The following is a 114,788-nucleotide window of genomic DNA, read 5'->3' on the forward strand; positions in this document are numbered from 1 at the left end:
ACATCTCCACCCCGCTGATCCTCAACACTGGGGCCCCACAAGGGTGCGTTCTGAGCCCTCTCCTGTACTCCCTGTTCACCCACGACTGCGTGGCCACGCACGCCTCCAACTCAATCATCAAGTTTGCGGACGACACAACAGTGGTAGGCTTGATTACCAACAACGACGAGACGGCCTACAGGGAGGAGGTGAGGGCCCTCGGAGTGTGGTGTCAGGAAAATAACCTCACACTCAACATCAACAAAACTAAGGAGATGATTGTGGACTTCAGTAAACAGCAGAGGGAACACCCCCCTATCCACATCGATGGAACAGTAGTGGAGAGGGTAGTAAGTTTTAAGTTCCTCGGCGTACACATCACAGACAAACTGAATTGGTCCACCCACACAGACAGCATCGTGAAGAAGGCGCGCAGCGCCTCTTCAACCTCAGGAGGCTGAAGAAATTTGGCTTGTCACCAAAAGCACTCACAAACTTCTACAGATGCACAATCGAGAGCATCCTGTCGGGCTGTATCACCGCCTGGTACAGCAACTGCTCCGCCCACAACCGTAAGGCTCTCCAGAGGGTAGTGAGGTCTGCACAACGCATCACCGGGGGCAAACTACCTGCCCTCCAGGACACCTACACCACCCGATGTCACAGGAAGGCCATAAAGATCATCAAGGACAGCAACCACCTGAGACACTGCCTGTTCACCCCGCTATCATCCAGAAGGCGAGGTCAGTACAGGTGCATCAAAGCTGGGACCGAGAGACTGAAAAACAGCTTCTATCTCAAGGCCATCAGACTGTTAAACAGCCACCACTAACATTGAGTGGCTGCTGCCAACACACTGACTCAACTCCAGCCACTTTAATAATGGGAATTGATGGGAATTGATGTAAAATATATCACTAGCCACTTTAAACAATGCTACCTAATATAATGTTTACATACCCTACATTATTCATCTCATATGTATACGTATATACTGTACTCTATATCATCTACTGCATCCTTATGTAATACATGTATCACTAGCCACTTGAACTATGCCACTTTGTTTACATACTCATCTCATATGTATATACTGCACTCAATACCATCTACTGTATCTTGCCTATGCCGCTCTGTACCATCACTCATTCATATATCTTTATGTACATATTCTTTATCCCCTTACACTTGTGTCTATAAGGTAGTAGTTTTGGAATTGTTAGCTAGATTACTTGTTGGTTATTACTGCATTGTCGGAACTAGAAGCACAAGCATTTCGCTACACTCGCACTAACATCTGCTAACCATGTGTATGTGACAAATAAAATTTGATTTGATTTGATCAAGCATGGGAAACTTTTCAATGAAGATCTGGAAAGTTATTTGAACTATCATTGAAAGACAGGGTCCTGAAAAAGGGACGTTTCTTTTTTTCTGAGTTTATACACACACACAATGAGATGAGAACAGTGTCACACACACAATGAGATTGGAGATGTTGGTTAGTGTTGCCCTACGCAAAACACTCACAAAATGTGAGTTTGCTATTCACAAGAAGCATTGCCTGATGTGAACCATGCCTCGAACAAAAGAGATCTCAGAAGACCTAAGATTAAGAAATGTTGACTTGCATAAAGCTGGAAAGGGATACAAAAGTATCTCTAAAAGCCTTGATGTTCATCAGTCCACAGTAAGACAAATTGTCTATAAATGGAGAAAGTTCAGTGCTGTTGCTACTCTCCCTAGGCCTGGCCGTCCTGCAAAGATGACTGCAAGAGCACAGCGCAGAATGCTCAATGAGGTTAAGAAGAGTCCTAGTGTCAGCTAAAGACTTACAGAAATCTCTGGAACATGCTAACATCTCTGTTGACGAGTCTACAATACGTAAAACTCTAAACAACTATGGTGTTCATGGGAGGACAACACAGAAGAAACCACTGCTGCCCATTATAAACATTGCTGCACGTCTGAAGTTCGCAAAAGGAAGGAACACAACACTATGTGTGGAGAAAAAAAATGGTACAGCACACCAACATCAAAACCTCATCCCAAAAGTATGGGAGCATCTTGGTTTGGGTCTGCTTTGCTGCCTCAGGGCCTGGACAGCTTGATCTCATCGACGGAAAAATGGATTCCCAAGTTTATCAAGACTTTATGCAGGAGAATGTAGGCTGTCCGCCAATTGAAGCTCAACAGAAGTTGGGTGATGCAACAGGACAACGACCCACACAATAGTATATCAACAACAGAATGGCTTCAATAGAAGAAAATATGCCTTCTGGAGTGGCCCAGTCAGAGTCCTGACCTGAACCCGATTGAGATGCAGTGGCATGACCTTAAGAGAGCGGTCCACACCAGACATCACAAGAATATTGCTGAACTGAAACAGTTTTATAAAGAGGAATGGTCCAAAATTCCTCCAGACCGTTGTGCAGGTCTGATCCGCAACTACAGAAAACATTTGGTTGAGGTTATTGCTTCCAAAGGAGGGTCAACAAGTTATTAAATCCAAGGGTTCGCATACTTTCCCACCCTGCACTGTGAATATTTACACAGTGTGTTCAATAAAGACATGAAAACTTAATTGTGTGGGTGTTATTAGTTTAAACAGACTGTGCTTGTCTACCGTTGTGACCTCAGATCAGATTGTATGACCAATTTAAGCAGAAATCCAGGTCATTCCAAAGGGTTCACATACTTTCTTGCCACTTTATATTTGTAGTCTGGATCTACTACAAAACTTACATTGCAAAAGTAATGTGATAGAACCTTGGCGTACACCTATCGATCTTCACTTATGCTTTTCTACCGTAATCGTGTTAAACCTGTCATCAAACTTCAAGGAATCAAGGATCAAGCATTTTACAAGTATTCTCCTAAACGGGACTGTGTTCAAGTCTTGAGTGTCTCTCTCCCTCTCTGGTGTCCACTGTCCAAGAGAAGTCTTGACTTCTGGACCATTGACCTAGCTGTGGAGGACCTCCCACTGACTCAACCAACAAACTAGCTGCTTCATCTGGGAATTTTTCTCAATTCGTCTTTCCCCACCTTTCTCAAATCACATTGGAGGGGAGAAGGTCCAAGGTACCTCCCCTTAGGCCTTCTCCGCCAATGCGTTTTGAGGAGGCGAGGAGATGCTTTGAAGACTGACACAGACGATACCTGACAGGGAGAGACTGAAACAGAGAGCTAGCCTATTCTGACACAGTCAGATTCCACGAGGATTAGCTCATGATCAACATCACTTCCTCTTCTTTTCAGGTGGCTGCTGGGTAAAACAAGCTGATGCCTTCCTTGTAGGGCCTGCTCACCTACATCATCACACTCAGCGGGGAACAATGTAATAGGACGCAACAGTGTAAATGTGTATGTGTGTGCACAACAGCTGTGCATCTGTCTCTAGGCTACATGCCCTCATTGCTCAGAGGCTTTGAACTCCCCATCTCTCGGTCTCTACGTTTTCAGCCATCATTCTTTGGGAAATGTGTACGTGTGTGCACAACAGCTGTGCGTCTGTCTCTAGGCTACATGCCCTCATTGCTCAGGGACATTGAACTCCCTATCTCTCTGTCTCTACATGTTCAGCCATCATTCCAATTCCAAGGAGAATAATGAAGTACATTGTTTAATTCGTTCAGAAAACACCCCTTGACTGTCACACTACATCTGGTGCTTGAAACAATATACACAACTGACAAACCAAAGTCGTTACACCTCCTTCTTGCAATAAAATATACTTATGATCTGAGTAGGGCTGTGACACGATGGAATTTTGGATGATGGTATTTGGCCAGCCAAATGACCACAGCCTCCATATTAACCGTTACAATAGCAAATAACAATACAATACAATTCAAACGTATATAATTTTTGACGCACATCTTCCCCTCTCCTCCTGACTGCATGTGCTGTCATAGGTTATATTTCTGTGTGTTGCTGCGCCTTTCTACACGTCCTCATTTGCTTGGAGCAACAAAGCTTCATCGCCTTGTTAAGAGTCCACGTTACCGCACAAAAAGGCACGAATACCCGGCCATCTCGTCTCGTCATCTGTTCGCAAAATAAAAATATATATATGAATTTTTTTAAACGTAATTTTTTACACTGAGACCACCCTGCATCTACGACAACACACTCAGAAAGGTTTTCGTTCCCTTATCACTTTTTAGGTGTGAGTGAGATATCCCCACCCTGACCAAAAGAACTTGGCTTCAATTGGTTTCCATGGAGACGTCTGACCAAAGCTGCCCCGGATGCTGTGGAAAGGGGGCCTTGAGACAAAAGTGAACCGATGACAAACAAAACACTGAGGTTAGGTGGAAAGAATGAGTGTATACTGTGGGATACAATACACACAGACCCAATAAACAAGGCAGTTGAGTCCACTCATGAACACAATGACTGTTTCCTCCTTCCCTCATCGGCCGCAGAAGCGCCCAGTCGGCCACAACTGTTGGCACAGGCTCCTCTCTTTACTAGCTAGGTTTCCAATTGGCAACAGATTTCCATGAGAATATAAAATATAAAAAAAATCGGCATAAAAACAATATGCTCATTTCCCCACCAACCGTAGTGCACATAAAAATAACTTTTGCAGTTAAATTCCCATGTACCGAATAAAAAGTACAAATGGGTTTCCAATCACATTTCCAACTTCACTGGTGGTTTTTGTGACAAAATAAATTGCGCTATATAGCCAATGTCCCTCCTCTGGTCTTGATACATGCGCTCCAGCCAATAGCTAGCAGATACAGTGCCGGTATAGTCCAGCCTACACGGTGAGATTATTATAGACAAAATAGCAGATTATTTATATTTGTCCAACCGCAGTCAAGCATCAATTGTGTCAGCAGAATAAGACAGCAAAAAAATATAAATGTTTGTTTGGAAAGGAGCACCAAGCTCATCACGTGCGTCACCCAAGTAAAGTTCACCATTTATTTCATCTGTAACCTAATAAACGGCATTCTTCCCATTGGGAGTCCCATTGGGAGGATCTTACAAAATATTACCACGTGGCTCCAAGGTAACTTCCGATATGATGGTTATTATATCAGTATTTCTGCAAACAGGCATTTCCACCTCCATTTCTTACACAATTCATTTTACAGACACAAAAAGATCTCACCTCGCCTTGGGTATTTTGTTTTTTGCCGGCATTTGGCAAGTTTTACCGACAAATTTGGCTGTTCCCGTCAGGCCTGTGGAGACATGTTTCATCCAACGTGGACTTTACCTTACATAAAAAGGTTGTACGGAAACCTGGTTACCGTAATACATTAAACATCACCACTAACAACTTCTCCTGGACCAGTGGGGGGCAGCTGAGGAGAAGTGCATACATTTGCATTCAAATGGACTGTGTGCGTATCGATGGGGTGGCAGATCGATGGGGTGGCAGAGGTCTGCAGCCCAGAGTGAGTCGTCGCTCCACGGAGCCTGGAATCCGCTGCCAGCGGCACACGAGTACCACTGTTCTCTCCCTGAGTGTATCATTCAGTCCCCATTCATCAGAATGGAGGTGAGGATCGGATGTGTCCCAATACTCTTGAATAGCTTCAGCTCCTCATCTCCTTTTGTTTGATACATGATGAGTAGAGCTGTAGGTTAGTTACTAGCTTCTATGGTGATACAGTGAAAAACACCCACCCATTCCTACAATTACTCTTCTTCACATTGTATTTTAAACCTAAACCCACTGCTAACCTTATGCCTAACCCTGACCTTAAATTAAGACCAAAAATCACATTTGTGGCTGTGGAATCTGACTTGGTGGTTACAGAAGCTAGTTGAAACCCAATACTCTTGAATAGCTTCCTCTCCTCGTCTCCTTTTGTTTGATACATGCACCTTCTATATTCCCTCTCTGAATGATCTTTCCTTCCCTTACAGGGAGGATCTTACTGTGACCTCACGGCTCATTTGCATCTTATCCACCCTTCATGCTGCAAGCTTCCCAAGTTTTCAAAAGTGGACCCTGCCTGCAGAATCACACGTGCATGCCCTGTGCACGTAAAGGAACAAAACACCATCTAAATAGCTGAAGGGGAGATGACAATCATGTGTTCAGTCCTCAACAGGATCCCCTGTCAAGTGTTACCACACAAGCATGTGCTACTAGGGCTGGGCAACACCCCCACACAAAACCGCAGGTTGGTATCTGGTCTGCCACGGGATAGGCCTTAGTGCAGCATGTGATTTGACATCAGGCTGCATATGTAGCCAGGGGGACAATAACAGTGAAAGGAGTTAAATCACAAACGAGACTTCTTTTGGATTTGGTAAATACTAGCTACCACACCTCCAAACTGTGTATATGGTTTGACACACACACAGGCATTGAGCCTCATGTAATCCCACGATTATATTGGCACACCTGGGGTAGCGAAATATTCCATTCATGTAGTCTGAAAAACCATAAAGGCTGACAAATGGTTGGATAATCTAAAATGGGTAGGTAGGCTATATACAATTCTAGTAAATCTGTGATACCGAAGCTTCGTCAACCGATCGAAAAGGTTAGTTTGTGTTCGTGTTCAGTGAAAAAAAAAAGCGATATGATTTGAAACCCTTTCTCATTCTCGTTGACAAACCCATTCCGTCTATTTTTTGGGGTGTGTATCGCTGCGGTTCCACTCTCTTTCTCGTATAGGCCTCAAAACGGATCCCCGAACTCACTCTCCTGTCTAGGTTGAGAAAAGACACCTTCAAACCCGGGGTCGACGCAGCGGCACAGCCCGATGTGTTCTGACGGCCCGGTCTTTTGCTCGAAGCGAGATGACACCTTAAACCACAACTCGTTTGAGGTCAGAGTAATACATATTCGTTAGCCTCACATCGAGACTGTATGGACGTTGACTCCGATTCAACAACTTTGCCCCGAAAATAATATAGACATGAACGTTACTGTCTACAGTGTTAGGTGAGAGTTGGTTATGGTAACCTTAGCCAACTATGAATTGACCAACGTTACTAGTATATGACTAACTAAAGCCCCCTGTTAAAATGTAGCTAGCTTCAGTGGAATGGAGTGGATATTTTGCTAGCCATTTCTGGTGGCTAACTACTAGCTAGATAGGAAACTGCTAACTTGGTGGCAACACCTGAGCGTTTGAGCTACCTAGCTACAGTAACATTAGCTCATAGGTTCCATTATAACAACAGCATTTTGACAAACCTGGCTAGCCATTTACCTGTAACGTTAGCTATATGGAGTCACACCGGCTCCGTGAGTGAATAAATCCCAAATCGCGTGAATGTCCTCCGTTGATAGATTAGATTGATAACCGTTTTAATCTCCATACGAAGTTTTGGTGCTGGGTCCTCTGTGTTAGCAATTTCGCTAGATAGCTACATTGTCCTTCTCCATTACGGCACAGTGTACGCCTAAAAGATAAGTATCTGAAGTTGTTTGTTTTCACTGGTCGAGGCCTTCGGTGCATGTGCTGAGAAAACGGCTAGGCGTTTTTTAATCCAAGACACGAACGATATCGGCAGGTAGATTGTACGGAGGTGCCCGAAGCCGATACATATTTTCAGCACCAACCGAGCGCAGAGGTCCACTGTCCATGAACCTCTCTCCCGAGAAGATATTGCAATCCCGCCCCCTTTCTTGCTATTGGAAAGTGTGTCTGTCAACCAAGAAGTGGAAACTAATTTCTAATTTTCTATTGTACATTATAAACTGGGTGGTACGAGCACTGAATGCTGATTGGCTGAAACCCGTGGTATATTTAACCAATAACGCACGAGGGGGTGTGCTATATGGCCAATATACCACAGCTAAGGGCTGTTCTTATGGACACTATATGGCCATATACTACAACCCCGAGGTGCCTTATTGCTATTATAAACTGGTTACCAATGTAATTAGAGCAGTAAAAATAAATGTTTTCTCATATGAGTCTGCTATACTAAGGCTGTCAGCCAGGGCTGTATCCAGCCACTCGTGGCATATTGGCCAAATACCACACCACCTAAAAGTATTGCTTAATTAGACAATTTCGATGATCCTTAAATGAAATCTCCACACCTGGGACACCGGGTCATACAAAACCAACTTGCCCACTCATCAGTAGAGATAAAGACCAATACATCATGTCATGTGTTGGTCAATCGATGTCCATACAAGATACTCTCCCAAAATAAATAATTGTATTGACTCCCAACACACAAATACAATTAGGCCTGGCTATTCCTACTGCATGATTGACAGGTAGGCCTTGACTGAAAGGGGGGTGCTGAAAAACCCTCTGACACACTGACATACTAAATACTGTGTGTATTTGTGTGTGTTTACTGTCTCAGCGTGTGTGTGGGCACGTAAAAACACACACGCCAGGGGATTAAACCGACAGCAGGAGTTTTGGATAAGCCCACCCAAGCCCTCTCCACGCACACATATCCCCACAAAGCTCTCTCACACACACACACAAAGCTGACCAACATCTGCTGTAGCACCACCAGACATAATGATACAAATCTGAATCGCACTAATGAAATCACACACAATGGCATAACAGTGTTTCCCCTAGGATTTTGTAAGGTTTGCATGGGGGTGTGTGGCCAATAGCGATTTTAGAGTCCCTCCTTTTTGCCTCAGAGACAAAATGTTGCTGTTTTAAAGTAACTACCCAGTGTTTACAGATTTCTATGAAATATGACCTATCATTACTTACAATATGAGTGAAATAGTTTTCCTTCCAAAAAATTGTAATGAAGACTGTTAAAAAGCAGCTGTTCTGTGTTGGAATGGTGTGGGCGTATCCCGGCCATTCAAAATATTCCCGCTTGTAGACTGGCTAGCTCATCCTGCTGAGGAGAATTTACCAGGCCCCCAGTGTCCGGTCTGGAGTGTGAAGTCACGAGCTCCGCTAGTCAGTTACTGTGTACAACCTAGCGGTGCCAAAAGCCCTGGTCTACCCTAGAAAGCCAATGTAAATTATAATCTGTATTATGGCCCAACATTTTTTGGGGGGATGGCCGTTTTGGGCTCTAAAATGTGTTTATTATGATAAAGTTCACCACAGTGAATTATTTTAAAGTTCGCAATTTTTTGTTGTTGAGATAATCAATTAGATAGTGATCCATTCTGACTACTAAATTTGTCATCACACAGGACCATGTGCGACCAATCACGATGGGTAGGCTATGAGGAGACTGGCACCCTCATGTGCGCTCCTTGCACGTGGTATCCGGTATTGACGCCGATGTCATCTAGCAGCATTGGGTTGATTCGCTCAGGCAGGATGAAAACGACTACATCAACCATGATCCTTTGCTAGTTACGGACACTTACGGATCCTTAGCGATTTTTGGGGGTGGAATTTAGCACCATTCAGCAATATGGCGAGTTTAAACTTAAAATACTTCCGGCTTCATGCGCCATCTGGAGTTTTCGATAGAAAATGTGGATTATGTCAGCACTATCACGATCTACTGGTTTTAATGTCTATGAGTATTACATCATACTCTATGAAGAAATAGCAAGCATTTTTATGTTTGAGGTGGGGTTTTTGAAGTGATTTTTTTGTTAAATTTATGCTTTGGCCACAAATACAGGTATAGGACAAGTCAACAACATTGTTTGGGTATGAGTTAACCAAATACAAACTTTTAAAAGTGCGATTTTTCCCTTGGCAGTTACTTTCAAACCTAATTTCCTGCAATTCTATACTTTTTTTGGTTGTCATGGGGCTGAGAGAAAAAAATTCCGTTTTAAAGCCAATTTCCTGCAATTCTACACATTTTGCAATGGCTTATGTTGTGTTCTTATGCTAGCTGAGTGACTCAAAACAATGTGGACCAATGCCATGACATTTTTTTAAACTTTAGATTCTCCCTGACTGTGTAGTTTTTATTCTGGTGGTTGTTAGTTCTCAAAGATGATCTAATAAAAACCTATTTACAGCTCCATTATCTTTTCTACATAATTTAGATCTGGTATTAGTCATTTAAGTTGATACGGAAAACTTTACTATCCCAAAAATGATAGATATAAAGAAAATACTGCTAAATGAATATAGGGGAAACACTGACATAGGTGGCTGACATGAGGGTGACAAGTGATTTCTAATGGTGTGTATGTGTGTGGTACAACGAGAGGGAGCGAGTGTGTGTGTGAGAGAGAGGGAGTGTGTGTGTGTGTGTGTGTGTGTGTGTGTGTGTGAGAAAGAGAGCGAGTGTACTGTAAAACCTTTGGTAGTTGGCACAGAGAGTAAAGACAACAGAGGGGATGGACATGGCAAAGCAATGCTTCCACATGCTGCCGAAGGAAAGATAAACCTCAGTGTGTTAATACACTGATGAATACACTCGCTCACAGACACACAGGGCAGGTGTAAGGTGTAGACCTTACAGTGAAATACTTACTTATGAGCCCCTAACCAAAAATACAGATAAGAATAAGACAACTTTTCTGATTATTCACTACAAACAGTGGCTAACTTAACAACCATCCGGGGCATGTTATTACGGCTCATGCTGGGAGTGTGTTAGCCCAATAATGGCCTAAAGGAACCCTAACGTTACTTCTTATAGTCCAATGACCTCGTTCTGTTTTGTGGTGAATTGGCTCTAGAAGCCAAAAAAAGCCACATGCATTAAGGTTCTATTAACGTAAAGCACCCTACTTTCATATCACAACAAAATAATTTCACAAATGCAAAATATACACTTACTGTACACTTTTTTGAAACCGGGTTTTAACACAGTTGCAGCCGACAGTATTTTTCAGTGACATGTTTGTGGCCTGTCTTCTGTTTACACAGGTGTTTGGAGACGCAGATAGGTAATTAGTACAGGTCCGTCTCTGTCCGTTTTCAGTAAACAAGCGCCGTAATATGGAGCGATTTCAGTGCCAACAAAAATTGTATTTGTGTTAGAATATTTAATTATATTGAAACTGAATAGACACACATTCAATTACAATATTTTATTAAATTGAAATGTAACTTTAAAACAGAATGCAATATTCATTCAATTCAGTTCAAAATCATGAAATACAAGTTCAATTTAGGAATTTAATGATTCAATTTAGGGTTGCAAAATTCTGGGAACTTTCAATAAATTCCCAGATTTTTCTGAAATCACGGTTGGATGTTTCCTGGAGTCAGAAGGGAATGAGCAAGATATCCCGAATCATCCAAACATGATTTATGGAAAACCAGGGAATTTATTGAAAGTTCCTGGAATTTTGCAACCCTAATTCAATTTGTGCATTACAAATGCAAAAATATTGAATAATATTCAATATCCTAACACAAATTCAAAATGAAAAAGATCAAATACAATTTCTGTTGGCACTGAAATCGCTTCATACTGGAACATGGAAATATGGGAACCCTAAATGTCGTATAAAGGTGTATAGTAATTTAACCTTTAGTTTTTTGAGAATTAGATCTTGCTGGTATGAAATATATTTTCCTTAGGTTTCCAAAACCAAGCGATGCGTTTTAACGTTCAGAACGAGCATCGGGGCTCTTAACAAAAATACCCCAGCCAGAAGATAGTCACACTTTATTTGGATAGTCCGGATTTTTATACGGTCAATAAACTATTGGATGATAAGCAACTGCTTGCTAAGGTTAGGGTTAGGTTTAGAAGGGTTAGGGTTAAGTTCAGGGTTAGAATACGTTTTAAGGTTAGGGTTAGGAGATCTGTGGATCTACAGATGGACTATCCATATAAAATGTTACCGATGATACTATTTATTGCCAATAGGCGCTAAAGGTAGTTAGCGTCTATGAAAGGGTTAGGAGTGTGTGAGAGTGCACAACAGTGGAGCTGCAATTTCTGTTTTTTTTAAAGTGGACAGCAATTTCTGGCACATGAGATCTCATGTCGAAATATGCCATCTTTCGGTATCGGTAGTACCGGGCGCTGACCCGGTTCGAACAGTTCCTGGCTTGAGTTCCGCGAGGGCTCGTGGGGATGCTGTTTGCTGTCTTCCAGTTGCTCGCGCCGTGGCGGGGAGCTGACAGGTCGGCGAGGAGGATACAAAGACTGTATGGGGAGGCTCCCACCAATCACCAACCCACTTTGACTTTTAACGGTGCTCGCGATTCGGCTCGCCCACAAGATTTGACGGCGAGACCGGCCATTTACACTATACTAGCGGCACTCGCCTAGCCATGCTAGCCTCGCCCTCCTGTGGGTGCTAACAAGCCAGCTAGGTCGTGCTACGTATCAACAGCCAATGCCAGCCAATCCAATAAGGGTTGGAAGCTATAGTGAGCTTCGATTGGTCACTCGTGTCGCAATATCGTGGAGGATTCGAATCAAGTTCAGCTTTCCTGAACTTTAGTCCGGCCCTGATCAGCTCCCTTGCCCATGCTCGCATCACTCAACGGCCCATTCCACTTCTCTCACTTTCCTTCTATTGAAAGTGAATTGCTTCCTATTGTAAAATGGCCAGTTAGTGTATTACTCTGGGACTAGGCCTGCTTGAATACATTAGGCTATTGAATTAGTATTTCAAATAAAAGAGTGTGTTTTCAAGTACAGCATGTCACAAGAACACAGTGGATATACACTGAGAGTACGAAACATGAAGAACACCTTCCTAATATGGCCCTCAGAACAGCCTCAATTCGTCGGGGGCATAGACTCTACAAGGTGTCTAAAGCGTTCCACAGGGATGCTGGCCCATGTTGACTCCAATGCTCCCCACAGTTGTGTCAAGTTGGCAGGAAGTCCTTTGGGTGGTGGACCATTCGTGATGCACACAGGAAACTGTTGAATGTGGAAAAACTCAGCAGTGTTGCAATTCTTGACACAAACCGGTGCGCCTGGCACCTGCTACCAATACTCCGTTCAAAAGGCACTTCAATCTTTTGTCATGCCCATTCACCCTGTGACTGGCACCCATGTCTCAATTGTCTCCCGGCTTAAAAATCATTATTTAACTTGTCTCCTCCCCTTCATCTACACTGATCGAAGTGGATTTAACAAGTGACATCAATAAGGGATCAAAGCTTTCACCTGGTCAGTGTATTTCATGGGAAAAAAGCAGGTGTTCATAATGTGTTGTATATTCAGTGTAGGTTGCATCCCAAAAGGCACCCTATTCCCTATATAGTGCACTACTTTTGACCAGAGTCCTATGGGAATATCAAATCAAATTGTATTTGTCACATGCACGGAATACAACAGGTGTAGGTAGACCCTACAGTGAAGTGCTTACTTAAAAGCCCTTAGCCAACAAGGCAGTTTTAAGGGAAGAAAAGTGTTAAGAAAGTTAAAAATAAAGAAATAGGGCCATTTGAGACGCACACAAAGTGTGGCTTTTGATGGTTTAGCCGATATCTCGTTTACAAGAGGGATTTACATACATTTAGAACTTAGACAATATAGTGGCTGGGGGCCATGCCGGGGCCACGTCCGGCCAGGGAAGGGACATTGCTTTAGGCCTACCTGTATAGAAGTCACTGTAGTCAGAACAGGCTACATCCCAAATGGTACCCTATTCCCTATACAGTGCACTACTTTTGCCATTTTACTACGTAAAGCGCTTTGAGCATCTGGAAGAGTGCTATACTTTGCTATACAACCTGTCAATTATTCTCTCCGAAATAACTTTACAGTGCAGTTTATGAGAATAAACATACCAATAAGCATCCTAAATTCATCCTAAATTATTTGATGTTTTGATTTTTAATTGATCATGTCTTGATTAAAGTCATATGTGTATGTGCTGTATATACTGTATGTGTGTGTGTGTACGTCATAGGAGGCTGGTGGGTGGAGCTATAGGAGGAACGGGCTCATTGTAGACTGTAATAGTGCGGATTTGTGAAGGTCAGGACTGTGTATGTGTTCTTGCATACCTGTGTGTGTGTGTTATACTGACCCGGTCCTCTCTCTCTCTCTGTAGGTGTAGTATCCAATGAGGGTCAGTTCTCTCCCCAGCCTCGGGGCAGCAGCCTGGCCTCATGTGTTGCTACCCCCAGGACCTAGTGCCCATGCTCAGAGTCATGGGAGGGCCCAACGCTGACTGTTGGACGATAACAGGAGCTAAACAATAACTGCCACAACGACAACAGAGAGAGCTATAGAACCACGCAACAGGGACAGCTACACATTACTACTGTATATAATCATACAACAGGAACAACTCTCCAAGCAGGAACAGCTACACAACAGAAATAAACAACTACACTATACAATCACAATACAATCATACATTAGAATAGTAAGTACTTTTTAAAAACAGTTTTTGTACGTATTCAGCTGACAATTGCATATTTATGTTCACTAAAACGTAAAACGTCAGCTAAACTGCGACTTCACATCAAGAGCAAATCTTACTTGCTGGTTTTACTGGACACAAACTATTGAGCGGGAAACCGACCCACAATCTCATTAATGTAGCCGATTCTTGTCTGCTGTCACGGTGTTCTCCAAATTCACCACCAGGTGGAGTTATTGGGTTATTCTATGAAAATGGTGGCTTTTTGAACAGCCAACTTTCACAAATTGTATAAAAAAAAATATATATATATATATCAAAACTTTGTCAGATAATAGTTAACCCCTTAACATTATGAATCAACATAAATGACAGCTTAACATATTTTTTTATATTTTTACTACATTACATTAAATAAATGCTGCCTTTTTGTCACTGGTGTTACCCATATTTTAGATGACAATTCAGGCTTTCTAGAATGCAATTTCAGTCTTTAATTTGCATACATAATCAAAGACAGAAAAGGTTCAAGATAATAATGTACTTTAAACATGCATGTGTAAAGTTCTATTGTCTGACATTTTTCCATTTATATTGATTTATTATTGTTTTATAGTAACATTAGAAATAATTGAGTTTGAGTCATCAAAATGTAAGGATATGATCCTTAAATTCAAGGATCATATCCTTAAAATGTTTACTAATGAATGTAGCAACAGTTAGGTAGATACAAAACCCATATTCAATTAAATTGTGCAACTATGGTGCCAGAACACCAATATACCATACAGTAATACCAGTGATGCAACGTAACACCAGTGACACAATGTAACACCAGTGACACAATGTGAAACCAATGACAAACACAAGATTATTTCAAACAAATTTGATCAATTTATTTATTTCATTTTTTAAATTACAAATCATTTCAGATTTCATAAAAAGGGTTGATTTAATCTGAACAATAAAATTGGGGTTATTGGTCAAAGATTAAGACCAAAAGATGAAGCCTAGACTAAAATGTGTCTTTCATATCACAACATTGTCATGCAAGCATCTAAAACATGTCCACTAGAACATTAGAAACACTAACTAAAACTGTTGTCCTAACCACACTGATACGAACATTTTGTACGCAGTAAAACATGTTAATGCAATTTATCCTGCATTGTTCTTCACTTTTACATGTTATTGTGTCGCGTCCATCTCTTATCATCTCTGAGCCAATCGCCATTGCTTCCTAGCTGCAGACGGCTTCTTCACTAGTAGCCAGTTCACATCTGCCACCTTCACACATTCAAGTGCTCCTCCAAGTACTTCCAGATACTGTGACACATTTGAACTGATATTTTGTTCACTGGCAGCGGCACTGGGATCAGACAAACAATCTGGTCATCCCCAGTTGATATCATCTCTTTGGGCTTGGCCTGTAGAACTTGTTGACACCATTCCTGCACATGCACTTTACTTTGACATGATGTTCTTCAACCTCCAGTATAATGCCAGGGAATGGCATTTGAAACAGTGGCCAGGGAAACAACAGCATGGTTTTATGTTATACCTTGTCCATAGACTGCATACATGGTAAGGAAACCAACATGTCATTTTGTAATTTGGGTGAACTATCCCTTTAAGTAACTCTGTAGATACAGAGTACATATGTCTTCCTACAGACACAGTGTCTTAATTCTGACCTTGCAGTACTGGGTTCAGTGTCTGGAGTGGATGGGGGTGGGGGGTAAACACTGTCATTCCTGCTCTCAATCTCTCTCTGTGTTTTGCCTGTCTGACCCGCCATTTCCTTCACACCTGTCTTTTATTCCCTTTCTGTGAGATCCTTCACTCTCTTTATTTTTTGACTCTCTAAATCCTTTAAGTAAGTCTGGTGTTTTTGTTTAAGGTAGGCTGCTCTGCGGTGTGGGTCAGCATCCCCGCGCTGTCTGCATAGAGTCTAACGCTTTTCAGCAGCACCTCATTTCGCCATATCTATCAGAAGGAAAGCCATATTATGTGATTACAATATTGAAACAGTAATCAAATGCTAATAAGTCTTTTTTGATATAATTGTTGAGGGTTTTATAAAACATTGCCGGGAGAAAAAGTTTGTGGTTTTATTGATTGTCACTGGCTTTATCGACATGTCACTGGTGCTGCCAGCAAAAACAGTAACACCAGTGGTACCTGGTGATATCTGAGTATCTGAGACACTCCGGTATCTCAACATTTTGCAGGCTTTGCCACGAGCCTACAGGTCATTGCAAAATCTCATATGCTGTTCTAGATTTGTGAATAAGAGATGGATAAATTGAGCTAGTAGATTGAGTGTCCGTTTGTATTCTATTTGGTGATTTCACCGTGTTTGTGTTAGTCGGGGTACCAGCCTTTTTAGCTATTCGTTACAGGCTGGTAAAAAATCTAAAAAGGTAATCCGGGATTTTGAAAATGAAACAACACACTTCTTAAAGATCCTATTTTCATTGGAAACATCAAATATGTCTTTTTTTGCACAAACAGACTCGGGTCATGAAAGTAGATGGTCAGAGTTGTAGCCATTAAACGTGCCATTGAGCTGAAGAACCTGACGAACCTTAGAGAAAAAGATTTGATGAGCAAACTCGACGGTTTTCTAAAGAAAGATCACCCATCTCAAGAAGAAGAGTCTGTGTTTAAATCTTTACCACTAGAGTTAGAACAGTTTTACAAGGATCTGGGTGCCTTTCGCAGATCAAGAGCAAAATGGATTGAAGAGGGTCGAAAGAAACAGCAGTTATTTCTTTGCACTTGAAAAGAGAAAAAAATCAAATCTATAACGGCACGCAAATGAATGATGTATTGTTAAATATTTAGGAATACTTCTATCAAAACAAACACTTAGTCAGACAACATATGAATTCCTCTCCTAAAATGAAGAATAATAATATAGTTCATGGTTGGCTACAAAGGGATCTATCTAATCCCTCTACCTGTAAAGAGATCAACAAGACATTTCTTGACTTCATCTGGAAAAATAAGTCTCACAAACTTAAAAAGTCAGTCCTCTCAAATAAAAGATCTGAAGGAGGTGTGGAAGTGCTGGATTTTGTTGACATAAATAACATTTTCAAGATCAATTTGTTGAAAAGATGTTTGGTCAATACAGAATCAATTTGGTATTTCATTCCAAACAATGTGTTCAATAAGTTGGAATGTCTTCATTTTTATACTGAAATGTAATGATATTCCTGAAAGATGACCTGCTAAATTGGCTAGGTCTCACCAACAAGCTTTAATGTCCTGGAAAATATGTTTCCTGCACAACGTTTCCCCACATAACGCTCTTTTGTGGAATAATTCAGACATACAGTACATTCGGAAAGTATTCAGACCCCTTGACTTTTTCCACATTTTGTTATGTTAGTCTTATTCTAACATGTATTACAAAAACAATTGTCCTCATAAATCTACACACAATACCCCATAATGACAAAGCAAAAACAGATTTTTATAAATTTTTGTAATTTTACAAAAAAAAAATAACTGAAAAATAACATTTACATAAGTATTTGGACCCTTTATTAAGTACTTTGTCTAAGCACCTTTGACAGTGATTACAGCCTTGAGTCTTCTTGGGTATGAGGCTACAACCTTGGCACACCTGTATTTGGGGAGTTTCTCCCATTCTTCTCTGCAGATCCTCTCGAGATATGTCAGGTTGGACAGGGAGCGTCGCTGCACAGCTATTTTCCGGTCTCTCCAGAGATGTTTGATCGGGTTCAAGTCCAGACCCTGGCTGGGCCACTCAAGGACATTCAGAGACTTGTCCCCAAGCCACTCCTGCGTTGTCTTGGCTGTGTGCTTAGGGTTATTGTCCTGTCACCCCAGTCAGAGGTTCTGAGTGCTCTGGAGCAGGTTTTCATCAAGGATCTCTCTGTACTTTGCACCATTAATCTTTCCCTTGATCCGGACTAGTCTCCCAGTCCCTGCCGCTGCAAAACATGCCCACAGCATGATGCTGCCACCACCATGCTTTAAAGTAGGGATGGTGCCAAGTTTCTTCCAGACATGACGCTTGGTATTCAGGCCAAAGAGTTCAATCTTGGTTCTCATGGTCTGAGAGTCCTTTAGGTGCCTTTTGGGAAACTCCAAACGGGCTGTCATGTTCCTTTTACTGAGGATTGGCCTCTGTCAGGCCACTCTACCATAAAGGCCTAATTGGTGGAGTGCTAAAGAGATGGTTGTCCTTCTGGAAGGTTCTCCCATCTCCACAGAGGAACTCTGGAGCTCTGTCAGAGTGACCATCGGGTTCTTGGTCATCTCCCTGACCAAGTGCCTTCTCCCCCGATTGCTCAGTTTGGCTGGGCGGCCAGCTCCAGGAAGAGTCTTGGTGGTTTCAAACTTCTTCCATTTAAGAATAATGGAGGCCACTGTGTTCTTGGGGACCTTCAATGCTGCAGACAATTGCTGGTACCCTTCTCCAGATCTGTGCCTCGATACAATCCTGACTCGGAGCTCTACGAACCATTCCTTCGACCTTTTGGCTTGGTTTTTGCTCTGACATGCACCGTCAACTGTGGAACCTTACATAGACAAGTGTGTGCCTTTCCAATTCATGTCCAATCAATTGAATTTAACACAGGTGGACTCCAATCAAGTTGTAGAAACATCTCAAGGGTGATCAATGGAAACAGGATGCATATGAGCTTAATTTCGAGTCTCGTAGCAAAGGGTCTGAATACTTATGTAAATAAGGTATTTCTGTTTGACTTTATGGGGTATTATAGGGTATTTTGTGTAGATTGTTGAGGAAAAAATATAATTTAATCAATTTTAGAATAAAGCTGTAACATAGCAAAATGTGGAAAAGGTCAAGGTGTCTGAATACTTCCGGAATGTACTGTAACTGTAAGGAATAAATCATTGTTCTACCCTAGCTGGCATGAGAGGAATATTGACTTTGTTCTTGATGTTTTCGACAACAGGGGTAATATTCTTTCATATTAACAACTTATAACATTGAATGAGTTTCCAACGCCTTTCAGAGAGTTTATGTCTGTGATCAAAGCAGTTCCGACACGAATGAAAACTCATCTTTGGTGATGATTACAGAGCTGATCCAGAACTCAGTATAGAAGGCGCGGGCTTAACTTGAGAAATCTTGTTGTAACAACAAATGCATAAGACAAATGTTCCGTTCACGGAACCAACTTTCGCCTCGAGTAAAACGTTTCTGAAACATGCTTATTCCTGACATTGTCTGGGGAAAAAAAGCTTGGTTGATGCCTTACGAATATTGTATACCAAACTTATTTAAGGGAGCACACTTTAAGATTCTACATAAGATATATCCATGTATTTATAGTTTGTCCAAATTTGTTTATATGAATGATATCTGCCTTTTCTGCGAAAAAAAGAAAGTGACTCACTTGTTCTATAAATGTAGACCTGTGATAGAGTTTTGGGAAAAGGTTGCAGAATACTTATTTACGTTTTTGAACACTACTCATGTTTCTGACATGAAGGATATAGTATGTTACTATTGCAATGATAACAAGACCATTGAAATTGTGATTTAAAAACAAAAATATTGTTGCCAAATACTTTATACACAAACAAAAATGGCAGAATTCGATACCAAAATGCCAAATATTGTGGGTTGAATTGAATAATCTTGTTAAGACATTATCCATAGTAAATAACAAAAAGAATGACATCTTCCTGAATCATTATAATGAGATTTTCTTCTGAATGAATACAATCTTCACTTACATTTTTTTATATTTAATATTTTCTTGTTTATACTTGTTTTGTTTTGTGAGACATGTCAGATGTAGGGATGTACGTTGTTGACAATTTTGTATAATGAATAATAATTAAATATATATATATATATATATATATATAAGAAAATAAATTAAACTCCTTGACACTCCTGTCATTTGCCAAAGAGAAAAGAAATATTAAAATATTAACATTCTAATAGCAGAAGACAGCAACCAGGCGGTGTTTGTGTGTGTGAATCATCACAGACTAGAGTGCTATGCTTCAGAATCAAATCATGAGATACTGGCATCACCCAGGGCAGTGGGATTAGAATTCCATTTCACACTGAATTGTCAGATGATTTTGATATGCTCATTACAAATGGCTCTGGACGGTCAGAGAATGTGCCATTGTCACTGAGGTTCTGGTGGAAGTTTATGGTGCTTTTTTTATGCTCTGTAGTAGCTGAATGTTTTTATGTTCCAAGACAAACAAAAGCACATTTGTTTCCTGGATAACAAAAGTGTACTGTGTCCACCAACACCCCAACACGTCAAAATACAATAAAACAAAGCATGTTTTATCTAAAGCAGTTAGCAAATTCTGCAACTTGCATTCATGTCAAAATAACATGCATTTTAATAGAAACATATTTATTTCTATAAGCTTTTATTCGACAATAGGTGAATGTCTGCAGTAAACTCATTGGAGTTTTCACTGTTTTAATGTCTATGGGTTTTCAGCGTTGCATCCAACGTTTAGCCTACAGTGAAAGCGTTTTAGTGCCATAAAATAATATTAGAAAAAACGTATGATTGCAGTGACACTTTCGCCTCCGTTCACAAGGAAAAAGTTCATCGCATGTTCATACACATCCTTGCATCTAATCTGTTTACAAGCGCAGTGTTACAGGCAAGGAAGTTTTGCGGGCACTTTTTGTGTTTTGGAAGTTCCAGTCACTCCCTAAATCGCCTGTCAACAATGGGATGCTGTGGCAGTTCAGAGGTAATCAATCGGGTTTAGGGATATTTAAGACAAAACGTTTGTTTAGATTTTCCAAACTAGTTGCTAACATTATCTGTTTGGGATTACATACCCATTTAGCTACAAAAACGAACAAATTGTCATCGACTGTCTGCAGATCTTTCGCAGCGTTGTCTGTACTGTATGTAGTTAACTATAGTTGTTTACACTTAAACAACGGACTACTTCCGTGCCTAAAAAAAAAAACGCTTTCATGTTAATTTAGGTGAAAGTAAGTTATTTAGTCAAATACTATACAGTATTTATATGTGTTAGCACTGGATGAGGGGGGAAAAAAGCACGCCAGGTTAAACCAGTGTTGTGCATGCACCAGGCGTTCACAGATGACGAATTTGATTGTTTCCTATTTTTATTTGTTAGCAAAAGCAGCGCGAGTGGAAACCATTGGAGGATCGAAGCTGCACGGATATTCCATGGCTCATCATATTCGCATTGTTCTGTATCGGAATGGTGAGTTTGCTGTGGTTTCTTTGTAGATGACCATGGGCGCGTTCGAGCTGATCACTTTCGTCAAGACTTTGACAAATTCTGGTCACCGCCTTTCAAAGTGTGTAGCGTTATTATAGACATTGTTCGATTTGGGACTACATGTAGACTGCATGACTTTTACAACAACCATGTGATCAAAGGTCATGATCTTTCGACTACAGTCGCTCCTCACCACAGATTATCCGTTATATTGACCAGATAATCTGGAAAGCAGTAAAGAGGAGGCAAAATCAGGTGGGACCATTCTAGCCAATGAGAGGGCAGATACGCGTGTGACCAGGCACAACGGTTTTCATTAGTTACCGCAGCCACAAAGTGTATCGTAAAAATTAATAAAAACAAACATTTGCATTTTGGTCCAAATTTAATGTTTAGGGTTAGGCATAATGTTCGCAGTGTGGTTAGGTTTCAAATCACAGTTGGAGTAGTTAAATTGTAGAAATAGGCAGGGTTTATGACTTTGTGGCTGTGTTAACTAGTGACGACCAGGCATAACTGATAGTTTGCTCTCAAAATTGCTGGGATTTAACGTGTCCTATTTATATCAGTATCAGCGGCAGGTTTGCCTAGTGGTTATAACGTTGGGCCCGTAACCGAAAGGTTGCAAGATCAAATCCCGGAGCTGACAAGGTAAAAAAGCTGTCGTTCTGCCCCTGAAAAAGGCAGTTAACCCATTGTTCTTTGGCTGTCATTGTAAAAAGGAGTTTGTTCTTAACTGACTTGCCAAGTTATAAAGGTTAAACAACCTAATCATGACAACATTTCTATTAGAGCAAATAAGCAATACATTTTTTAAATGAAATTTGACACTCATTAACCTCGACAAAAACACCACCTGCTGGAGACGACGGACTTTGGGCCCAGTTATCCCTCTCGCTTCGCCTCTTTCCTCTCTGTCCTCACCAATTGCAACTTGAAGTCAGAACCAAAGCATTGTGGGAGACAACCTTCTGTTTTGTTGTAAGCAAAAGGCACTACGTGCTATTAAATTGTTGATGTTGCCACTTATCATTGGTTATTACCAATACACGTGGACTATTTTGTTTGGATGACTATTTAGAGCTTAAATAGATCTTTGTCCTTACATCCTTACAATCTAATTGCATAGGCCTACACGTGATCCACATTTCTAATATAAATAAATTAAATATCCTACTTGCTGACAATACAGCTAATGGGTTTATTTCAATATTACTGTAATGTTGTGTCCCATGTCATAGCCTACAACTTGTCTTGTCTGTAACATTGTTGTCACCAAACAAATTCAAACTTGTTGGGTGTATATTTAGTGTGAATACAATTGAATACGTATTGTAGGCTACACATTGTTGTCACGACTTCTGCCGGAAGTCGGTCCCTCTCCTTGTTCGGGCGGCGGTCACCGGCCTTCTAGTCATCGCCCATCCACTTTTCATTTTCCATTTGTTTTGTCTTTGTCTTACACACCTGGTTTCAATTCCCCAATGACTTGTTCATTATTTAACCCTCTGTTCCCCCATGTTTGTTTGTGAGTGATTGTTTGTATGTAATACGGTCCGTTATTGTGGGCTCGTTTATTTGTGTTTATTTATTTACTCGTCGATTTCAGTCTACAGACGGCTGCTTTCGCCTTGCCACTCAAACGCGCCCCATGCTGAGTGTGCAACACTTTACTCTGGCTTACGTTGAGCACATGCAGATCCTATTGATCTCTTTCTTTTTCAGTAAGTGGACATTATATTGTAATAACTGTAATGACATATCATAATATGAAGCACACTGGTCAATCCAACCACATGAAGCATAGTGGTACATTGTCTGGCGCCTATTCTGTTCGATTGCATGTATGGAGTAAAATTACACTGTTTATGTTTCGCGAAGGTTATTCGATGGGTCGTTTAGTACATGGCGTTATATACTGATTATTGTAATTACCAGCGTAGTTCAGCTCTACCCTGATATTGTTTTGTGCATTGTCATCGTGATGATGGTGGTGGTGATGATGATCATGTTGTTATTAATGGAAGCTGCTTCCCCGGTAGGCCTGTATCGCTGGTTTCTCCATCTCCACGGGAGCTGCATCCAGGCTCATCTCTGGCTACGACAGCTACGGTAACACCTGCGGTCAGAAGAACGGGAAGATCGAGGGGGTCGAACTCAGTGGCCGGGATCAGACCGACAACAAGTAAGTCGCGTTGGAAATGTGGATCATCTCGAGATGGATGCTTACCAGTTATTAGCCTATCATGGAATAGCAAAGTAATAACAATGTTTTGGTTGAGCTTTCCACTCCCATGACAATGTAGGCTCAGCAGGTTTTGACTCCTCTCTCCTAGCCTGGTTAAACCAGACAGAACACGACCTTCACCATTGTTCAGTGTGATTTAACCAGGCTAGCTCCTCTCCCCGTTCCTCCCCACAATCGACAAGCCTTTGTTGTGGTAGTTTAACATTACTGGTGCACAAACATGGATCTTGTAATTTGGTAATCCAGTTTGCCACTTATACTCTCTTGCTCATCTGATGCAAGGCCTGTTAAAGCCTCGATGCTCACTTGTTCTGTTGATGGCTTAACTAGTGAGATCATTGGGTTACAGAGGATTATAAACTGGGAGCCCTGAATGCTGATTGGCTGACAGCCGTGGTATATCAGACCGTATACCACGGGTATGACAAAACAGTTATGTTTACTGCTCTAATTACATTGGTAACCCGTTTATAATATCAATAAGACACCTCAGGGGTTTGTGGTATATGGCCAATATACCACAGCTAAGGGCTGTATCCAGACACTCCTTGTTGTGCCATGCGATAGAACAGCCCTTAGCCGTGGTATATTGGCCATATACCACAAACCCCTGAGGTGTCTTATTGCTATTATAAACGGGTTACCCCCCCCCCCCCGCCTTATTGCTTAATTAGCTTGCCAGCACAGGGCATTACTGTAAGACACTTTACTCTAAATCTTACTATACTCACTTCTTGTTACCTGTGGTCAGAAAAAACTGATATGGGTCTGAAATGGCACCCTATTCTCTATATAATGCACTATTTTTGACCAGAGCTGGGGTCAATAATAGTCCACTAGGGAATAGGGTGCCATTTCACATGTAACCTGAGTGCAACAATGTTTTGCATTAATTCATGTCCATGTTCTTTTTTGGGGGGAAGATATTCTAATAAATGATTCATACATCCAGTCCAGTAAGTTTCCATTCTCGCAGTCTCTAGGAACAGTTCCAATGAGACAATGGGCTTTGTTTCTTAAGCTGGGCTGGTTGCCCATTGACGTTTTGACTGAGGGGGCAGCAGGGGCGTTTTGGCTACAGAGATTTGACTGTTTGCTAAGCTCCATCCCACATCACATTTTACACAACCTACCTAGTCAAAAAGTCCACTATGAAAATATACTTAGGACAGTATGCAGTTTATTGTAATGCAAGATGGAACCGTACATTTTGCAACATTCAAGGATGTCACTCAAATGTGCAGATGTTTAGTTCCGTCTTACTTGACTTGGGCCATTGGCAAATACATTCCATCTCCCTCGTTTCAGGACGTTTTTATACTTCCCTGCATCCTTATTGAGGTCCTGTTCTTTGACCTTTCCCAGGTATGTCTTCTTCCTGGACCCCTGCAACATTGACATCCTGAACAGGAAGATCAAGTCCATGGCCCTCTGTGTGTCCAGGTGTCCAGACAGAGAGCTCAAGACGTACACTGACGTCAAAAGGTTTGCACTGCAAAATGGTGAGAGTTCTTCCTGCTCTAATCCGTACTGTATGCATTTATTCCATTGGTAATTGGTGAAAATCAATTGCACAAAGTTTACTTCCTATTTCTCCATTTTTACATAGGATCGGAGCTCTGCTCATACGACATTCCAGTCTCCAGGTATCCAAGCCACGGAGAGAGATCCAAAAAGTGCCCCAAACTCCCCGTGCCACCAAGGTACAGTCCTTTTACCAGTGTCAAGTCAACAGCGAGTAAATATAATGACACTCCCGAGACTTATGTTGACGACACCATTTTCCCCATCCTCTCCCCTTGTGCAGTAAGTCTCTCCCGGTGTTCCACCGCTGCACCCCCGTGGACGTCTCCTGCTATGCCCAGTTCGCTGAGGCCTTCGTCACCTTCGTCAGTGACAACAGCATGCTGCACAGGGTCATCGCCGGGGTGATGGCCAGCAAGGAGATTATCATGGGCCTCTGTGTGCTGGCTCTAGGTACTGTGCATTCTAAAGTGGCGTTTTATGTTCTACCTGTCCGTATAGTCTCCTAAAGCATAATAGTGCATATCCTAAATAACTTATCTCGCTCTCTGTATACTGCTTGATTTGATTGTGCCTCAGAGGCCTCTGCTCTCCCCCTAGAAAGTTGCCCTTCCTGAGACGGGGTCAGGAAATGATAACAGGAAATGTCTCCTGGAGATCTGACGGCATCCAGGGCTCCATGCCGACTTTAAAAAAAAAGTAGAAACGTTTAGGAGCACACAAAGATATTCGGAGCACAGTGGAGAATATTTCAGATAATAAAGCCGTTTTCTTTGCAGTAATAGTGGAAGCATGACAGTCGTGAATCTGCGCTCAGTGTATGCCCAATGGCACTCGGGCTGCAGTACAGTGAAGTCGCCTAGTCATTGCAACAATTATCATCTGGGTGATTTTCATTCTAGGCGCACTGGTGCTCCTAAATAAAAATGCCAGGTCGCACAGCAAAATATTTAAGCACATAATGCAAGTAAAAAAGGTCACACTGTAGAGAGCTGGCATCCAAAATAAGTAGTCCCCCCTCCCCCTTAAATTTACACGAAACATCAGCCTTGTGTTTCAATAAATATAGCAGCAAGAATCGTAGCATTATACAATAATAAGGCATTTTTTTGTCATGACAATAGCATCGTTTCGTCTCTTTTATTTCTATCCCCTCTGTCTCTAGTCCTCTCCATAATCCTGATGGTGGTGATTCGCTACATCTCTGTCGTGCTGGTCTGGATGCTCACAGCCCTCGTGGTTCTGGGCTCTTTAGGTAAGCTTCCCTCTTACCGACGTCTCACTGATGTCATGAAAGAGACGTCTTTACTAGTGATGGGAGTCTTTTCGGTGAGCCGGATCTTTTGGCTCCGCTCACCTAAAACGATCCGTCCAGATAATGTTTTTATATCTGATCTCCAGATAATGTTTTTGTATCTGATCTCCAGATAATGTTTTTAGAACTGATCTCCAGATAATGTTTTTAGAACACATCTCCAGATAATGTTTTTAGAACACATCTCCAGATAATGTTTTTAGAACACATCTCCAGATAATGTGTTTATATCGGATCTCCGGATAATGTTTTTATATCTGATCTCCAGATAATGTTTTTATATCTGATCTCCAGATAATGTTTTTATATCTGATCTCCAGATAATGTTTTTATATTTGATCTCCAAAACATGTTTTTATAAATGTTTTTATAACTGATCTCCAGATAATGTTTTTATATCTGATCTCCAGATAATGTTTTTAGAACTGATCTCCAGATAATGGTTTTAGAACTGATCTCCAGATAATGGTTTTACATCTGATCTCCAGATAATGTTTTTAGAACTGATCTCCAGATAATGTTTTTATAAATGTTTTTAGAACTGATCTCCAGATAATGTTTTTATATCTGATCTCCAGATAATGTTTTTAGAACAGATCTCCAGATAATGTTTTTATATCTGATCTCCAGATAATGTTTTTACAACTGATCTCCAAATAATGTTTTTATATCTAATCTCCAGATAATGTTTTTACAACTGATCTCCAAATAATGTTTTTATATCTGATCTCCAGATAATGTTTTTAGAACTGATCTTTAGATAATGTTTTTATATCTGATCTCCAGATAATGTTTTTATATCTAATCTCCAGATAATTGTTGTTGGGAGCTCAAAAAGCAGTAGTAGCAGTATGTAAATCAGGAAGCCAAATGAACAGCTCTCACAGGTGCATTTCAATTTCTGCTGTTTGAAAAGAGCCGGCCGTTCTCGAACAACCCATCACTAGTCTTTACCTGGTTCTTCTCTGATATCCATCCAGAAACCAGTGTATAACCAGAAAACTACATTTGACCCAGTATTAGCCTGAACCCAATGGTAGCCTAATGGTTTCATCCTTGTGCGTTTCAGGCGGGACCGGGGTTCTGTGGTGGCTCTACGTGGACCACAGGATGAATCTGACTGACCAGACTGGTACCACCCCAACACCCCAACAGCAGTTGGCCACAGGCAACGTCCAGGCTCTGCTGGTCTACGCTGTCATTGCCACCGTCTTCACGGTACGTGTGTGTGCATGCGTGCTTGTGTTGCCATGTGTTGTGATTTCTCTGTTTTATATGGGTACCGTGTGTTTATACTGTACTGTGTTTTCAAGTATTTGCTCTTCAAGACCAGATTTGTTTAAGCAACAAGAAAAAGACAGAAATGGCCGGGCCCATATTTACATTTTAGACTTTTAGCTTATGCTCTTACAGATTTTTCACCTCAGGGATATTGAACCAGGGATATTGAACCAGCGACCTTTCGGTTACTGGCCCAACACTCATGATTAGGGTTCCGGTGGGAAGTTAAGCACTGGAATTTTGCTTAAATTCATCAAAAAAGTTAGCTTATAACAGTGAAACTTTTTTGTGGGATACACATAAGGCAATTCTAGGTCTTGTGGCATATTTTGGTTAAACTATCCCCAGTTCAATAGAATTGCAACCCTCTGCATGCACAGTGCACACATTCCATCACATGTGCAGTGCACTCTGCCATCACATGTACAGCTGATTCTGAAGATCTTGCTCACTAATGAGATGCTATTGAGCCGACACTACTACACTATCTGAGCCAAGGACTACATGCTTTCTGGTAAGTTTTGATTACAATACTAGGCGGGGTGAATGTATTTTATTCGAGATACATGATTTTCTTTTAACAAGTAAATAGTAGCCTACAGCAAAGTGTGTTTAAATAATTTCTAACTTGTTAACAATTTCTGCTAGTTAGTGTTTGCTAACATGTGGGTTTTAGGTTGCTTGAGCCTGTTAACATTTCTAGGGCAGGCGTTCCACTAGCGGAACCCCTCGACAACATTCCGCTGAAAAGGCAGCGTGCGAAATACCAAAATATTTTTGGAAAATATGTAACTTTCACACAATAACAAGTCCAATACAGCAAATGAAAGATAAACATCTTACCTCTTAAAGATAGGGGGCAGAATTTTCACTTTTGGATAAATAGCTGCCCAATGTCAACTTCCTGCTGCTCATGCCAAGAATATAAGATATGCATATTATTCATAGAGTTGGATAGAAAACACTCTGAAGTTTCTAAAACTGTTTGAATCATGTCTGTGAGTATAACAGAACATATGTAGCAGGCAAAACCCAGAGGACTAACTGTTCAGAATCTTTTTCTTTTTTTCCCCATCTCTGTTCCCTATATTGTCTTTGCCATTGGATATTTAATAGGAACCTATGTTCAGTTCCTACCGCTTCCACACGATGTCAACAGTCTTTGGAATATGGTTGAGGTTATTGCTTTGTCTTATGAGGAAGTAGGCCAACTCGGAACAGGGGACACTTTTGTGAGTTGCGCAAGATGTTTTTTCTTTTCGTTCATGTAATGAATACAGATTGCCCGTCTACAATTTGATCGATTATTAACGTTTAAAAATACCTAACGTTGTATTACAAAAGTAGTTTGAAATATTTTGGCAAGTTTATAGGCAAGTTTTGAAATATTTTGTAGTGACGTTGTGTTTTTCTAAGCTGTTTTTTTCTGGATCAAACGCGCTTCATAAATGGACATTTTAAATATATATGGACGGAATTAATCATACAAAAGGACCAATTGTGATGTTTATGGGACATATTGGAGTGCCAACAAAAGAAGCTTGTCAAAGGTAATGCATATTTTATATTTTATTTCAGCGTTTTGTGTAGCGCCTGCTACGCTAGCTCCTTTGTTTACTGCTGGTGCAGATGTCTGCAGGCTATCAGATAATAGCTTCTTATGCTTTCGCCGAAAAGCATTTAAAAAATCTGACATGTTGGCTGGATTCACAACGAGTGTAGCTTTAATTGAGTATCTTACATGTGTGATTTAATGATTTAAAGTTTGAATTTTATAGCATTTCATTCGAATCTGGCGCTCTGCATTTCCCCTGGCAATTGGCCAGTTGAGACGCTAGCGTCTCCCCTACCCATAAGAGTTTATTCTACCCATCGTGTCCGATTTAAAAAATACTTTACAGCGAAAGCACAACATATGATTATGTTAGATCATAGCCAAGTCAAAAAAATACACAGCCATTTTTCCAGCCAAAAATAGGAGTCACAAAAAGCAGAAATAGAGATAAAATTAATCACTAACCTTTGATGATCTTCATCAGATGACACTCATAGGACATCGCATGTATGTTTTGTTCAATAATGTGCATATTTATATCCAAAAATCTCAGTTTACATTGGCGCATTACGTGCAGTAATGTTTTGATTCCAAAACATCCGGTGATTTTGCAGAAATACTCATAATAAACATTGATAAAAGATACAACTGTTATTCACATAATTAAAGATAGACTTCTCCTTAATGCAACCGGTGTGTCAGATTTTTAAAAAACTTTACGGAAAAAGCATAATCTGAGAACGGCGCTCAGAACCCAATCCAGCCAGAGAAATATCCGCCATTTTGGAGTCAACAGAAGTTAGAAATAACACCATAAATATTCACTTACCTTTGATGATCTTCATCAGAAGGCACTCCCAGGAATCCCAGTTTGACAACAAATGACTGATTTGTTCCATAAAGTCCATCATTTAGCCACTTGTTAGCGTGTTCAGCCCAGTAATCCATCTTAATGAGGCGCAGGCACTTCACCCAGACAAAAACTCTAAAAGTTCCATTTACAGTCCTTTAGAAACATGTCAAACGATGTATGGAATCAATCTTTAGGATTTTTAACATAAAACATCAATAATGTTCCAACCGGAGAATTCCTATGTCTGAAGAAAAGCACTGGAACGAGAGGTAACTCTGTCGTGAGCGAGCGTCATGAGACCAAGGCACTATGCCAGACCACTCAAACAGGTCTCATGAGCCCCTCCTTTATAGTAGAATCCTCATTCAAGTTTCTAAAGACGGTTGACATCTAGTGGAAGCCGTAGGAAGTGCAACTTGACTCCATAGACACTGTGTATTTGGTAGGCCAAGCTTTGAAAAACTACAAACCTCAGATGTCCCACTTCCTGGTTGGATTTTTCTCAGGTTTTCGCCTGCCATATGAGTTCTGTTATACTCACATACATTATTCAAACAGTTGTAAAAACTTCCGAGTGTTTCCTATCCAATACTAATAATAATATGCATATATTAGCATCTGGGACAGAGTAGGAGGCAGTTCACTCTGGGCACGCTATTCATCCAAAAGTGAAAATGCTGCCCCCTATCCCAAAAGAGTTTTAACCGAGGAGTGTTAATTCACCTGTTCCATACATGTTTCATTTTAAAACAATTATCTTACAAAGGAGTTGTTTAATCTAACTGCTTAACTATTTATCTGTACATGGAATTGTATTTGTTGTTCTTTTAGTCATTTTTCTCTCATCTTTACAGGAAAATGCCACAGACACTATCTGATGTGTGGAGACATTTCACAGCAGCTAATGTAGAAGGGAAAGCTGTGTATATTTGCAAATACTGTGCCCAATCATATGTGAAGAATGCAACAAAGATGTAGAATCATCTGGCCAAGTGCATAATGTTCCCACAGCACTCATAACAAGCAACCTCTGACAGAAGTCCCTCTACTTCTATTCGAGGTGAAAATTAGGAATCAGACACCTTATTGATAGCAACAGCTCATGATCCTCCTGGAATCAGAAGTGTTTTTGACTCAATGGTGGAACATAGTCAGAGAAATACTGATGAATTTCTTGCTCGAGCTGTGTATGCAACTGGTTCACCTCTGATGCTCATAAGCAATGTGTATTGGAAGAGATTTCTGAATGTTCTTTGCCCAGCATACACCCCTCCTACCAGACATGCTTTATCTACTCATTTCCTGGATGCAGAGTTCAACAGAGTTCAAGTGAAGGTAAAGCAAATCATAGAGAAAGCAGACTGTATTGCAATCATCTCTGATGGGTGGTTGAATGTTTGTGGGCAAGGAATAATTAACTACATCATCTCCACCCCTCAACCAGTATTCTACAAGAGCACAGACACAAGGGACAACAGACACACCAGTCTCTACATTGCAGATGAGCTGAAGGCAGTCATCAATGACCTTGGACCACCGAAGTTATTTGCACTGGTGACAGACAATGCTGTCGAACATGAAGGCTGCTTGGTCTAAAGTGGAGCCCTACCCTCACATCACACCCATTGGCTGTGCTGCTCATGCATTGAATCTGCTCCTCAAGGACATCATGGCACTGAAAGCAATGGATACACTCTACAAGAGAGCCAAGGAAATGGTTAGGTATGTGAAGGGTCATCAAGTTATAGCAGTAATCTACCTCACCAAGCAAAGTGAGAAGAATAAGAGCACCACATTGAAGCTGCCCAGTAACACCCGTTGGGGTGGTGTTGTCATCATGTTTGACAGTCTCCTGGAGGGGAACGAGTCTCTCCAAGAAATGGCCATATCACAGTCTGCCGATATGGACAGCACCATCAAGAGGATCCTCCTGAGACGTGGTCAGGAAATGATAACAGGAAATGTCTCCTGGAGATCTGACGGCATCCAGGGCTCCATGCCGACTTTAAAAAAAAGAAAGTTGAAACGTTTAGGTTTCCTCCAGACGTGACACTTGGTATTCAGGCCAAAGAGTTCAATCTTGGTTTCATCAAACCAGAGAATCTTGTTTCTCATGGTCAGATGAGTCTTTATGTGCTTGTTGGCAAACTTCAAACAAGCTGTTATGTGCCTTACACTGAGGAGTGGCTTCCGTCTGGCCACTCTACCATAAAGGCCTGATTGGTGGAGTGCTGCAGAGATGGTTGTCCTTCTGGAAGGTTCTCCCTTCTCCACAGAGGAACTCTGGAGCTCTGTCAGAGTGACCATCGGGTTCTTGGTGACCTCCTTGACCAAGGCTCTTCGCCCGATTGCTCAGTTTGGCCGGGTGGCCAGCTGTAGGAAGAGTCTTGGTGGTTCCAAACCTTTTCAATTTAAGAATGATGGAAGCCACTGTGTTCTTGGGGACCTTCAATGCTTCAGAAATGTTTTGGTACCCTTCCACAGTTCTGTGCCTCAACACAACCCTGTCTCGGAGTTCCACAGACAATTTTCTCGACCTCATGGCTTGGTTTTTGCACTGTCAAGTGTGGGACCTTATACAGACAGGTGTGTGCCTTTCCAAATAATCTCCAATCAAGTTGTAGAAACATCTCAAGGATGATCACTGGAAACAGGATGCACCTGAGCTCAATTTCTAATCTCATAGCAAAGGGTCTGAATACTTATGTAAATAAGGTGTTTCTGTTTTTTTTTAAATACATATATAAATTTGCAAACATTTCTAAAAACGTGTTTTCGCTTTGTCACCATGGGATATTGTGTGTAGATTGATGAGGATTTTTTATTTAATTCATTTTAGAATAGGGCTGTAACGTAACAAAAATGTGGAAAAAGTGAAGGGGTCTGAATACTTTCCGAATACTTCATATCCTGTATCCCATTTTCAGGTGATCCTGCTGCTGCTGCTGTTCTTCATGAGGAAGCGCGTGGCCCTGACCATCACCCTGTTCCACGTAGCGGGCAAGGTGTTCACTCACCTGCCCCTGCTGGCCCTGCAGCCCTTCTGGACCTTCCTCAGCCTCATGCTCTTCTGGGTCTCCTGGCTCGGTGTGTTCCTCTTCCTCGGAACCACAGGTCAGAATGGAATACAACTTTGTCACGTTGTGAAACAGACATTTTTGTTAATGTCTTTATTTTCCCCTTTCAACAAGATTTTATGTCTAAATAAACCTTTTTGGCGAGGATACCATTTTTTTTTTTACAGAGTTGTTCCAATTTTTTTATGCCCTGAAAAATAATAAGGTAGTGAGTGGACTTGCGTCACTACGGAAAGTTTGGATACTGTACGTATGGACTGTTTGGTTCATTTCATCCTGCTAGTGATGTGATGATTAATCATAGAGATCCTATTAAATTACTAAATGGGCTGTGTCATAAACCCACAAAGTTCCATAATGGGGTGAAAATGGCAGCCATCTTGGTCAGGGAGAAATCCAAAACCAGTTGAATTAGAATAAATGACAGTATAGGCACGTGATGCACTTCCTGTCTTGCAGGAAAATACAAGTAAGGTATGTGATGCATCAGAAATTGTGTAATGGAATTATAGTCAATATCAAATATTGTCATATAAATACAGTTTATATGTGTTTTACACACATTGTCTGTATAAATAGCCTCTCAAATATATGTAAACGGACCATAAATGTCTCAGATTTCTTAGAAAGCTGTGAGTGCTATTATATGAGTACATTTACATGCACACTAATAATTCAATATTAAAATGATTATGGCAGAGTATGGAAATATTCATGTAAACACCTTACTCTACTTATCTTATTTGGCGTGAGGTCAAAATTGAAGTAAGCATACACCGATTAAAACACCTGGTTTTCTGAGGATTCTTTCAAATTATTAGGACACGTAAACAGCTTAATCAGCATTCCAGCTGTGTATTTGATGTGCGTATGTGCCAGAACCGGTAGCGCAAGCCTCCCTCTTATGCGCGAGTGAAGTGAGTTCGGAAAAACTGAAAATATGCATTTTAGAAATAGTTTTCGCATAGAAATGTTATATGTCCGAACTCAGAATCAAATAGGCTTGGCAAAACAACATGGTCACTGGTGGAACGTTTATTTTCATTGCCGATTTTCTGCAATTATTTAAGTCCCATCAGGTAGCCTGCTTTCAGATGTGTCCATGTAAACAGGATAATTAGGGAAATCATTATTCTTGCGAAGCATGTAAACGTTTTAAACAAAATATTATATACTGAACAAAAATATAAACGCAACAGGTAAGTTGTTATTCCCATGTTTCATGAGCTGAAATAAAGAGCCCAGAAATGTTCCATATGCAAAAAAAAGCTTATTTCTCAAAAATGTTGTGAGCATTTCTCCTTTGCCAAGATAATCCATCCACCTGACAGTTGTGGCATATCAAGAAGCTGATTAAACAGCATGATCATTACACAGGTACACCTTGTACTGGGGACAATAAAAGGCCACTCTAAAACGTGCAGTTTTGTCACACAACACAATGCCACAGATGTCTCAAGTTTTGATGGAGCGTGCAATTGACATGCTGACTGCTGGAATGTCCACCAGAGCTGTTGCCAGAGAATTTAATGTTCATTTCTCTACCATAACCCGCCGCCAACATCGTTTTAGAGAATTTGGCAGTACGTCCAACCGGCTTCACAACCGCAGAACACGTGTAGTAACCACGCCAGCCCATCAACTGATTTGAGCCAGTGTAGGACTGTGGATTGACCGCATTGTTTCAATGGAATGTTGGCACATTGTCAGTTAATTAGAAACATTTATGGAAACATTCCTCTACCGACCTACACTCATACAGTGCAGATAAATTCTTCACATTCATTATTTTACACACTATCTAATGACAGCACTGCCAAACCATGGTTGACCAACATGGGTGACCTTAGGACCATCACAAGAAGGTTCATGTCCATTCTAGTATTCGAATTCCTGCTTCTATGTGATTAACACACTCATGTGACATTTTGGAACTGAACGCGCATGGCTAGAGTGGCATGACTCGACGCCCACTCTTATTTAGATTCTTGGGTCGGTCTGGTGCTGTGGGTGGCAGCTCGGGCGCACAGTCAAAGAAAAGGTCTCTGAAATCTACCCAATACATCATGTTCTCCCTCATCAACAACAACACCAGAGCAACCTCCAATACAACAAAGCGTCATGTTTTTGTAGAATCTGTCTGCCTACTATCTTCCTTTGTCTGCCTTTTAGCTGTTCCTGGATGTTATTCAGATTAGAGTTCGATAAACTAGATAACCTTTAAAAAGAGTGTCCAACAAACTCAACCGAGCTGCAGTGTTTGTTGTTGAAAAATGGTGCCATCTTGCTGTATTATATTTGAATGAAAATATTTTCCCCAAAAAATCTTCCAGGAACACAATCATGATCCTTGAATGCCTTGCAGATCAGAGGAGATCAGCCTGCCCCTAATCTTGGCTGTAGGGAACCCTGTAAAGAATGAGAAGATTGACTCCTAACCTTAGCTGTGTGCCCCTACAGGCACCCTGTGCAGAGCGACCTCGAACCCTGTCTGTGTGTAACCCCTACAGGTAGCCCAGTGCAGAGTGAGGAGACAGGGCTGGTGGAGTTTCGTATGTCAGGTCCACTCCAGTACATGGTGTGGTACCACGCTGTGGGCCTCATCTGGATCAGTCAGTTCATCCTGGCCTGCCAGCAGATGACCGTGGCCGGAGCTGTGGTCACCTACTACTTCACAAGGTCAGGAGAGAGTGTTGTGATGAAATGCTGTTGTGATGAAATGCTATGTGAGGAAACACTATGTGATGAAATGTAATAAAAGTAATGGCATGCTTGTGATGTGTTCACTTGGAAATATCCCATATCAGACCTGGGTACAGGTTTCTGGGTTTCTTCTGTCAAATACAGTGCCTTGCGAAAGTATTCGGCCCTCTTGAACTTTGCGACCTTTTGCCACATGTCAGGCTTCAAACATAAATATATAAAACTGTATTTTTTTGTGAAGAATCAACAACAAGTGGGACACAATCATGAAGTCGAACGACATTTATTGGATATTTCAAACTTTTTTAACAAATCAAACACTGAAAAATTGGGCGTGCAAAATTATTCAGCCCCTTTACTTTCAGTGCAGCAAACTCTCCAGAAGTTCAGTGAGGATCTCTGAATGATCCAATGTTGACCTAAATGACTAATGATGATAAATACAATCCACCTGTGTGTAATCAAGTCTCCGTATAAATGCACCTGCACTGTGATAGTCTCAGAGATCCGTTAAAAGCGGAGAGAGCATCATGAAGAACAAGGAACAAGGAAGTTTAAAGCCGGATTTGGATACAAAAAGATTTCCCAAGCTTTAAACATCCAAGGAGCACTGTGCAAGCGATAATATTGAAATGGAAGGAGTATCAGACCACTGCAAATCTACTAAGACCTGGCCGTCCCTCTAAACTTTCAGCTCATACAAGGAGAAGACTGATCAGAGATGCAGCCAAGAGGCCCATGATCACTCTGGATGAACTGCAGAGATCTACAGCTGAGGTGGGAGACTCTGTCCATAGGACAACAATCAGTCGTATATTGCACAAATCTGGCCTTTATGGAAGAGTGGCAAGAAGAAAGCCATTTCTTAAAGATATCCATAAAAAGTGTTGTTTAAAGTTTGCCACAAGCCACCTGGGAGACACACCAAACATGTGGAAGAAGGTGCTCTGGTCAGATGAAACCAAAATTGAACTTTTTGGCAACAATGCAAAACGTTATGTTTGGCGTAAAAAGCAACACAGCTCATCACCCTGAACACACCATCCCCACTGTCAAACATGGTGGTGGCAGAATCATGGTTTGGGCCTGCTTTTCTTCAGCAGGGACAGGGAAGATGGTTAAAATTGATGGGAAGATGGATGGAGCCAAATACAGGACCATTCTGGAAGAAAACCTGATGGAGTCTGCAAAAGACCTGAGACTGGGACGGAGATTTGTCTTCCAACAAGACAATGATCCAAAACATAAAGCAAAATCTACAATGGAATGGTTCAAAAATAAACATATCCAGGTGTTAGAATGGCCAAGTCAAAGTCCTGACCTGAATCCAATTGAGAATCTGTCGAAAGAACTGAAAACTGCAGTTCACAAATGCTCTCCATCCAACCTCACTGAGCTCGAGCTGTTTTGCAAGGAGGAATGGGAAAAAATTTCAGTCTCTCGATGTGCAAAACTGATAGAGACATACCCCAAGCGAATTACAGCTGTAATCGCAGCAAAAGGTGGCGCTACAAAGTATTAATTTAAGGGGGCTGAATAATTTTGCACTCCCAATTTTTCAGTTTTTGATTTGTTAAAAAAGTTTGAAATATCCAATAAATGTCGTTCCACTTCATGATTGTGTCCCACTTGTTGTTGATTCTTCACAAAAAAATACAGTTTTATATCTTTATGTTTGAAGCCTGAAATGTGGCAAAAGGTCGCAAAGTTCAAGGGGGCCGAATACTTTCGCAAGGCACTGTACGTTAGCTGCACTTCATTGAGCTTGCCTGGTGCATTTGAACCAATGGAATTGTCCCAAAAGTGCAAAGCACACCCATCTTAGCTACAGCACAGCGCCTGCTTTATTGGTCCATTAGTACGGACAACACTATTTAATCCCAAGTCAGTCCTGTATCAGTTAATTGGACTATTTTACAACTCTTCTTCTTTTCCTCCATCCTGTGGTGGACATCAGGAATAAATCTCAACTGCCCATGACCCCCATCGTGTCGTCTATGCTGCGTCTGACCCGCTACCATCTGGGCACCGTGGCCAAAGGCTCCTTCATCATCACCCTGGTGGAGATCCCTCGCCTCATCCTCACCTACATCCACAACCAGCTGAAAGGAAAAGTACGTACTTTATCTCATTCAGCTATATCAAATGTGTATTTGTCACATGCGCCGAATACAATAGGTGTATATCACTTACATCCACAATCAGTTCAATGGCAGGGTATGTAGGGTGTTCACGCACTGGTCTAGAATGTTGAGGAAAAACGGGGCAATTCAAGAGAGTACTACAAAATGAATGTCAAGACGTAGTTTTCTTTGCCCTATGTCATTATAAATCTCATATAATGAATAATTCAATTGTTCTCTACAACATTATAACCTTAATAATATAATTGTACTTTTTAAAATTTGATTTAACCTTTATATTGACAGGGAAGTCATACTGAGACTAGGATCTCTTCCACAGAGGAGCCCTACATAAATACACCAAACACATACAATATACAAAATTACAAAACATATGAAGAAAAACAAATCTAAATTGAATTCATGATGATAGATACATAGGACGTTTCTGCATGAGTGCTTTGTAGATAAACACAAGCAAATGCTGCTCTCTCCTTACATGCAAAGAGACCCAACCCACTTTTTGATACAAAACACAATGGTGAGTTCTGTAACCATGACCAGTAATAAACCTAAGGGCACAATGGTGAGTTCTGTAACCATGACCAGTAATAAACCTAAGGGCACAATGGTGAGTTCTGTAACCATGACCAGTAATAAACCTAAGGGCACAATGGTGAGTTCTGTAACCATGACCAGTAATAAACCTAAGGGCACAATGGTGAGTTCTGTAACCATGACCAGTAATAAACCTAAGAGCACAATGGTGAGTTCTGTAACCATGACCAGTAATAAACCTAAGGGCACAATGGTGGGTTCTAGGGTTTGAACTATTGTTTTTCTGAAACAATTCTATATTGAATGGACTTATTTGTATAAACCTTGAATTAATTAATAATGTTATGGGTGAACACACTTGAAAAAGGACGGGTGGCTGCGACCCACCCCTTTTGAAGGTCCTCGGATAAATTTTTTGGAACTCAGTCGAGGTCTCAACTTACTGTTCCGAGTTAGAATAGTAGAATACACAAGGTGCAGTTTAGAAATTTGGTCGTACATCAGCGGTTTCTCTCGTTATGTCAGTCACTTAAAGTTTAAGTGACAGCTTTTTAGCAACATAAAATCTTATAAAAATTGGTTCATATACACCACCAGGAAGAATATCATATCTTTTGTTTACATTTTCTGACAAGGGAACACTTTAGATATGGTTATTGAAATACTTTCACACTTTCCTAGAATGTTTGAGTAGGACGTAGGGTAAGATATTTGTGAAAATTCTATTGTGGTAAAGCGACCGTGCATTTCGGCAATTTAATAGACACGGCATAAAACCTACCCCCCCCCCAAAAAACGTGTCAATCTTGTTCAGGGCCGGACTCTACACAGACCGATGCACCATAGCCAATCAGAGCTACAATAGGTCTATATGGAAATAAGCTATTTGCCTCACCGGCCTGCCATTATTCAATTTGAACTGAACTGTGTGTTTACAAGCAGTAAGTAACAACAGCACAACATTAGAAATCATTTGCCAAAAGCAACAAAGATACATTTTAATGGCTTTCTGCAAATATGTATATACAGAGGTCCTCTTACATTGAGAAGGGTGCAACTGCAGCCCACAATTTGGGGTGTTCCTGCATGTGGGCATCCCTGCATCTGCAGGAACCCCTCTTTATACTTCTGTTGGTCAATTTGTTATTGACTCCAGTACATAGGCGGGAGGCAGGGGCACTTCAGTAGAGTAAATGGTGGTAATGCACCATAATGTTGGATGCCAACATCCGATAAACCCCACAGAAGAAGAACAGGCAGGGGTGACAACAGTAGTTAGCTATAGCTAGTACACACCGGTAACGGTAGTTAGCTATAGCTAATACACACCTGTAGTGTCCTTCACCCCCGCCTGTCGGGTAGTTTTCCCACAGTTCTGTAAACGACAGCAAGGGCAGGTGTTCGGCAGGCGGGAGTGAAGGACACTGTGTGCTAGCTTAGCCAGCTTGTCCTAAGTAGGACTCTGGTACACAGCAGGCGGGGGCGTCACCGTGTGCAAGCCAGCTAACTACAGTAGTAAGCTAGCACACAGTGTCACCCCAGCCTCCCGCCTGCTGTGCTAGCGGTGACGACCAGTAGACCGTGTCCTTCGCCCCTGCCTTTTGGGCACTGTTTTCACGCAATTCTGGTAATGATGTTGAAGGCAGGTTTAGGTTTAGCAGGTGGGAGCCAAGGACACTGTCTACCGACTTCGGTACACAGCAGGCGGGGCGAAAAATCTCAATACTCATAATACACATTTTGACAACTGAATGGGAACGGCCTGCTCGCCCATTTGATCGATGCCAAATACATTTAATAGACAACTAAGAGATATGCTTGCTAACTGTGCATACGTTGTTCAAGTTCAACGTAGCTAGCTTGCTAGCTAGCAAAGTGACACCCGCATCTCTAGCTGAAGCCACCAAAAAACGATATGACAGGGGAAAAGGCGGCCACTCACCAACTCGTGCCATGACATGACATCCTCCCAGCAGCTAGCTAGCTAGCGAATGTTAGGCTCCTTGTTTTTAGCTTGCTAAATAAATAGACACTCTAGCCTATGAGAGCGGACCAAGTAATTGGGTGTCACTCTAAAGCGGGAAGGTGGAATAAACGAGTCAGGAGTAGGTTTTCTTGATTGAACACAGTTCTCTATTGAGGGCATTTGGTCAACACAAACACTCCAACATAATCAATGAAAATCTTCTAAGGAAAAAAACATACATCTTCTTCTCCAGATGAAACAGGAACACAATAGGATTATCTTTAAACTACAACAAAAAGTCACGGGATTGTCACCGTCTTAGTGGTTCTTCATGGATAGCTCCTCTCTCTCGGTGGCCATCTTCCAGCTATAGTTTCCCCTCCTCTCTGCTGGTTCCATTCTCTCTCTTATAGGGAAAGGAGAGTATGTCATTAGTACCGTCAGCTGTGCTTAATTGCCTCTGGTTACCTTGTCTCCCATGCCTTGTTGGGCTACTATCCATGAGCCCAGCCTGCCCTCTGGTGGTCCTTCCACATACCTTCCCCCCCAGGACCGAACCGGAGGGTCGGGCGCCAGACGCACCGTCTTGGTCGCGTCGGGACAGCGCGTCTGCATTCCCGTTCCTCGATCCGGCCCTGTGGATGACATGGAAAGAGAACGGTTGTAAAGACAAAAACCATCTGGCTATTCTGTTGTTATTGTTTCTCTTACCAGCCATCCACGTGAGGGGCGCATGGTCAGTAACTAATGCAAACCTCCGACCCAGTAGGTAGTACCGGAGATAATCGAGGGCCCACTTGATGGCTAAGGCCTCTTTCTCTACGGTCGCATACCTCTGTTCCCGATCGCTGAGCTTCCTACTAATGAAGAGAATCGGCTTCTCTGCTTCACCTTTACCCTGAGCTAGTACGGCCCCGAGCCCTGTATCCGAGGCGTCGACCTGCACAATGAACTCTTGTGAGAAGTCCGGAGCCTGTAGAACGGGATCAGAACACAGGCCATCTTTTAGCAATTGAAAGGCCTCTTCCGTCTCGTCTTTCCACTCTACCTGGTTTGGCAGGTTTTTCCTGATGAGGTTTGTGAGGGGGTTGGCAATGGTTGCATATCCCGGGATAAAACGGCGATAATATCCTGTTATCCCTAAGAATGCCCGAACGTCTCGCTTGGTCCGGGGTCGAGGCCAGTCACGAATTGCCCTGGTCTTCTCTGCCTGTGGGCGTATTTTCCCATTCCCCACGGTGTACCCCAGGTATTCCGCTTCGGTCAGGCCCAGGCAGCATTTATTTGGATTGGCTGTCAACCCGGTGGCTTCCAAACTCACGAGCACCGCCCGTAATCGCAGGAGGTGACTATCCCAGTCCTCGCTGTGGATGACCACATCGTCTATGTACGCCGCTGCATACTCTTGATGGGGCCGTAGAATGGCATCCATGAGGCGTTGGAAAGTTGCAGCGGCACCGTGCAGTCCGAAGGGCATCCTCACATACTGGAAAAGCCCCTCTGGGGTGGCGAAGGCAGTCTTTGGGCGATCCTCCGGAGCCACCGGCACTTGCCAATATCCCTTTGTCAAATCCAGGGTAGTGATGAACTTGGCCTTTCCTAAGCGCTCCAAGAGTTCATCCACACGGGGCATGGGATACGCATCGAATGTAGAGATGGCATTCACGCCCCTAAAGTCGTTGCAGAGTCTCATACTACCATCGGACTTGGGGACCAGGACTATGGGACTGGACCACTCACTCGTCGAGGGCTCGATCACGCCCATCCTCAACATCTCCCTCACCTCTTTCTTAGCGATGACTCGGCGAGCCTCAGGAATCCTGTAAGGGCGGATATGCACCTTCTTGCCGGGTTCCGTGTGGATATGGTGGAACAGGACATCTGTTTGTCCTGGGAATGGAGAGAATATTCGACCGAAGTTCATAATCAGCTTGTCTAGCTGTCTTGACTGCTCCGGTAGGAGAGTTTGGCCACGGCGCACCTGTGGTAGAGTCTCCTCTTTTCCTTTGCCCTCCAGGGCCATCAAAGCCACCTCCTCCTCTCGTCCATGGTACGTCTTCAGCAGGTTTATGTGATAGAGTTGGACCTTCTTCCTCCTGTCAGGTTGCTTGATGAGGTAATTGACCGGTGAGACCCTTTTCATTACCTCGTAGGGCCCCCTCCACTGCGCCAGCAAGCGATGTTCGGCCGTGGGCACAAGCACCATCACTTTCTCTCCCACGGTGAACTCACGGGGGGTCGCGGACTTATCATAGGCCTGGCCTTGGGTCCTTTGGGCCTTCTCCATATGCTCCTTGACTATGGGCCACACTGCTGACAGGCGGTCTCTCATCAGGGTAACGTGTTCTATTGTGGATCGAAAGGGACATGGTTGGGTCTCCCAGGTCTCCTTGGCTAAGTCGAGGATTCCTCGACAGGGTCTGCCATAGAGCAATTCAAACGGAGAGAATCCAGTGGATGCCTGGGGTACTTCTCGCAGGGCAAACATTAAGTGTGGGAGAAGCATGTCCCAGTTTTTCCCGTCTCGGGACACCACTCTTCTCAACATGCTTTTAATCGTTTTGTTCAAGCGTTCACACAACCCGTCTGTTTGAGGGTGGAATATGCTTGTACGTATCTGTTGAACCTGATATAACCGACACAAGTCCTTCATCAACCGGGACATGAACGGGGTTCCTTGATCGGTTAAGATAGTCTTGGGGAGGCCCACACGAGAGAACATCAGGAATAGCTCCTTGGCAATTCCCTTTGACGACATGTTACGCAGGGGTATGGCCTCCGGGAACTTGGTAGCGTAATCTATAACCACTAGGATGTACTCGTGTCCTCTGGCGGATTTTGGGAGGGGCCCTACGAGGTCCATAGCTATGCGTTCAAAGGGAGTCTCTATGATGGGGAGAGGAATCAAAGGGTTACGCAGGTGTGGCCGTGGGGCTGTACGTTGACATTGATCACACGTCCTACAATACCTGGCCACATCCCGGGTGACCCGGGGCCAATAGAATCTCTGCATGATTCTGTCAATAGTCTTGTCTCGTGCCAGGTGTCCTCCTAGGACGTGGGAATGGGCTAACTGTAGAACTGTATCCCTGTATGGCCTAGGCACCATTAGTAATTCCTGGTTTTCCCCCCTTCGTCGTACGACCCAGTATAAGAGACCCCGCCTGATTGCATAGTAAGGAAGAGGGGGCTCACCTGATCCGTCGACGTTCCTCCCGTCGATCACCTTCACCTTCCTCATGGCCTCCTTTAGGTCTGGGTCTCTATGCTGCGAGGTGCCGAACTGTCCCTTTAATTCCTGGTGCAGGTCGACCTCGGTAGAGGGATGTGGAGGATGTTCCACATCCCCATCAGGGGTGACCGAGGAGAATCCCTTCCAGGTTCCCTCCTCGGATGGAGCTTCAAATATATCCCTTAGCGCCTGGTTGCTCCTTCCTTCCTGCGTTGTGTATAACCCTTCACATGTGTCTTCATCAGTGGTTTCCTGGAATATCTGTCGTAAACGTTGGGTCGCTATTTCTTCCTCTGCTGCAGAGGACGAGGACGCGGCTACGTCTCCTTGTAGGACTACTACCTCGGGCTTGGATTTTCTCTTCTTTCCTGTCCCCCTTCTTCCCGTGCATAACGTCATCTGCCGAAGCTCCTTATATAGGGGACAGTCTCTCCCGATCAATAATGGCACTTTCAGCTGGGGCACTTTCCCTGCCCTGACTGTACACCTTCCTTTTGGAGTGAGAATAGGCAGATTCACAGTGGGGTAATAGTGGGTGTCTCCATGGATACAGGATACGGCTACTTTGTCTGGTAGCAGTGTTGCGGAGGTCACCATCCGCTCCTCTACTAACGTAACCATGCTTCCCGAGTCGAGAATAGCTACCACATCTTGTCCTTCGACTCGCACCGGAATCTCTGAGGCTGGGGCTATCTCTGCTAACCAACAGTGTTGATCCTGCCCCCTCAAAATGGGATGTGTGGGGGTAGGCAGTGATGACTCCGTGACCATGGGCTCATCCTTGCTAGGACATTGTGGGGCATAATGGTTGGGAGACTGACATTTATAACACCGACCCTGCTGTGTGGTGGCTGACTTCTCCCACCTCCGGGGGGGGCTTGGACGTTTCGGTGGCGGGCGCGCCGGGGTGAGTCGTGGTACGGGATTGGAAGACTCCTTCCGTTCCTCCTTGTCACTTTTTAACAACTCCCCTGTAGACCGATATGTTTCCACCGCCTGGGCTATGTCGTCGGCTGACAACGGGTTGGCTTGCCCCACAACCCTTTTTAAGTCACTGGGCAATTCTCTCAATATCTTGTCCACTACGAGAGTCTCTATCACATGTCCTACTCCCTTTCCAGGTTCTAGCCACTGTTTCGTCAGTCGTATTAATGCGAAGATCTGGGCACGGACGGGTTGATCAGCTGTATAGGTCCATTGATGGAACTTTACAGCCCTATCTCTGGCAGTCAGCTGGTACCGGGACAGGATCTCGGTTTTTAGTCGCCCATAGTCCTCAGCTTCGCGGGAATCCAGGTCAAAATAGGCTTCCTGAGCCACCCCGGTCAAAAGAGGGGCTAATGCGCTCGCCCATTCTGTGGGCGACCACTCTTCCAAGGTGGCCGTCCTTTCGAAGGTCATGAGGAAGGCCTCAATATCATCCTCCTTGGAGAGACGAGGTAAGATGGCGTGAGCAGCCGCTCTTGGCTTAACTCTAGGTTCTTCTCGTCGGCTCAGCTGTTGTTGCAGGAGTTCTATGGTTGTCTGCTGTGCCGTGATCAACTGTTGTAGTAGGGCGTTATCCATCGTTCTTGAATGGTTCCTCCGGGTCTACTGGAAGAATCTTGATTTACTCACTTATCCTTGTGTCACTCGTCCACCTAATGCCCGCATCCTCCACCAATGAGAGCGGACCAAGTAATTGGGTGTCACTCTAAAGCGGGAAGGTGGAATAAACGAGTCAGGAGTAGGTTTTCTTGATTGAACACAGTTCTCTATTGAGGGCATTTGGTCAACACAAACACTCCAACATAATCAATGAAAATCTTCTAAGGAAAAAAACATACATCTTCTTCTCCAGATGAAACAGGAACACAATAGGATTATCTTTAAACTACAACAAAAAGTCACGGGATTGTCACCGTCTTAGTGGTTCTTCATGGATAGCTCCTCTCTCTCGGTGGCCATCTTCCAGCTATAGTTTCCCCTCCTCTCTGCTGGTTCCATTCTCTCTCTTATAGGGAAAGGAGAGTATGTCATTAGTACCGTCAGCTGTGCTTAATTGCCTCTGGTTACCTTGTCTCCCATGCCTTGTTGGGCTACTATCCATGAGCCCAGCCTGCCCTCTGGTGGTCCTTCCACACCTATTAGGAACGTTATGACTGACTTGAGATCATTGCCCTTGCCAGTTTGCTTGTATTGATGTTCCCTGCCTTAGTTTTGTCAGTTTTTGTCCAAAATATTGAGTCATTGAAACTGAAACAGTGCATCCTGAATGGGTGGAGGCAGCAAGCAATCAACCAGGGCAGCAACCTAATAGCAATATTTTTGTTACTAGCAGTAAATGTATTGGTGAATTATATTAATCATGCATTGAACTGCATTCATCTGTTTTGCCAACAATGCTATATTCTGCGTCATAGAATTTGGAGTCAAATAGAATCTATTTTTAAAACCTCTTATTGTCTGTTTGTTTCATATATGCAAAGTAGTTAAAACGCTGTCAGTTCCACTTTAATTAGCCCATGTCTGCTAAAATTTTTTTTTATTGCTAAGTTAGTTTAGCAGCTAGCTATCTAAAATGTATCTGCACCCCATGGCAAAATGTGTAGAATTGCAGGAAACCTGCTTTAAAACAGCAACATTTTCTCTACACCCCATGTCAAAATGGTGTTAAACATGATTTTTGAATGACTAGCTGTACCCCACACATACAATTATTTGTAAGGTCCCTCAGTCGAGCAGTGAATTTCAAGCACAGATTCAACAACAAAGACTACATGTAGGGAGGTTTTCCAATGCCTCACAAAGGGCACCAAAAGCAGACATTGACTATCCCTTTGAGTAAGTTATTTATTACACTGTGGATGGTGTATCAATACACCCAGTCACTATAAAGTTGACAGAGAGGAAAGAAACCACTCAGGGATTTCACCAATGGCGATATTTAAACCAGTTAGAGTTAGATGGCTGTGATAGGAGAAAACTGAGGATGGATTAACAACATTGTAGTTACTCCACAATACTAACCTAAATGACAGAGTGAAAAGAAGGAAGCCTGTACGCAATACTAATATTGTTTGTAATAAGGTACTAAAGTAATTTAACTTTTTGTCCTGAATACAAAGCATTATGTTTGCGGCAAATCCAACACAACAGAGTACCACTGTAATGGGTGAGTGCTGGTGGCAGGGATGTCAGGTGCAGGAGGGTGAACTTGGTATAAACGGAGCAGTTTAATAAGTATTCAAAAACTCTGAAAACCAAAATATACTAAATAAAATAAGAGGGTGCAAAACCTGTCACACACCAGAACATAACTACACACAAACATACAACAAACAATCACCGACAAGGACATGAGGGGAAACAGAGGGTTAAATACGCAACATGTAATTGATGGGATTGAAATCAGGTGTGATGTAAGACGAGACAAAATCAATGGAAAATGAAAAATGGATCAGCGATGGCTAGAAAGTCGGTGATGTTGACTGCCGAACACTGCCCGAACAAGGAGAGGGACCAACTTCGGTGGAAGTCGTGACAACCACTCTTCATATTTTCAAGCATGGTGGTGGCTGCATCATGTTATGGGTATGCTTGTCATCGGCAAGGACTAGTGATTTTTTGTGGGGGGTAAAAATAAAAGAAACAGAGCTAAGCACAGGCAAAGAGGAAAACCTGGTTCAGTCTGCTTTCCAACAGACACTGGTAGACAAATCCACCTTTCAACAGGACAATAACTTAAAACGCAAGGCCAAATATACACTGGAGTTACTTACCAAGACGACATTCAATTGGCTTGACAATCTATGGCAAGACTTGAAAATGGCTGTCTAGCAATGATCAACAGCTAACTTGAAAGAGCTTGAAGATATTTTTCAAGAATAATGGCAGGTTTTCAATAAGAATAAGGTTTTCAAAGCTCTTTGGGACTTACCCATAAAGACTAGCAGCTGTAATCGCTGCCAAAGATGATTCTAACACATATTGACTCAGGTGGTTGAACAGTTATCTAATAAAAAAAATACAGTGGTTCCTCAATGAATCGTTTTGAGATTATGCCGCAGGACTTCATTTGTGGTTTAGTATGTTATGCTGCGTCACTGCTTCATTGCTCCAGACCACCACAAGGGGGAGGTAGAGCACTGATTATGCTTTTGGAAGCTGTACATTTAAAAATATATATATATTCCATGATATTATTAAGATATATGTGTTGGCTGAATATAAGCAGCAAGTGATGTTTGCTAAATAATCAAGTTGATGGCGCAGTCATATAGCCTCGGCACCTACATAAAGCTGAGTGACTCACTCATTCATGGCTTTGGATCAAAAATAAATAAGTACCCACATTCTTTCTGATAGTCTAGAAGTGAAAAATAGAAGTGATTATAAAAGTCACAACTCTACAATTTTTCGCTAGTTTTGGTCTCACATAAGCACTTTTTTTTTTTTTAAACACCAGGAATATATAGACCTATGTACTTAGACCTATGAACACTTAAAAAACTAGAGTCAGGGTTAGTGCTTTGTGTATGTTATTGGTTATCCTGACCCGGATGCCATGTATAATAGTCTCTAAAAGGACAAATGTTATCACCCTTTCTTGCACAGTTTCCTTTCCTTCCGTTTCTTGCATCCTTTCAGAGAGACAATTTAAACAGCCACCTGTTTAAATTATATCATTATATATCAAAAATATTCAATTTTATTTGGAATGGCAAGCAAGACAAAATTAAAAGGACCGATTGTCTCACCCCATGTTCAAGAATGGCCTTTTCCCCCTTTATGAAGTTTCCAACCACTTCACTTTCGGTTATTTGAAAATGAAATAATCTCCAAAATATAGTTGTTTTTTAAACAAGGATTTAGAAAATGAGATTATGAACTCTGCAAACAACGTTTCGAGTACGAGAATGAGAATGGTAAATGACTGTAATTAATACATTCATTCAATACAAAAGAAGCCACCCATCCACCCATTATGGGCTATTAGCAGGACAATAGAATATGGCCAAGAAAGAGGGTAGGGGGGAATTGTATTGTCAATTTCTCAAGCCAAAACATCTTGATGGTCTCCACCAGTTCATCTTTGCTTGTAGAGTTACGGATGAATGTTTTCAGTTGATGCCAAAACAAGTTAGATCGGGTTTAAATCAGGAGACCTACATGTGGAGATGAAAAATATATATTTTTTAGATATGCTGTAGGCCTACCGTAGGTGTTGTAGGTCTTTTATTTAACCTTTATATTACTACATAAAGGTCTGCTTACTCTGCTGGTGCCTTGACCCAGTTTTTGCCCTCATTTGCAATGCAAAATTAATTGCAAAGTCCCTCTTTGTCATGCAAATTCACTGAATCCCCAAACAAATTTCCACTGCATTTCAGCCCCGCCACAAAAGGACCAGCTAACATCATGTCAGTGATTCTCTCGTTAACACAGGTGTGAGTGTTGACGAGGACAAGGCTGGAGATCACTCTGTCATGCTGATTGAGTTCGAATAATAGAGTGGAAGCTTCAAAATGAGGGTGGTGCTTGGAATCATTGTTCTTCCTCTGTCAGCCATGGTTACCTGCAAGGAAACGTGCCGTCATCATTGCTTTGCACAAAAAGGGCTTCACAGGCAAGGATATTGCTGCCAGTAAGATTTCACCTGAATCAACCAGTTATCAGATCATCAAGAACTTCAAGGAGAGCGGTTCAATTGATGTGAAGAAGGCTTCAGGACGCCCAAGAAAGTCCCGCAAGCGCCTGGACCATCTTCTAAAGTTGATTCAGCTACGGGATCGGGGTACAACCAGTACAGAGCTTACTCAGGAATGGCAGCAGGCAGGTGTGAGTGCATCTGCACGCACAGTGACGCAACGACTTTTGGAGGATGGCTTGGTGTCAAGAAGGGCAGCAAAGAAGCCACTTCCCTCCAGGAAAAACATCAGGGTCAGATTGATATTCTGTAAAAAGTACAGGGATTGGAATGCTGAGGACTAGGGTAATGTAATTTTCTCTGATAAATCCCCTTTCTGATTGTTTGGGGCATCGGGAAAAAAGCTTGTCCGGAGAAGACAAGGTGAGCGCTACCATCAGTCCTGTGTCACGCCAACAGTAACGCATCCTGAGACCATTCATGTGTGGGGTTGCTTCTCAGCCAAGCGAGTGGGCTCACTCACAATTTTGCCTAAGAACACAGCCATGAATAAAGAATGGTACCAACACATCCTCCAAGGGCAACTTCTCCCAACCAGCCAGGAACAGTTTGGTGACGAACAATGCCTTTTCCAGCATAATGGAGCACCTTGCCATAAGGCAAAAGTGATAACTAAGCTGCTCGTGGAACAAAACATCGATATTTTGGGTCCATGGCCAGGAAACTCCCCAAACCTTAATCCCATTGAGAACTTGTGGTCAATCCTCAAGAAGCGGGTGGACAAACAAACCCCACAAGTTCTGACAAACTGACTGCCATCAGTCAGGATGTGGCTCAGAAGTTAATTGACAGCATGCCAGGGCGGATTGCAGAGGTCTTGAAAAAGAAGAGTCAACACTGCAAATATTGACTCTTTGCATCAACTTGTAATTGTCAATAAAAGCCTTTGACACTTATGAAATGCTTGTAATTATACTTCAGTATTCTATAGTAACATCTGACAAAAATATCTAAAGATAATTGATAATTGTGTACTAAAAACATCCATGTGTTTTTGCAGAGCATGCAACCATGCCGACAACCTCAAATGACTGCCTCGCCTGGTTCACCAACTACTTCTCAGATAGAGTTCAGTGTGTCAAATCGGAGGGCCTGTTGTCCGGACCTCTGGCAGTCTCTATGGGGGTGCCACAGGGTTCAATTCTTGGGCCGACTCTTTTCTCTATACATCAATGATGTTGCTCTTTCTGCTGGTGATTCTCTGATCCACCTCTACGCAAATGACACTATTCTGTATACATCTGGCCCTTCTTTGGACATTGTGTTAACAAACCTCCAAACAAGCTTCAATGCCATACAACACTCCTTCCATGGCCTCCAACTGCTCTTAAATGCTAGTAAAACTAAATGCATGCTTTTCAACCGATCGCTGCCCGCACCTGCCTGCCCGACTAGCATCACTACTCTGGACGGTTCTGACTTAGAATATGTGGACAACTACAAATACCTAGGTGTCTGGTTAGACTGTAAACTCTCCTTCCAGACTCACATGAAGCATCTCCAATCCAAAATTAAATCTAGAATCTGCTTCCTATTTCACAACAAAGCCTCCTTCACTCATGATGCTAAACATACCCTTGTAAAACTGACTATCCTACCGATCCTTGACTTCGGTGATGTCATTTACAAAATAGCCAAAAACACTCTACTCAGCAAATTAGATGTAGTCTATCACAGTGCCATCCTTTTTGTTGCCAAAGCCTCATATACTACCTACCACTGCGACCTGTATGCGCTCGTTGGCTGGCCCTCGCTTCATATTCGTCGCCAAACCCACTGGATCCAGGTCATCTATAAGTCTTTGCTAGGGAAAGCCCTGCCTTATCTCAGCTCACTGGTCACCATAGCAACATCCACCCGTAGCACGCGCTCCAGCAGGTATATTTCACTGGTCATCCCCAAAGCCAACTCCTCCTTTGGCCGCCTTTTTTTCCAGTTCTCTGCTGCTAATGACTGGAATGAATTGCAAAAATCACTGAAGCTGGAGACTTATATCTCCCTCACTAACTTTAAGCATCAGCTGTCAGAGCAGCTTAACGATCACAGCACGTCTACACAGCCCATCTGTAAATAGCCCACCCAACTACCTCATTCCCCAAATTGTTATTTATTCTTGCTCTTTTTGCACCCCAGTATCTCTACTTGCACATCATCATCTGCACATCTATCACTCCAGTGTTAATGGTATATTATAATTATTTTGCCACTATGGCCTATTTATTGCCTTACCTCCCTAATCTTACTACATTTGCACACACTGTATGTAGAGTTTTCTATTGTGTTATTGACGGTACGTTTGTTTATCCCACGTGTAACTCTTGTGTTGTTTTTGTCGCAGTGCTTTACTTTATCTTGGCCTACCTGGTTAAATAAAGGTGAAATAGAATAAAATGAATAAAACATCTGTGGAGAAATGGCTGGACAACAGGCCTCACAAAAAAAAAACGCATGGTTCCACAGAATAGCAACTGGGATGGACCCCGAGGCGAATATGGCTTCTTCATCTACATGTTTATGCTTTCGTTTAATAAAATAATGATAAAAATTCTCTTTCAAAATGCAGATGTTTATTTCGTTATGGATCCATAATGAATTACAATGGGAATAAATATCACTGAATGACAGAAATATTGGAACAAAGTAGGCTTTGATCTATGCCTGGGACTGCAGGACACAGAGTTCTTTGTTTTGTCGGACGAACCGTTGGGTCGAAACTACAGAACAGTACAAAACAAGAGAACACATTATTCATCCACAGCTACATCGAAGTCTGTGGAGGGCTGAGTACATCCTTTATTGTATTCACTTATACAGTATCAACATGATATTAACTTATAGAGCTAATAAGAGACTAAAATAACTGTGGGTAAATACAGTGCCTTCAGAAAGTATTCATATCCCATGACTTATTCCACATTTTGCTGTGTTACAGCCTGATTTCAAAATTGATTCAGTTGATTGTTTTTCTTACCCATCTACACACATACACAATAATGACAAAGTGAAAGCATGTTTTTTTGAAAATACATTGAAATTGAAATACAGAAATATCTCATTTACGTAAGTATTCATACCCCTGAGTCAATACTTTGTAGAAACACTTTTGGTGGCGATTACAGCTTTGAATCATCTTGGGTATGTCTGTATCAGCTTTGCACATCTGGATTTGGGGATTTTCTCCCATTATTCCTTGCAGATTTTCTCAATCTCTGTTAAATTTAATTGGGGAGCGGTGGTAAACAGCAATCTTCAAGTCTTTCCACTGATTTTCAATGTGTTTCAAGCCTGAGCTGTGGCTGGGCTACTTAAGGACTTTCACATTCTTGTTCTGAAGCCATTCCAGCATTGCTTTGGCTGTAGGCTTGGGGTCATTGTCCTGTTGGAACATAAATCTTCACCCCAGTCTAAGGTTGTTTGCACTCTGAAGAAGGTTCTCATCAAAGGAATTGCCTGTATTTGGCTCCATTCATTGTTCCCTCTGTCCTTACCAGTCTCTGCCGCTGAAAAGCATCCCCATAGCATGATACTGCCACCACCATGCCTCATGGTAGGGATGGTGTTAGATGGGTGATGAGTTGTGCTGGTTCTTCAGACATTGTGCTTTGCAGTCATGCCAAAGAGTTACATCAGACCACATAATCTTTTGCTTTATGCTCTGTCTTTCATTTGCCTTTTTGCAAACTCCCGGCGTGCTATCATGTGCCTTTTTCTCGGGTGGTTTTCGTCTGGCCGTTCTCCCATCAAGCCCATATTGGTGAAGTGCTGTAGAGACTGTTGTTCTCCCATCTCAGCTAAGAACTCTGTAGTTCTGTCAGAGTGGTCATTGGATTCTAGGTCACCTCCCTGACTAAGGTCCTTCTTGCCTGGTTGCTCAGTTTGGTTGGACGGTAGCTCCAGGCAGAGTCTGGGTAGTTCCATGTTTTTTAAAATTTCCCAATGATGGAGACAACTGTGCTCTTGGAAACTATCAACACTCTAGAAATGGTTTTATACCCTTCCCAGATATATGCCTCATCACAATTCTATCTAGGGAGATCTATGGACAGTTCCTTAGACTTCATGGTTTACTGTAGTTTCTGCTCTGACATGCCTTGTTAACTGTGGGACCTTTATATAAACAGTAGTGTTTCTTTATAAATCATGTTCAAACAATTGAATTGGCCACAGGTGTACTCCAATCAAGTTGTTTTGTGACATCTCAGGGATGATCAAAGGATATTGGATGTGTCTGAGCTCAATTTGTAGTGTCATTGCAAAGGGGTGTGAATACTTATGTAAATGAGATATTCCTGTTTTCACTTTGCATTATGGGGAATTGTGTGTTGATGGGTGAACAAAATAATATATGTAATCCATTTGAATTCAGGCTGTAACACAACAAATTGTGGAGTAAGTCAAGGGGTATGAATATTTTCTGAAGGTGCACTGTAGGTAGATTTGAATAATCAAAGCAACATAACTTGTATTACTTATTTAAGTTAATGCCAGTTAAGTTTTCATTTTCAGTAAGCACACGCATTTATTATCCATATTAAGATGTACAGAACCGTTTTCATTTCATGATGAAATTTCAGAGGAAATCTGTGAACATTCTAATGTGACATGTCAATCTGACTAAATACACTAATTTTGATGATTTGTAAATTGTCTGTTGCAGAACAACAGTTCCCTCATTGTTTAACCAGTCTGTGTGATTGACATGAGAGATGATGAGAGGGGCTGAGTTTTTGCGATCAGTATTATTACAGGATTCAAAGAATGGAAAGAGTATCTCTGTAAAGGTGCAGACAGTGGAAGAGTAGATATGAGACCTGGCCTCCACATCATAAAAGGAGACCTGACCCTCCACATAGTCCACAAACAACCCCACCTTCTGGGGCTTCTCTCTCAGGGAGAGAAGGCAGTCCAAAGTCCATTCTCAGGGCTCAGTGTGATTTTAACCCTTCCTGTCAATGGGCTCTCTGGCCACTCCTACATCCCAGTCAGTCTTCCCCTTAACCGTCACCTCATAGTAAAATCTCCCAGAGGAGAAGCCATCCTTTCCGAGGGTCATAGCATAACGATTAAACCTTTTTGGATTGTCCGGAAGATTCTGTGGTGTGTTTCCATGTCTTACTTGTTTCCCGTCTTCAGACAGGATCAGACTGGAATGTGCTGTATCAGGGTCCAGAGACGTAAGTGTGATTTCAGGCAGCTTCTCCATCTCTTTATTCAGCGTCCAGCTAAGACAATAGCTCTCCTCGCGGTCCCCACACACATATCACTGAGAACACTGAGCTCAGTGATTTACTGCCCCAGCTCTTTAGAGCCCTTCAGCCTGCCTCTCTACTGCCTTCTGCTTCTCCTCAATCACCTCAACATGCTCAGCCTGGCTTTTCTCAATGGATTTCACCAGAGTACTGAAGAACTGCATACACTCTGCTGTCATAAGTCTTGTGGTCTGTTTCAGTGCAGAACTGACACACACACGCCTGATCATTACTACAGAACACCTCCAGGGGTCTGTCATGCTTCTTACACATCCTGTCTTCCAGGTTCTCCACAGGGTCGATCAGCTTGTGTCTCTTGAACGCTGGGGCTATCTGATGAGGCTCCAGGTGAGTCTCACAGTAAGAGGCCAGACACACCAGGCAGGACTTCAGGGCACCGAGGTTCATCACAGTGCTCATGTCACAGGGCTTTTTTGTCAACGTTTGGGAGGGGACTCCATCTCTACCCCCGTCTCTCATCCTTTTAAAATTCTCTACAACCTCTCTGAAGGTCGTGTCGACACGAAGCTCAAGTCGTCTGGAGAATTGCTTCTGTCGGACATCGACACAGGTCGTTGCTATCCCAGTACTTTGTTATACAGGCCATGCAGAAGTTGTGTCCACACGAAGTGGAGACTGGCTCAGTGAACACATCCAGACAGATAGAGCACAGAAACTGCTCTTCAGACAGGAGACTGCTGGAGGAAGCCATATTTAGAGAGAGAGAGAGCAAACACTCTCTGAAATACTTCAGATCAAAATACTAAAAGACTCCAGCTCCAGATTATAATCAATCAATAATGCATTATATATATATATTTTTACAGAGCATTATTTATTTCCTCTAATGACAGTAGAAATTAATCAATTTTCTAAATATAGTTAAACATAGCTACGGTAGATAAAGAAAACAGGAGATGACCATATCAGGTAACATTTCTTCACCAATCCTTGTAAATCTCTACTGACCCGTGTCTGTGTAAAAGAGTGTGGACGTGTTCTCCGATGTTTATTTTCTGGACTATAGTATCAAAAAAACTACCGGAGAGTCAGCATCGTGAAGATACTTTTCTGAAGAGTTTGAGGGTGTTTACTCGTGTGTACAACATACAGTAGTAGGTGTATCCCACCCAGTGCTGTTCTGTGCTCTGGAACAGAATTAACCCTTCACATGGCTTATTTCTGTCTTCATTCTTTTACCATTTCAAAATCAAACAGGGTTGAACAGTTTAAACAGGAGTGTTCCATTTTTTTTTTTACTGATTTAGGTCGAAAAAGTGTGAATCAGAAATGTTTAAACATAAAGACCTATTGCAGGTGTATGGAAGGTTTTCAGACAACAACAACAAGTTAAAATTCCACACAGGGATGAAAAAATAGTGTCAGTCTTGGCAGATTTGACAATTAATGAAGAAGCAAGACATATCCCAGATTGTGTTGTTAAACGTTCTCGCTTTCACTCATACCAATTACCAGTTTGTCAAGTCAGACAATGGGTGGAGAACTAAAACTGAATGTGTTTTCTGTTGGTAGGAAAATGCCTGTGCTCGCTGTATGCTGAAAGCCTGCATCTGCTGCTTGTGGTGCCTGAAGAAGTGTCTAACATACCTGAATCAAGTAAGTGTCCTATCAGACAGATTGTCATCTAAGATGTGGATTATTCTCACTATTACACACATTATATCATTGACAACAGTCTATTTTACAAGGGAGACTCATTCCAAGATGACACATTGTTATTGACGATACTCCTGCCCCTGCCTGTTTTCACCACAGAACGCGTACACGGCCACAGCGATCAACAGCACCAGTTTCTGTACGTCGGCGTGCGATGCCTTTGTCATCCTGGTAGAGAATGCCCTCAGAGTGGCCACCATCAACACCGTGGGGGACTTTGTCCTCTTCCTGGGAAAGGTAACGGCCACATAGCGACGCCATTTTAGCGATATTTCAAGCATAATAATACTATTCGATCTATCACCCTCTCTTTTTCTCTTTTCTCCCTTTCCCACCCCCACTTTTCTCCATCTTTCCCTGTGTGTGTGTCCAGGTACTGATCGTCTCCTGCACAGCGTTCGTCGGTGTACTGTCGCTCAACTACCAGCGGGACTACACGGTGTGGGTGCTGCCCCTGCTCATCGTCTGCCTGTTCTCTTGGCTGGTGGCCCACTGCTTCCTGTCTGTCTTTGAGATTGTGGTGGACGTGCTCTTCCTCTGCTTTGCCGTGGACACCAAGCACAACGACGGCAGCCCAGGCCGAGAGTTCTACATGGACAAAGCCCTCATGGTGAGGGGAAGGGAGGCGAGGCTGGGTGGGAGATTATGGCTGGGTCCCCGATTCTCCACCAGTCATGGATTAAAAGCAATGGATTGGTGTATCACAGATAACAATGTAAAGAAATGTCTTTAAAAAATGTATCTTGCCAGTCGTGGCGTGGCAAGATCTGGTGGGACCATTCTAGCCAATGCGTGGGCAGATACGCAGATACGCGTGTGAACAACAGGCACAACTCCGACAGGCACAGCTTGCCGGGATTTCACATGTCCTACTTATGTCAGTACAACTGAAACAACCTAAGCATTACGAGACTTCTATTCGATCAGATAAGCCTCATGTAGTAATTAAACCATACAATTTTTTGCAAAACAAATTTGACCCTCATACAAAAACCTTTTTAAAAACACCATCTGTTGGAGAAGACACATCTTGGGCCCAGTTATCCCTCTCACGTCGCCTTTTCCTCTCTGCTGCAATCGCAGGCTAGAGGGAGTTTCCGCCATTGTTCAATTCTTTGGTAGAATTGTGGAGAATCGGGACGTAGCCTTATATATATATATATATATATCTCTCTGTTTCATTATCCACACTAACATTCCAATGTATCAGGCAACACATTCTCACTGGTATGCTAGTGTGGGTAATGGAATGTAGCCATTGTTTTTGCAGTGCCACTTTTTAATCCATTTCTATATGGTGAATAGTGTTTATGTACGTATTGCACCAAACTCGCCTTGTTACCTCAACACCCGACACACACATTCACCCTCGCTCTTCTTTCTCCCCCTTACCTCTCTCTGTAGGAGTTTGTAGAGAACAGTAAAAAAATGGCGGGAAGGGACCGGGCCGAGGCAGGTGGAGACGGTCGTGAGATGAAGCCCATGGTGAGTTAACAAAACTTTTCCAACAGAGAATGCATTCACTTACCTCCATAATCTAGAGTCATACACCCAAAATGACGATGCTGATGAAGACAATAGTGAAGATTAACACTCCATTTGTTTATTGTTGTAGACTCATGGAGGAGGGACTTTTGCTTGACCAAACCAAACCAGGAGACGGAAACCAAAAGGCATTCTAAACGTTTCCAGGATATCACTCCAGTCCCAGAGACGACAATATTTTTGATAACCTGTTTATTAATGGCACACTATACATGAAAGCTTAGCTTTTTTTTTAAAAGCACAATGTCTTTTTGTAGCACATCCGTCAATAATATTGTTAGTGTAGTTTTGCGGTATTGTACAGGCTGTGGAGTTGGTGTTTTTTAGTTTAGCTTCTTGTGTGTGTGGAAGTATTGTGTGAGAGATTATTCAAATGCAGCATGTCATCACTGTTGTTGTTTTTTTAACTACTAATATTGTACAATGCAAGTGTTTGTATATCAATGTCTTTTTACATAGTGGTAATGAGGATCATGGTCGCTACTTACGCTGCACTGGTACATCTAATTCGATTGTGACAAATAACTAGCATAACAGATGATCAACAGGCACTTTTCTCTGTGGAAAACTCCAACCCCAATGTCTATTGACCCTGTTGAAAAATTTGCTTCATGGAATAGAAGAAAAAACTAATTCTGCGTTTAGATTTTTTTTTTTTTAACAGGATCAGTGAAAAGCCAGCTCCCAATGGAGCATTTTACTGTTGTAAATCAAATATGAAATAGCCAGTGCTATGTACTATGATAAGGATGTTCATATTGGTTATTAGTATAACAAGTACTGAGGTGTCTTATGTCAAAGGCAATGCATTACCATAATGGAAAATCTCTATATTGTGGCAACGTTGAGTCATTACTCCTGATTTGAGTTTGGAATACTGTATCCATAGAAAAAAGCGATTCCCTATGACTGTATCTCTATTCGTGAATGCAAACAGAGTTTTATCCCAGAATATTTTGGATTACATTTTGATACAGAGAAATAAAACAACAAAAAGAAGCAGCACTTGTGTTTGTGAGAGCTGTGGGCAAGAGAGAATCAGTTCCAGTAGGGACATGGGTTTGTATCTGGATGTCATTAAGATATCCACTCAGGAAGAAACATTCAAACAAAATACCCAATAATAAATACAATATAAAAACTCAGCAAAAAAAGAAATGTCCTCTCACTGTCAACTGCGTTTATTTTCAGCTAAACTTAACATGTGTAAATATTTGTATGAACATAAGATTCAACAACTGAAACATAAACTGAACATGTTCCACTGACATGTGACTAACAGAAATGGAATAATATGTCCCTGAAAAAGGGTGGGTCAAAATCAAAGTAACAGTCAGTATCTGGTGTGGCCACCAGCTGCATTAAATACTGCAGTGGATCTCATCCTCATGGACAGCACCAGATATGCCAGTTCTTGCTGTGAGATGTTTCCCCACTCTTCCACCAAGGCACCTGCAAGTTCCCGGACATTTCTGGGGGAAATGACCCGAGCCCTCACCCTCCTATCCAACAGGTCCCAAACGTGCTCAATGGGATTGAGATCCGGGCTCTTCGCTGGGCCATGGCAGAACACTGACATTCCTGTCTTGCAGGAAATCACGCACAGAACGAGCAGTATGGCTGGTGGCATTGTCATGCTGGAGGGTCAAGTCAGGATGAGCCTGCAGGAAGGGTACCACATGAGGGAGGAGGATGTCTTCCCTGTATCGCACAGCGTTGAGATAGCCTGCAATGACAACAAGCTCAGTCTGATGATGCTGTGACCCTCCACCTCAAAATCGATCCCGCTCCAGAGTGCAGGTTTTGGTGTAACACTCATTCCTTCGATGATAAACGTGAATCCGACCATCACCCCTGGTGGGACAAAACCGCGGCTCGTCAGTGAAGAGCACTTTTTGCCAGTCCTGTCTGGTCCAGCAATGGTGGGTTTGCGCCCATGGGCGACGTTGTTGCCGGTGATGTCTGGTGAGGACCTGCCTTACAAGAAGGCCTATAAGCCCTTAGTCCAGCCTCTCTCAGCCTATTGCGGACAGTCTGAGCACTGATGGAGGGATTGTGCGTTCCTGGTGTAACTCGGGCAGTTGTTGTTGCCATCATGTGCCTGTCCTGCAGGTGTGATGTTCGAATGTACCGATCCTGTGCAGGTGTTGTTACGCATGGTCTGCCACTGCGAGGACGATCAGCTGTCCGTTCTGTCTCCCTGTAGCACTGTCTTAGGCGTCTCACAGTACGGACATTGCAATTTATTGCCATGGCCACATCTGCAGTCCTCATTTTTACTTGCAGCATGCCTAAGGCACGTTCACGCAGATGAGAATCTTTCTTTTGGTGTTTTTCAGAGCCAGTAGAAAGGACTCTTTAGTGTCCTAAGTTTTCATAACTGTGACCTTAATTGCCTACTATCTGTAAGCTGTTAATGTCTTAACGAACGTTCCACAGGTACATGTTCATTAATTGTTTATGGTTAATTGAAGAAGCATGGGAAACAGTGTTTAAACCCTTTACAATGAAGATCTGTGAAGTTATTTGGATTTTTATGTTTGAAAGACAGGGTCCTGAAAAAGGGACTTTTTTTGATAAGTTTATATATATATATACAGTGGGGAGAACAAGTATTTGATACACTGCCGATTTTGTAGGTTTTCCTACTTACAAAGCATGTAGAGGTCTGTCATTTTTATCATAGGTACACTTCAACTGTGAGAGACGGAATCTAAAACAAAAATCCAGAAAATCTCATTGTATGATTTTTAAGTAATTAATTTGCATTTTATTACATGACATAAGTATTTGATCACCTACCAACCAGTAATAATTCCGGCTCTCACAAACTTGTAGTTTTTCTTTAAGAAGCCCTCCTGTTCTCCACACATTACCTGTATTAACTGCACCTGTTTGAACTTGTTACCTGTATAAAATACACCTGTCCACACACTCAATCAAGCAGACTCCAGGGATACAATTGTAGACCTGCACAAGGTTGGGATGGGCTACAGGACAATAGGCAAGCAGCTTGGTGAGAAGGCAACAACTGTTGGCGGTCAATCACACTCGGTCTGGGGCTCCATGCAAGATCTCACCTCGTGGGGCATCAATGATCATGAGGAAGGTGAGGGATCAGCCCAGAACTACACGGCAGGACCTGGTCAAAGACCTGAAGAGAGCTGGGATCACAGTCTCAAAGAAAACCATTAGTAACACACTACGCCGTCATGGATTAAAATCCTGCAGCGCACGCAAGGTCCCCCTGCCCAAGCCAGCGCATGTCCAGGCCTGTCTGAAGTTTGCCAATGACCATCTGGATGATCCAGAGGAGGAATGGGAGAAGGTCATGTGGTCTGATGAGACAAAAATAGAGCTTTTTGGTCTAAACTCCACTCGCCGTGTTTGGAGGAAGAAGAAGGATGAGTACAACCCCAAAAACACCATCCCAACCGTGAAGCATGGAGGTGGAAACATAATTCTTTGGGGATGCTTTTCTGCAAAGGGGACATGACGACTGCACCGTATTGAGGGGAGGATGGATGGGGCCATTGAAGATGGGTCATGGCTGGGTCTTCCAGCATGACAACGACCCGAAACACACAGCCAGGGCAACTAAGGAGTGGCTCCGTAAGAAGCATCTCAAGGTCCTGGAGTGGCCTAGCCAGTCTCCAGACCTGAACCCAATAGAAAATCTTTGGAGGGAGCTGAAAGTCCGTATTGCCCAGCGACAGCCCCGAAACCTGAAGGATCTGGAGAAGGTCTGTATGGAGGAGTGGGCCAAAATCCCTGCTGCAGTGTGTGCAAACCTGGTCAAGAACTACAGGAAACGTATGATCACTGTAATTGAAAACAAAGGTTTCTGTACCAAATATTAAGTTCTGCTTTTCTGATGCAAATTAATTACTTAAAAAATCATACAATGTGATTTTCTGGATTTTTGTTTTAGATTCCGTCTCTCACAGTTGAAGTGTACCTATGATGAAAAATTACAGACACCTACATGCTTTGTAAGTAGGAAAACCTGCAAAATCGGCAGTGTATCAAATACTTGTTCTCCCCACTGTATATATATATATACACAGTACCAGTCAAATGTTTGGACACACCTACTCATTCAAGGGTTTTTCTTTATTTGTACTATTTTCTACATTGTAGAATACATTTTGATGTCTTCACTATTATTGTAGAATAATAGTAAAGACATCAAATATTTTAGAAAAAGCTGTTGCGCAGCAACTCACGGCCTTCCTCAAGACAATGTATACGAAACGCTTCAGTCTGGTTTTAGACCCCATTATAGTGTGGCCAATGTGAAATGGCTAGCAAGTTAGCGGTGGTGCGCGCTAATATTGTTTCAGTCGGTGACATCACTCGCTCTGAGACCTAGAAGTAGTTGTTCCCCTTGCTCTGCAAGGGCCGTGGCTTTTGTGGCGCGATGGGTAACGATGCTTCGTGAGTGACTGTGGTTGGGTCCCTGGTTTGAGCCCAGGTTGGGGCGAGGAGAGGGATGGAAGCCATACTGTTACGATAGCACTGAGATTGCACTTGTGAAGGTGGTAAATTACCTTTTAAGGGCGTCAGACCGAGGCTCTGCATCTGTCCTCGTGCTCCTAGACTTTAGTACTGCTTTTGATACCATCGATCACCATATTCTTTTGGAGAGATTGGAAACCCAAATTGGTCTACACGGACAAGTTCTGGCCTGGTTTAGATTTGATCTGTCTGGAAAAGATACTGTATGTTTGTCTCTGTAGATGGTTTGTCCTCTGACAAATCAACTGTACATTTCGGTGTTCCTCAAGGCTCCGTTTTAGGACCACTATTGTTTTCCCTATATATTCTACCTTTTGGTGATGTCATTCGGAAACATAATGTTAACTTTCACTGCTATGCGGACGACACATAGCTGTACATTTCGATGAAACATGGTGAAGCCCCAAAACTGCCCTCCCTAGAAGCCTGTGTTTCAGATGTAAGGAAGTGGATGGTGGCAAATGTTCTACTTTTAAACTTGGACAAAACAGAGATGCTAGTTCTTAGGTCCCAAGAAACAAAGAGATCTTCTGTTGGATCTGACAATTCATCTTGATGGTTGTACAGTTGTCTCAAATAAAACTGTGAAGGACCTCAGCGTTACTCTGGACCCTGATCTCTCTTTTGATGAACATATCAAAACTGTTTCAAGGACAGCTATTTTCCCTCTACGTAACATTGCAAAAATCTTTAACTTTCTGTACAAAATTGATGCTAACCTACAAAGCATTAAATGGTCTTGCTCCTACCTATCTTTCCGATTTGGTCCTGCCGTAAAACCTTGAAATCAGCCCTTGCCTTAACAGGATTCCAGTATAGAGAGGCTAGCACTGGAGTAATATGATCATTTTTTTTGGTTTTAGTCAAGATTCTAGCAGCCATGTTTAGCACTAACTGAAGTTTATTTAGTGCTTTATCTGGGTAGCCGGAAAGTAGAGCACTGCAGTAATTGAACCTAGAAGAGACAAAAGCATGGATTCATTTTTCTGCTCGAACGCTACGGTCACAAGGCGCAGGCCTCCTTATTGTCCCTAGAATTTCTAAGCAAACAGCTGGAGGCAGGGCTTTCTCCTATAGAGCTCCATTCTTATGGAATGGTCTGCCTATCTATGTCTGAGACGCAGACTCGGTCTCGACCTGTAAGTCTTTATTGAAGACTCATCTATTCAGTAGGTCCTATGATTTAGTGTAGTCTGGCCCAGGGGTGTGAAGGTGAACGGAAAGGCACTATAGCAACGAACCGCCCTTGCTGTCTCTGCCTGGCTCTCCACTGGGATTCTCTGCCTCAAACTGACATTTACTCCTTAGGTGCTGACCTGCTGCACCCTCTACAACCACTGTGATTATTATTATTTGCCCCTGCTGGTCATCTATGAACATTTGAACAGCTTGGCCATGTTCTGTTATAATCTCCACCCAGCCCAGCCAGGAGAGGATTGGCCACCCCTCATAGCCTTGTTCCTCTCTAGGTTTCTTCCTAGGTTCTGGCCTTTCTAGGGAATTTTTCCTAGCCACTGTGTTTCTACACCTGCATTGCTTGCTGTTTGGGGTTTTAGGCTGGGTATAAGGGTACAAGGCGAGACCCAGATGCAGACACAGGATGGTTAGAGTCTTAGTTGTTTATTTAATCCCAAAGGAGTAGGCAAGAGAATGATTGCAGACAGGCAAAAGGTCAAACCCGGATTCTGAGTCCATGAAGTACAGAGTGACAGACAGGCTCGATGTCAGGGCAGGCAGAAGGGTCAGGCAGGCAGGTACGGAGTCCAGAAAAAAACAGCAAGGGTCAAAACCGGGAAGAACAGACAACAGGAGCATGGGAAAAACACGCTCGTTGACTTGAAAACATACAGGACAAACTGGAACAGAGAGACAGGAAGCACAGGGATAAATACACTGGGGAAAATAAGCGACACCTGGAGGAGGTGGAGACAATCACAAGAACAGGTGAAACAGAACAGGGCGTGACACTGGGTTTCTGTACAGCACTTTGTGACATCAGCTGATGTAAGAAGGGCTTCATAAATACATTTGATTGATTTGATTGAAAACTATGAAATAACACATGGAATGATGTAGTAACCAAAAAGTGTTAAAAACAAATCTAAATATATTTTACATTCTTCAAAATGTCCACCCTTTGCCTTGATGACAGCTTTGCACACTCTTGGCATTCTCTCAATAAGCTTCACCTGGAATGCTTTTCCATCAGTCTTGAAGGAGTTCCCACATATGATGAGCAGACTACTTCTCCTTCACTCTGCGGTCCAACTCATCCCAAACCATCTCAATTGGATTAAGGTTGGGTGATTGGAGGCCAAGTCATCTGATGCAGCACACCTTCTTGGTCAGATAGCCCTTACACAGCCTGGATGTGTGATGGGTCATTGTCCTGTTGGAAAACAAATGATAGTCCCACTAAGCCCAAACCAGATGGGATGGCATATCGCTGCAGAATGCTGTGGTAGCCATGCAGGTTAAGTATACCTTGAATTCTAAATAAATCACTGACAGTGTCACAAGCAAAGCACCCCCACACCATCACACCTCCTCCTCCATGCTTCACGGTGGGAACCACACATGCGGAGATCATCTGTTCACCTACTCTGCGTCTCACAAAGACACAGCGGTTGGAACCAAAAATCACAAATTTGGACTCATCAGACCAAAGGACAGATTTCCACCGGTCTAATGTCCATTACTTGTTTCTTGGCCAATTCAAGTCTAGTCTCTTCTTATTATTGGTGTCCTTCAGTAGTAGTTTCTTTGCAGCAATTCGACCACGAAGGCCTGATTCACGCAGTCTCCTCTGAACAGTTGATGTTGAGATGTTTCTGTGAAGTATTTATTTTGGGCGGCAATTTCTGAGGCTGGTAACTCTAATGAACGTATCCTCTGCAGCAGAGGTAACTCTGGGTCTTCCTTTCCTGTTGCTGTCCTCATGAGAGACAGTTTCGTCATAGCACTTAATGGTTTTTGCGATTGCACTTGAAGAAAGTTCCGTATTGACTGACCTTCAGGTCTTAAAGTAATGATGGACTGTCGTTTCTCTTTGCTTATATGAGCTGTTCTTGCCATAATATGGACTTGGTATTTTACCAAATAGGGCTATATTTTGTATACCACCCCAACCTTGTCACAGCACACAACACAGCATTAAGAAGGAAATACATTTCACAAATGAACTTTTAACAATGCACATCTGTTAATTGAAATGCATTCCAGGTGACTACCCCCATGAAGCTGGTTGAGAGAATGCCAAGAGTGTGCAAAGCTGTCATCAAGGCAAAGGGTGGCTACTTTGAAGAATATAAAATATAAAATCTATTTTGATTTGTTTAACACTTTTTGGGTTACTACATGATTCCATATGTGTTATTTTATAGTTTTGATGTCTTCACTATTATTCTACATTGTAGAAAATAGTTAAAATAAAGAAAAATCCTGGAATGAGTATGTGTGTCCAAACTTTTGACTGGTACTGTATACCCAACAATAAAATAATATATTTAATGAAATTCTAATTGTGATGTTATTGTGAAGTATTAACTTGGAAATAGCCCCCTATCAGACTAGGGTTCAAAGTATTTGTTTTTCTGTCAAATGCATTAGCTGCACTTGATTGATCTCAACTGATGTAAAGAAAGAAATGGAATAGTCCCAAAAGTGCCATCCCCACAAATCTGGCACTCCAGTCTATTTCACTCAAAATATTTGAAAGAAAATAAATTGGAACCCAGCTCTGTCCTGTATGAGTTTGAATATTCCTATCTCTTGTTTTCCTCTACCCTCTGGTGGACATCGGCAATAAATCCCTGATGCCCATGACCCCCATCCTGTCGTATTCAACCCCTTTGTTATGATCTAAATAAGTCTAAGTCTAAACTAGTCTAAATAAGCCTAACCAGAATAGAAAGAGGAGTGGGAGGCCCCGGTGCACAACTGAGCAAGAGGACAAGTACATTAGAGTGTCTAGTTTGAGAAACAGACGCCTCACAAGTCCTCAACTGGCAGCTTCATTAAATAGTACCTGCAATACACCAGTCTCAACGTCAACAGTGAATAGGCGACTCTGGGAAGCTGGCCTTCTAGGCAGAGTTGCAAAGAAAAAGCCATATCTCAGACTGGCCAATAAAAAGAAAAGATTAAGATGGGCAAAAGAACACAGTCACTGGACAGAGGAATTCTGCCTAGAAGGCCAGCATCCCAGAATCGCCTCTTCAGCGTTGACGTTGAGACTGGTCAACAGTCCTGAATGGTGACACAAACAACAAAACAGGAAACAATCACCCACCAAACACAGGTGGGAAAAGGCTACCTAAGTATGATTCTCAATCAGAGACAACTAATGACACCTGCCTCTGATTGAGAACCATACCAGGCCAAAAACAAAACACAACATAGAAAAACGAACATAATAGACAACCCACCCAACTCACGCCCTGACCATGCTAAAACAAAGACATAGCAAAAGAACTAAGGTCAGAACGCGACACATATATAAAATAAATAAAATACTTTGTTATTATAGGGTACTGTCCGTAAAAATATATATTTTGAGTTCGTGCTGTAACACAACAACATCTGGAATAAGTCAAGGGGCATGACTACTTTCTGAAGGCACTGTACCATCAGCTCAAAAGAAAAGTATGTATTTTATCATGTTCAGTCACTTTTCAGTCACTTTCCTAAACCAACAACCAGCTTATAGGCACATTATTTCCCTTATCACACACTGTCTTAGATCCACAGCCAGCTTCAAGGAAAAGTATGCCCTTTATCGAAGTGCAGTACTGTGGAACCAGCTCAAAGGCTGAGTATGTCCTTTACCACATTCACTTATACAGTATCAACAACCAGCTTAAAGGCTGAGTATGTCCTTTACCACATTCACTTATACAGTATCAACAACCAGCTTAAAGGCTGAGTATGTCCTTTACCACATTCACTTATACAGTATCAACAACCAGCTTAAAGGCTGAGTATGTCCTTTACCACATTCACTTATACAGTATCAACAACCAGCTTAAAGGCTGAGTATGTCCTTTACCACATTCACTTATACAGTATCAACAACCAGCTTAAAGGCTGAGTATGTCCTTTACCACATTCACTTATACAGTATCAACAACCAGCTTAAAGGCTGAGTATGTCCTTTACCACATTCACTTATACAGTATCAACAACCAGCTTAAAGGCTGAGTATGTCCTTTACCACATTCACTTATACAGTATCAACAACCAGCTTAAAGGCTGAGTATGTCCTTTACCACATTCACTTATACAGTATCAACAACCAGCTTAAAGGCTGAGTATGTCCTTTACCACATTCACTTATACAGTATCAACAACGAGCTTAAAGGCTGAGTATGTCCTTTACCACATTCACTTATACAGTATCAACAACCAGCTTAAAGGCTGAGTATGTCCTTTACCACATTCACTTATACAGTATCAACAACCAGCTCAAAGGCTGAGTATGTCCTTTACCACATTCACTTATACAGTATCAACAACCAGCTCAAAGGCTGAGTATGTCCTTTACCACATTCACTTATACAGTATCAACAACCAGCTCAAAGGCTGAGTATGTCCTTTACCACATTCACTTATGCAGTATCAACAACCAGCTTAAAGTCCTTTTTCACAATAACCTACATCCACAACCAGATCAAAGGAAAAGTAAGTGCTTTAACACATTCACGTATACAGTATCAACAACAAGCTTAAATATGCACAATAAATAAATCACTCTGCCGTTTCCTGGTTGCTAAAATTCTAATAGTTTGCCTAATTTCAGTTTTTGACCAAAAAAAAGCAAGTATAGTGTTGAGAATCATTATACCATCTAAACCGCTGTGAAATATCTTTTCCACATCCCAAAATATTGTATTTTTAGCTGTTTGAAGGTGGTGTACAAAACCTGAAAGTAAAAGATGCCAAAATGAAATGTAATAATGGGAAGCATAGAAATAATGCACATACAAAAGATTTACCGCTTTTTATACTTGCTTTGAATGAGAATGACAGATCTATAACTCACATTTCTATGTGAATTTGGTCAGGTCGCCCAAAAAGTTACATATTGCAGCTTTAAAGAAAGATTAAGTCCTTTGTTTAATCAGTATTTGTGATTGACAGGAGAGATGACGAGAGGGGCTGCGTTTTTACCACTATCATCACTACAGGGACTGAAGAATGGGTAGATTTTCTCTGTAAAGATGCAGCAAGTGAAAGAGTAGATATGAGACCTGGCCTCCACATTATAAAAAGAGACCACACCCTCCTCATAATCCACAAACACACCCACCTTCTGGGGCTTCTCGCTCAGGGAGAGACGGATTTGCGGTGAGGCACAGGCTGTGTACTCATTCCCATCCCTTAGCATCATAGTCCAAACTCCATGTTCAGGGCTCAGTGTGATATCCCCCTTCCTGTCAGTGGACTCTCTGGCAACTCCTAAATCCCACCTAGTCTTACCCTTAACCGTCACCTCATAGTAAAATCTCCCTGAGGAGAAGCCATTCTTTCCAAGGAGAACGGTAAAACGATCAAACCTTTTTGGATTGTCCGGAAGATTCAGTTCCGTGTCTCCAGTTCTCACTTGTTTCCCATTGTCAGACAGGATGAGAAAGAGATTTGCTGTATCAGGGTCCAGAGTCACATCCACTGCATACTGCTGAATCCTCTTCAGTTTGACCTCAGGCAGCTTCTCCATCTCTTTATTCAATGTCTCCTCCAGCTGAGACACAGCTCTCCTCACAGCCCTGTGAACACTGATCTCAGACCAGTCCTTGGTGGGTGGAGGGGTGCACACCACGGATGTGAAGCTCTGGAGAAGTTGGAGGTGGTCCTCAGTGTGTGAGAGCTGCTTCAGCTCAGTGCTTCTTCTCTTTAGCTCAGTGATTTCCTGCTCTAGTTCTTTAATGAGCCCTTCAGCCTGCCTCTCTACTGCTTTCTGCTTCTCCTCAACCTCCTCAATGAGCCGAGCTTGGCCTTTCTCAATGGATCGTACCAGAGCAGTTAAGACCTTTATGCTGTCTGCTATCTCCCTCTTTGCATCTCTTTTGCTGAGATGTACTGAGAGTTTAATCTCTTTAACTTTCTGCAGTAGCTCCTGGATAATCCTCTGCACTTCTGCCTCAGTTTTCCCCAGCTGAGCCTTCCTCTCTCCACACTCGTCCTCTATTGGAACAGTGTCATGAGTCTTGTGGTCTGTTTCAGTGCAGAACTGACACACACACGTCTGGTCAGTCCTACAGAACAGCTCCAGGAGTCTGTCGTGCTTCTTACAGATCCTGTCTTCCAGGTTCTCCACAGGGTCGATCAGCTTGTGTCTCTTGAATGCTGGGGATATTTGATGAGGCTCTAGGTGAGTCTTACAGTAAGATGCCAGACACACCTGGCATGACTTCAGGGCCTTGCGCTTCGTCCCAGTGCATACGTCACAGTGCACTTTTCCAGGTTTGGCAGGGGACTCATCTTTACCTGTGTCTCTCAACAATTTATAATTCTCTATAATCTCTCTGAAGGTTGTGTTGACACGAAGCTTAGTTTGCTTGGATAATTTCTCCTGACACAGTGGACATTGACACAGGTCGTTGCTATCCCAGTACTTTGTTATACAGGCCATGCAGAAGTTGTGTCCACACGAAGTGGTGACTGGCTCAGTGAACACATCCAGACAGATAGAGCACAGAAACTGCTCTTCAGACAGGAGACTGCTGGAGGAAGCCATATCTAGAAAGAGAAGGAGGAACTATAAATGATTTCCTGGAATGAGTCAGCTCTTGATAGTTTCAGTGCCATCAACATGGCATTAAGGGATACAAACCAATCCTGTTTAACCACACAACATACATTATGCATTAATACATTTACAAAATATAGCTTAACTGTAGTACAGTATAGTATAGTATAGTCTAGTATAGGTACTGTAGAAAAGAAAACAGTTAGAATATAATAAGTTACACAATATAATTTATCTTCACCTGCCCTGGTAAATCTCTACTCACTTGTGTGTGAGAGAGAGTGTGGGTTCTCTCTGATCTTTTTGACTGTAGTATCAAAAAAGCCCTGGAGACAGCTTAGAGATAGCTTGCTCTTTTGCTGTTCATACGTCTATCCACTTAAGTTTCACTTTAGCAACTTGACATCAACATGCTCCTCCCCACCCAGTGCTGCTCTGCACTCTGCAACAGAATTAACCCTTCACGTTGCTGATCTCTCTCTTCTATCTTGATACATTGTTTAACCATCTAAAATCAAACCAGGTTGAACATCTTTAAACAGGAATGATCTAGGTAAAACAAGTGTGAATCAGAAATGTTAAACAAGGAATTATTGCAGATGTATGGAACGTTTTCCAAAGACAAAAAAAAACAAAAACAGAATTTAAGTTCATGGGGATGAACAAATAAACACAGTCTAGGTAGATTTGAACTTGCCTGATGACTCACACAGAATTATTCCTCTGCTCTATTGATAAGAAACAAAGTTTGTGGGTGTGGCGTATGGCCACGGCAATGGGTCTGGGCAGCCAGGCAAGATTTGACCATTAGCAACAAGAAGTATCCCAGAAAAGGTATTTAAACATACTCACTTTCGCTCATATTTTCCACAATAATTTGCAAATAAATTCATAAAAAATCCTACAATGTGATTTTCTGGAATTTTTTCTCTCATTTTGTCTGTCATAGTTGAAGTGTACCTATGATGAAAATTACAGGCCTCTCTCATCTTTGTAAGTAGGAGAACTTGCACAATTGGTGGCTGACTAAATACTTTTTTGCCCTACTGTATTAACTCGCTGTTGACTTGACACTGGTAAAAGGACTGTACCTTGGTGGCACGGGGAGTTTGGGGCACTTTTTGGATCTCTCTCCGTGGCTTGGATACTTGGAGACTGGAATGTCGCATGAGCAGAGCTCCGATCCTATGTAAAAGTGGAGAAACAGGAAGTAAACTTTGTGCAATTGATTTCCACCAATTACCAATGAATAAATGCATACAGTACGGATTAGAGCAGGAAGAACTCTCACCATTTTGCAGTGCAAACTTTGTTCGTTTTTGACGTCAGTGTACGTCTTAAGCTGTCATAGTTGAAGTGTACCTATGATGAAAATTACAGGCCTCTCTCATCTTTTTAAGTGGGAGAACTTGCACAATTGGTGGCTGACTAAATACATTTTTGCCCCACTGTACATATGAAATGAGTAATGCAAAATATGTAAACATTATTAAAGTGACTAGTGTTCCATTTTAAAGTGGCCAGTGATTTCAAGTCTATGTATATAGTGCAGCAGCCTGTAAGGTGCTACTGATAGCTGTTTAACAGTCTGATGGTCTTGAGATAGAAGCTGTTTTTCAGTCTCTCGGTCCCAGCTTTGATGACCTGTACTGACCTTGCCTTCTGGATGGAAGTGGGGTGAACAGGCAGTGGCTTGGGTGGTTGTTGTCCTTGATGATCTTTTTAGTCTTCCTGTGACATTGGGCACTGTAGGTGTCCTTGAGGGCAGGTAGTTTGCCCCTGGTGATGCCTTGGGCAGACTCCACCACCCTCTGGAAAGCCCTGCGGTTGCGAGCGGTGCAGTTGCCGTAACAGGCGGAGGAGATACAGCCCGACAGGATTCTCTCAATTGTGTATCTGTAAATGTTTGTGAGGGTTTTAGGTGCCAATCCAAATTTCTTCAGCATCTTGAGGTTGAAGAGGCGCTGTTGCACCTTCTTCACCACACTGTCTGTGTGGGTGGATTATAGTGATGTGATGTGATGTGTACGCAGAGAAACTTGACGCTTTCCACCTTCTCCACTGCTGTCCCGTCGATGTGGATAGGGGGGTGCTCCCTCTGCTTTGTCCTGAAGTCCACTATCAGCTCCTTTTTTGACGGTGACGTTGAATGAGATGTTATTTTCCTGGCACCACATTCCCAGGACCCTCACCTCCTCACTGTAGGCTGTCTCGTCATTGTTGGTAATCAGGCCTACTACTGTTGTGTGGTCTGCAAACTTAATGATTGAGTTGGAGGCATGCGTGGCCACGTTGTCATGGGTGAACAGGGAGTACAGTAGGGGGCTGAGAAACATGTTAAGGATCAGCGAAGTGGAGTTTTTTCCCCTTACCTTCACCACCTGGGGGCGGACCGTCAGGAAGTCCAGGACCCAGTTGCACAGGGTGGGGTTCAGACCTAGGGCCCCGAGCTTAATGATGAGCTTGCAGGGTACTATGGTGTTGAATGCTGAGCTATAGTCAGTGAACAGCATTATTACATAGGTATTCCTCTTGTCCAGATGCGATAGGGCAGTGTGCAGTGCGATGGCGATTGCATCGTCTGTGGATCTATTGGGGTGGTAAGCAAATTGAAGTGGGTTTAGGGTCTCAGGTAAGGTAGAGGTGATATGATACTTGACAAGTCTCTCAAAGCACTTCATGATGAAATAAGTGAGTGCTATGGGGCGATTTAGTTAAGTTACCTTTGCTTTCTTGGGGACAGGAACAATGGTGGACTGGGATAGGCAGACTGGGATAGGGGGAGATTGAATATGTCCGTAAACACTTCAGCCAGCTGGTCTGCACATGCTCTGAGGACAGAGGCTAGGGAGTGCGTGATGGTCTGTAGACCCTGCCACATACGTCTTGTGTCTGAGCCGTTGAATTGGGATCCACTTTGTCTCTGTACTGACGTTTTTCCTGTTTGATTGCCTTACGGAGGGAATAACTACATTGTTTGTATTCGGCCATATTCCCAGTCACCTTGCCATGGTTAAATGCAGTGGTTCGCGCTTTCAGTTCTGCACGAATGCTGCCATCAAGTCAAACAATAGGTGGAGACAGGGGCACCACATGGATTTTGGGCCCCATGAAAAGATATCCCATTGGGCCCCACCACCACCAGCCACACCAACCCTGCGCGTTTGCTGTAACCACACACCTCCAGAACCCAATCGACCCATTCAAAGCTTTAAATAGCTCTACCTTCGCAGGCTTAAAACTCTATTGTAGTCCAATATTTACCGTACAATATTTACTGACAGTGAGCTGTGAAAATATAACACTGTGCAGAAATGCATGCAATGTTCTGCATACAGTGGAATTCACTATTTGATGCAAGACTGATACCCTCTATAAGAAATGTGCTAAAGGTCATCTTTTACAGTCTAAATGTAGTTTTAATGGTACAATTCTTGAATGGAAAATTCTCTTAACATTAATGAATAACTTAAAATAAATATAACTTAAATATACATTAACCTCTTCAATTAAAATAAAGCAACATTATCATCTATAGAATGATATAACAAACAAAATAATAAAATCAGCAGTAGATTTTTGAACTAAGTATACATTCCAACTAGGAAATAAGCAGCTGGAAATGGAAAACCAAATGGAAATGAAAAGGCCTGATGGTGGCACTAGAGGAAAGGTCAAGAGGTCACCAAATCAATGGGTTTCTTCCACTTGGGGTCTTGATGGTACACAACTAATTTTATGGCAATCCAGCCATTACTTTGAGATATATCTTGTTCTCAGTCTGTTCTCAGTCTTGTTCTCAGCCTGTGGGCATCATGTGTGTAGTGATCCAATATCCATAGCCATGCCATTGAACAGTTATCACTGGCCCTTGCTCAGCCTTACTCACCAAGAGCCCAGCACCGAGCCTTCTTGCTAGCAAAGTCACTGATCAAGTCTTTGAAGTCCAGCTTTCTAGCTAACTAACTTTCAATGGACAGCATGGCAAGACTGCAAAGCCTGTCCTGGGACATAGTGGACCTCAAATAGTTTTATATCAGTTTTAGCTTACTGAAAGCTCTCTCGCCACCAGCAACAGTCACAGGCAGTGTGCAAAATATACGTAAGGCAATGTATACTTCACCAAAAATGCTTTGCAGGTGCATCTTACAAATTGCATTCAGGAGACCAACAGGGGACAAGTTAGGGGGGGGAAGTGGCAGCATATACAGTGTTCAGTTGTCTTACTTCATTTTGAATCTCAGGTGTAAGTTCTCTGGAATACTTCATGATCAGTGGTTGGCACACAGAAGGGACTTTATCTTCACTAATCTGCCCAACTTTCAGAACAGCAGAAAATGATTCTACAATTTTTGGCAGTGGTGTGGAACCTAGTGTCCAAGTCATTTATGATGTTGTCCATGGCAGTAAAACAACACTGTGTTCTGAAACACCGTTGCTGCACTGTCCTGAGCTGTCTCCTCTTGAGAGGTCTCACCATGGCATCTCTTCCTTTTCCTCTGGTGGCTGTGTTCTGAAACACTGTTGCTGCACTGTCCTGAGCCGTCTCCTCTTGAGAGGTCTCACCATGGAATCTCTTCCTTTTCCTCTGGTGGCTGTGTTCTGAAACACCGTTGCTGCACTGTCCTGAGCCGTCTCCTCTTGAGAGGTCTCACCATGGAATCTCTTCCTTTACCTCTGGTGGCTGTGTTCTGAAACACCGTTGCTGCACTGTCCTGAGCCGTCTCCTCTTGAGAGGTCTCACCATGGAATCTCTTCCTTTTCCTCTGGTGGCTGTGTTCTTTGCTAAATTGAGGTGCAACATCCATTTGTGTAGCAATCAGTGTTGCATCAGACAGGAGGGACTCCCATCCATCTCTAAGAGCCTGCATCTCTTCCTTTAAGGCTCTGATACTGGCTGCTTCTGTGTCAAGTGAGATTTTTCCTGACTGGAGAATCACATCCCTGTCCTCAATGCATTGCAGTATCTGCAATTCTCGTAACTGACGTGTCATTCAACACAAAGCTGCTCACCTCCTTCAGTTGGGAGTAGGGCTGGTTCAGGGGTACGGGGATGGGGAGAAAGGACTGCTGAGCCTGAAGCTGCATATGTTGGGCCTGGCACCAGGCAGGGGCAAAGACAGGGACAACGGATTGAGTTTGAATAGCTTGCTAAAAGTTTGCCTGCATTGATTAAATGTCGGCTAAAAGAGGAGCGAAATGTAAACACTCAGAATTTTCTGTGAAGGTATAAAGTAACTAATGTTAGGGGAGTAAAAGTAGACTATTTCACTATGGGCTAAGCTAACAGGTTCATTTCCACCACTCACGGACTCACCCACCTATGTGAAAAATTGGGTGACAATATCTTTTCTCTCTCCTGTCTTCCTTTTCTTTCTTTTTCGTTTTTGGAAGCCAGATTTTCTTTAGGAAGCTGAGACATGATGCTCCACTGGCCCTCCTCACTCGCAATTCACTGCTAGCAAGTACCGTTCGCGCCTGGATTGGGGGCAGGACCGAACCATTTCATGTAAATCGAGGGGGGGCAATACAGAGGCTCTCTGGATGTTTACCTTTTGCCAAAAACAACGAAAGAAAAAGAAACCGTTAGTTTTATTAGTGCATTGTAAGTAAAATATTATATTAATGATGACAGGTTAATCATTTAATATTGGAAAAAATGTACCCAATGTTCTAATAATTTTTTAGGGCCCCTGTCAGTCACAGGACCTTAGAATCATTCTAACTTTTCCATCCCATACGGCGCCCCTGGGTGGAGAACTAAAGCTGAAAGTATTTTCTGTTGGTAGGAAAATACCTGTGCTCGATGTATGCTGAAAGACTGCATCTGCTGCTTGTGGTGCCTGAATTTGTGTCTAAAATACCTGAATCAAGTAAGTGTCCTATCAGAATCAGATTGATTGTCATATGCGATGTTGATTATTCTTGCTATTACACATGTTATATCATTGACAGAATGTATTTTACAATGGAGACTCATTCCAAGATGACAGCAATCACACATGGTTATTGATGATACTTCTGTCTCTTGTTTGTCTGTTTTCACCACAGCGACACGGCGACAGATATCAACATAACCAGTTTCTGTAAGTCGACACGTGACGTCTTTGTCATCCTAGTAGAGAATGTCTTCAGAGTGGCCACCATCAACACCATGGACGACTATGTCCTCTTCCTGGGAAAGGTAGCGGCCGCATAGTGACTGTGAGGGAGACTACTAGAGTGAGGGACGTGTACGTCAAAATGGCATCAATGAACAGGATGATTGTTTCTGCCTGTGGAAAGGTACCATAGAAAAGCCCCCGCTGACAGCTGTCTGTAGGCATCAATGAAGTGTCTACGTGATCTGAAACCACTGATAATAGCACAAGGTGTTATTGAGCACAAGGTGTTATTTTATATGTACAGGAAGTATCGTCAAGAGAACCGTTGAAAATACATATTGTGCATAGGATGTAATGACTATAATTTTTTAAGATGCACATGGAGTAATAAGGGAGATTACTGAGTGTGTTTGGGAATAGTACTAAGTGAATGTGAATGTTAGAGTTGTGTGAGTCTTGAAATTACAATTTAAGCTGATTGGATAGTAAGAGATTGAAATTTGAATAATAAGTGGTAAACTGAAGTTCAACAAAGGATTGAAATTTGGACAATAAAAGGATTTGAAATTTGGATAATAAGAGGATTGACATTTAGATAATAAGATATATTATTAGTACTGAGTGAATGAGAGCTGTCAGGGGACTAGTCGCAGTTGATCACTGATAAGTCAGAACCGTCCAGAGTAGTGATGCTCAACTGATACCCCAACCAGTTCTGTGTGAGTTTTTCAATCTATAATGTTATCTAGGGGTTCTGTCCACCACTGCCTGTCAATCTACAGGTAGTGAACACTGACAGGAGAAGCCATTGAAAAGTTTGAGAGTATGAGTGAGGGTAGAGAAGCCCCACTGACAGCTGTCTATAGGCATTTCTGGAAATTGTCTATGTGGTCTGACTACTGAGATTTCTTTGAGAACATGTACCTCTCGGGCTGGCGGCACTGTGATCGTTGCTGGTGGTGTGAATGTGAATACCTAAGTTGATTCATAACGTTATATAGGGATTCTGTGTGATGTGAAGATATGACAGGAGAGAGTTCTATTACCGAATATGCTTTATGAATAGTATAATGGGTTACTAGAGGTTTGATAAAGTAACAATGGAAAAAATAATAATAATATACAACTTGCTTACCCACATGTAGACTTACGTAAGTGGTGTAAACTGGCTCTGTTTCCCAGTCTATCCTGTCTCAGGTGCCAGACTTATTATGGACAGAGCATGCCATCTATAGTGGACTGATAGGCAGTGCTAGCCCAGTTATAATGCATGTTGATCCCAAAAAGAAGCCCTAGTCTCGAGAGCTACCTTAAAAAGGAGCTCCTTCCAAAGTTAATCTCTTCTCTTCTGAATTGGCCGATGTATTTTTTATAAATTTGGCCCATTACATGTTAATCATAAAATAATAGACATTTAATAAGTGTGAAGCAGAAAGTGAATATCCAACAGCAATTTGTAATAAATATATAGAGTAACAATGTTAGGGTAGACTAAAATAAATACAATGCCTTCCAATAAGGAAAAAGGTATCATATTTGTTTTGTTTTTAAACATTACAATGGGGGTAAAAGCAGAACATTGTTTGAGAGTGTTCCGTGTGTATTAGCAGTAGAGATTGAGAATGTTTTTTCTACTAGAGTGGGTTTTAGTTGAAGGAAACAGATATGGAGACTAGTGAGAGTAACAAAGACATTGATAAAGAAGGTAAATTAGAAAGATTCATGGTACTCATGATCTATCAGTTGATGTCAAATTGAATTAATGTTGACAGTATGTGAATGGTAATATGTTATCAGTGGCTTCCAGATAGCCCTCTAATAATGCCATATATTCAGTGCTGTAGAGTACTTAAAAAACAATACTCTAAAGTACTACTTAATACGTTTTTGGGGTATCTGAACTCTACTTGATTATTATATTTTTGACAACTTTCACTTTTACTTCACTACATTTTTAAAAGAAAATAATGTACTTTTTACTCCATACATTTTCTCTGACACCCAAAAGTACTCGTTACATTTTGAATGCTTAGCAGCACAGGAAAATGGTCACATTCACACACAACTCACAGAACATGTGGTCATCCCTATTGCCTCTGATCTGACGGACTCCCTCAACACAATGCATCTTTTGTAAATGATGTCTGAGTGTTAGAGCATGCCCCTGGTTATCCGTACATTTTCAAAACAAGAAAATGGTGCCATCTGCTTTGCGTAATATAAGGACTTTGAAATTATTTATACTTATATTTTAGCAATTACATGTACTTTTGATACTTAAGTATATTTAGAACTAAATACTTTTAGACTTTTACTCAAATAGTATTTTACTGGGTGACTTTCACTTTTACTTGAGTAACTTTCTATTAAGGTATCTATACTTTTACTCAAGTATGACAACTGGGTCTTTTTTCCACAACTGAATATTTTAGTAATTTGAAGAAGTAAAGGTTTCAATTCAAGGTCACATGACGAACAGAGGGACTGAGCCTTGGGACTGATATCATATTAGAGGTTGCCATCTGTCACACCCTGATCTGTTTCACCTGTCTTTGTGCTTGTTTCCACCCCCCTCCAGGTGTCACCCATCGCCCCCATTATCCCCTGTGTATTTATACCTGTGCTCTCTGTTTGTCTCCAGTTCATTTTCTTTGGTGAAACTTAACAGCGTTTGTTCCCCTGCTCCTGTCTTGCTCCTGTTTTATAGTCCTTCCCGGTTTTGCCCGTTCAGTCTTCCCTGACCCTGAGCCTTCCTGCCGTTATGTACCCTGCCCCACCTCACTGGATTGTTGACCACTGCTTACCCAGACCCTGCCTGCCGTTCTGGACCTTTTGCACCCTCTCTGGATTACTGACCTCTGCCTGCCTTTGACCTATCGTTTGCCTGCCCCTGTACTAGAAATACATTTTTGTTTCTTTGACAAAGTCTGCATCTGGGTCATACCTGAAACCTGATACCAGCTGTTGTTTGGGTTAAAGATAAGTTTTCGGTGGACAAAAGAGATACGTCACGAGGGAAATTAGTGGTTCTCACTGAAATCAAACAGGGGACATTTGGGACAGAGGTACAAATAATTGAAAAAGAGACATGCTTGACCATTTGCAATTATTTTGACTAAATTCTATAGTTTGGGTAACGCCAGTGATTTAAGTAAGAAGGTAATGTCATCTAAAACAATAATCTGTTTCCTTTACGTGGAACTGTGTGGAACTGTGTGGAACTGTGTGGAACTGCGTTTACGTGGAACTGCATCCATATGCATTCAGATCTAACATGGCGCAGCCAGCGCCATCAATAAATGAGGAAAGTTGGCTAAATAAGCCACATTTATGTGTCCTTATAACCAGCCTATAACAAATTACAAAAACACTATTTATTGTGTTTCGATGTGTCGGTAATGCAAAACTTTCTAGCCTATTTTTGGGGAGGTTTTCGCCTAATTTCCTAAAACAATAGTTGTAACAATAGTCCACCTCACGGTTCAGCTTTCAGAGGTTTGAGTGTTGGGCCAGTAACCGAAAATTTGCTGGATCGAATCCCCGAGCTGACGAGGTAAAAATCTGTCATTCTACCACTTAGCAAGGCAGTTAACCCGATGGCGTGGATGTCAATTAGGGCAGCCCCCTGCACTTCTCTGATTCAGAGGTGTTGGGTTAAATACATTTCAGTTGAATGCATTCAGTTGTCCAACTGACTAGGTATCCCACTTTCCCTTTCCTCTATGCAGCGACTGGCCCGCTTCCACCTGGGCATTGTGGCCATCCTCATGTACATCCACAACCAGGTCAAAGGCTAAGGATGCGCCATATCATTAGATTCTCTTTGAGAGAATAAGAGGTTAAGAGAGAAAAATAGTATAACTTTCTGTCAAAGGTCAGCATTAGATCTAAATTATGTTAAATTAAAGCAACATAACTTGTATTAAGTTTTAAGTTAATTTGTGTTGAATGAAGTGAATATTGGCTTAGCAACCGCGTGACGCAGCGTGACAACGTGAACATGAATGTTCAAGAATCCCAAATTGCATTATGCATTTCCTCCTTCTTTCTAGAGTAGCTTTGATGGCAGTTGGGTTTTTGATGCCAATGTTATCTCACAAATGTGAGGATGTTTGAGGTGGAAAAAACTAAAATGAAGAAATCTCATTCTTTCAACATTTTATTGGCGACAATGTCTGGTATGCATATAAACAAATCTGAGGCGTTAACACCCCATGTTAGAGGCCAAGTGGGCATGACTGGACATGATTGAAATCATAATCAACCCTCAAATATCCAAAGAACATCATACATTTCTCAGAATCTCGCAAATCTCTGTTCTGAAAGGTACTGACTATATGACAAATTATCTTATTTACCCTTTGCAGTCAATTTTGGAATAATAATAAATGCTGTTTTTTTGGTTCAGCTCCCCTTTGAGGGATAGTTTTCCTTCTGTCAAAGAAGGTCAACAATATGGGTAGGTGAAAAGCTATGATCCCTTATTGATATCCCTTATTAAATCCACTTCATCAATGTGGATGCAGGGGAGGAGACAAGTTAAAGAAGGATTTTTAAGCCTTGAGACAGTTGAGACATGGATTGTGTATGTCTGCCATTCAGTGGGTGAATGTACAAGACACAACACAAGATTTAAGTGCCTTTAAGGGGTGTATGGTTGTAGGTGCATGGCGCACCTGTTTGAATGTGTTAAGAACTGCAATGCTGCAGGGCCTTTCACGCTTATCAAGAATGGTTACCACCCAAAGGACATCCAGCCAACTTAACACAACTGTGGGAAGCATTGGAGTCAACATGTTTTGTGCAGTCAGTATATTATGATGTACAGAAAGGTTTTAATTAGAATTTCCTTATAATATTTCAGAGGAGATCCGTGGCAACTCAATTCACACTCAATTCATGCAAATCTGTACAAAAAGTAATTCAGCAGATTTTGTGAGTTTTAGTTCGGCTTAATTCGTGTGAAAATATATTTTTTGTCCGACTTCATTCATAGGAAAATACACACATTTTTGTGTTACTTCAATTATAGGAAAACTTCGGAACAATCTTTTAAAAGTTATTGGAGCAATGCATTTTGGGCAGTGGTGTTCTACACTGCCTTTTTCGTGTTCCACATTTATTTATATAAAAAAAACAAATGTGTTAACAACCCAATATTGTTAATTAACCAGGTTGTCACCGAAAAACTTATAATATAATAGTATCCTTACGTTTTATGAAATTCTTTATTAATGCCAATGCTGTTTTCTATGCTTGTTTTCGCTTAATACTTTTGTATGCTGGTGTCACGACGGTCAGTCCCTCTCCTTGTTCGGGCGGCGTTCGGTGGTAGACATCACCGGACTTCTAGCCATATCTGATCCACTTTTCATTTTCCATTTGTTTTGTCTTGTCTTCCCACACACCTGGTTTCAATTCTATCATTACATGTTGTGTATTTAACCCTCTGCTCCCCCCCATGTCCTTGTCCGGAATTGTTTATTGTAAGTGCTTGTGCACGTTATGCTGGTGTGCAACAGGTTTTGTACCTATTGTATTGTTTATTCTGTTTACGGTGATTTTATTATTAAAATACGCCGTTGTAACACAGTTTTCGCTCTCCTGCACCTGACTTCTCTGCTACGCACCCCTTACAGAATTCCGGACCAAACTTATGGAGTCAGCAGGAGCAGGTACAGGGGTGGAGGAGCGCGCCCGGGAGCATACAGCAATGCTACACCCTCTTGGCACCGCCATGGACTGCGTTGTCCAGACAATGGACCGCTGAGAAAGACAGGGAGTTCTCCACTATGCGCGCCCTTTCTTCTCCTGGACCCACTGGGATTCGTCTCTCCCTTCCCCAGGAATACGATGGGAAGGCTGCGAACTGCCAGGGGTTCCTATTGCAGCTGAACCTATACCTGGCGACCGTGAGAGGGTGTGTGCTCTCGTCTCGTGCCTTACCGGGAAAGCCCTGGAAGGGCCAACGACGTGTGGAGAGATGTGGCGTTGGACCAGTTTGAGGAGTTCACCCGTCGCTTCCGGGCAGTCTTCGACCACTCGCCCGAGGCTAAAGCGGCGGGTGAACGCCTCTTCCATCTGAGGCAGGGGACGAGGAGCGCCCAGGAGTTCGCCCTGGAGATTCGGACTCTGGCCGCCGGCGCGGGATGGAACGACAGGGCCCTGATCGACCATTATAGCTGCAGTCTGAGCGAGGACGTCCATCGGGAGTTGGCCTGTAGAGACACCACCCTCACGTTCGACCAGCTGGTGGACCTGTCCATCCAGCTGGATAACCTGCTGGCTACCCGCGGACGTTCAGATTGGAGTTTGTTGGTTCCATCCCCCCGCACCCCCTCTCCAATACCCATGGAGCTGGGAGAGGCGGTGCGCAGGGAGACCGGAGGGGGTTCCAGCTCGTGCACCATCAGTGGCCGCAGAGGTCATACTGCCGGTCGGTGCTGGGTTGGTTCGTCTGGGGATCGAGGCAGCAGGTAGGGCGCTTTGGCGTCACCCCAGGTGAGCCAGCACCATTCTCACCCAGAGCCCTCTGTTGCACATATGTTTGTGTATGTCACTTTTCCTGAGTTTCCCCGCATTCCCAGCATAAGGTGCTCGTCGATTCAGGCACGGCTGGGAATTTCATAGATAGATTGTTTGCCCATAGTTTAGGGATCCCCATTGTTCCCGTGGCTGTGCCATTCCCCGTTCATGCCTTAGATAGTCAACCATTAGGGTCAGGGTTGATTAGGGAGGCCACCGCTCTTCTGGGCATGGTGACGCAGGGAGGTCACAAGGAGAGAATTAGTCTCTTCCTTACTGATTCTCCTGCATTTCCCGTGGTGGTAGGACTACCCTGGTTAGCTTGTGATGACCCCACTGTTTCTTGGCCACAGAGGGCTCTCACGGGGTGGTCGCAAGAGTGCTCGGGGAGGTGTTTAGGGGTTTGCAGACCAGGTCTCCCCCTGAATATGCAGATTTGGATATCGCCTTCTCCAAAAAGAAGGCAACTCAATTACCACCTCATCGACGGGGTGATTGTGCGATAGACCTCCTGGGAGATGCTACACTTCCCAGGAGTCACGTGTATCCCCTCTCACAGGCGGAGACGGAGGCTATGGAAACATATGTCTCTGAATCCCTGCGTCAGGGGTACATTCGGTCCTCCACTTCACCCGCCTCCTCATGCTTCTTTTTTGTGAAGAAGAAGGAGGGAGGTCTGTGCCCGTGTATTGACTATCGGGGTCTGAACCAGATCACGGTGAGGTATAGTTACCCGCTACCGCTCATAGCCACAGCGATAGAGTCAATGCACGGGGCGCGCTTCTTCACCAAACTAGATCTCAGGAGCACTTACAACCTGGTGCGTATCCGGGAGGGAGACGAGTGGAAGACGGCTTTCAGTACCACCTATGGGCACTATGAGTACCTCGTCATGCCATACGGGTTCATGAATGCTTCATCAGTCTTCCAAGCCTTTGTAGATGAGATTTTCAGGGACCTGCACGGGCTACACGCGCCGAGCATGTGTCCCTTGTGCGCAGGGTACTTGGTCGCCTGTTGGAGCATGACCTGTACGTCAAGGCTGAGGAATGCCTGTTCTTCCAGCAGTCCGTCTCCTTCCTAGGAAATCGCAAGTCCACCTCAGGGGTGGAGATGGAGAGTGACCGCATTTCAGCCTTGCATAATTGGCCGACTCCCACCATGGTAAAGGAGGTGCAGCGGTTCTTAGGGTTTGCCAACTATTACCGGAGGTTTATCCGGGGTTTTGGTCAGGAAGCGGCTCCCATTACCTCAATGCTGAAGGGGCGCCCGGTACGTTTGCAGTGGTCAGCTGAGGTGGACAGGGCTTTTAGTCACCTGAGGGCTCTGTTTACCTCGGCTCCCGTGCTGGTCCATCCGGATTCCTCTTTGGCGTTCATAGTGGAGGTGGACGCGTCCGAGGCTGGGATAGGAGCTGTGCTCTCTCAGCGCTCGTGTACGCCACCAAAGCTCCGCCCCTGTGCCTTCTTCTCGAAAGAAGCTCAGCCTGGCGGAGCAAAACTATGACGTGGGGGACCGGGAGCTGTTGGCTATCGTAAAGGCCTTGAAGGCGTGGAGACATTGACTTGAGGGGGCTAGGTACCCTTTTCTCATCTGGACTGACCACCGCAATCTAGAGTACATCCGGGCAGCGAGGAGACTGAACCCTCGCCAGGCAAGGTGGGCCATGTTGTTCACCCATTTTGTGTTCACCCTTTCCTGTAGACCAGGCTCCCAGAACGTGAAGACAAACGCATTGTCCCGGCCGTATGACACAGAGGAGAGGCCCATGGATCCCACTCCCATACTGCCCACCTCCTGCCTGGTTGCGCCGGTAGTGTGGGAGCTGGACTGACATTGAGCAGGTGTTACGTGCAGAGCCCGCTCCCGTCCAGTATCTTACTGGGCGTCTGTACGTCCCATCTGCTGTTCACCCTCCTCTGGTCATCCTGAGATCGGTCGGACAGTGCGCTGTTTGAGCGGGAGGTACTAGTGGCCCACATTGGCTAAGGACGCGAGGGTTCATGTTTCCTCCTGCTCGGTGTGCGCCCAGTGTAAGGCTCCTAGGCACCTGCCCAGAGGGAAGCTACACCCCTTACCCGTTCCACAACGGCCTTGGTCGCACCTGTCGGTGGATTTTCTTACCGATCTTCCCCCCTCACAGGGTAACACCGCGATCCTGGTCATTGTGGATCGGTTCTCTAAGTCCTGTCGTCTCTTCCCTCTGCCCGGTCTCCTTATGGCCCTACAGACTGTGGAGGCCTTGTTTACGCACGTCTTCAAGCACTACGGGGTGCCTGAGGATATAGTGTCTGATCGAGGTCCCCAGTTCACGTCTAGGGTCTGGAGGGCGTTCATGGAACGTCTGGGGTCTCGATCAGCCTTACTTCAGGGTTTCACCCCGAGAGTAATGGGCATGTGGAGAGAGTAAACCAGGATGTGGGCAGGTTTCCTAAAAATTCGTCATCTTAACCGAGCTTACTGCATCTTGGGCAGGAAGTCTTGATAAAAAGGATCTATACATAATCATACTTGAGACACATCATGTGATACAGTTTCCTTGTAAGTGGGATAGTCATACTTCTAAAGAAAACATACTCAAAGCCTTTTTCCTGTAATCTTATCATTTTGACCTGTTGCACTGACATATGTTCTGTACTGACTGTCCATGTGACCTCAACTAGTCGTCAGAATATGGAACCTGTTGTTTAACAAATCTGCTAGGTCCTTCAAAAAGTTGGTGCTGGCTTATCAGCTCAATATTCGGAACTAAAAAATGTACTTCAATCTACTTCAATTTTGGACACAGTTCCACAGATGATTGTTTTAGCTTCTTACTTATATCACTGGTGTTAAAACCTGTTGAGTGTAGGGGGCAGTATTTAGATTTTTGGATGAAAAACGTACCCAAATTGAACTGCCTATTTCTCAGGCCCAGAATCTAGAATATGCATATAATTGTCCGATTCGGATAGAAAACACTCTAAAGTTTCCAAAACTGTCAAAATATTGTATGTGAGTATAACAGAACTGATATTGCAGGCGAAAACCTGAGGAAAATTCAACCAGGAAGTGGCCTCTATTTTGAAAGCTCCATATTCCATTGAATGCCCTCCCTCCATTTAAAGGGATATCAACCAGATTCCTTTTTCTACGGCTTCCCCATGTTGTGAACAGTCTTTAGACATAGTTTCATGCTTTTATTGAGAAAAATGAGCGAGAAATATCACATCGCGTCAGTGTATAGCTGGGTGTTCCCAGAATTTTGCTTGCGCAACAGTTTGGAACAGCCATTGTGTCTCTCTCTCCTATTGACGAAGCTAAAGTCCCGGTTGATATATTATCAATTATATATTGAAAAAACAACCTGAGGATTGATTTCTGTGGACATTACGGATACTATTTGGAATTTTCGTCTGCGATGTCGTGACTGCTCGCGCCTGTGGATTTCTGAACATAATGCGCCAAACAAATGGAGGTATTTTGGATATAAAAATCATATTTTTGGAACAAAATGAACATTTATTGTGTAACTGGGAGTCTCGTGAGTGTAAACATCCGAAGATCATCAAAGGTAAGCAATTTAATTTATTGCTTTTCTGACTTTCGTGACCAATCTACTTGGTGGCTAGCTGTTTGTAATATTTTGTCTACTGAGAGAGATGTTCTTACATACACATGGATAGCTTTCACCGAAAAGCTTTATTAAAATCTGACACGCCAGGTGGATTAACAACAAGCTAAACTGTGTTTTGCTATATTGCACTTGTGATTTCATGAAAATTAAATATTTTTAGTAATTTAATTTGAATTTGGCGCACTGCAATCCAGCTGATGTTGACGTAAATGATCCCGCTAACGGGATGGGTGCATCAAGAAGTTAACCAAACTATAAAATTCAGTAATAATAATTGGAAATGGTAAAAAATGTCTCTTATTCAATTATACATACCTCTGTCCCACATGTCCCACTGTGTCCGTTACAGCCTGTTTGAGTTCAGTGAGTACCACTACATTTTCCCCTGGTGGCTTATCTATTTGTCCACAGGAAGCTTATCTCTAACCTAAACACCAGATGGCAGCCTCTAATATAATCAGTCCCAAGGCACAATCCCTCTTTTCATCATGTGACCTTGCATCGAAACATTTACTTCTACAAATTACAAAAATACTGCATTATTAGAGTGCTATCTGAAAGCCACTAATATCACCATCCACTTTGTTACTTTCACCAGTCTCCATATCTGTTTCAATCAACTAGGACCCTTTCTTCCTAATAGGAAGACCCTCTCAATCACTACTGCTAATACACACGGATCACTCTCAAACAATGTTCTGCTTTTACCCCTATTGTAAGGTTAAAAAAAACATGATACATTTCTCCTTATTGGAAGACACTGTTTTCATTTTAGCCTACCCTAACAATGTTACTCTATATATTTATTACCAATTTCTGTTGGATATTCACTTTCTGCTTCACACTTATTAAATGTCTATTATTTTGAGATGTATACGTATGTAATGCGCCGAAATGATAAAATACATCGGCCAATTCAGAAGGGGAGAGATAAACACTATAACTGGGCTGGCACTGTCTATCAGTCCACTGTAGATGGAGTGCTCTGTCCATAATAAGTTTGGCACCTGAGACAGGATAGACTGGGCCTTAAGTTTAGTTAACAAAACTCAGCTCACACAGAACTGGTTTTAGAATTCACTCAGACTCGCACCTCTTTCACATCACACAGAATCCCTATATACTGTTATAAACCTTAGGTATTTACACCACTCCATGTGCATCTTCAACGATTCCCTGTCGTTACATCCTATGCACCATATGTACCTTCAAAGGTTCTTGCCGCTATTTCCTATACATATAAAACGACACCCCATGCTCAATAACACCTTGTGCTATTACTAGTAGTCCCAGAGTACGATGGGTGGTGGTGGACGGAACCCATTGACAACATTATATATCGAAACATACAGTTGAAGTTGGAAGATTACATACACCTTAGCCAAATACATTTAAACTCAGTTTTTCACAATTCCTGACATTTAATCCTAGTAAAAATACCCTGTCTTAGGTCAGTTAGGATCACCACTTTATTTTAAGAATGTGAAATGTCAGAATAATAGTAGAGAGAATGATTTATTTCAGCTTTTATTTTTTTTATCACATAAAAATTCAGTTACACCAGCTTTGTCAGGAGGAATGGGACAAATTTCACGCAACTTATTGTGGGAAGCTTGTGGGAGGCTACCCAAAACGATTGACCCAAGTTAAACAATTTAAAGGGAACGTTATCAAATACTAATTGAGTGTATGTAAATGTCTGACCCACTGGAATTGTGATACAATGAATTATAAGTGAAATAATCTGTCTGTAAACAATTGTTGGAAAAATTACTTATGTCATGCACAAAGAAGATGTCCGAACCGACTTGCCAAAACTATATTTGGTTATCAAGAAATTTAATGACTCCAACCTAAATGTATGTAAACTTCCGACTTCAACTGTACCTGTATTAATAACCGATAAAGAAAACAAGAGAATACAAGATTTCACACAATATAATTTATCCTCACCTGCTTTTGTCAATCACCTGTTTCTATCTGTGTGAAACAGTTTGTGCACTTTATCAGATTTTTACAGAAGAGTTTGAGACACTTTGCTTGTGTGCGCAACATACAGTACGTCTTATACACTTCAGTTTCACTTAAGTAAAGTGACATTGACATGCTGCTCCCCACCCAGTGCTGCTCTGTGCTCTGGAACAGAATTAACCCTTTCACATGTCTGATCTCTCTTCATTCATGATACATTCTTGATACAACAGTGTCAATCAGAAATGTTAGTTAAGGAGGTACTGCAGATGTATTGAAGGTTTTCTAAAGACATCGACTACAATAGAATTCACAGGGGATGAACAAATACAGTCCGTCTAGTTAGATTTGATCCTTATTTAACCTTTCACTGCAGTAGACTAAATCAGGGTCACACAGTGTTTCTTGTTAGTCTTCAACAAATCTACTTTGAAACAAAAGTCTACACCTCACGCGCATGGTTCTGGGCTTAATAAAAGACACCTATACCATGTCAGATGTAGAGTTAAAATGTATTCAATATTACACTTTATATACATCACAGAAGACTGAAATATAACAAAACGGTTTGACATAGCAACACCGGATTTTCGACTGTTTAAAAAAAAAAAAACGTTGATTAATTATGAAAATATGAAACATTCATAACATTCTACCCATGCAGGAAAGGGCTACATGAGCAGGAAACATCAAGATTATGCCATTAAACATACTCACTTTCACTTATCCTTATAAGGATGTTTTATATTAGTTTAAAAATATATATAATGCAGGTCCTATAAAAAATGTAGATTGTCTTTTGTTAAAGGCAATGCTTGATCATAACTGACAATACCTAAATTGTGGCGATAATGCAACATTTGACCAATTAGTACTTATTGATGTCACGACTCCGACCGAAGGACACTCCCCTTCTCGTTCGGGTGGCGCTCTCGGTGGTCGTCGTCGCCGGCCTACTAGCTGCTACTGATTATTTCCTCCCCCTCCTTATGTGTTGATTGTGTGCACCTGTTTTGTGTTAGGTAGTAGGCTTTATTAGTCAGCCGGCCCGCAGGGTTCCTTGTGCGGGATTAATTATTGTGATCGTCTGTTTGGTGTACTTATGTGCACGTCTATGGGTTTTGTGTTTTCCCATTTTGTGGTTTTTCCCTGGACAGTTTAAGTCCCCCTGTTTGGGGCATTTGTTTGTTCAGTACGCCCTGTGTGTTTGTGAGGGTTGGCTTATGTTCAGCGTTTTCTCAGTGCATTAAAATAGCACTCCCCTGAACTCTCTGCTTCCTGCACCTGACTCCTCACCCACTACACTCAGACCGTTACAATTGAGTTGTTGACAATGTATCCATAAAAAAAATGAATATCTATGACTGTATCTCTATTCATGAATGAGAGCAGAGTTTTAACCCCAAATATCTTTGATAAAATGTTTATACAGAGTAATAAAATAAATATAAACAAGCAATGTTTGTGAGCGCTATCGGGAAAGACAGGATAATTTCAGTGGGGGATATGAGTTTGTGTCTGTAATGCCATTAAGATATCCACTAAGAGGGAGGAACAATAAAAGAATATACCCAATAATAACAACTATATATACCCAACAATAAAACAATATATTTAATGAATTTAAATGCTTGTGATTAGCTGTATCAGACCAGGGCTCAATATATTTGTGTTTCTGTCAAATACGTTAGCTGCACTTGATTGAGCTCGCCTGATGCAATGGAATAGTCCCAAATGTACAGACCCCGCCGATCTGGCACTACATACCTGCTCAATCAAACACCCAAAGTATTTTGAAACAAAACAAATACTATGTGAACCCAGGTCTGTCCTGTATGAGTTTGACTATTCCTATCTCTTCTTTTCCTCTACCTTCTGGTGGACATCAGGAATGAATCTCGGCTGGCCATGACCCCCATCCTGTCATCTATGCTGCATGTGGCCTGCCATCATGCAGCATAGACTCCAGGTCATCTACAAGTCCATGCTAGGTAAAGCTCCGCCTTATCTCAGTTCACTGATCACGATGGCAACACCCATCCGTAGCACACGCTCCAGCAGGTGTATCTCACTGATCATCCCTAAAGCCAACACCTCATTTGGCCGCCTTTCGTTCCAGTTCTCTGCTGCCTGTGACTGGAACGAATTGCAAAAATCGCTGAAGTTGGAGACTTTCATCTCCCTCACCAACTTCAAACATCTGCTATCTGAGCAGCTAACCGATCGCTGCAGCTGTACATAGTCTATCGGTAAATAGCCCACCCATTTTTAACTACCTCATCCCCATACTGTTTTTATTTATTTACTTTTCTGCTCTTTTGCACACCAATATCTCTACCTGTACATGACCATCTGATCATTTATCACTCCAGTGTTAATCTGCAAAATTGTAATTATTCACCTACCTCCTCATGCCTTTTGCACACAATGTATATAGACTCCCCTTTTTTTCTACTGTGTTATTGACTTGTTAATTGTTTACTCCATGTGTAACTCTGTGTTGTCTGTTCACACTGCTATGCTTTACCTTGGCCAGGTCGCAGTTGCAAATGAGAACTTGTTCTCAACTAGCCTACCTGGTTAAATAAAGGTGAAATAAAAAAATACAAAATAAAAATAAAATCACCTGGGCTTCGTGGCCAAAGGCTCCTTCATCATCACCCTGGTGGAGATCCCTCTCCTCATCCTCACCTACATCCACAATCAGCTGCAAGGGAAAGTAGTTCCTTTATCATATTAACTGTCTTAGATCCACAGCCAGTATGTCCTTTATCGTCCTCATCTACATCCAGAACTGTGGAACCTGCTCTAAGACTGAGTATGTCCATCAACACATTCACTTATACAGTATGGACACACAGCTTTAAGGCAGAGTATGTCCTTCAACACATTCACTTATACAGTATGAACACACAGCTTTAAGGCTGAGTATGTCCTTCAACACATTCACTTATACAGTATGAACACACAGCTTTAAGGCAGAGTATGTCCTTCAACACATTCACTTATACAGTATGAACACACAGCTTTAAGGCTGAGTATGTCCTTTCAACACATTCACTTATACAGTATGGACACACAGCTATAAGGCTGAGTACTTCCTTCAACACATTCACTTATACAGTATGGACACACAGCTTTAAGGCAGAGTAAGTCCTTTGTCACATTCCCCAAAATCCACAACCAGTTACAACTTTATTTAGTGGAGACACACTTTTTTTGCCAGAATTTCTGGTGACCACACCACACCCCAAATCTGAGACAACCTTAAAGTCAATACATTTAGATTTTTACATGAACAAATAACCTTAAATGTATTATATTTTCATCTCTCTTATCAAAATTAAGAGAACCAATAAATACATTTACTCAATAAAATTGTATTTCCGTCTTTCTTAAAAAAGTTTGTATATTGTCCCATAATATAATCTGTACTCTTATTTTTTTGTCTCCCCCTATCGCCCAAAAAATATGTTTATACAGTTGAAGTCAGAAGTTTACATACACTTAGGTTGGAGTCATTAAAACTCGTTTTTCAACCACTCCACAAATGTATTGTTAACAAACTATAGTTTGTAAGTGCATGACACAAGTCATATTTCCAACAATTGTTTACAGACAGATTATTTCACTTATAAATCACTGTATCACAATTCCAGTGGGTCAGAAGTTTACATGCACTAAGTTACTATGCCTTTAATCAGCTTGGAAAATTCCAGAAAATGATGTCATGGCTTTAGAAACTTCTGATAGGCTAATTGACATAATTTGAGTCAATTGGAGGTGTTCCTGTAGATGTATTTCAAGGCCCACCTTCAAACTCAGGGCCTCTTTGCTTAACATCATGGGAAAATCAAAAGACATCAGCCAAAACCCAGTGTAGTCCTAGAGTGTAGTACTAGAGTGTAGTCCTAGAGTGTAGTCCTAGAGTGTAGTCCTAGAGTGTAGTCCTAGAGTGTAGTCCTAGAGTGTAGTCCTAGAGTGTAGTCCTAGAGTGTAGTCCTAGAGTGTGCAAAGCAGTCATCAAGGCAAAAGGTGGCTACTTTGAAGAATCTAAAATCTATTTTGATAGGTTTAACACTTTTTGGTTTACTACTATTTGTTATTTCATAGTTTTGATGTCTTTCCTATTATTCTACAATGTAGAAAATAGTAAAAAGTAAAGAAAACCCTTGAATGAGTAGGTGTCCAAACATTTGACTGCTACTGTACATGTATTTGGGTTTTTTAATGTGTTGAACCAACTACACCTTTAAGTCAATTTCAGTTGATAGTCTTTTCAGCAAATAAAAACATTTATTACCTATGTTATGATGAAAATGTCCCTCCATTGTTTAATCAGTGTGTGTGAATGACAGGAGAAATGATGAGTGGGGCTGAGTTTTTACCACCAGCATTCATACAGGGGCTGAAGAATGGATAGAGTTTATCTGTAAAGGTACAGCCAGTGAAAGAGTAGATATGAGACCTGGCCTCCACATCGTAAAAAGAGACCTGACCCTCCTCGTAGTCAACGAACACCCCCACCTTCTGGGGCTTCTCTCTCAAGGAAAGGAAGACAGGGGGGAAGGTACAGGCTTTGTAAGTATTCCCATCCCTCAGAGACACAGTCCAGAGTCTATACGCAGAGCTAGGTGAGATATTAACCTTCCTGCCTTTGGGCTGTCTGGCCACACCTACATCCCAGTCAGTTTTCCGCTTAACCGTCACCTCATAGTAAAATCTCCCTGAGGAGAAGCCATCCTTTCCAAGGACAATGGGATACTGATAAAACCTTTTTGGATTGGGAGGACGATTCTGTGGTGTGTCTCCACATCGTACTTGTTTTCCATCTTCAGACATGATGAGATATAGATGTGCCGTATCGGGGTCCAGAGTCACATCTACTGCATACTGCCGAATCCTCTTCAGTTTGACTTCAAGCAGCTTCTCCATCTCTTTATTCAGTGTCTCCTCCAGCTGAGACACAGCTCTCCTCACAGTCCCCACACAGAGATCACTGTGAACACTGATCTCAGACCAGTCCTTGGTGAGTGGAGGGGTGCACACCACGGATGAGAAGCTCTGGAGAAGTTGGAGGTGGTCCTCAGTGTGTGAGAGCTGCTTCAGCTCAGTGCTTCTCCTCTTTAGCTCAGTGATTTCCTGCTCCAGTTCTTTAATGAGCCCTTCAGCCTGACACTCTACCGCTTTCTGCCTCTCCTCAATCACCTCAATTAGCTCCGCCTGGCTTTTCTCAAAGGAGCGTACCAGAGCAGTGAAAACCTGCACGCTGTCTGCTATCTCTCTCTCTGCATCTCTCTTGCTGAGATCTACTGAGAATTTGATATCTTTAACCTTCTTCAGTCGCCCCTGGATAATCAGCTGTACTTCTGCCTCAGTTTTCCCCAGCTGAACCTTCCTCTCTCCAGACTCTTCTTCTATAGGAACAGTGTCATGAGTCTTGTGGTCTGTTTCAGTGCAGAACTGACACACACACGTCTGGTCAGTCCTACAGAACAGATCCAGGAATCTGTCGTGCTTCTTACAGATCCTGTCTTCCAGGTTCACCACAGGGTCGATCAGTTTGTGTCTCTTTAATGGTGAGGCTATCTGATGAGGCTCAAGGTGAGTCTCACAGTAAGAGGTCTGACACACCAGGCAGGACTTCAGGGCTTTGTGCTTCATCCCAGTACAGACGTCACAGGGAACTATTTCCGGTTTGGAAGGGGACCCATCTTTACGTCTGTCTCTCGTCTTTTTAAAATTCTCTACAACTTCTCTGAAGGTTGCGTTGATGTGAAGCTTAGGTCGTCTCGAGAATGTCTCCTGACACAGTGGACATTGACACATGTTCTTGCCATTCCAGTACTTTGTGACACAGGCCATGCAGAAGTTGTGTCCACACGAAGTGGAGACTGGCTCAGTGAACACATCCAGACAGATAGAGCACAGAAACTGCTCTTCAGACAGGAGACTGCTGGAGGAAGCCATATCTAGAAAGAGAAGGAGGAACTATAAATGATTTCCTGGAAAGAGTCAGCTCTCGATTGTTTCAGTGCCATTGTCAACATGGCATTTAGAGACACTAACCAACACTGAATACATTTTTTAAACATACAACCAGGGTTGGGTAGGTTACTTTCTAAATGTAATCTGTTACAGTTACTAGTTACCTGTCCGAAATTGTAATCAGTTACATAACTTTAGGATTACCCAAACTCAGTAACGTTCCGTGCATTCCGTTACTTTTAGATTACTTTCCCCTTAAGAGGCATTAGAAGAAAACAAAAATGTATGTTACCAATTGAACGACATCTATCGCAGGACAAATCAATGTTAAAATGTACATAGCTGGCAATATATGGATGTTAAATTTAGTTAATGGATTGGTTATGTAGGCTTCTTCTAACCCATCGCTTTCTACTACATATAATAACACGATTAAATTATATCTTTACAATTAAAAACCAAAGTCTATCAGAATTTCAGTCATTCCAATAAATGTTATACCTCTTGATCTTCAGGAATAGGACTTGGAAATATGGAAGTATAGATTAGCCAAATTGTTTTACCTGAGCATGACCCCAAAACTAAGGAATTATTAGCCAGTCCTACTCTGTTGTTTATGATTTTGTTGTCATGGAGGACTGATTGGGCTCATTGATTCGAGTTGAAAAAGAAATGCTGCGCTCATGGAATGGCATGCTTTGAGCACTACTGAAAAGTGCTATTTACATGTGAAAAATGAATGCCATATGCTGCATTTGCTATAGGCCTATTCTTTACCTTGTTGTTGGTGACACTTTGATATCTTGATAATATGCAGCTGTTTTAAGGGCAAATCCACAAATGAAACAATAACAAAACGGGCTGCCCGACTCTGTTTTGGTAAAAAGCTGAGGGATGGGCCTGGAGAAATGTAACCACTCTCAGATTAATAGACAGAGCTGTGGATGCAAGGACTGACCATTCATGATATCAACATTATTGTTTAACCATGTTATGAGGCTATACAGTGTTTGTTTACATTTACAATGTTTATAAACACGGGAGAAAAACACGTTTATATTTTCGCTTCTGATGCGGTATGACAGTTGAACTAAGCTCATGAGGCATTTACAAGTTATATTCTTCAAGAATCAATGGATATATATGGATATATGAATATGTATATAATTTATAAATCCAAAAATGGATGTAACAACTACAGATTGTCCCTTTAAGTCTCTCAAAAGTGTTCAAGTTTGAGCATGTGTCCATTAGGCCTATGGATCATTTTTTTTTATCAGCATGAATTAGATTGAGCAATAAAAGCTCCACTTTTATTCCGTAGGCTGGGATCCTCCCTATGCAGCTGTTGCAAGAGCGCATTTTTCACTGGCTGTCCATTGGTTTCAAGAACAATGATTGATAGGTAGTTTAAACTTCTTGAATTCAAAAGTTATTGGGTTCAAATACACATTTAGATTTGTGAACATCCATCCACAACAACCACAATCCGTAAGGCTCAAATAGCTAAATGAGAGAGCAGCAGTGTGATTCACATCAATGCGCTGTGTAGATATCAATAATAAGTGATCTCCGTATCGCCGTAGACTACGCCAATACTGTCATCTTTACCACCAAGCGTTTATTCAAATTGGATAATCTTTGGATGCCGACAGCAGTCGCACCATTGGAAGACATAGGTTGGATTGTAGCCTACAAAAGCCTATTCCTGCTCCTTTTTTCCGCAAACATCCTTTCTGAATTTTTAAGTAATCCTTGAAGTAATCAATTCGTTTTTCAAAAGTATCGGTAATCTGATTACATTTTTTTGTTGTTCCTGGTAACATAACGTAACTACCTTTTTTTGTAATCCCTTACATTGAACAGATTACATGTAATCCGTTACTCCCCAAACCTGCATACAACATACGGTATAAATTTGTCAATCTACAAAATAAAGTTAAACATAGGTACTGGAACCGATAAAGAAAACAGGAGAATACAAGAATTCAAAAAATTTGAATGTATCTTCACCTGCCCTTGTAAATCTCTACTCACCTGTATCTATGTGTGTGTAAAAGAGTTTGGGCACTTTATCAGATTTATCGGAACTATATACTGTGGTATAAAAAAAAACATAGACTGCGTAGCTGTCTTAATGGTTTTCCAGAAGAGTTTGAGATCGTTTGCTTGTGTGGGCAACATAAAGTAGGTCTATACACTTCAGTTTCTCTGTAGTAAAATGACGTTGACATGCTGCTCCCCACCCAGTGCTGCTCTGTGCTCTGGAACAGAATTAACCCTTTCACATGTCTGATCTCTCTTCATTCATGATACATTCTTGATACAACAGTGTCAATCAGAAATGTTAGTTAAGGAGGTACTGCAGATGTATTGAAGGTTTTCTAAAGACATCGACTACAATAGAATTCACAGGGGATGAACAAATACAGTCCGTCTAGTTAGATTTGATCCTTATTTAACCTTTCACTGCAGTAGACTAAATCAGGGTCACACAGAGTGTTTCTTGTTAGTCTTCAACAAATCTACTTTGAAACAAAAGGTCTACACCTCACGCACATGGTTATGGGCTTAATAAAAGACCAAAATCTCATGTCAGATATGGAGTTGAAATGTAATACATTGAGTTTGCATCCCGATATTACACTTTATATACATCACAGAAGACTGAAATATAACAAAACGGTTTGACATAGGAACACTGGATTTTAATTTTTGAATTCTTTATTTTGTTTGATTAATGATGAAAATATGAAACATATTCATAACATCCCACCCATTTTTTAATTTGACCTTTCTTTAACTAGGCAAGTCAGTTAAGAACAAATTCTTATTTTCAATGACGGACTAGGAATAGTGGGTTAACTGCCTGTTCAGGGGCAGAACGACAGATTTGTACCTTGTCAGCTCAGGGATTTGCTCGGGGATTTGAACTCGCAACCTTTCAGTTACTAGTCCAACGCTCTAACCACTAGGCTACCCTGCCGCCACATGAGGCCACTAGATCATTTGGCTGCAGGAAAGGGGTACATAAGCAGCGAAATATCACAAATTATGCCTTTAAACATACTCACTTTCGCTCATACAAACTACCAGTTCATCAAGTCATGCCAGACAATGGGAATGTAAGAAAATGCCTGTGCTCGCCATATGCTGAATGCCTGCATATGCTGCTTGTGGTGCCTAAAGAAGTGTTTAACGTACCTGAATGGTTTTACGGAGTACCACTTTAATCCATTTCTATATTGTGAATGGCGTTTATGCACATTTTACACCAAACTAGCATTTGCGATACTTGCCCCCTATTGTCTCAACAGCCAACACACACATTCACGCTCTTTCTTTTTCTCCCTCTACCTCTCTCTTTAGGAGTTTGTAGAGAACAGTAAGAATATGCCGGGAAGGGACCGGGCCGAGGCAGGTGGAGACGGTCGTGAGATGAAGCCCATGGTGAGTTAACAAAACGTTTCCAACAGAGAATACATTAATTTACCTCCATAATCTAGAGTCATACACCCAAAATGATGACGCTGATGAAAACAAAACACATAGTACCTGTAATATGCACATAAAATCAGCAGTGTAATGTTTGGATTTAGTCTTGTCAGGTGATCTGTTGTGTCCTCAATTTTGGTCTAATAATTTCCCCATAATCTCTAAACTCTCCCTTTTCAAGTGCTACCATGCTTATGCTGATGCATAGCATTTTTCTTCTGTAAGAAACATTTCCAATATTGCCCCATCCATATAGGCCTAAATGGGAAAACCCACTCAACTATCTTTGGGTATTTTTGTCATTAGTCCACTGTTGATACAGTCCCAGAATGTTTTGAATTTTGCATCATCATGACGTGGCAGGTGACACTTTGCTAATTTGCTTCTTGAATGTCCAAAATCTTGAAGACTTGACTGCTGACAGGCCACATATTTTGGGACTGTTATTGTAGTTTGGTGCTATTCTACAGGTTGTGGCGTTTTGGTTTTGTTTAGCCTCTTGTGGGTGAAGTTATCGTGAGAGATTATTCAAATGTGTTATTTTTTTTAATCAATACTACTGTTTGCATATCAATGTCTTTTTGCATTGTGGGATTGATGATAATGGTTGCTACTTGTGATGTATTCCTCCTTGACAAATACAACTGACATTTACTCTAATACGAACGTTTTCTATTACTCTAATGTATGAAATGCAGGCCTAAGAGCACTGAAGTTGCCTTATGTCAGAGGCAATGCTTGATCATAACTGACAATCCCAAAATTGTGGCAACATTGAGTCATTACTGCTTACTAAGTTTGTAATACTCTATCCATAGAAAAAGGGATTCCCTATGACTGGATCTCTATTCCCTTCATGCGTTTGTGTCATGACACAGAACTGTTGTAACATTTTTATGCCGATGAATAAAAGGAAACAATCAATGCCCTCTTGTCTTTGTCAGAGCTGTGGGGCAAGAGAGAATCAGTTCAATCTTGGACATGGGTTTGTGTCTGCATGTCACTAAAATATCCACTAAGAGAGAGAAATATACCGAAATATAAAAACAATAATGTATGTATACCCAACAATAAAACAATATATTGAATTAAATGTAATGCTTGTGATTGGGATGTGGTGAAATGGAAATTGCACAGGCTTCAAAGTATATTTTTTCTGTCAAATACGTTAGCTGCACTTGAGCTTCCCTGGTGCATTATAACCAATAGAATAGTCCCAAAAGTACAACCCCACCAACCTGGCACCACAAAATTAGAATTATTAAATGTCTATGTCTGGATATCAGGAATAAATCCCAGCTGACCATGACCCCCATCCTGTCCTCTATGCTGCGATTGGTCGACTTCCATCTGGATACCGTGACCATCCTCACCTAGATCCACAACCAGCTCAAAGGAAAAGTATGTCCTTTATCACATTCACCTACATCCACAACCACCTCAAAGGCTAAGAAGGTGCCATATCATTATCTTCTCTTTGAGAGAGAATAAGAGGTTAAGAGAGAAAAATAGTATAACTTTTGGTGAAAGGTCAGCATTAGATCTAAATATATGTTTCATGATTAGCTACTCGTGGTGTGATTGTGATAACATACAGGAACTCAAGTCCTTTTTTTCACCCAACCTAAAATACCTCACAATCAAATGCCGACCGTATTACCTCTCAATAGAATTCTCTTCGGTTATAGTCACAGCCGTGTATATTCCTCCTCAAGCCGATACCACGACGGCACTCAAAGAACACTCACTGGACTTTATACAAACTGGAAACCACATATCCTGAGGCCGCATTTATTGTAGCTGGGGTTTTTACCAACCAAATTTGAAGAAAACGCTACCGAAATTCTATCAACACATTGACTGTAGGACTCGAGCTGCTAAAACACTCGACCACTGCTACTCCAACTTCCAGGATGCCTACAAGGCCCTCCCCCGCCCTCCCTTCGGCAAATCTGATCACGACTCTATTTTGGTCCTCCCTTCCTATAGGCATTAGCTCAAACAGGAAGTACACGTGCTAAGGACTATTCGAAGCTGGTCTGACCAATCGGAATCCACGCTTCAAGATTGTTTTGATCATGGGGACTCGGATATGTTCCGGGTAGACTCCGAGAATAACATCGACTAATACACTTATACGGTGACTGAGTTTATCAGGACGTGTATAGGAGATGTTGTACCCACTGTGACTATTAAAACCTACACTAACCAGAAACTGTGGATAGATGGCAACATTCGTGTAAATGAGAGCATCCTGTTGGGCTGTATCACCACCTGGTACGGCAACTGCACCTCCCGTAAACGCAGGGCTTTCCAGAGGGTGGTGTAGTCTGCTCAACGCATCACCGGGGGAAAACTACCTGCCCTCCAGGACACCTACAGCACCCGATGTCACAGAAAGGCCAAAAAGATAATCAAGGACAACAACCATCTGAGCCACTGCCTGTTCACACCGCTACCATCCAAGAAGGCAAGGTCAGTACAGGTGCATCAAAGTTGGGACCAAGAGACTGAAAAACAGCTTCTATCTCAAGGCCATCAGACTGTTAAATAGCCATCACTAGCCCGGCTACCACCCAGTTACTCAACCCTGCACCTTAGAGGCTGCTGCCCTATATACATAGACTTGAAATCACTGGCCACATTAAAATGGAACACGAGTCACTTTAATAATTTGTACATATTTTGCATTACTCATCTCATATATATATATATACTGTTTTCGATCCCATTATACTGTATCTTAGTCTATGCCGCTCTGACATTGCTTGCCCAAATATTGATGTATTCTTAATTCCATTCCTTTACTTTAGATTTGTATTGTGTGTTGTTTTGAAACTATTAAATATTACTGCACTGTTGGAGCTAGAAACACAAGCATTTCTCTACATCCCAAATAACATCTGCTGAACAAGTGTCTGTGACAAATACAATTTGATTTGACGAATTAAAGCAACATAACTTGGATTACTTTTTCATTTAATTTGAATGAAGTGACTATTGGCTTAGCAAACGCAGCACGACAATGTGAACATGAATGTTCAAGAATTGCAAATCGAACCATACATTAGCCTCCTTTCTAGAGTAGCGTTAATTAACATGATGCTAACATTATCTCACAAATGTGAGGACGTTTGAGGTGGTAAACCTTATGCCGTTTATTCTTCTTTCAACATTTTTCAAATGAACCTTTATTTAACTAGTCAAGTCGGTTATGAACAAATTCTTATTTACAATGACGGCCTACACCGGCCAAACCCAGACAATGCTAGGCCAATTGTGCCCCGCCCTATGGGACTCCCAATCACGGCTGGTTGTGGTACAGCCTGGATTCGAACCAGGGTGTCTGCATTGACACCTCTAGCACTGAGATGTAGTGCCTCTCTGCTGTCTGTGAAGAGATAAGCAGGCTGTAGGATGCTACGATTAGATAGAGCACACTCAGCACACCTTTTCTTCCATTCAACCTTCCCTTATTGCATTTCTCCATAGGCGTTTACCACCCCGTGTTAGAGGCCAAGTGGGCATGACTGGGCATGATTGAAATCATACTCAGCACTCAAATATCCAAGGAACGTCATACAATTCACGGAATCTCGCAAATCTGTTTTGAAAGATACTGACTATATGACAAATTATCTTATGTACCCTAGTTAATTTTGGAATAATAAGTGCCGCGGGCCGCTTTCAACCTGAGAAGTTGTGTTCTTGGTTCAGCTCCCCTTTGAGGGATAGTTTTCCTTCTGTCAAAGAAGGTCAACAATATGGGTAGGTGAAAATCTATGATCCCTTATTGATATCACTTATTAAATCTGCGTCAAGCAATATGGATGAATGGGAGGAGTGTTTTGTTCCTAACGTTTTGTGCACTCAGTATATTCATATGTACAGAAAATGTCATTATAATATTTCAGAGGAGAACCATGGCATCTCACACTCAATTCGTGCAAATACGTACAAAAAGTATTTCAGCAGATTTTGTGCGTTTTCGTGCATTTTTCTGCGGCTTAGTTCGTGTGAAAATACTTTTTTATTGTGCAACTTAATTCGTAGGAAAAGCACATTTTTGTGTCACTTCAATCACAGAAAAGTATGTTTTTGGGGGGAAAACTTCTGAGCAATCTTTTAAAAGTTATTGGAGCAATGCATTTTGGGCAATGCTTTTCTACGCGGTCTTTGTGTTCCACATTTATTTATATAAAAAACAAACGTGTTAACAACCGAATTATGTTAACAAATCATGTTGTCCCCGAAATACTTATAATATAATACTATCCTTACGTTTTATGAAATTCTTTATTAATGCCAATGCTTGTTTTCGCTTAATACTGTTGTATGCTGGTGCTATGTTCGATTTTATGAGGGTTGGCAGATTTTTTTGTTTTTTTTGTGGCATCAAGGAAAGCATTTGATTGGGGAATGGGGATACATTTTCAAGATGGGAAAGTAATTCATCAATAAACAGAAGACCTGCAGAAAATATGTTTGGTTTAAATTCCCCTGGTGCAACTGCATGGTACTTGCAACTATAACGAGTCTGGACTATAATCAATTAAGCCATATCAATGCAGTTAAACAGGCTAATGTAAAACAATGAACTATGTTGGCTTAGATTTATGGAGCTTCGAAGGCTGTTTCATGACGATTATTGCGGCCGTGTCAATCATGTTATATACTTTTGTAATAAGGCATTTGCCATCCTTGTAGGCCTAAATTGGCGGCAGTGTTGGGATCACGTCCCGCTCACGTCTAGTTATGTGATCTAGTGGTGGGAAGCATTCTTTTTTTTTCAACATTGCGTTGGATAAAGCAACAACGGGCGTGACGGATAGAAGTCGTCACGACAGGTGTGATCAAGCCTTTTACATCAAAGTTCTCTGAAGCCGAATGGAAAGTGCTATGCCTTGACCTGTTAATCAGAAGAAAATCCTCCGTGACTGTCTAATTTACATAAAACCCAAAACAAACACATTGTACACATTTACAACCATGGTGTTCTTTTGTTACTGACGTTTATATCTAATAACCTGACAATGATCCACATCATGCGGGTAGACACATAATGTAAATGTGTCATGCAGCAAAACACAACTATCCTTTTTTTAGGGCGCAAACCAGTTATATGAATCACTGTTATCCATCCTGTTCTGATCTAATGAAATGGGTGTAGGGTTGATTTACAAACACCCAGTCATGAAGGATGAAGCTCGGCCCCTCTTGGTTCTCATTGGTGAAGACTGAACTCAAGTTACGCCAGACTCCCCAATATGTTATACTCCAGATGTATCGTTACTATAGGGTTGTGAAACCCATAGCCGAATGACGTCAGACTGAGCATTTCTCGCTGGAAATTGCTGCTGACATTGAACACAGTTTAGGGTATTAAATTAATATCAGACACACCTATACCACTATTCCCAACATCTTATAACCGATAGGTTGTAAATAAACCCTTCTTAATATGATATCATCATGATTATAGGGCTGTGGTAACCCTTTGCCGAATGGCTAAAGACTGAGCATTTCTCACCATTTATTTACAGAGAGCAATTTCTGTTTTTTATGAAGACATTTTTTTTTTACCCTTATTTTACCAGGTAAGTTGAATGAGAACACATTCTCATTTACAGCAACGGCCTGGGGAATAGTTACAGGGATGAATGAGCCACTTGATTAGATGATTATGTGACCGTGATGGTCTGAAGGCCAGATTGGGAATTTAGCCAGGACACCGGGGTTAACACCCCTACTCTTACGATAAGTGCCATGGGATCTTTAGTGACCACAGAGAGTCAGGACACCCGTTTAACGTCCCATTCAAATGACGGCACCCTACACAGGGCAATGTCCCCAATCACTGCCCTGGGGCATTGGTATATTTTTTTAGACAAGAGGAAAGAGTGTCTCCTATTGGCCCTCCAACACCACTTCCAGCAGCATATGGTCTCCCATCTAGGGACCAACCAGGACTAACCCTTCTTAGCTTCAGAAGCAAGCCATCAGTGGCATGCAAGGTGGTACGCTGCTTGCTATAGGCAGTATCCATTTATTTACAGTAGCTTGTTGATTAATTATAAAAATGCCAAATATACCAAAAGCTGAATCAAATAGAGATGTACGACTATTTAACCATGTTGATCATTACTGAAACATGCAAACTACAAACATTTAACCAGTTAAAGATAATGAATACATGACAACTAGATACAAATATTTTATTAAAAATAATTCATACAAAAGTCATGAGTTGACTATAACATGACTACAAACAAAGTGAGTTGTGTGTATATGTCTGTACGTTTTTGTGTGTGCGTGTGTGTGTGTGTATTATGGTGTGTATTATACATTTCCCATCATAAAAATGTAACCAAAAACCTGCTCAAAGGCACAGTACTTCCCTTATTATATTCACTGTCTTAGATCCGCAGTAACAATGGAAAAGTATGTCCTTTTTCGAAGTGCAGTACTGTGGGACCAGCTCAAAAGGCTGAGTATGTCCTTTACCACATTCACTTATGCCGTATCAACAACCAGCTTAAAGGGTCCATCTGTAGCTTCTATATCCCTTTTTGTACTTATAAATGAATGATATAACCCCATTGATTCTTGAAAAACGTAACTCATGACCTTAGATTGACAGGAGGGATGATGAGAAGGGCAGATTGTTGACCATCATCATTACCAGAGGGACCGAAGTAAGAATAGAGTGTCTCTGTAAAGGTGCAGCCAGTGAAAGAGTAGATATGAGACCTGGCCACATCATAGAAGGAGACCTGACCCTCCTCGTAGTCCACAGACACCCCCATCCTTCTGGGGCTTCTCTCTCAATGAGAGGAGGATAGAGTGGGATGTACAGGCTTGGTACTCATTTCCATCCCTTAGCATCACAGTCCAGAGTCCATCCTCAGGTGTCAGTGTGATATTCACCTTCATGTCAGTGAACTCTCTTGCCACTCCTAAAACCCATGAAGTCTTCCATTTAACCGTCACTTCATAAGTAAAATCTCCCTGAGGTGAAGAAATCCTCTCCAAGGACAACGGCAAAACAATCAAACCATTTTGGATTTTCAGGAAGATTCTGTGGTGTCTCCACATCTTACTTGTTTTCCATCTTCAAACAGGATGAGATATAGATGTGCTGTATCGGGGTCCAGAGGCCGGGTTCACAAAACATTCTTAAGAAGAAATTTCTTAAATTAAATTTCTTAACTGCCATTTTCCCCTTAACTTTAGGACAGCTAAACCCTTGTCTTGAGACGAATGGATACTTTTGTAACCATTAATGTTTTCACAGTTGGCTACCGGTTATTTAAGTAAGTTACAGCAAGAATACACATTAAAACACGCATTATCTAGCTAGCTAGTAATGAGCAATATTCCATATTTGCAAAGAAGAACTTGGCTAACGTTAACGTCGTTAATCGTTAGCTATTTTGGCTATAATGTCTTTACACGTTAGCTAGCTAATGTAGCTGACTAACTTACCGGTCGCGCAGTCCCTCTACCACCATCTCTATGATGGACGACACCTTCTCCTCCAGCTGGTCCACGTGAATGGTCTCTCATCTCCCTTCTTATTAGCAGCCGGCATGATGCCGGACCACTTGTTTTTTTACGGCGTCACTGTCCCTTGCCATACCCCCGACGGCAGTAACAGACTCGGCCACTCTCGCCCATCCTTTCTTGGTGGTCTCAGCAGTGACCCCGCAGTTATCAAGTCTCCCCAACAGCAACATTTTCCTGGCTGCTATTTCCTCCACCATCACTTCAATCTTTTTTCTTGGTTATCCATTTTTTGATTTCGATACAGCTGATCTGATGGCTATAATGTAATAATCAAATCCGATCCTCCCTGTCACATAGGCCTATTTAATGGTTTCAAGCACATCACTAATGTCAATGTTACATAAGACATTTACGAAGTTCATAATAAAGATATTTACGAAGTTCCTAAGAAAGCAATTCGTAGTTAAGAATATTTTGAGGAATTGAATTTACGAACTGTCTTATGAACTTCCTACGTTTTTTCGTAAGTAATGTTTTGTGAATCCGACCCCAGAGTCACATCCACTGCAGACTGCTGCGTACCTCTTCAGTTGGACTTTAGGCAGCTTCTCCATCTCTTTATTCAGTATCTCCTCCGGCGGAGACACAGCTCTCCCCACAGTCCCCACACACGTCACTGTGAACACTGACCTCAGACCAGTCCTTGGTGAGTGGAGGGGTGCACCCTAGGGATAGGAAGCTCTGGAGAAGCTGGAGACGGTTGTCAATGTGTGAGAGCTGCTTCGGCTCAGTGCCGAAGCCCGAGCCCGTACGGGAGTTGTAGCGCTGAGACAAGATAGTAGCTACTAAACAATTGGATACCACGAAATTGGGGAGAAAAAAACTAACAAAAAAATATGTCGAGGCTTCACAGTGTTTGTTTACGATTACATTATTTACAAACAATGGAGTAAAAAAAGAATACACAGTTGAAGTCGGAAGTTTACATAAACTTAGGTTGGAGTCATTAAAACTCGTTTTTCAACCACTCCACAAATTTCTTGTTAACAAACTATAGTTTTGGCAAGTCGTTTAGAACATCTACTTTGTGCATGACACAAGTAATTTTTCCAACTATTGTTTACAGATGATTTCACTTATAATTATAATTCAATGTATCACAATTCCAGTGGGTCAGAAGTTACCGTAAACTAAGTTGACTGTGCCTTTAAACAGCTTGAAAAATTCCCCCAAATTATGTCATGGCTTTAGAAGCTTCTGATAGGCTAATTGACATAATTTGAGTCAATTGAAGGTGTACCTGTGGATGTATTTCAAGGCCTACCTTCAAACTCAGGGCCTCTTTGCTTGACATCATGGGAAAATCAAAAGATATCAGCCAAGACCTCAGAAAAACATTTGTAGACATCCACTAGTCTGGTTCATCCTTGGGAGCAATTTCCAAACGCCTGAAGGTACCACGTTTATCTCTACAAACAATAGTATGCAAGTATAAACACCATGGGACCAGGCAGCCGTCGTACCGCTCAGGAAGGAGACGCGTTCTGTCTCCTAGAGATGAACGTACTTTTGTGCGAAAAGTACAAATCAATCCCAGAACAACAGCAAAGGACCTTGTGAAGATGCTGGAGGAAAACAGGTACAAAAGTATCTATATTCACAGTAAAACGAGTCCTATATCGACATAACCTGAAAGGCCCCTCAGCAAGGAAGAAGCCACTGCTCCAAAACCACCAATAAAAAAACAGACTACGGTTTGCAACTGCACATCGAGACAAAGATCGTACTTTTTGGAGAAATGTCCTCTGGTCTGATGAAACAAAAATAGAACTGTTTGGCAACAATAGCCATCATTGTTTGGAGGAAAAAGGGAGAGGCTTGCAATCTGAAGAACACCATCCCAACTGTGAAGCACGGGGGAGGCAGCATGTTGTGGGGGTGCTTTGCTGCAGGAGGGACTGGTGCACTTCACAAAATAGATGGCATCAAGAGGCAGGAAAATTGTGGATATATTGAAGCAACATCTCAAGACATCAGTCAGGAAGTTAAAGCTTGATCGCAAATAGGTCTTCCAAATGGACAATGACCCCAAGCATACTTCCAAAGTTGGGCAAAATGGCTTAAGCCCTGACCTCAATCCTATAGAGAATTTGTGGGCAGAACTGAAAAAGCATGTGCGAGCAAGGAGGCCGACAAACCTGACTCAGTTACACCAGCTCTGTCAGGAGGAATCGGCCAAAACTCACCCAACTTATTGTGGGAAGCTTGTGGAAGGCTACACGTAACGTTTGACCCACGTTAAACAATTTAAAGGCAATGCTACCAAATACTAATTGAGTGTATGTAAACTTCTGACCCACTGGGAATATGAAAGAAAGAAAAACAGAAATAAATCACTATTATTCCGACATTTCACATTCTTAAGATACAGTGGTGATCCTAACTGACCTAAAACGGAATTTTTACTCGGATTAAATGTCAGGAATTGCGAAACTGAGTTTAAATGTATTTGGCTAAGGTGTATGTAAACTTCTGACTTCAACTGTATTCTGGGTTCTGATCAGGTACGACAGTTGAACTAAACTCACAAGGCATTCATAAGTTATATTCTTCAAGAATGAATGGGTATATATAATTTAAAAGTAACAATTGATGTAGAAACCGCATATTGCCCCTTTAATGCACATTGACGAGTTAACTTACACTGTAAAGGGGTTGCAGAGAATTTGACATTAACTTGCCACAGCTGCCTGCATTTCACATTACAGTACATCTACTGTAATAGTCTCAAAGCAAGTACTGTGTAATGACAGTACAAAACATAACATTGATTATACTGTAAAGTTAATACTACCGTAATCGTAATGAATGAAAAATAATTTACTGTAAATACAAGGGATTGGTGCAAGCAGGTTGGCTGCTAGGTAGTTTAGAAATTACAGCATATAATTAATATTAGATGTCTTATAACACTTCTGGAAGCTTCCAAACTGGCAGCGACTACAGGGGAAAGCAAAATGCTCAACCGTTTAAGACTTCCCCACTCCAACCTGTCCCCTATACATTTTAAATTGATGGGGAACTATAACCACATAGGAGTTAAATTGGTACAGCACTCTCACTCACGGGTGCACTATAGCCTCTTACGAGGCACGCCTGAAAATGTCAACAAGCCAGAAACAAATAAAACATTTGGCACTCCCAACTATAGAGCACGGTATTCTGTGGGGTGGAATTACAGTACCATTCAAAATACAGCAATTATTTCCCCACAATTTACTGTATGCTGCAGTAAACAGGAGCAGTTTACAGTTGATAATACCCAAAATTGCCATATGAATTAGTTTCACGTTACAGTGTACCTCTGCTTTGTCAAACAGGTGAGCAGAACTTACACATTATCAGTGAAACCAGGAATACGGCTGAGCTCCAGGACTAACCAGGAGACAAAGGATAGTGGAAGGAGATCAAGGGAAACAGTTGCAAAGACTACCGGAATGTTGTCACCAATGGTTACATTGGTGAGTCACGCTTGACGGAACTTCAAAATGAGAAGCAACATGTTTTTTATTTGAATGGTTCTGTTGATCATACAGTGATTTATTTGATACACCAGATTGCACAACAAATTACATTTATCTTGTATATAGTCGGTGATTCTGTTGGATCAATACAAAAAATAAAACCTGACCTAGAAATCTAGATTTTTCCACACATTTACCGGATTTGATCCGAATGGGGACTGTGTGCACACTAAGGAGAGCCCTTACGGAGCTGAGGAGTGGCTTCTCATGGTGGACGAGAATGACCAGAGGTATGAGAGAGCGGTCATCATCAAGAACAAACATTCTGGAAGGTTAAAGGCTGTCCATAATGGCTGCTTTGTTGGACTAACATCGTACACTGAAGACTGAAAATGGTACTTAGAATAATGAGTACATTGAAAACAAAAAAGATTCAAATGAAAATAAAAGCCAACTTGTTCAAAGTATGTTTTTGAGTGAATATTCTTGTTACAAAAGTTATGGGGTTCTATTGATGGGAATATTGACAACAGAAATTAATGAAAGTATTCAGTTTTTGGCCAAAACTAGAATCTCTTCCTCTTGAGGATCTCCGGTTTCCAGTTGATTGGGTGGCTTTCCTCGGTCTGAAAGAAATAATAAATAAAATCTCACCCTAGTCAGAAACAAGAACATATGGAGTACGTCAAGGAATACTTCAGTTTCATTAGCTTAGCAATGTTTTAGTGACTGTCATTTTTCCTGATTGAATAAACATCCACAATGAGGTAGTAAAAAAAAACAAAAAAAACACTATTGAATCACATCTCAAAACAAAAACTTGTGTAGATATACAGCACGGGATGAAAGTATGTCTTACCGCGGTGTCGTCCTCTTTGTACACCTTGATGGTCTTGTCAGCCTCGGCCGTGATCAGCCTGCTCTCTGAGTTGTCGAACATGCAGGCGAAGATCCCCGATTCGCTATCCAGCGAGCCAGGTTGCACAGCGGCGTGGATACGCTGGAAGTTGTAGCCCGTCCGCCAGTCCCACAGGTGAATGGTGCCGTTGTCAGCTAACGGAGACAATAAGAAGCTGTTAGGTTTAGCTGTATCCTGGAATGCATTTCAATTACCAGGTGTGCCTTGTTAAGAGTTCATTTGTGGAATTTATTTCCTTCTTATTAATGGGTTTGAGCCAATCAGTCGTGTTGTGACAAGGTTGGGGTGGTATACAGAAAATAGCCATATTTGGTAAAAGACCAAGTCCATATTATGGCAAAAACTGCTCAAATAAGCAAAGAGAAACATCCATCATTACGTTAAGACATGAAGGTCAATAGAGAAAATGTCAAGAACTTTGAAAGTTTCTTCAAGTGCAGTCGCAAAAACCATCAAGCGCCATGTTAAAATTGGCTCTCATGAGGACATCGCCAAAGCAAAGGAAGACCCAGAGTTACCTCTGATGCAGAGGTTAAGTTCATTAGAGTTACCAGCATCAGAAATTGGCAATTAACTGCACCTCAGATTGCACCCCGAATGCTTCGGAGTTCAAGTAACAGACACATCAACATAAACTGTTCCGAGGAGACTGCGTGAGTCAGGCCTTCATGGTCAAATTGCTGCAAAGAAACCACTACCAAAGGACACCAAGAAGAAAACTTGCTTGCGTCAAGAAACAAGAGCAATGGACATTAGACCAGTGCAAATTTGTCCTTTGGCCTCGGGTCCAATTTTGAGATTTTTGGTTCCAACCACCGTGTCTTTGTGAGACGCAGAGTAAGTGTGGTTCCCACCGTGAAGCATGGAAGAGGTGGTGTGATGGTGCTTTGCTGGTGACACTGTCTGATTTATTTAGAATTCAAGGCACACTTAACCAGCATGGCTACCACAGCATTCTGATACACCATCCCATCTGGTTTGTGCTTAGAGGGACTATCATTTGTTTTTCAACAGCACAATGACCCAATACACCTCCAGGCTGTGTAAGGGCTATTTGACCAAGAAGGAGAGTGATGGAGTGCTGCATAAGATGACGTGGCCTCTACAATCACCCGACTACATCCCAAACTATCTCAATTGGGTTGAGTTGGACAGCAGAGTGAAGGAAAAGCAGCCAACAAGTACTTAGTATGTGTGGGAACTCCTTCAAGACTGTTGGAAAAACATTCCAGGTGAAGCTGGTTGAGAGAATGCCAAGAGTTTGCAAAGCTGTCCTCAATGGTGGCTACTTTGAAGAATCTAGAATATATTTGGATTTGTTTAACACTTTTTTGGTTACTACATGATTCCATATGTGTTATTTCATAGTGTGACGTCTTCACTATTATTCTACAATGTAGAAAAAAATAATGGAATGTGTAGGTGTCCAAACTTTCGACTGGTACTGTAGATCAAAACATTGGTATAGATATAGGGCTAGGACCTAGACACGGCTGCCTATAGGATGTCCTATTACTTAGCCATTCCAATATCTTCGCTTCCAGCCTCTTCCGCTATCACTTATTTTTTGTTTGTTGCCCATCTTTAGTAATGCGCCTTCAAAGCAACAACGCCCTTCAATGTACTATGAATAGAAAGAATCTGACCCAATCATCATGACAGAGGCTCAAAACTGTCTATTTCACTAGCAACATATATAACATATAAGGCCCAGTTGGAAAAAGCAACGGGCGTTTTCATACCTCCAGATACCAGCACGCCGTCCGAGTTGACTGCCATTGCGTTGATGATGGCGTTGTGTCCAGAGAGGTTCTGGATGAAGTTGCCGTCGGGGAACGTCCACTGCTTGATGTTGTCGGCAGAGCCAGAGGCTAAGGTATACCTGTAATGTGCAGCCAACCAATGGTTCAGTGTCAAAATAAAAAATACAAACGCACAAATAAAGTGAGCGACCCTATCAGCTATCAATCCTATCATTTACTACAACTAGGTAATAGAAGTTGACCAACTTGGGTGTGACATATGCATCAATACTAGCTACGTATGAGGAATTTACATACTGTCTGGGATGTAAGGCCAGTGCCCTGACAGACTTCTTGTGGTTGGTGAGAGTGGCTCTGGTCTTCCCAGCTATCAGATCCCATAGCCTGATGGTGGAGTCGTGGCTCCCTGGAATAGGAAAGAGCAGGGTTCAGAAGGTCACGCCGTAGCAAAACGTCTTGAAACTAACAAAACGCTGTGTTCTTATTGGACAAGTTCAAGTGGTATCTCCTATTTTCTCCCTACCAGAACATGACCCAGTAGAAAAGGTCAAAATTCTGATTTTTCTTCGCGCCAGCTCATAATAGAACATAACAATATAATAAGCCATTGATGGTACTTTGCAGTGAGTCAACTAGCCAATATATGAACACAGCTTGGCAAAGCAGTTGTAACGTATCCGTCCGTACCTGTGATGATCTGAGGTTCGGCGGCCTGGCATCTGACTGTGGCCACTGTGTTGGTGTGTCCGGACAGGGTGTGCACGTTGGCTTTGCTCCTGATATCCCACACCTATAGACGCACAGATTCCATATTGAAGTCTCAAAACATTCCAAAATGTTCCACTAAAAATAACGTTTTTGAAAGTCAAGACAACTCGTCATTAGTAACACTTACCCTGGCCGTGGCATCTCGACTGCATGTGACCAGCACGTCGATGGTTGGGTGCAGGTCCAAGTCGTACACGGCGCTGAGGTGGCCGTGGTAGTGCCTGATCACCTAAACACAGCAATCATAATTGGAAAAACAATATGGCATTGAAACGTGTAGTAGAGCAGAAATGAGTGGGCGTCACTATACTAAATACTTAACTAAATAATAATGGACCTACAGTCCATTCAAACACAACATATAAAGTAAAGCAGAAATGAAAGGGTACTAGTGCAGTACCTTGTTGTACTCCAGATCCCAGCACTTGACCTGCTTGTCCTCACCGCAGGAGAACAAGTAGGGACTCCGGGTGCTCACGGCCACGCCGCGCACCGTGCTGATGTGTCCCGTAAGGGAAAGCTTTAGCTTCCCACTGGCCAGGTCCCAGATCTGTCAGAAGAAGAAACAATGGGTTTTGAAATCACGATCAAACTTATAGCTGATCTATTACGAGATACATGACTAAATGCCACCATTTCACAGACATTGAATAGATCAAATGGGTGCCCCAATACACTTGTCACTTATTATTCTCATATCTACGAGTGATGAGTGGTAAAAACGCAGCCCCTCATCCCTCCTGTCAATCACACACACTGATTAAACAAAGGACTTAATCTTCCTTTAAAGCTGCAATATGTAACTTTTTGGCGACTCGACAAAATGCACATAGAAAAACACGTTATAGATTTTTAATTGAAAGCAAGTTGAAGCAGCAGTATATCTATTCTGTGTGTGCCATTTCTATGCTTCCCGTTCCTAAGTTTCATTTTTGCGTCTTTTACTTTTGTACACCCGCTTCAAACTGCCGTTTCAAAGCTTATAGATCTCCCGGTCTCTCTCTGTACTCACCTTAATGGTTCTGTCGCCAGCGCCGGTCACAAACCACTGGTTGCCGGGCTCTACGGCAATGGACCTCACCCAGCCAAGATGACCACTGATGACCTGGAAGGGATAAAGCAAACCTGTATCAGCTACCACACAAAACAGGGGGCAAGTCAATACCCTCGAAGGCATCTGAAACACATAGGCCCTACATAAAAGACATTCTAAGATTATGGTAGTACGTTTGAAGGACTAGGGACAGTTCCTTACAAAACATCAACCTTTGGTAAGTGTGCCAAGTGCTTTGATAAAGTGTGTGCACTGTAGAGCAAGTAAGTTTATTCAGATGCTCCTGACGTGACAAAATAATGTCCTTACCCGAAACAACTTCCACGGCGCGTGCCACTGGGGCTTGGGCATAGTGGGGGCTTTTCTGGCAATGAGGGAAGAGTTTTTGGTGCCGCCTCCTTCCAAAAGAGACTAGAAAGAAGACAGAAAATGATTATTCGAAGATCATACAAGGCTGTTGTCACATTAGTGGAATGTTGGTGCAGAAATACATGTGAAGTGTTAGACACAAAAAGGTGTGTAGGACTAATAATACGTATCGGAGAGCGTTTACCCACCATAGCGTGTGAGTGAGGAGCGTGAGGCCTCTCTGCCCCCACTGCGTGTCTGTGGATGTCCCCAACACTGGCTGCTGTGCGACTGGCGTCCAGCCTGGATTTACACAAAAAAAACTAAATGGATGCTGGATACCTCAAAGTACAAATTGGGGTTGCCTATCGTGTTGACTGGATACAATATCGTGTTGACTGGATACAATAACCCTTTGCTTATTTCTCTAAATTCTGGGGGTCTGTACAGACAGTTGTAGTGCTATAGAATTACAGAAGAATTGTGTCAAACAGATGAATGTCTGACGTGAACTATCGAATTATGTTTGTTCTAGTGTCTTTTCACTTCAACAAATCTACCGGGCATCATCTGAAGTAAGTACCTGGCTTGTGATGGTGGCAGGGCAAGAGCCATGGCATGAACTCCCCCCTCACTGGGGTTCCTATGTATCTGAGTGTCTGCAGTCAGAGCCACCCCTGAGGATGACAATACACAGCATTATAAAAGTGATGTAACACCCCCGAGGGCACAATATGAATGAATGTGGTTTTACTTGCAACAGTAGCATTGGTATTGAGGTTATACCAGAGGGAGGGGTTCTCCAAGTCTGGTCCTGGGGAGATAATGGGTGTGAAGGTTTGGGTTCCTGGCCAATCATTTAACACACCAGATTCAAATAAATCCTGATCTTCAGCCATGATTTGCTGAATCAGGTGTGTTATGATAGG

The 114,788-nt window shown here is 42.1% G+C and overlaps 4 protein-coding genes across 5 annotated transcripts in view; 1 reads left to right on the top strand and 3 right to left on the bottom strand.

Annotated features, from left to right (window-relative positions):
• Window positions 1-20,518: 20,518 nt before the first annotated feature.
• On the top strand, window positions 20,519-59,015 carry LOC109894154 (choline transporter-like protein 1). The gene is made up of 16 exons (XM_020487397.2): window positions 20,519-20,911; window positions 21,311-21,400; window positions 23,461-23,603; window positions 25,032-25,168; window positions 25,276-25,369; window positions 25,474-25,643; window positions 26,356-26,445; window positions 27,575-27,723; window positions 33,122-33,308; window positions 35,782-35,950; window positions 37,932-38,088; window positions 56,325-56,408; window positions 56,568-56,705; window positions 56,842-57,078; window positions 57,873-57,953; window positions 58,084-59,015. Exons 1-16 carry the CDS (start codon window positions 20,768-20,770, stop codon window positions 58,108-58,110), a joined length of 2,097 nt encoding a protein of 698 aa, XP_020342986.1. The 5' UTR covers window positions 20,519-20,767; the 3' UTR covers window positions 58,111-59,015.
• Window positions 59,016-68,514: 9,499 nt separating this feature from the next.
• Window positions 68,515-70,656, bottom strand: LOC109893849 (E3 ubiquitin-protein ligase TRIM21-like). Of its 2 annotated transcripts, none has more exons than XM_020487049.2 (2): window positions 70,544-70,656; window positions 68,515-70,268 (listed from the first exon to the last, which is right to left on the bottom strand). In XM_020487049.2, the coding sequence occupies exon 2, from the start codon at window positions 70,264-70,266 to the stop codon at window positions 68,650-68,652; it is 1,617 nt and encodes a 538-aa protein (XP_020342638.1). In that variant the 5' UTR covers window positions 70,267-70,268; window positions 70,544-70,656; the 3' UTR covers window positions 68,515-68,649. The 2 variants fall into 2 exon arrangements, with proteins under 2 accessions (XP_020342638.1, XP_020342637.1); XM_020487048.2 differs by having other exon boundaries at window positions 70,520-70,656.
• Window positions 70,657-92,802: 22,146 nt separating this feature from the next.
• LOC109887468 (E3 ubiquitin-protein ligase TRIM21-like) lies at window positions 92,803-94,464 on the bottom strand. Its single transcript, XM_020478842.2, has one exon. The coding sequence runs from the start codon at window positions 94,462-94,464 to the stop codon at window positions 92,833-92,835; it is 1,632 nt and encodes a 543-aa protein (XP_020334431.1). The 3' UTR covers window positions 92,803-92,832.
• Window positions 94,465-109,032: 14,568 nt separating this feature from the next.
• LOC109894156 (pleiotropic regulator 1) overlaps window positions 109,033-114,788 on the bottom strand; it is a 10,817-nt gene continuing 5,061 nt past the window's right edge. Inside the window, exons 5-15 of the mRNA XM_020487398.2 lie at window positions 114,443-114,536; window positions 114,069-114,162; window positions 113,821-113,922; window positions 113,470-113,562; window positions 112,858-113,007; window positions 112,585-112,686; window positions 112,377-112,479; window positions 111,987-112,095; window positions 111,669-111,808; window positions 109,867-110,060; window positions 109,033-109,633 (exon numbers count right to left, since the gene is read on the bottom strand). Coding sequence (XP_020342987.1) covers window positions 109,574-109,633; window positions 109,867-110,060; window positions 111,669-111,808; window positions 111,987-112,095; window positions 112,377-112,479; window positions 112,585-112,686; window positions 112,858-113,007; window positions 113,470-113,562; window positions 113,821-113,922; window positions 114,069-114,162; window positions 114,443-114,536 — 1,241 coding nt within the window. The 3' untranslated portion in view covers window positions 109,033-109,573. The remainder of the gene's footprint in view (window positions 109,634-109,866; window positions 110,061-111,668; window positions 111,809-111,986; window positions 112,096-112,376; window positions 112,480-112,584; window positions 112,687-112,857; window positions 113,008-113,469; window positions 113,563-113,820; window positions 113,923-114,068; window positions 114,163-114,442; window positions 114,537-114,788) is intronic.

The sequence above is a fragment of the Oncorhynchus kisutch genome, linkage group LG7 (assembly GCF_002021735.2).
Source record: "Oncorhynchus kisutch isolate 150728-3 linkage group LG7, Okis_V2, whole genome shotgun sequence".
NCBI lineage: Eukaryota > Metazoa > Chordata > Actinopteri > Salmoniformes > Salmonidae > Oncorhynchus > Oncorhynchus kisutch.

Excerpts from the sequence above, each read along its gene's own strand:
- LOC109894154 (XM_020487397.2), top strand. The coding sequence starts at position 20,768 with ATGTTCATACACATCCTTGCATCTAATCTGTTTACAAGCGCAGTGTTA. Across the intron at positions 23,604-25,031 it reads CGGGATCAGACCGACAACAA|GTATGTCTTCTTCCTGGACC; the intron begins GTAAGTCGCGTT and ends GACCTTTCCCAG. Across the intron at positions 56,409-56,567 it reads GTCTAACATACCTGAATCAA|AACGCGTACACGGCCACAGC; the intron begins GTAAGTGTCCTA and ends TTTTCACCACAG.
- LOC109893849 (XM_020487049.2), bottom strand. The coding sequence starts at position 70,266 with ATGGCTTCCTCCAGCAGTCTCCTGTCTGAAGAGCAGTTTCTGTGCTCT.
- LOC109887468 (XM_020478842.2), bottom strand. The coding sequence starts at position 94,464 with ATGGCTTCCTCCAGCAGTCTCCTGTCTGAAGAGCAGTTTCTGTGCTCT.